We start from the raw sequence: 121,896 nt of genomic DNA on the forward strand, positions 1-121,896 counted from the left end.
CAGTGGCATGATAATTTCCTCTGCCAATTCTTAGCCAAAGCTTTAGATTGTTTCATAAATATCTGATGTACAATCATTCAAGAAAGGTAATTGACTTGTTTGGTGTATCTGTGATGAATTCAAACATCTTTTAGTAGCACACTTGAGTGTTTGATTGATGCTCACATTTCTTGTTATGGAACAAGCTCAGAACAATCTGAATAGTTTAAAAGCACGAGGTATGATTTTATGTCAGACACATCCTGAAATAATTGACCTTCTTTAGGCATTTTCTTATTTAAAATGCCAAACTACAAGTTTCACATCCCATTTAGTATTATTCTTTTAGAATGTCCCCTCAAAAACAAGCCATTTTACTCTGGTTATAAATAGTACATGCTCTGGAGTGAAACTGCAATATTGTCATCTGCTTTTGAAAAGCATGGGCAAGTGATATTGAACTTTAACAGACAGAAGTATATTGACTTGAAACTAGTACGGAATCATCGTATGAAATAGAACAAAAAGAAAACTTTAAATAAAAGCAGTTTTGTACAGTATACAAGTATAGTTTGGAGAGGTGTTTTCAATGTTCACTTTCTTATCTGGATAATGCATATTATAGGGTCAACCTCTACAGGGGGAAGTAGATTAGAACTCCTTTACTGCTTTACTGCTACAGCTAATTTGGATATCATTAAGGCCTGTTAGGTGTGGCTCTTTCTGGTAGTCATGTTGTCTGGCAGCCAATGACATTGTACTGTAGTATGCCAGGATAGGACTGGATTAGGTATTCTGTCGTTAGAGGATTTTTCAAACAAAATATCCTTGTTTCACTGTGCATAAATTGCAAACAGAATGCTTGTCCATATTCACCGTTTACATTTCTTTCTACAAATCTTTCTTATCATTACATTTCTACACATCTTCAACCGAATGACTTGCATTACATTCACACTTTTTGTACATTTTCAACATACCTGTATAGCTCCATTTCCAGAGTGGCAGAGAGAGCTCTAAAGTAATAATCTTCAGATTTAGTCAGCAATTCATTATCAATGGTTGATTTAAAATACATTAGAGAATTAATGTCCTAATCATACAGCTAAAATATATTCCTCTAGGGACTAGGTTTTAGTACTGGTTTCTAGCAACTATTGATTAATGTCTTTCAAAATGACTTTTTTCTATGCATAATTAATAAAGTAGCAACATTCATACTTTCTATGAGAACTCTAACTCCTGTATCATATCTCACTAATGGATTAACAAAAAATCTAAATATGAGATAAACCATTTGTGTAAGGATTTTGTACTGCAACACTTCATGTATCATATTATAGTCTCAATAACTGTACATCGAGCCATTGTCCTTGGTTAATGATAAATGATCTCTCTTGAGAACTAAGGCATTAAGAAACCTGCGCACCAAACAACTTAAAACCTTTCTAATGCAGAACAAGTCATATGCAATTCAGAAACCAAACAAATATTTTGAATAAAATTTGAACATGAAAAGTCCATTTTTAAAACGTACATATATTCCTTTCTATTTTTTTTAATTTGAACTACCACATTTCATGTCACAAATCAGTTTATGAGATTTGGCAATTGAGATAGAAACATGCCACAGTGCAACAAAATAAAAAAAAATCTGGATCCAAATCTTTTACAAGGCTTTGCTGTGTAATTCAAAATTTTAACTGCTAATTAATAACTTTCAGCACCTTGGATTGGATACTGTAATGCCTGCTATCCATCTGAAATGAATCCTGAAAAAAATATCTTGCCAAATTATTAAAGTGACTGTCTATAAAATGAGAGAAAGAGGGGATGGTATTTCATTTATTCCTATCATGAATGCCAGGTCAAATATATTGCAAAAAGAAATATATTTTAATTGGAAATTATATGAATAAAATATTAGATTGGAGACCACTCTGCTAACAATCTTGTCAAAATTGCCTACCCTTTTCTGTATTATTCTTTTTATGCTGCACATATAAAAGGAAATGTTGTGCCAAGCATGGCTTGAGATATTATAACTGTAGATATTAATATTGCATGCTCCATGGGCATGTAGGAGATTAACTTGTAATCAAACTTCACGTGAAATCAACTTTATATATTAAAGAAGCATCTTGCTAGAAACCACAAAAGGTTGAAATACAAACCTACAGTACCTACAATAGGCAGTACTCTGGGGGAAATAACTCAATAGGAATGCGAGATACTATAGCGTAGGATTTTGTGCCTTTTAATAGTATTGCATTTTAAGCGATATTGATTGCTTAAGTATTGCACAAGGAATTACTTGCAGATATTGTTTTTGCATACTGTATATTACTCTTCTCCTTCAGTAAATGTATCCAAATATTACCAATGAATTTCTGATTTCTGTATGTGGTTTCATGAGTAGCCTGAGCATTTACTCTTTAATGTACTTGGCATTAAATGTTCTTGCTGTGCTACATACGGTATGAATAACAATCCAGTCTCCTAAATTACTCAAATAATTAAGCTTTTCATATTGTAGGGAAATTGATTATTTACAGTTGCCTTTGAGAGATGAACATTTGGAATTGAATTTGTGCAACAGTGCAACCTTCAACAACTGAAGGTATAGTGGCCATAAAACCAGTTAACTGGTCTAATTTCTTGAGTAACATTGAGGTATTTCAACAATGGAGGTTTTAAGAACCTATTGAGACCTCTGATATTGTGTCGATAAACAAATACAGAGAAATAAAGTTAAAAGTTACAGTATTTGATTTACCATTAGCATTATAGAAAATGCTTATTCAAACTCAAAAGAGCAGCAATGAGCAAACTGGCATTTGATTCCAGGGAAAATACATTTCCAAAAAAGCTGAATTAAGAGACGTTGAGGCAGACACATCACGAAATTCTGAACAGATAATAGACACTACTGGTGTTTCAACATTTCCACTGTAGCTACAATTGGCTGTGGCCAGTATGACATAAGTATCGTGACAGAAAAGGCGCAATATTTTTCTTACCAAAACCCTTACACATACCTTGCAGAAAAGCTGTCCTGAGATGTTGAAAATAGGTTGCATTTTTTACACATTGCTACACTATTAGGACATTATAGCAAGAAAGCACAGAGAAATATGTACATTTAATTTAAAATGGTATGCTCACCTGTGACTTATAATGACTGAGTGCTACCATGTATCTCAAAACACAGGTTACTTGATCATTTTTGCTCATAGTGTAAATTTAAAGTACTTAAAGCACTCATTTTTATCTTGTTAATTCTACATGCATATATAATTTCTGATATGCATGGCATAGATTTATTCTGGATATCTAATGAATAAGCCTAACTTTTTCTTGTAGAAATGTACCATTACTTGTTTGATATTTTTTGTTAAGATACACAAAAATGGGTTCTGAAGTGGTTAATAAAAGGCAGGGTCAGGAGAAGAGCTGTTTTTTATTCTGCACACGGCTACTGCCAAACTGAAATCTTAAAAAAATTGTTCCTATCCTTCATTTTTTAAAGTGGCTGTATTTGTGAGGGCTGCTTTTCTCTTTCTTTTCAAAAGAACAGTATATAGTATGGCAGAACCTGGAGGCTAAGGAAAAGATCAAGACAGTCACCTACATCTTTTCAAGTTCTAGGGGTATTAAGAACTATGGCTGTGCTTCAGTATGGTTTCATCTGCCCAGCTGAAATTTGTTGTTTTGCCCTCAGCAAAAGCATTAGGAGCTAAAAGAAAGAAGTTTCTCAAAAGTGAATGAGGATGGCATAAAAGCTTTTCACATTTGCTAATGGTCTTTTACAGGCAGACGTAAAGTGAATGAAATGAACCATTCGCTGAAAGTTGTTTTTGTTGTCATTGTTTTGTATGGTGCAGTTCTTGTACACGAATGTAAAAGCAAAAGGCAAAAACAGAAAGATAATGAAAGAAGCCCTCCTGGATTCTTTTTCCTTATTTTGCCCTAAACTTGTTATTTTAACCAGCTGAATGCTTCGGGATGCATCGTGATTTTAAAGAAAGTCATTTATTGCTTATTGCATGTTTTTATCGTCTCAGCTAAAGCATGGGCTTAGAATCCATACTTTTTGAACAGTAGGAAAAAAAATGTAACTCTGAAAGCCCATTCTTTTTGGTACACCATAAACCACCAAAGCCCAATGAAATGGTTAAAAGGCAGCGGTTCTGTAACCTTGCTTGCTTTTGCTTCTCAGAAAGCCTATTTTCAAATACTGTATGAGCTACGCATAACACTGCTTTATACGTGACTCAACTTTTTGAACCTGTGTAGGATAATGCTTTTTTGTTGTGTTTTGTTGTAATTAGTGCACCTTGAATTTTTTTTTAAAATCTGACTGCAGTTCTGTACAGCTTAACTTTCAAATGAATTTCATCAACTTTCATCAATTCAGACAATCACAGAAAAGCCCAAACTAGAGAGAGCATGCAGTGTCATGTACTGTATAGAAGGAATCATTAAGGTTTCATTGGGCAGCAGTATTTATGTAACTAATCCCGACTGCCTTAAAAGAAGAATGAGGGTGATTGCTGCTGCCTCAGCTGTTGATAACCTGCTGCAGAGAGGCTATAGGGTGTTATTTCATTACCTTTCCAGATGATTTATTTTTTTTAATTAGAATCCCAGAAAATAAACAAGACTGTTCCATTACTTTCTGAAAAAGTCATGTTTTTATATGCTCCGTCAGTTTTTATCTCAAACTGGAGAGGCAAGTTTTGAGTGCAGAGCATACTCCAGGTAAAAAGGTGTACTGTACTGTATGTGCTGATGTGGTATGGTTTGGAATTCAGCATTCCAGAGAGCTCTTTCTTTTCTTTCTCATCATACATGTGTCTTTTATTTGTTAACATGCTTGTGTTGTGTTAAATGTATCGTGTACTGCGTTGTCTTTTCCTGTACCTGCCTGCAAAGCATATTTCCCATCTTAGTGTAATGAAGATGAATAAATCCTAAAGATGTATTCACATCTAATTTAAATCCAAAAGAAGAGAGGGCCTTGTGCCTAACATCGTTAGGATGTAGATATAGAAGAGTATGGGTTACCCCCATGAATATGTAGAAGAGACATATTCATGGGGGTAACCAACTTTTTTAAGAAGGAATTCTTTAAAACTCTCTGGTTTTTAAAAAAATATGGAGATCTCAGGCGCTGTCATAAAATGGAATCCAAATCATCCGGACTTTTATTCTGGAGACAAAAAAAGGGCATGCTGTTAAATAATTAAATTTAATCATCTATTTACATATTGTTTTACACAAGCTGATGATGGTATCTAAATTTGTAACCATTCGTTTTAATATCATAATATCAATATATAGCTTTTCTACTCAACTGCATCAATTAAAGATAATTTGTCCACAATTTCATGTCTAATTATTATTTGTATACTCAGTGGTGTTTTAATCACTTGCTGATAGAGATTCTTAAAAGCTCCCTTTTAAATAAAGGCTGCATAAGAGTAATAATAATTTGATTGCATTTTATTGTCAGCATTGACTTTGCAACCCATTTTATACGTTTGTTATATACAGTATATTAGATAGATATATATAACTTTATATTATGGCCTTTTTTAAATTAGAAGTGATATTGGATGAACTAACACCGTGTTTCTGTTCTCTGAAATTTCTTTGTACAATTTAAAGCTACCAAATTATTCTGCAAAACCAGTAATAAGATGACTTCACTTTTCATATTACACAATATTTATACCAAAAATAAATTTGTCATCACAGTGATTTCTTTAATTTTTGCAGAAACGCTTCATCAGACAGAAATGAAAGTTTCAAAATGTTAAGTTTTATTTTGGAAGCAAATGTGATTTGCGCCGTTGGTGAGAAAAATGGGCAGGGGTGGAAATGTAAAAAAAAACAGGGGGTGGAAAAATTATTTTAATAGTCCAATGCAATCCAAACGGCAACCAGGTAATAAATCCTTAAAGTAAGGCATAAGCATGTTAATGAAGGGTGGCAGGAGGTTATATCTATGTTGTATAATCTGCCTTTGAACTGTGAAGTCATAACTGCCTCTGACAATGTAATATATGCCCTTTGCTTCACAGCCTCATTAGTACCATGCTGATCTTGGACAAGAACAGAACTTGAGGTTTGAAAGTCATGCTCTTCTGAGGGCTGAACATTAATCAAGTTACCGATGCAGGTACACACAATTCTCTGATGTAACTTTCCAACCATGGTCACGTACAAATTCCTTTTAGCTGTCTCTACACCTGCCTAGACGCCCATTTATTCTTTGAAAATATTTTGAGGTATGCTTTCTTCATTTCACCCCTGACAGAAAACTGCCTTGCTGATGATCATCAGACCAAAAAAAAATAAATGCTCATATACAGTATCTACAAATTTGTTCTACAACAACGAGCAAAGGCAAACAAAAGTGGCACGTTTCCACCACCTCCCGACTGAACTTTCATCAGTGTGCTATGCTTCTTCTCTATTTAACACATGACACTTATTCCTAATAAAATGCTGTGCAGGTGAATGATCTTTCAGATCTTTGACAAAATAAATAATCCCGGGGCTAGAGGCTACAAGACAGGCTGGCAAATCTAACGGCATTTTTCACATCGCTAAAGGTTAAAGCTCTTTCTGGATATAGTACATGAACACTGCCAAGATCGGATTCAATAGATTTCTTTTTCTATGGACAGAGAATCAGTAAGTGGAGGTGAGATTAAGAAAGGGAGAATATGAGGATAGGGAACTATGTGCTATATTTCTTTCACCTCCACAAAATGCTTTCATAAACAGTGACTCATAGTCTCTCTTCACCAGTCAACCTCTCCATCATACTTAAGATGGAAGATGCCAAGGAATCATTTTTCTGGATTTGTATCCATTTTGGAAGTACCATCAAGACCAAATCATGTAAGCAGTTTATCATTATGTTATGTAGTCAGTTATGTGTGCTGACTGCTTTAAAATCATCAGTACTATTCCCTTCATAACCAGTGTGATTATGCCTTATTTTCATTTGATGTGCCTAAGAATAATCGCAATTATTTTGACAAAAGTGGCTAATCCATGTTTTAGTAAACACTGAGGGGAAAAAACTACAGATATTGTTGATATGCCCAAAGCAAGCCACAAGTAGCCACAGCCTTAATGATTAATACCATAGCAAAATGCTACAGTAAAACTGTTACAAACAATGCTGGATTTCAGTCTTATTGCTAATGCATTTTGTTAGCCTGTGTTATGTAGCTAAAACCCTCACAGGCACATCAACCTGTTTTGGTTCATTTCACTGTGAGCATAAAGTGCTTTTGAATTCTTTCTTTTTTTTCTCTCCTTGTATTAAGTATCCAAAAACATATCCATTTTTATTGTGTTTCAATGTATCTCACTTTCCCATGTGCTCTCCTTTAATCTCCTTTAAACTTTAGATATTCCAAACTAAAGAACAGTTTTCTTTAAGAGGAAAAACCTGAAAAACAATTTGCCCGAATGGTGGTGATGCAAACTGTTCTAAAGCCGTACAGTACAAACAGCTGTCTGCACTGTCCGTAAAATATAATATTGTGTTTCCTATATTTTGTTAAGAGACAAAATACAAGTCTTTTTTATAAGTAATCTGCAATGATTAAGAAGGTCTCTTGTTTCTTTCCATAGCACATTAAATTATGTAACCAGGGTGTTTGTCATTTAGCTCCTTTTAGCAGATCTGATTAAAAATACTCAGCTGAAGGAAACAAGATAAGCTGCTAAAGAAGGGTCTTCAGTAGCATTTTTAAAGTTTCAGGTGCGCTTTTTAACATCTCAGACACAAGGCTGTGATGCAAGGCACATTGAGGTCTGGTTTGATGAAGACACTTGGTACTAATTAACCCTCATTGTGCTGCACTTATAAACTGACTGAGATTTTTAGTACTATGATTCAAAACACCACCACATGGAATACAAAATGGAGAAAACTTGAAGATTTACACTATCCAAAATTTTTTGTCTGATAGGTAAACAAATACCAGGCTCGTCAAAAAATAACTGCTGTTAATCTAATTGCTGGTGTTATAATGCTGTATATTTTCCTATTAGTGGAAACATTAAGAAAAACGAATGTATTTTTCTCTAGTACGTTAACCTACATTTCATTGAATAGTTCCAAAGCAGAGAAAAGAAAAACAGAAATCCGTGCTCCATGAGACTTTAAGACTTTTAGCTTCCCTTGCAATTTTTTCTATTATCTGAAAGATTATCTCCTGAAAAAAGAATTCCTGTCAACTTCACTTTGAAATTAACTTGTGAAAATTATTTTAAAAACCACTAAAAAGCAGTAAGGAATATTTTCTCTCAGATGCTATTGTTAACGCCACCCCTGTGTATAATGTTTGTTATACAAATAATGAGATTCAACTAGCAAGGGACAGACCACAAATAGTGTGGATGTCTGCCTCTGGACACCTCAGGAGACAGTGTTCTTTAAGATGAGATTTGGAGATATTTCACATTTTCCTTTAATAAATAAATCATGCCAATATTGCGGCATATATCCGCGAGTCCATAAGGACTTGAATAATATATGACACACTGCTGAGATAGTTTATCCAAGCTGACTAAAAGTTATATACATATATATGTATGTATTTTATCAGACAAAGGAAATCCACAGAAGTTAGCTTCCTTTTCCCCAAAGTCATAATGAAACATTAGTATTTTATTTCAGCATTTGTGTTGCAATATATCAATGTTCTGTGCAACTCCAGCAGATAGAAGATAAGATAAGAGAGAATCACAAAGGAAACAGTTTTGCAAAACAAAAGAAAGAAGTTAGCAGCAAAGTGTCTCTGTCCTTGGTACTGAAAGTACTTGCTAAATTGAATTTCAGTGTTTTTAACCACTTCCTACTTTTAACTAAATATATCTGCAATCACTTTGGAATGTATAGGGATTAGACCCTCAGTCCCTTTCTAGCTTTGAAGCTCCCAAGAACTGAAAATGTGGACACTAGCTAGATGTTTGACCATTGTCCCTAGATTCTTGGACACCTCAAAAGCCACTTTCAATAACCATAATATTACGTTTAGTATTTAGGAGGAAAATAACAGTCAAGGTCCAGTAGTGGTCTACAGATTAATCATTGTTAGGAGACAAATGTGTTCATCATGGAAATGCAAGGCAAGAAAGTGGAGTTATAATGTGTTTTTACAATGCGTTTTTACAATGAACATGAAACGGCGCAATAAATTTGGCCCTGTGATTATGTTCCCCTGGAGTCTACATCCAGCCATTATTCCTCTTAATGCAGATGCTGCACAGCTACAAAAATCTAGGCATGACAGAAGGGTCCTTAAACACATTCAAATGTCAAGCAAAAGCTTTTAGTCTAAAGTTTGTTGGGTTGAAATATTTTCTACAATACTCTGCATAATTATAGTTTTAAACATTAGCTTTAATGCACTTCCACAGTAAAAACAGATAATGTTACTGTTTACATGGAAACCCTAATTATCTGGTCTCGATTGTTAAAGAAAACCAGCTAAATTGCTGTTTTCTAATCTGTCACTTTCAGAAGAGAGAAAATGAATCTACAATAAAACAGTGAAATAACAACTTTAATAACCTGTGACCTGTTTGTTAAATTATAGGAACAGCCGGCCATTACTGAGGCTTATTTTCAATCTCACTTTAAGTTGGTAAATGTTAATAGAAAATGTGGCCTGTGGGATAAAGCTGAGAAGTGCATTCTGTTCCCTGGGGCAAACCAACAAACATGTCAGATGACCTGCTTCAGTCCATTTCGCAATAAAAAACACACTATCTCACCAGAGCGTATTTAGATGTTTCTTTTCCCATTCTTGGATTTCAACTGTATATATCTCAAAATATGGGGAAAAATAGCTCCTTAAATATATAATCCCTCTCACTTTGGGAAGAAATAGTATGTTTGATAACTCTTTCTGCACTATATCTTTCTCCTATATCAAACTCCTTACATTTTGAGCTTTTCTCCCTTAAATTATACTGGAAGGCACAACAGCACTTCTGCATTACCAATAGCAATAGCTATTATTCAAATAGTGTAACGCCTCTTTTATTCTTGTAATGAATGCAAAAAATAATTTTTAAAATTACAGATATGTTCAGTAGAATACATTGTGAAAAATCCATAATTTAAGAAATGTTTCAGGTAAGGGTTTGTTATCAGCACTGTATTTTTGAAACACTCAGTTTACATTAACAATAAGGATTGTTACAGAATCTTGAATTATATCAACTGGATGCTTTTGTGCCACTTTACGTTACAAAGTACAGATGGTGGGTTGTGAAGTAGTAAAGAAAAAGAGATTAGGATGAGGACAAAACTGAACTCAGGGGGAGTAAGGCAACACTTTCTGTGACAAGAGAACGTACAGTATATCTCTCAAATTCAATACATCTTTTAAAATGTATTGCTTCAATGTCTGACATTTAAGTTTTTTTTTTTAAGATAAGCTTTCAACAGGCTTTTATTTTATTTTTCTATCCTATTATAATAGGTGTTATATGAGATTTTCTTTTTTTGGTTTCCTCTAAGATTGTCATTAACCCTGCCATTAACTCCTACAAAAAAAGAAAACAAGTTCAGAAAAACATTTCTGAGAGTGTGGTAAGGAAACAAATGAGCAATTAAGCATTTCCCTTCAAATAAAGACTTGAGAAATCACTTGAATAGCAATCAGTCATGCAATAATTATCTACAGTAAATTGCCATCAAGGCAGAAACAACAATGGAGATTCTCATCCACAATAACATATTACAAGAACAAACAAATATAACAGTGTCAAGAAGCATACAGCAGAAAGTACTGCTATTGCTTAGAGGCTGCAATCACGATACAGTGAATATGTTGCAACAAATGCATGACGATTGGAACTGTGCTCCACGGGAACTATGCCTGTTAGGAGGCACTTTGCTTTGTACATTGCTCTAACAATCAAGGAGCCCTTTAAAAAGCAGTAACTAGCTCAAGGGGTATTTATAAGAAAAAAAAAGGAAAAAGCAAGCTTTTGAAGCTTTATCTAAACATTTGTGAAGGTTACAGTTATCCAGAACATGTTTTCCAGTTTTACAGCCTTAGGCTTCTACTTGAATGGTTGTATGACACGTGAAAGGTCTCTTGTAGAAAAGACAGTAATTTCAAGGTAGGGTATATGATCTTTCCATAAATGGGATTTTTTAACAAAATTTTGTATGTTCGGAACATTCAGAGGTATCTGAGACAGCCACATCTACAGCTTCTGAAAATGAGCCAGTAAAAAACTTACATGGAAAGAATTAAATAAATTGGATTTCCTCCAAGATGCCTATGAAAGCATGGTTTGACTTTTGGATGAACTTCTGCAGCCTGCAAAATACCATCAAGGCTGTTATTTGAGGAACCTACTGTGCACCCAGAACTGAAGTCATTAAAGTGTGTCTGCTGCTTGAGTTTTTAGAAATTCACATTTTTATTTTTTAATCTCAGGATTTGGTCACAGTACTGAGACTTTTCTTTTCCTTTACAACACAGGGGGTAGGAAACAACACATCCCTCTGTGTTCAGTTTAACACTTAAAGCTCTTAAAGCTGAAGAGATCTGTTTAAATTAGAATGAGCTAAAATCCAGAAAATAGAAGGACCTCTCTTAATTCCATTGTCCAGGGTCATGATATAGAAGCTTGTGGTGCACAGTAAACTTTAACAGATCTCTCAATATCAGTTGTATTACCAGTGTTTCAATACAAAACACTGGATACATTCTCTCTTAATAACTTCAAAAGAAATTCCAAAAGATCAATTGCACTCACAATCACTAAGAAAGTGCCTGTTTGCAAGATATCACAACAGAAGAATCAGAATAGAATCAGAAAGTTGTCCTTTAATAGAGCAACTTACCATTTTAAAATTCTAATCAAAAGTGTTAAAATATGATCATAAAATTCTGAACAACTGGGAATATTCCGATGATAAACTGAAAAGGAGATGAATGAAAAGATTAAAAACCTGTAAACGGAAACAGTACCTTTAAACTTTAAACAAGAAAAATGCACAAACTTTGAAACATTGTTTCAACTTTTCTCTGAACACACAACTGCTCATATGATTTTTAAAATATTCATTTAACATTAAACATGCTTGGAAATTTGTAAAGGTAAAACAACTAAAAAGATATACTGTAGATAATAATCACCTTCATAATGGACCAATCTACATGAATTCTTCTTAATGACATACAAATTGGGCAAGGAAAGAAGGCAAAGTAAAAATTACCAGTTATAGGAAACGTCTGTAACAGCAATAGGTGAAGAAAATTAAAACATATCTCCAAGGAAACACTAATTTACAGTAATTTTGTTCCTCTGATTTTTAATTTAAGCAATAAAGGCAGAAGTCAGGTATCCATGGCAGCAAGGAGAGTCTATCACACAGTAATCTGGAGTCTTGATCTAATGAAAAAGGGGGTCGGTTAAATTAGTCTTTAATCCTGTGCAAGCAGTGCTGCACACATTCCCTGGTCAGTGTGTGTTTGCAGCTGTGAAATCACAAACAGCAGCCTCTCACTTTTCTGCTGTTTGGGGGGACCTGCCAGGGAGTGTGGGGTTATGTCAAGAGAGGGGATGTGTTTGAATGACATTATCTGTCCTTCCATTTTGTAACCACTTCTTCCAATTCAGGATCGCAGGGGATCTACCCCTGGCAAGCAACAGGCACACCCAGGGTACACCCAGACGGGACAGTAATCCGTCGCAGAGCTGACAGACACAGACATGCACACACTCACATCTAGGCAAGTTTTCCTTGAAGCCAAATAACTTACCAGTATGTTTCCTACCAAGAAACCCATACAAACATCATGGGAAGAACATACAAGCTCCACACAGACAGCACCCCAGGTCCATAATTGAACCCAGGGCCCCAGCACTGAGAGGTAGCATAGCAACGCTAACCACTGCGCTACCGTGCTACCCTTGAACGACAGTAATGGAAATTAAATCTTCTGCAAACAGCAGTGAAGATGGGGGAACGAAAAGCTGATCTGTTTTGTTTTACTGAAGATAAATCCAAAATTAGTGACACTAATGTACAATACTGAAATAGGCTACATCATTCAAATAAGAAATATAATATGGTACAGTACATTAGCCTCCTTTATCTTTTTAATATTCAATATACTACCTAATCAAACACCTTTATGGCAGCTAATACTAACAAAACTAAGGATTGACGAAGATAGAATTTTTTTGCATGCTAATAGCATTAGTGTGGCAATGTATATTAACAATTACTCTGGTCTATTAAAGTGCATGATTGAGGTCTAAAATTTTCCATTTATTTTCTTGAAAGACCTTCTGTTTCTATACAATTTTCTACATTTTTAAAAATATACAGTATATATTTTTCTCTTTGAATTTTGTGTGACAGCTTCTGAAGAGCTGCACCTCTTTGATGTACACACCTGTGACTGATCTAAATAGGATTTTTCAATCACTGTGCCAGAGAAATGAATAAAATAACTGCCACGTTTTGCTTTCACTCTCCTGCCTCTTCAACTGACAATTGCTTTTTAATACTGTGAATCATTATAAGGGCTAAGACTCCCTTTTTCACAACTCCCCACAAAACACAGTGCAGTTTGTGCCCTATCTGGATGATTGATGGGGACCAGAGCCAGACCTGATTTAAAAAGGTGTCAGGGAAGAATTAGATATGGTGTAGCTCACTCAATAAACCCTACCTTTAAGGGATATTTGTTAAATGTCAATATATGGTTTCATTTCCCCAATCTATGTGATCCATGTTTCTTTAAATGCATTTTCATGGCCTTCACCTTGAAGACGCTGAACACTGATTAGAGGTATGTATTCTAGAGGTCAAATACAACAAATCCATAAAAGAACATTAAACATAATAAACCAAAGGGTTCTATTTATTGATATAGCAATGCTATTCACAGTATTGATTTTGTGCAGTGATGACATTTCTCATAGTGACATTGTAAGAGCCAGTGACAAGATTTCTAATCACAGCTCTTGTATTGCTGAAAACCAGTATGCCCCAAGTTGTAGCGAAACAATTCTGAATAACAACACAACAAAACACAGGAGCACAAGCTAAGAATCTGGGCCCAACCATATGATCTTGTTCGATTTCACTCATTTGAGATTATGTTCCAATGACATAAAACAGAAGGACCAACAAAAGCTGGACACTCCAGTCGATCACAGCAGAGTCTGACCTGACAAGCCAATTAAGAATTAACACAACTGTAGTTACGAGGGGTGTGTGACGAGGTAGAGATTTAGAAATACTGTATATATAGGTGTTTGGATTTGGATATATAACTTCAATCCACACATATACAGTACACAAAGCAATGTGTGATCAAATTCATATGTACAATTTATCCTAAAAATAATAAAAACTCTTAAATCTGGGCATAAGTGCGTCAATCCACTTTAATTCATTATTTATTAAATGTTATATAAAATTTTAAAATATTTATATTTTTGAGCATATGATCTGTTGTCTCATGTATCTCTCACTAGTTGTGTTTTGTCACAAACATCCCGCTGCCTAATAACAAACTGTCTTAAGTTTCAACTGAAGTGCATCTTCACCTCCTAGTACCTCTGGAGACTCACCACTTCAACTAGACAAGACTGTCAGTCTTCTGATGCCATTACCACTTCTGTGAAACATGTCTGTATCAGAGGAGAAACAAAAAAGATCTTGTAATCTGAGTGAAACTGCTTCAGGATCTTCATGTCCAGCATCAGACAAAAAGGCTCTATAGGCTCCTAAATAAAATATGAATCCAGAAAAGAAAGACAGGGTGCCTTTGTGCAATATATCAAACAGCATCCAAACCCTCACTTTGTTGTTTGGAGTTCAGTGGTGTTCAGTAAATCCTAGAGGCAAGTATTTTCATAAAGCGGCATTAAAACAGCAAGCTTGTATGTACTGTGTGCTTGCAAATGCCGACTTTGCACATACAAACTCACAAGTGCACATGTCCAAAAAGTGTGAAAAAAGGGTAAACACTAGTGTCCTCTAAGCATACCACAACCTCTCTCTCTCAAAATAACACACCTAAGCAGGTTAATTAGTTAGCACTGCATAATTTAAAAATATGGGTGAAACTTTGTGTTGCCGTTCTAAAGCATTTCTGGATATGTTGCTAACTTACATTAAGGTGTTTTTAGCACTTAACCTTCCAGTTTGCATGGGTCCTAATCCCCCATTATAGTGATAGGAACTCTCTATACTGTGAAAAGGTGCTGTCCTTCAGATGTGAAGCTAAACTGAGGTCCTGACTGTCTACAGTCATTAAAAATCCCAGGGCACTTCTCACACAGAGCAGGGGTGTAACCCTGGTGTCCTGGCCAAATTTTCCCCTGGCCTTTACGAATCACGGCCTCCTAATAATCCACATCTTTGAATTGGCTTCATTTTTTGAAGGCGATGAGGGCAGTGGGCGGTGAGGTGGCACTAAGGCTAAGGATCTACGTCTGTGGCTAGATAGTTGTCGGTTCGTATCCCACGGCCAGGAGAGAAATCCTACTCCGTTGGGCCCCTGAGCAAGGCCCTTAACCCCAACTGCTCCAGGGGCACAGTATAAATAGCTGACCCTGCGCTCTGACCCCAGGCTTCTCTCCCTGTCTGTGTCTCACATGGAGAGCAAGTTGGAATATGTGAAAAGACAAATTCCTAATACACGAAATTGTATATGGCCAAATCTTATCTTATTTAGGCTCTTTTCCTTCCCACTGATGTGGGGTGTGGTGAGCCTGTTGTTATTGTTGTTGTTAAAAGACATGAGAAGTAGAGTAGTCACATGTCAGTCCAAGTTTCAATGGTAGTGAGAAAGGAGAAATTGTCGTTTCTGACATGGCATCCTTCGAGATAAGCTGAAATGTTCAAAGGACAATTATGACATGTCAGCTGATTTGGCTGGGCAATACAGTATTTGTTGTTTTTGTTACTGTGGTTTTCCTATTTAACATTTCAAAACAGGTAAGAAGGGGAATTATAAATGTCTTCTGTCCATTCTGTCGAGCCACCTCGTTTAATTCAGTTCTTATTGCTATAGGTGATAGTGCATAACATTACAGTAGCAATAAAAAACAAACAAGCATCCCATATAGTAGTTTTTATCTCCACAGGGTACTTAATAAAACAATTTCTCACTTTCCTAGTCACAGAGGTTATGATATTCGCTGCAAACAAACACGCTCATACCTTGCATAAATTTTGTTTACATGGAACCTCATTGGATTATCTGCCAGAATACAATTTATATACAGTATACATTTGTGAATCTGAATTTAAATTACCTGTACTTGCTTGGCCTTGAACCCCAGAAGCTAACAATCATGCTTCATTTATGAAAATGTGGATCTTTTTATTTTTTTAAATTTCCTTTAACAATAGGGAAAAAATCATTTTGAAATGAAGTTTGGAGTTAGAAAGGCTAGCCTAAAGCTTATTCTCATGTACTGGCATTTTTTGTCTCAAACGCAGTGACCTTTCAAAAAGGAGAAAATAATTTTTCAGTAAGGGATAGTTTTAAAGCCAATTTGAGAGATTTTTTTGTATGTCTCAAACATGTCTTGTTATAACTGTAGGAAAAAGTGATGCAAAGTGGAATGCCATGAGATTTAAAAAAACATTATGAGTTTTGTAAGTGATTTATCGAAAAAGTTAAAAAGCCGGGACAATTCTAAAATATGGGTATCTCCATACAGATCATTGATTTTTATGTCAAGGAGATAAAGAATATAGTCAAAAGTCAGCAAAATCCAAGATATGACCACCAAACACTATTTTTGCCTAGGGCAGGCTTAGACCTTCTCTACAGAGAAAATGTTTCAGCAGTAGCAAAAACCAGCCAACAATTAAGTGACAGCAGAGTATCACAAGATTAAATAATGAATAGGAATCTCCAAAATATAGGGAAGAGGAGGAGAATATTTCAAAATGAATCTGAATCATCTTAATGGTGACCTTCCTGTTCATTAAAAATATCAGTTCAGATTCAATTATCTCACAAAGAAAGATTTAAGGCTATTTTAGATGTTGAAGAAGTAAAGTACCTGTTTCTAATCATAGATTCAATTGCCTATATTCAATAACAGATTTAATTATAAATAGTCATCAATTACACCAAGTCAAATTAATAACAATAATCTGGAACAAATCTTAATCCAAAAGGTGTAAATGAAGGCAAACAGTTTCTTAAACATAAGAATGAGTTACAATACTGAACCTAAACTGCTGGAAAGCTGCAATCTGTTCACAAATTACAATGGTTGATGTGCTTTGAGACTATGGGCAACATAGTGAGAGCAATGCGTCTTCAGAATGTTAATAAGGCAATAATTCATAACATTCATGTGTGTGGATTGACAACTCTTTGAATGTGGAAATTTAAAAGAGTAGAATACCCAGAAAAGACTTTGAAACCATGCCTATGCTATCATTTCATTTCTTATTAAAAAAGCCCTAGAAAAAAATGGTGCAGCACTAATCGAATAGATGGGTTGAATGGCTTTCTTTTCTTCCCAGCCTTTTTAAGGTTATGTAATATATAGCATGAACCCATAAAAAGATGATAACCCTCAATACATTTCTATTGGAGAAGCAGTTGATGGCACATACTGTACATTATCGGTCTTTTCAACAAAAAACAATTCACAAAGCTTGCTACCATGAAACACAGGTTAGTTTTTTCCCTCAAAAATATTAGAACTTTTTTAAATGATGGTGTGCCTGAAGAAAAGGCCCCTCATTCGACTTTGTTTCCCTTTGATTATTCAATATTTATACTTTATGTTAAAATATGTAGCTATCATCAGTCAGCCCTGCTGACAAGCAGTGAAGTGTGAATTCTCCTTTTGGCTAAATTTATTATTTTATTGAACTATTTAACTATTCAGCTCTATTGAACTATTTGGGCCTTAAGCGTTGTCTCATTATGTTTATTTACAGATTCAAGTAGTTGCGCCCAAAACCATTTCTACTTTTCTCCCAACACCACAGCTAAAAGGAGAGTCTTAAGATCATTAGCTCACAGTCGGCTAGCATCAGTTCTCAATGGAATCTGCAGACAATGAATGGCAGACTGACGTTTACACAAACATAGCCACAGGTGATATATTTTCATCTCTGAAATATTTTTTTTATCTGCTACTATTTTCCCATCTGAGAAGAACTGCAGGTTTACGCAACAGCTGTGGACAGAATTCAATATTTCCTTCCTTTCGTTCATCTTTTCTTTCTCCCCTTTGTGCGTGTCGGATATCAAAGCTTATGCTGCCTGAACAGTGTTTTACTGCTGAATCCATACGGCACCCAACATCAAAAAGCTTCAGCCTGCTCTGGCAATCTGAGTGGCAGCAAACCCGCTGATAGCTGATGCCAAAATAGGCATGAAATCATCCTGTTACCGGCAGGCACAGAATACAGCTGCTTATTAAAACAGCATGCACCTGCGAAAGTATGAAACAGACTGCCTCTGGATATACAATCGCTGAGGCCATGTAAATAATTGTCTGCAACTTTCTTTTTTTAATTACGGCAGTTATGCTGCAAAATTGCCAAACTCGAAATGTTGCTATGTCTCATTACCATAAAAGCCCATTAGTTGATCAAACATTCTGCATACATTTGACACATTATTTTAATTTTGATTTCAGCAGAACATCTTTAAACCTTACCTCAAGATGTCAATTTAATGTTAGCTGGCTGGTAAGCACCAAGTAACAGTATGTAATGTGGGAGAAACCCTGCTTTCTAATATGATTTATCACAATAAAAACTAGCAAAATGGAAAAATTGTTCAGCAATGTAATGCATTGGCTAATGTATAACAAATCACATTATGTTTCAATTATGGTAGAACAGCACATGACCATGTATCTATATATATTAGCACACTTTTTAAACATATTTGATTAAAGTACTCCTTGTCTGTTTAATATGCATAAAACTATGACTTTTGAACTTGGATATGTGCACTTTGGAGACCGAAGTAATATTTTTTTTCACTTGTGAATTTGTTAGGAAAAATCAACTTGCCTGGCCAGTTTGTTCGTAATTTCCTATAAGACAAAACCTGATGATCTGTTTTAATCTGAAATGGTTAAAATGGTATAAGAAAAATCAGTTTACTAGTGGAAGCTTTCATTATTACAGTGATATTAATGTGATATTAATATATTTTCCTATGTTAGTTCTTAGTTTGTTGCAGTTTGTTCTCTTGTGCTCTTTTCCCAGACACAATCAGAACTCCTGGTATTACCATTGTTTGTATACGATAAAATAATTTCTGAAAGCAAGCCAACTCAAACAATGATCTTCATAGACAAAAAACAAAAGTCTTACCTTGTTGTTCCACGTCTCATCTTTGACTTTGTGATGCATGTCTGTGGCCATCTGTTAGCATAAACAGACAATACTTGCATAAGCATACTCTTACAGTGTAGCAAATGCTGCATTTTGAGTTAAAATTAAGCAAAAAAAAGGCAGAGTGGGAGCTACAGGGCAGGTGAGAGAAGTTTTAGGGGAAATTAATTTGTTCCCATATGGCAAAGCAAGTGTTATTATTGTTGTTGTAATTGTTATTCTCAGAGTACACCAGCAAAATTATACTCTTTGAACTTTTGTGATGTTTGTGCCTTTTGTGTACAAGTGGGACAGTTTGTCAGTGGTTAGTGATTAAATCTGGAGCTCAAGTGACACATCTCAGCCATTTGATGCTTTTGTGTGCTGAAGATCAAGATGATTGGGTGTTATTTGTAGCCAGGTGGGCAAATTGTTTATAAACAACTGTAGAGAAACACTTTCTCCAAACCAAAAAGAAGACTGACTTTTCCTGGATTAGTGCAATCTCTTTCCTATACTCAACTAAAGGAAATAAGAATGTTGTGGGGTTTTTTTATTTGTCAAGGTGGAATTCACCACTAAATGTTCCTTGTTTAACATCATAGGTACTATAGTCTGTTTACTAGAGACCCATCCGTGATGATTTTGGAGACTGCAACTTCACCAATGATACTAGACTCAGGGACATTTCTAAATTAAAAAAAAGATAATACTAACACCAGGACTCTAATTCTAACCAAAGGAGACTGGGGACCCATAGCGCATGATACACAAAAAGTCCTCCTTTTAAGGCACGTCAGCCTGTCGGAAGATAAACAGAGGTACCATGGCTCTGTACTCTTCAGAGGAATGCCTGAATAAGACCTAGAAGGGATTTTAACAACAAACACTGGTCCTACGTTACTGGGACAGCTTCCCACAGTCATTTCTAGGAGGGAATTGGGTGATTTTAGCTTGTGCCTAAGCAAGATTTAAAAGGGAGTGGAGTATCACTGTTGATCTTGTTGTTTAGCCACGGGCTGAGAGTCACACAATAAATGGAAAAGTGTGACTGTGGAAGTGAATAGGAAATAAGCATGCATGTGGTTTTACTAATCAATAACTAATGTGGCTAATGTATGCCAGAAAACTGAAGAATCACACTCGCCTTAACTTCAGGTGTCAACCTGACAGTTCCCGATGTTAAAAAATGAAATGTCAATGTCAGTGCATTGGACCCATTTACCTTAACACATATTTGAGAAGTAAAGTCACTCACGGTGACAAAGCATGCATGCTGATCACATACTAAATTGGGTCACTGTGCATGTCAGGGAATCTGCACTGGCAAAATTTAAAACATTACTACCTAATACATAAATACTCGTAAATCAATGGCAAAACAAATCATGATCATTTAATTTTTCTGTTTCTTAATGAGTCGTGGATTGGTCACATTCAAAGAGGGCAGTCTACATTGTATTTGCATTATTGCCCTCAGTCACTTTGGTAAAAAAAGTGGTATTGACAGGCGGTCTGCTGTGGATCTAAAATCCTGCTTAAACTGAGGTTCTGCACCTTGTGTCAATGGCTTGATCTTTGAAAGGGGACAGTCATTTTAAAGGGAGATAGTGCTCAAAATCTTGTGTTTGTTACTGGGCATCTCTATTGTACCATGAACTAGACCAGGCTGACCATTCACTCCAGCTGGGCTCTTAATCTCGAACAGCTCATATTGACTTAACAGGACCAGTTTAACAGTTTCTGCTGCTGCTTTAAAGAGACCATGGAAGACACACTGCGTTCCAGGACAAGGACTGAAGAGCCCTGATCTGGACAGTTACAAGCCACAATGAACCTGTCTTTTCATGAGCTGAAGTCTGAAGTTCTAAAGACTTTTTAGAATCATTTTAGTGCAATATACAGTCCCAAAACAGGATTTTTACCACAAAATGCAGAGGTCTTAAATATGTTAAGTTAGCATGTCTGCAAGGGTGCTTTGCTTTAGTTAGACTCACTATAATTTGATTAATTTCAATATTTTTATTATCATTCTTTAAAAAAACTGCAACTGTTAGATTGTATTTAAATCAGTATGTAACAGTAAATGACTTTTCATTAAGTTGTTTAAGCTCATAAATTGGAATTATTAATATTTACTTGCACTGTAGTGGGATGCTTACATCGTAAATAAAAGAACCCTTTGAAGAAGCTCAGACCAATTTTACAGTTATTAACTGTCGATTAACAGATGCCACAGAGAAAAGTCTACAATTTAAGTTTGCTTGCCAGTTTGTAGAGTGTAATACTGTACTTCTTCCACTTCTGCTTCACTGTACTGAAGGTGCTCTAATTTTTCAGTCATTTGTGTAAGTTCAGATGTTATATCCAGTGCCTCCTGAGTTAAATTCTTCCATGTCAAATTCTATTTTATTCAGAACAATGGTAATATATGAGCATAGATTCTAGTACATACATAGCCTGAAACAAAATGCAGATATTTAAAGAACTGTATCACTTTGCCAAAATAAAATCTTTAAGGCTTAAGTCACAAGGCAGAAATGCTATAAGGACTCTTTTTGGTATTCCACATGGACTTTACAGAAAAATAAATTATAAATTTCATCTCTGGCAGACTTAATGCATTTTTACAGATCACCAACCTCTGCTAAATTTATCCAACGCATTATAAAGAGCTCTGATAGAAAATACAATTTGATTTTTTTTAATATCACAGACACGACCTCTCTACACCTCATTTCCTGTAAGAAATGTATTTCTGTTGACCACAAAGAAGACTACCATTAGAGTCATAGGGTCTTTATTCTGATACCTAGCAGGTTTGTTTACCTCATCAACAAATATTATTATCACTTGACACTGGATTCATCTACATTTAGAAATACTTTCATAAAAGTTTATGAATCACTTTTGTATATATCAAGTACTATAATGAACACTGAAAATGCATTTTATTCAGTATAGTATAATATTACTATACTATTCAGAAATATTAGGACACATCTAACACATCTGGAAATTTTGTGTAGTCAGTAAACCGTCACCTAAATAATAAAGATTAAGAGAGTAATAAAAGAATAAAGAATTCAAGAAAATTACTTAAAATAAAAACTACCAGAGAATGGAAATCGTACTGGTACAAATGGCCTTGATTATATAAAGTTTTCTCAGAGCTAATCAGTCTTCAAGACTAAAGCTATGAAACAAATAAAAACTGAATTGCCTTAGATCCCCACAGTTCTTTTATTTTTTCAAAGTTCATTTGAAAAAATGTTGAACATACATACAATATTGACAGACCACATAACTTCTGAATATTGGGACTTCAATGTTTTTGTGAATTTTCACATGAATTTACTGTGAAGTCTGTGAACTACTTTGACAGTACAGCTGTCATCTGCACATCAGTTCCTTGTATACTCGGCATCAGTGCAAAAACATTTACCTGTTAGCTGGGGTTGTGTTCATCGAATTCCAAACACATTTTTAAATGAGCATTTTTATTTCTTTATTATTCACAGCATGCAATCCAAAGAAGGAAATGCTACTTTGTGAAGGTCAGGTGCACAACAGGTTATGGCTGAAAAAGAAAAGTGCCCCATCAAGTCACTGTTTCAGGATGTGACCCGTATGCCTTATCTTTCTGGTACATGACATTCGCATCAGACACTAGCCACTGATTTTTCTTCAGTGCTTCCACTGATGCTGTTGTCATGCACGCCCACACATACTAAGTTTGCTTCTGAGCTGGAACTGAAACCAGTTTGCCTGTCCTTCCAGTGTCTATGTGGCTTTTTCTTCAGCTTCCTCCCACCTCCCAAAAACCTGCTGGTTGGGCTTGATTGCCTGACCTACTGTAGTGTCCCAGAGTTTGCTCCTGCCCTCTTTAGTCAATAAAATATGGTCTTAAGTGTTGTATCCTGGTCTCACATGCTATATTTGGTACTTACTGTATATCAAGTCACTGGCTATCTGCATTGCACACCACAGTCATTGCAGTGCACACCAAGCACAATATTTAGGCATTAGAGAACATCTGATTTTATTCCCAAAAACTGATCAAAAGATTCAATGAAAGTAGGAGAATGCTCTGGGAGCCATCGCTCAGTTGAACATAAAAATGCAGGAAACCTTGAAGATCTAAAATCTCTTCCTACGGCACTCAGTTCCCTGACATTGCCAGAGTTTCTGTTACAAATGAGTCCTTTCGAGATTCTTGCTATCATAATAGGGAAATGTACCTTTGTCTGTCCACATACTGAAACATCCTGTGCAAATGGTCAGCCTTTATAAGCAACCAAACTATCCAGAAAGAAAAACAACAAATGAAATTAAGAATTTCATTTCAAAATAAAATAATCATTTAATTATAACTTAGGAATAACAAATGCAAAATTAGGAGTTAAAGCTGAACTATAGGGAATGCTGTGATGTAGTGGGGTACCAATGATGACATGATAAATGGCACACATCTACAGTGGCAGTGCCCTGAATTCCCTGAGCAGCTTGAGAGCGCTCCTGTTAAAGGATTGTTGCTAAAGTGTCACGAGTAGCTGTCAAAATGGAGAGAAAGAGAGAAATTCAGAAGCTTTTTGCCCTCTCCTTGTTCCTACGCAGCTAAAAGCTTTTACCTGTGTTTTGGAAAAATCATTGCCATTCGCTTAACTCCTGATGAGGGAAAAGCGATGAAATGTTCCACAACAAGAAGTGCTTTACAGTCAAAGGCCATTAAGAAATGCATAAACTGAGACACAGTCATATCAGGTCATTTGCAAGGAGGGGAAGCTGTCACATGAAATGACCATTTTTGTCAAGGAAATGCATTACAGAGTGTTCAAAAGAATTGCAAAGTGCCAAAACAATTTCAGCACAAAAGCTGCCCTGGGATACCTATCTAAACCGTGATTAATCCTTATTATTCTTCAATAGAAAATGTCCTGCATAAAATAAAATACTGCTGATGATAAAAAATAATGTGTCATTTAGACAAAATGTTCCCCAACCTTGGTGACAGTTCTATACGTTTGATTAATAGAACATTTAAATTACTAAAAATAAGTACACCTGATTATGTGCAATTGAAGTCTTTAAAATGATGTTTTGTATTTGATATTATAAATGAAAATAACAGGTAAAACAAATGTCCACATTTTGTAAGGTATATCTGTTCATTCTGGAACCATGTCAAAATGCAAGTACATTAATATTTGGAGCTTCCACAATTTTCCTTAAGTAAAACAGCGATGTGTTCACATATCATGTGGACAATATTCAATAGTTAGTCTAGTCAAATCAATAGTCACTCTAGTCAAAGGGATATTTTAGGGCATCACCACCTGGCCTGTGACCAGACACAACCCCTAAATTACTACCCATCATTACAAATCATCACAATATTGTACCAAGGCTCTGTAGTAGAAATTAAGTCCCAGGCATGGACAGCAATCTTGAAGGCCAGTTTCTTTTGCAGTATTTACTGGTAAGAAAATAACGAGAAAGTGATTGTTGAAATGGCAGAATCAAGAAATACACAACTAATACGAGAAGCTAACATTGTATAAAAAGTATAAATCTGTATGGAATACATGTGTGCAAAGACAAAAACTATGGCTGTTAAACCTGCGGAACAAAGTTCTTATGAATAAACAATTTATAACTATTAAACCTCCAGGTACTCATTAAACATACATTGAACAAATAAGCAAAAATCATGTGCTTGGTCTCCCTGCACCCGATGCTGGGGTAGGTTAGTTGCCTGGAATGCAATAACTATTTTTTACAAATCCCAGAATGCTTGTTTTTAAATGTTATTGAAAGATGAAACAATCAATTTTGCCGCTTAGCATTTTAAAAGTGACAGGGGTTTGCAATTTGGCCAACAAAGTGTTTTGGAAAAAAAAAAAGATTTGATCACTCAGTGCATTTCATTTCAGATGTATAACAAATCTCGCAAGGACAATAAGTAATTTCTGATCAATAAGAATCCGGCACTGCACAGAAATGCATTTCTTATTAAGAATACCAACTAAATATGAACCTTTCTGAAAAATGTGGAGTGTCCAAACGAGCTGTATTGTTTTAGACATAATACAAAAAGCAATTTGTATTACTGTCTCATTCTATTGCCTAATTCTGTGATGTGCGAAACCATTTGTTAGTTGCTTACTTCACGCTCAAAGAAATTGAGCAATCAAGTATCACGAATGCCTACGAGAATGAAGCATTAAATTTTGTTCTGCAAAAACAACTACTAGATGCGACAGCCGTGCCAACAATGTCTGAGGTACTCATCATCAGGGGAAGACAAAATTACATGTATATAGAAAACTGCATGTCCTGCATCTAAAATAATGGGAAACCAAATGTTGGGAAAACAGAGAAAGAGGAAACGAAGATACATGACCTGGATAAGGATAAGGAACAGGGCTACAATAATACTGAGTGCTCTGCCCAAAGTCCATTGGAAACACCACAATGTCACATAACTTTGACTCGGCCTCTGTTGGATTTTAAAATACATGCCCTTCATTGTACATGAAACATGCATGCCTAGTAACAAAGGCATTTAATAACTTAAGTTTGCAAGCCCGTGCAATAATCTTTCAGTGATTTTATTTTCAAATATGAAATGGAAATCATTATTTTTCTTATTTCTTGAAAATGTACAAATGGAACCATCGAGTGGGCTTCGTTTTCACAAGTACACAAAGAAGACTGCTTGAAATAGCCAAATGCAACATTTAAGGAAAGTTTTTATTTATTTTATACAGGGTCAGTGAATACCACCTTGTACTTGAGTCAGATTCACCATGTATCCCTACTGCTTTCAAAAATTCAGTGGGTTAAAAGAGGGAAAAAGAATAAGACTTGTTCTGTCTAACACTGATGACCCTGCCTTAGGCCAGTGTGCAAAATGTAGCACCATAATTTCCTTAAAATGCATTAGTAAAAACAACAATCAATTATTAGTATCACTGTTGTTTGATAGCTTCCCATCAAAAGGTCACTGAGAATTCAGAGATGTAAAATGGGATTCTCCATCATATGTACTACTGAGGATAGCTTTATACTTAAGTTGAAATATACTTGAGACCTGCAACCTTATAAATAACTACATTAAAACAACATGTTTTGAGACTTGATTTTGCCCACAAAAAACTGAAAAAACTTTTAAAATCTATTATTTTGCACTCTAAGGCATTAACATACAGAAATCTGCACTATTTGAATTACTGAATAACAGAAATGATGCATAATCATGTCGAGAAAATTGAAGGGCAAGATAACCCTTAGAGTAAAGTTCTGTGAAGCTGTGAAACACACAATCATTAAGTATGATTACACTTATTATAGACTAGTGGGTTCTCCAGGAATAGCAGAAAAGTGTTATGAACACTCGGGAAGACCTTGAGACAAAAATTGCAATTCAGGGTTTGTTGATGAAAATGAGCAGGTGATCAATGATCTTATTGTCTTTTTACTGTAAGTCTCTTTGAAACCTAAGGAAAGGGGAGATCTGATCAAGGAAAGGGAGGTATTAAGTTTCCATTTGAAGGAGCATTTTATTAGCTCTGTAGACAGGATTCTACTTTAGCACCCAAAGGAAGTGACTAAATTCCTGCTGACATTTTTAAGCATGATCGACACAACACTGCCAGCTCATACAGATATGGAATGAAGAGGAAATTCCAAATGATTTCAAGAATGCCATGACTGTGACAATCAAAAAGTAAAAGGACAAATACAAAATTAGAAATAACAAATTGATCACTGTCCACTGTGAGCAAAACCATTACAGGAATTCTCATTACTCCGGCTGAAAAACCACTCCCAGAATCATAGTGTAGATTCAGATCAAGAGGTACAAGAACTTTATAGTTTGCCAATTAGAAAAAAAAATACTAACCACTGTACTTGACATTCTTTAACTTGCCAAATGCATGTGACTCAGAGTGATTCACAAGGCACTCTGGAATATCCTCCTGAAGTATGGATGTCCTTGAATATTTGTCAGCATCCTTCTCCTGCTTCATTATGATATGCTGTAATCCTCACTAATGGATCCATTACAGAGTGCTTTGAAGTCCGACAGGAGTCACAAAAAGGCTGTATTATCTCCCCAATTCTATTTTAATATTTCTAAGTGCTGTGCTCTTTTGGATAAAAGACAAGTTTCTGCTGCTAGAGTGCGGCCGATTTAATGAATGGACAATAAATTATTGAATCTTCAAAGACTCCAGTCCAAAACTAAAACAGCCCTGCTTGCATTATGCTGAAGATGCTACAGCATGTGCCTTAATAGAAATGGATCTCCAGACATTTGTCAACATAATGAGATGTGCGAGAAGATAGGACTTAACACTTGACCTTCTAAAAAATTAAAATCCACCCAGCTGCAAGCTCCAGCTATACACAGGACAATATCATTGAAGAAATCCCACATCACAAAACAGAAGCCAAATGCTCAACTATGTAGTCATCATTCTTTCTTTGCTGTACTGGGCTGAAACACTCCTATTGACTCCTGCATGTTATGCAAGAGATGCTACAAATGACTGGTGCCAAAGACAAGTTCTCTTCTCCCAGCTCAGCCACAGTAATGTTGCCAGGGGAGGCTAGAGGAAGCTTTTCAAATGTATGTTAAAACTAGAAATGTATAAGGAAATGAAACTGTGCCATTTATGACAAGATATCTCCCAAGACAACACCTGCTTAACCTGTGTACGGGTCATGTATTGGCCTCTTCTTCTAACACAACTTCAGGTAACATTCTCAACAGCACTTTGTTTAATAAGTTAATAAAACTCAGGCATGTTAAACATACAGTAAGTTTTAATCATAAGCCAGCAGCTATTTAACCCTGCAACTCACAACTGGCAACCCACTGAAGCTAAGCAGGTTTGACCCTGGCCAGTAACTGGATGTGAGACTTCCTGGGAAAAGGTTGCTGCAGGAAGTGATGTCAGTGGGGCCAGTAGGGGGCACTCATTCTAAGGTCTGTATGAGTCCTAATGCCCCAGTGTAGTAACAGGGACACTATACTGTAAAAAGGCATCTTCCTTTGGATGAGATGTAAAAACCGAGGTCTTGACTCTCTGTGGTCATTAAAAATTCCAGGGTGTTTCTCAAAAACAGTAGGGGTGTTACCCCAGTGTCCAAGCCAAATTTCACCCTGGCCTTCACCAATCATGGCCTCCTAATAATCCCCATCTATGAATTGGCTTCATCACTCTCTTCTCCTCCCCGATGAGAGCTGGTGTGTGGGGAGTGCACTATGCGCACTATGGCTGCTGTCGCATCATCCAGGTGGGGCTGCACATGGGTGGTGGTGGAGGGGAGTCCCCATTACCTGTAAAACAGTTTGAGTGGATGACTTCCCCAAGGTAATCTGGTATTATTCTTATTAAATAAGAATTCAGATAAATATAAAATATTAAGAAAATTTTATAATAATATTATAATATTAAGAATATTAAAAAAATCAATGAGTTAGAATTTAGACTTGTTGGAACAAGCAGTCTTGGAAGACAACTTATCATACACAGCATATTAGAATGGAGCCTCCTGAGCGGCTTAACTGACAACAGCACTCACCCAAACCGATCGTTTGATCCAAATGTTGTGGGGTTGAGCATGCGTTACGTCACTAGCCAACTGTTACTGGAATTCCCCAAGCAGTGGCCAAGCAATCGGACGATTGCTGCCGAGGATAGAGCTGGAATGGTCGGAAGGGCATCCAAGGCACGGGCAGGTTCACAGGCCCGTCCGTTAAGGACATGCTTCTCCCCCACACAGCGCTGAACCTCTGGCATGGAGCTGTGTTGCCTGTCCCTTTTTAATTAAACGACCTGCTTGAACGTGGTGGGATTCACTTCCTCGTTCTCTCCTGTGTGCGGTCAAGGGGTTTGTAGTCATGAGCCGAGACGTGAAAGTTCTCAACAGTTGCAATTACAGAAATTTCTGCTGCACAACTTGTACAAATTCGCTTGTACTTCGCCTTACATTAGTCATTACAGTAACTTCCGAGCAGAAAGGGCAATTTGTGCAAACTCTCCCTCTCGCCCACGGTAAGACCCACAGCTTGTGACAACATGGTGACTATCTAGTCATTTCAGAAAGGTCACAATTTTGTGCTTAACTTGTAATTTGTGAAATTTTGTGATACTCTCAATTGATTTATTTTGTTACTCAGATTTAATAACCGGTCTTAGAAATTGGGACTGCAGTTTTCCTTTAAGAACAAACTTTTTTATTTATTTCAGCTAAAGACATTACGGAAACATTATGACTGGTTACGATGTTTAGATTTGAGACTTTCATTTTAATATATATTAACCAAAAAGTACAGATATGCAATCGATATACAATAAAAATTACTGCAGCAATATTAAGTGGGATGGAAATTAGTGACATGGCAGACAAATTCGACTAACATTTAAAATGTTTAACAACTGCAGTGATATCAGAGGTTTAATTTCAATTTAGGGCAAATAATCAAGAGTTTGATGTTAAAAGGATTGACACTAAATGGATTTGTCTCCAAGGAAAACGGGCAACGTCCCAGTAAAAAGTATTTTAGGTACATACAGTAAAGCAATTGCATTTTTCACTATGCTACAAGGAAACCAAAGAACTTTAAATTCCTTGAAGGAAAGCATGACAATGTAACTATGAAAAGGATGAAAAATATTTATAGAGATGAGACAAAGCATTAAATGTACAAATCACAGCCATTAAGGAGTTATCTAGATTCATGTGCACCGTTTAAGAGCTGTTCTGTTTCTCAATCACTTTTTGCTCTTGAATTCCACAGTAATTTATAACATTATGTTGAATATTTAAACTTTAAGAAGTCCAAGACCAGGTTTTTATGCTTTTCACATCTGAAGAGAAGTAGAATTAGTGATCACAATAGTAAACCAATACAAATAAAGGTAAAAATACAAAAAAAAGCATAGAGCTGAGAGAAGCTAACTTTTCTCCCCTTCAGTAAAGGCTCTGTTCACGTACTGTCCATTCAAAGAACATAGCAGGAAGATTCCTGACAAACATAACATCAGCTGAGAGCTGCAGGAGTCATATAACACTCATAACTAAAATGTAGTATTCAGTTACACCCTGCTCTCAGAATATGGCCCATGGAGGACACCTGACGTTAATGAAGCAATTTGTTTTGTTTTGTGCATTCCAGCAGGTCACACAGGTCTTCCTAAATGGCAGCAGCCTTAAGACCACAGGAAACAGACAAAATAAGTTTAGATAAGGCTAAATAATTATCCCTTATTTATGGGTTTTTACCCGTGACTTAAAATGACCCAAACTCTCAGCTGAACTGTGGCTCCTGAAGACCTACACACCAGACACTTTGCCAAGAAACTCAAAACATAGCAATCAAAGCAGAAAGAAAGGTCTCTACATCCATCACCTGCACCTGCAAAACTTGACAAGGAAGAAAAAACAGCAGCTGTGTTGCGTACATTTTTGCTCCTTTTCTTCTTGACACGTTCTGACGGCAGTTTCTCAGTCCAAGGAGAACTCCTGAGGCAGTGAGGCAATGATTTGGATAATGCAAGATTAAAAGAGCTGTCCTGTGGGGGCACGGAAGGCCGAGAATATCGGGGACCGAAGATGAGGGTCTACGCAGCCGAGCGTCGACGGATCACAAACACCCCTCTCTGTAGCTGTCCTAAATAAATCCTCATCTTGGTGCTGTCGCTGGTCTTTCTCACCCAGATCTGCCATTAAAATAAACACAATGTCCTGGGATTATTATGGATGCTTATATTTTAATAAAAAATGACATCTAGAACCTGCTGGCATTATAATGGCTTTATGCCTCATTTACTCGACTCCTCAAAAAGATTCGCATTTTGCTGATCCTTCGCCCATCGCTTTATTGATAAACCGATAACCTCTCACAACAATTTCAAAAAGAGACAAAGAATTCACACACAGGAGCACAATTTCATTATTTACAAAGCTTAGCATTTAAAACAGTTTATTAAGGATGCAGCTGTCTACACACCATGAGACCTGTTTCCTACTGTGAAAAATCCAGATAAGCATTACTGAAAACAAAAATCTGAGGGCATGGAGACCATAACTGAAAATTAATAATGAAAACATAATGGAGTCAAAGAAATACTCAGGGACCTTATGCTCCCTTTGACTTCCTAGGAGTGCAGAAGAATCCTTTAACGTTACATTTTCACTAATTAACTTGAGGCAGTTGGGACAAACAAAAAAACTAACCTCATTTGTTCCCACTGAGCTAATCACACAGCTGATCCTCGTATTCTCCTTAGACTCCAGATAGATAGCTTGACTTTTATGGTACCTGTGTGAAAAACAAACATGTCTCGGTTTTTAGTCTTCTTTGCATTGAAATACAAGCTTCATAATCCACAAGACAAATGCAATATTTCCACTTTCTATGTTGCACAAGGTACAAAAACCATCAGGCCCTGAAAGAACCAGTCCCAGAGTTAAAAAGGAAAATTGAGTGAGCACGCCTGATATACTCACCTCTAAATAGGACTACAAAAGTAAATTGTTATGAAACCGACATCCACAAAAATGCATTTATTCATCACTATATACAAATGTATATGTGTAGTATGTTTTTTTTTCCAGTAGTGCCAAGGTGTTATTGTGTTTTTACTCAATATTAAACTTTCAAAGTTTGCTGGTGAACAATATTGATCATATTCTATCAAATGTAAACAAATCCCTAGGCAGTGACTAATCTTGTATTGGCTGTGCGCAACTGTCATTAATAACCAGAGATAATTATTTTAAATAGCTCTGAAGCACAACGCATCTCAGTTCTAATCACATCTTCTCACTGCTTCTTCCAATTCAGACTTGTGGGGAAGCTGGAGCCTATCCCGGCAAGCAATGAGCACAAGGCAGGGTACACCCTGGATGGGACGCCAGTCTATCGCTGGACACACACACAAAAAAACAAAGACAGGACCAGGGTCAATTTTTCCAGAAGTCAGCTAACCCACCAGTTTGTTTTTGGACTGTGGGAGGAAACCGGAGCACCTGGAGGAACCCCACATATACACAGGAATTGAACCCCAGGTCCCAGTGCTGCCCCCTGCTTCAACAGCACTCCTAAATAAGTAAGGTTAACCTAACCAAAAGGTCAAACATACTGTCCATGTCTCTATCCATGAACATCTATCCAACTTGAGCTGCACAGCCCCCCCTCATTTACAGTATAAACATGTGGAACAACACCCACACAAGCACAAAAACATGGATAAGAGCCACACGGTCAGTCAGTCAAGGCCAAAGAGCAACACGGGACCCTGGAACTGTGAGTCAACAGCGCTAACCACCCCACAGCCCGCAGAGGGGCGTCAGCAACTCAGCAAAGGAAAAAGATCAATGAGATCAACAAGAGTAACTAGCATTAATTATAATGCCGTTTCTGTCTTTCTGAGCAATCATGCTCATAAATAATGTAAATTATCATTGCTCAGACAGTAAATTATCTCCGTCGGGTTGATACTTATTATTAATCTTCATCTTTTGAGGGTTGCAAGTTAGTCCCAGCAAAGTTAAGGGAACCTGGGCTGAATATTTTTAATATCCAGCAGAGAAGGCGTTGACCGTGTATGGCAACGCTGGGAGTAATTCTTCCTCTGGGGCAGCACACACTTCACCATGCCTGGGGCAGCTCTAGCAGTGTCCCACCCACAGCCTCTCATAGACTGACGTTCTATGAAACAAGAGTGTGCTACTCAAAAACAGTTGGCTTAACAATTGACATTATTTCATTTCCAATGCCAATGAGCTTTAAAAGGCACCCAAACATGCAGGAGCAGGTGTCACATTGATGTTAAGAGTTTATCTCAGGGGTTTTATTTTACTTTATTTCAGCTTACTTACTTCTATAAGCCCTATACTTCACCATCACAACACATTTTCATGAATGCAAGATACATTAAATGCATTAAATAAGATCTTTTGGCATACTAGAAGAGAATATTCTTTTAGTTCTTAGTTTCAGCTGTAACTGAGCTTTTTTCTATCCAAAATGGAAAGTGATGCAACCACTATCACCAAGCCTGATTACGTGCTCTGAAAAGCTGGAGCAGTAAGACTTTAACAATTGTTATACAACTGGAAGATGCTCTGAATTCTGTATCTTCCAGTCTTCATTCAAAAAGGAGTGGCTTTTGAGTCTTCTGCAGACATACTACAAAAAGATGTGTTACAGCACCACCTCCTGTTAGAATGCCATAAAGCACCAATATTAATGTCACATGTATCCCTTCCTGTCATTATCTGAAGGCCCTTTATATTAAAATGAAGCAAAAAACAAAAAAAAACGAATACAAGAACACACATTTTACAATACACAACAAATTGAACAAAAATAAAAGCTGGACTTTTAAAAGGTTTTAAAGCCTTTGAGAGCTCCAACTGACTTGTAAGATTTTAATGTTTGAGCAAGATTAATGTTTGAGCAACATGCTTAACATTCGTCAAATTACTGCTTATTTTGGAATTTGATAATAAATAAGCGTTTTATTCTTTCAATACAAACACGATGTAGCACAAGCTTACTGATCTCGTCCCTTTTTAAAAATTAAGCAAAACATATCGCAAGTTAACTATGCAATATCGCCCCCTAGCAGTTCCAGCAGTAACAGCAGTTTTTGGATTTCACCATACGTATTTTTTAAGGAAAACTTGCCATCTTTTATCGTAGTATAGCTTTCCTTCTTCTATCCGGGCATCATAGCGCTGGACAGGGGACTCTGTAGGCGTGGTTGGTAAGTGTTCAGGGGAGGACGGTGAAGCTAAACAAGAAGCAAAAAAGAATTAAAGAATTAATCCTTAACCTTACACTATATAAATTGCTCCAGAAAAGCAAATCTGCTAAGCAGATATGTAAAATTGTCCCTAACTAAGAAATTTTCACATCACTTGTTTCATTAACGTTTAATAAACAAGGAAGCTAATACTGGATTCCAGAAAGAAATTTTCAATTTCACATTACAATGCCAGTACAAAACAGTAAAACCTATTTTATATATTTTTATTTATATATATTTAATACCACTCTGAAGCTCCACTTTCCTGAAGCCATTCCTTCTAAACCTTTGATTGACATCAGTAAATCAAGTAAAATAAAACATGTCTTTGTATTTTTGCTTTGCTTATTTAAAAGCAGGCATGGTCTATAACCAGCGGAAAATGGGACAATAAAATACTGTAATCGGGAGGCCTTCTGGACCTTAGAACCAAAGCAACTTGAGTATGGCATAAGTTTTTTGACAAGTTTTTTAAAATAATTCTGCAATTCTTCAAAACAAGAGCATTTGTTGATATTAACAATCCAGTGAACTGGGATCGACACTGAAAAACATTCTTGACTATCCTGTGTGAATAAACCACCCCCTAGAAATAGGTATTCAAGGTCTGTGCAAAACCCCTGAATTTCAGCACATGATTTATTAGATTTCAAAAGACCCATTCAAGAGCAAAAACCTTTCCTACCTGGACGTTTGGGTGACTTTAGCTGCGGAAAAAAAGAAAAAGAAACATTGCATAGAATGCTTTTTTATTCATATTCACCTCATAATGAACAAATAACCCACTTACTAGTTATTTTAGATAGAACTACAGAAACTATAAAGTTTTTGAAAAAATCAATAAGTAGGAATGATTCTTTTAATGGATATCACTAAAATACAAAGTAATGTCAGCATATGGCCATCATCATGAGCAGGAAAGTGATGCCAGACTTATACATAGAAGGAAATGTTTTCCATGTTTTCTCACTGGCTTCTATTTGGATTTGGAGTGTTAAACTTTAAATCATGAGAAATAAATCGTATGCTTTTGCTGTATTTAATTTACATAATATATTTATGCAAATGCAAAACCAATGTATATTATCTATACAGACCAAAATGTCCTTATCAGGAAATGAATAAGACAACTATACAGACCTTGTTCAGTGTCCGTAAGTCTTCCATTATCTGATCATCTGTAAGTAAATAGTTTAGCTGGGGTAACAGGAGTTAAAGAAAACGTCTGTAGTATTGTAGTATCCTCCACTGGAAAAACAGTCCCACAAAAGTGCTGGCCAAAACGCCACAGCTGAATAATTGTGCTGGTTTCGTTTGCTATGACTGAACAGACAGAGGGTTATTTAACATCACATAGACAAGGATTATGGTGGTGCGGTGGTTAGCATTCCTGCCTCAGAACTCTGGAGCCCTGGCTTTAATTCTGGACCTGGGGTTCTATCTGCATGGAGTTTGCATGGTCTCCCATACATGTGAGCAGGGGTTTTCTACCGCAGTCCAAAAGCATACTGGTAGGTTAACTGGCTTCTGGAAAAACTAGCCCTGGCGTAGGTGTGTGCATGTCTGTATGTGTGTTTGCCCTGTGATGGGCTGGCATCCAGTCCAGGGTATACCCTCCCTTGTGCCTGCTGCTGGTGAAGAGAAGCTCCAGATCCCCATGACCCTGACCCGGAAGAAGCGCTTGGAAAATGGATGGGTGGATTGACAAGGATATCAGGAGCAGGTTTTCGCCTTTTATCTGGTATGGGGACAGGATCGTTGGGCCGCCTTCTCAGTTTCCGTGTCATAATAGGTTTGACTTCCATGGAATCTACATGAAGAAAAACAAGCGGCTCAGTTCACAAACCAATGACTATAATAATGCACAACCTTTCAAGATTTAGTCATTCATCAAAATACTATCAAAAATAGCCATCAAAAATTCCTTTCAAGGAAGAATGACAAGAATTAAAGCCCTCTATGTTTTAGAAATGTTTATGCTAAGCCTCAATGTAGGCAAAAACCCCTTTTGCAAGACTTCTTCAATATGTATTTTAGAAAATGAGATGCAGTGTGTGCTTAATTTAAAAGGGGTCGTGTTAAACTAAAGTTTGAAATCAGGATTTTTTTTTATTGGTTTCGAAGGAAATGTTCCAGAAGAAAAATAAATTACACCTTAGTTGTCAGCCAAAAAGTTCTTGTACAGCTATTTGAGACGTCTTTTCATCCTTTTATAAGTGCGATTTGCTATCTGATTAATTTTTTCCACACACCGCCTGTCAGTTCCATTGTTAATTTCTCATTCTCTATCATCTTTTTCTTCTCCTCCAGCTCTGCTATTAGGTTTTCCTTCAGCTCGACCTTCTTATCATCAAATTCCTTCACGGCGGCTTTCTTTTCTTTGATGTAGTTCCTTTCTACCTGCTCCGTCTGTAACAAAAAGAAAACCCAAAACACGGAATCTTTAAATTATCTGACAGCCACCCCCCCAAAAAAAAACATGACAAGGGCACACAGACATCCATGCGGTCCAAAGCGTATTTCGTCACCTGTCTGCAGAGGTGCGGAATTTTAAAATAAAACCGAACTATAAAGCTCCAAGTATTACACAGGACAGCTCTGGTGACAGGAAAAAGGACTGTGCTTGAAAGATTGCAAATAGCCAAAGACAATAACATAAAAATATGAAGAAAAATAGAAGGAAAACACAGTAAGCAAAAAGGGTAAGGATGATCTATTACAAAAAAACCTTAATTGTCACCATTAATGCTTTTTCCCCCACAATGTGCGAGTAATGTTCTCATCAAGATTACATCACTGTAATCTTGTCCTCACTCTGACAGCAATGAACACAAACACTGATCATTTTGGGAAACAAATGGATATAACATTAAAATTACCTCAAGCTGCAGGAAAAGATCTGAAAAGAAAACAGAGCGCTGTAAGAAATCTTTTTCACATAACCACCGCCAAAATAATGAAATCATACAGAATACAAGCACAGTACTTCAAAAGTTATCCTCAATGTTATGCTATAAGATAACTTAACACTGTATTAAAACAGGTTATGATCATCAAAAATTATTGATGAAGGATGGATTACATGTATAGATGTGACATCTTTTAGAAGATCTAGTTTTATAGTGATAATCAGGATTACAACCATCTAATTATAGGCATTCAATATAGTTTACAAATCATGGAGAATACCTCACCTGCATTTCGGAGTCTCTCTTTATATTGCTGGTCAAGTTTTTTCATTCTTTTCTGATATTCTTGCAGAGTACCTGTGTGTATAACATATGCTTTTCTTAAGAATTCCAAGGTGATTAAACAGCAAATTACCCAAAGGGTTCAAGTAGTAAAGAAGAAATTATCAGTCACTTAAAAAGCATCAGTTCAGGCACTGTATGACATAGTCCTCTCCAGTCTGTTACTTAGCTGGGTTGCTCAAACATTTTCACTGGAGACCCAGATGAGAACAGGAAAAAAATATGTTTTTCCACCATCAAACCACTTTCAGGTAAAGCAAAATACAAACAATATGTCAATTATTCAACGACATGAAAAACACTATTTACCCACCTTTTAATATAAAAAAGAATGTTAGTTTCTTCTACAAAAGTGATTTTTTGTCTTTGCAAGATGTACTGTTGTAGCCGACAACTGAAAAACTGTTTTGCAGTCCAAAGATGGTTACAATCAACTCCTACTTGTGTTTCTTACTGATGGCTTTCTCTCAGGCCGTTAGATATGCTATGCCGACTGTTGCCTACAGGCAGCCTGTTTCCATATTTTTTGGGAAGAGCAAAATAAATATAATCCACATGTAATAACACATATGCTCTCCTCTCTCTCAGTCTCATCTCTTTCCTAATGGCCACTCTCTCCCAGCCCAACTCCAGAAGACCCCAGTAATTCTCACACAGCAGGATTAAGGCGTGGGGTCAACAAGGCATTCATGGGGTTTGCTGCTGTACCCCCTTCCTCGGCCAAACCCTTCCTTGGCCCAGTGAACCCAAGGAAAGGACAGCTCCACACATAAGACATCAAGAAAAGACCCCTGACACCAGAAACGAAATGCAGAGGCAGCCATCTTGTTAGCAGCAGTAAAACTAACCAGCAGAATCTACCTCTGCCACACAGGTAAATTTAGTTCAGGTGGGTAGCTGCATCAGCATGCGCAGGCTGCAAAGGAACAGGTAATAGGTTTATTCCATGCTGAAAAGAGAAGAATGGAAACACAAAGTTTTGTTGACAAGAAGAAGGCTCCATAGCTGAAACATTTTGTTTCCATTCTTTTCTTTTCAGCATGGAATAAACCTATTACTTGTTCCCACACAGGTAAATGCAGTGAGCAGCTGTATTTAAGCAAAAAAAACACAGCAGAACAAGGGGACATTTTTCCCTCAAAATAGCTGAGTTGAAGATACCCTTCCCAAAACACAGCCACATCTGAGCAATCTTGTGTCCTGTTTTTGGATTTTGTTTTATAGAGACACAAAAGGAAATGCTGCTTCACTCAAATACTTTGTTTTGAATAATGCAATAAATCTGAAAGCATCGAACAGAAATAAAAAACAGATGCAATACTGCCACCTCAGATTATTCTCATCCATTTTCATCTGCGACGGAGACATTTCCTTATAGTGAGGAAAAATGAATAGGGGAAGACTGCACAATTCTGTGAAAGGGAAAGATCTCCTACCTTCTTGTAGTTGTTGCAGCTGTCGTTTTAAGGAGGCCAATTTGTCCTGGTACATTCTATAAAACAGAAATGCAAGTAAGGCGAGAGGGAAAAAGTCTCCTGAAAGTAATAAAAGATGCGGGTTCTTGAAAAGAAACACTGTTCTTTTCATTCTATCATTACAGCAAACTGTGCTGTGAATGCAAAGTAATACATTCCCACAACACCTGTTAATTTATTTCATTGAAATATAAACGAGACTGATCTTGAAGAACCTAAGTTTAAGAAAGATTATACTATTTTCCATAATACCAAAAACAAAGAAAAAGCAGTTACATGGTATAACTAATGACTGACACTGGAGGGCAGTAATCATTTCTGTTTGCCTATGTAAAGCCTGACCTCTAAGCATCTACAGTATCTGTTATTGTCTTGTCTAAAGACATTCGTCATCTTAAAATAAATGTGTTGTCTTCTGATCCATAACATAAAGCCCAGGAGCTCCAGGTGTGAAAAACGTTCTGCTGTAACACTCACTGTTCTTTAATTTCTACATAGTCATCATCATCCTGCTTCGCCAGATCTGTTTCACTGGCATCTTCTGTGTCTGAAAAAAATGAAAAAAAAAAACAAACATTCAGAACAATCTGTCTCAGGTTTATTTTTTTTTTCTTGAACTGACACAACATAGGTAAATTCATGATGCTGATTAATATTTGTCATCCTCAGGCCTGGTCAGCAGTGAAGGTCAGAGGCTACTACCCTATGTTACCACCATGGGAAAGCATTGGTAGTTGTACATCTGTGACTCTGCACCATGTTGCAGGTACAGTCTTGTACGATTCTGTGCAATTCTACCAATAAAACCTAGTGAAGCATGTCTCTTGTTCACTGGTCTCTGATCCCTATATGCCACATGTTGGTCCAGCTTTGCACACAAAAGTTCAGTGGGTTTCATGTTGGCCAGGCAGGCCATCAGTAGCACAACCGTCACATTCTCATCATACAAGAAAGCCCTCTTTACACGGGGTGCATGAAGACGTGGGTTGTGAATAAGCCTGGAATGCTGCCAGGTCAGGATGAGCTTGCAAGAAGGGCAGTGAATAACATCCCAGGACTTCAGCAATATACTGTCAACTCACCATCAATAAAGTGGAGGACCGTAGCAACTAGACACCCCTTGCCAGGCTGTCACACCTGGGCCTCCACACCTACGGGTCTGTTATTATGCGACAATTAGCATCTCGTTCTACTCCTCTGCACCACACTTGCGGACTCCGTCAGGAATAGTCTATATAACACTTTGATTCATCACTACAAAAGCCTGGCTGCCGTGCTGGTGAGTCCATGCAAGGCGATTTGGCACGAAAGATATTGTGCTCTCGGTAAACAGGGCAATACTGATTTCCATGAGTTTCACTAGGTTCTCACATTTGACGTGTTAAATGACATGAACACCTCTGCCCAGTCCACTCTCTCACTAATTACCTTATTGAGTGCTTATGCAAGAAAGCCAACTGAGTGCATCATGGCTAGTCAGGAAGGATAAAAAAGATGCTAAAAACATTTAATCAATGCCCAACATACTTTAATTTCTAAAAAATTACATGCATAAACAGAATGCTGAGCTTCTTTTGATGGTTGACATTTGTAAAGGAGATTAATTTTGTACAGAGGAGTTCTGAAGGCAAAACATGAGAAGCACTACAAATTGTCAGCTGTCCTAAGAAACAGATGACAGTATTCCTTGTGTAGAGGATTTGAATTCCCTTCAGTATAACCAGTTTGATCCATATCACCTCTTATTTGTGTTAATCAGCATTTAGCTTACTTTAGATTTTCCATTTCTAAATGCCAGATTTTTTAAAGAAACTGCATTTAAAAAAATAAATTATTAGTCTTTTACTGAAATCAATAAATGCACTTCAATAAAAGGGAATATGGAAAATCTTGTTTTGCAATTAGCATGTTATTGATGAGTTAAATACTACCTACTATTAAGTGTCATCTGTCTGTTTAAAAAGACTTTCAAAGGTTGACATGTCAGACCCCTAAAACACCCTGTACTGGTGGACACTGCCCACCATTAACATTTAGTATTATTCATGTACTTTTATTTATAAATGTTGTATGAAAAATAACATTTATATTTTAAAATTAAAGTTATCAACAGGAGTATATCTCTGGGCGAAATGGTTTGATACAATGTGCTTCATTCAGAATTTTAATTTTTACCAACTTCAGTAAAGTAGTTAAGTTTAATACAGTCATGGCCTTGTCAGAATTGCATAAACCGTTCAAAACTGTCTGCAAAAACCCTTTTCTTTAGATTTCCCATGCTTTGGGCACAATTTCTGAAATGCCTAGAAAAACTGATTTAGCAAAATTGGCCTTCAGAAGACTGGAGCCTGCCTTAAAACAGGCATCCTATGAATGTCCTATTTTTTTGTTCAACATGAACAGATTTAAAGTAATTGGTGTGATAGTAATACAACTTAAACGTTTGTTTCACTGTTACTAAAAAGGTTCACATTGCCTTTCTTTGTCTTTTCCAAGTTTCATTTGGCATTTGTCTTTTTAATTTTTACTGATTTTTAACACAAAGAACTGAATAACTGGTGAAAATATGGAGTGCTTTCTATGGCATCCCACAAAATAGATACTGTGTGTAGGCACGTTGCTTTTACATCCAGCCAGTCGTTAAATTTGTAGTATTGTAGCCCAGCAGCGTAATTCATTCTCTGACAGTATATGCAAGTCATACTTCAAGATGCTGCACATATCTGCAGCAACACAAAAAAGCACACATCTCACAAAGCAAGCATTCTGTCCAGCTTTACACCACATTAAGAATGCCATTTACCTTCGTTCGCAATAAGCATGTGTACGTTACCAGCCATTCAGCTGCTGTCCTCTTACAGCACAGTGGACATTCTGTACAGCAAGGTGACGTCACTTAAGAGACTGCAGAAATATGGGTTGCTTGTAACAGTTTTTTTTTTGCACACAAAGTAGTTTTTAACATAACATTTCGTGGAGAGCGGCAAGGAGGACGCCGTTTGCAGCACTTTAACATTTACCGTTTAACAGTTTACAAATACGAAATTCCCCTCACACACCATTTAACGTAAACCTCAGAATCACAAGACACCTTAGTGTCTCTGTTACTCGATTCGGAAACATCGTATCGACTCGCGGCCACTATGCAACACTACTTCAGCATATTTCCACAATCTAATCTAATCGAAATTTCTAGATCTACAGCTATAGTTGTTGGTGCAATCAGAAACGATTTAAGACAATTAACGATCTTCGACTTTCCCCAAAGGTAACCGAGTTAAAATGTCCCCTCATTTCGGGCCCCGACGTTACAATAGCCTCGTTAGTAACTCAGTCTCTAGTTTTGCTCCAGATAAAACTCAAACCAGACTTGCTTTCTGTGCGTAGTTATGTAGCAAATGATTCGTTATACTATCACACCCATATCGCCCTATTTTTACCATATCGCATGCAATTCAGAAACTGAATCCAGCCGTAGTAAACTGAATGCTTACAGGACAGGTTTATGCAGTCTGGTAGAATAAAAACTAAAAGTACAGCAGGTATCTTTTGCAGTTTCTTACATTACATCCAATATATCTGTACGATAATCTATACTTAGATTTAAATGAAATACAGGCCCACTGATCGCAGTCCTTTAATACGTTGCCATGGCTTCAAAGGCGAGAGAAACGTTAAGGTCGTAAGCGAAACGAGTACAGCTTTCTCTTTTCGTGTCCTGCTTCAACACAACTGTTCATGCACTTTAAATGACACTGCCTCCGTCCAATCCGCTAAAAGCTTCCGCTACCGCAAAACCAATTACATCCTCATTCTCAATCTCTGTCATCTGTCAATCAACTGATGGTGGGCAGTGAAGTTCTGAGTTTCCTTTCCATTCACTAAACAACAAATTACATTGGATACTTCACCTAAGTAAAATATTCCATACATAACATGATTTATATTTTATTTGCCTTAATCTTCCCTTGATTACCCTATGAAATTGTGTTGATATTGTTTGCTCAATATAGGTACATGTTTCGCACGTCCAGTGCTTTGTCCAGAACGTCAAGAAAATGTATTTCCGGACAAAACATGCACATAAACTGAACGTGCTTTACATTTGTTTATTTCGTACGTCCCTCTCCATCTGCATGAGATACACATGCAATAAGGCGAACGTTCTTCCCGGTTTGATCTTCCGGAGACAACAAATTAAAAGTACGGTATATCACTAGGTGTCGACTACTTTAGCAGACACTCCTAATACAATTCCATTCAAATGTCCTGCAAGCTGTACCTGCTACAAACCTCGTATGATGCTGCACCGAAAACAAGGAAAACAACCCGACTGAACAGTAAAACTCCACATTTTGCAGTCGTTCGTGTCAGTACCTTCCTCGGAATCTCTCCCTCTGAAACTCCGATCGTCGTCCTCATCTACGCTGTCCAATTCTTCGTCGTCGTTGTAATAATCCACAACTGGCGATAACAACGCCGAAGTCATTTTATGTATTCAGAAGAAAATATAATCTAATTTAAAAAATCTTTACTAACGTTTGTATATCGATACACATATGCAGCTCTAAAACACAACAGCACCCGAGATGGCTAAGACCCCTCGATTTTCGAGAAGACCCATGTTATGCCTGCTATGAAATTATCTATTAGTGTATCGGTGACTATTTTTTCTGAAAATATCTTAGGTTTTAGAATGAAATATTACAACTGCTTATTTTAAAATTGAAATAAATCTTATGAAGTTACATTTATTAAGAGGCATACTTTCCATTTCCGGCAGGCAATGTAAAAGGCAGTTTCATTAATGAGCGCTCTGTTGAAAATGATCATTATTCAGCTCTCTCTAACTGGTATTTACTTTATTTCTTACTAACGAAGCGTGAAATGGTTATTTGCCTTTGAAAATATTCGACTTTGTATATTTTGCATGCCATTTAATAACAATTATCGTACGCGTCTGTCCTTCTTATATATACGGCGCGAACACGGTGGTTTATGGGAAATGTAGTTTTAAATTATTCATTACAGAGCAGTGCAGCGAATAACAACTTCATTTTCAAATTCTGCAAAACGTAGAAATAAGAATATGTTTTCAGGATGACTAGAATGAGTCGCTCCTTTTTATTAGCAATGTATCGAATTAAGATTTGCTATCTATACAATCCTATTTTTTAAATTCATGTTATGGCGTGGCTGTTTTTAATTATTAGGTCGTTTATGAAATATATTTGTGGCTAATAAAGCATAGTGTGCATTTTTCCCCATAAACGCATAATTGCTTATTAATGTTGCAACAATGTTAAAAGAAAGGCCAAAACTGTTTCCAAGTACCATTTCTTTCTCGTTGTCAACAGTAGATGGAGCCGTAATCCGTGATTTGTACCTCGTCTGAAAACCATTAGTAAAAAAGTTTAGTAAAATCAGAGTAGGAAATGCATACAGTATCGATTTTCATAATTTAAATTCAGCTGTTCACCCTGGAGGTAAATATCTACACGTGTCGATCTGTAATGAACATTTACTGATTCTGTTATTTTCCTATAAGGCTGCTGCCTTTGACCTGAAACGTGTCTTTTTTTGGTCTCATCTGGTTAGATATTGCCCAGCAATCACTTAATATTTTCATTGCCTTACCAATACCCTTAACATACTGTACCCAATGCGGAACCCCTGTCAAAATGCTAAATTCAGATCCCTTCCATGCATTGGGATAGACAGCTCTCGAGTGACCGAGCCTTAAAGCAACTGTTTGACATCTCACATCAGAACTTTTATGAGCCATATTATATATATATATATTATTTCATCATATCTCCTTATTATTTCCTCAAACAAGTATTTTTTGACACGCTGTTCATTTGCTATTTTAGGGTTGTGCTAGGCAGGCCAAATTATATAGATAAGTAACTTGAGCACAAAAAATGTCGTGTTGACTTGAGTATGAAAATGGCTTTGAACGCGTGTTTCTTCAGATGAACAAAAAGGAAAGCATTATGATATGGGAATGCAATTTGCCGTAACACGTTCCACGGGAATACCGAGACCTGAGAACTGTCCAATGTTCAAATTATTTAAATATTAGCTGTAAAGGCCCCTTTAGTGGTGTTTCTAATTAACAAAATATGTCCAACCGCATCACCTGCCCGTCAGTACATTTTTTTTTAAATCAATTATGCGATTCCTTATTTTTATTTTTTTGCATCATTTCCATTTTGGGCTAAGTATTGAAGGGCCGATAAGAAACCTTAGTACGAAGAGTTGTTTTTTTTTTAACTTTACTCAAAGGTGAAAGAGACTCTAAACGTTTGGGTCCGAAGCAAGTCGAGCAACTCCTATTCTGGTCAAACCTCCTGCCCTCCAGCACCGGTGGTAAAGAATTGCGCAAGAGAAATCATCGATAACCGATATTCCTCCTTCGTGTGCGAAGGTCTTGTCCGCCCGCTGATGCGCTCTGCGCTCGATTGGTGCATCCTGAACACAGAACCGCACCTCAGAGTCCAGGGCGAGAGAAAATAGAGAAGAAATATCCCAATCTGTATTTATCATGTTGCAAGACGAAACAGACTGACAACACCAAAAGTGAGTACCGCCGCTCTCTTTACCGCACTTTAACGGCACAGCTGCGAAAGACTTGCGTGACTTGGGTTTCGAGGCGACGGAGAAAAGAGGGTTTTCTTCTTTTTAAAAAAAAAATCTTGTTTTAACTCTTATTTCCGCTTGTGGATAGTGACTATATTGCTGCTGTCACGACGTTGCCGGGCCTGGCGAAGACGAGTCCTCATTCAGGAAGTCAAGGGGCATTTTTAAAAAAAAGAGATCGAAACTCCAGTTGACAAAAAAAAAACCCGAAGGCGGACTTCATGATTTTGATCAAAGTTGGATTTTTTTTCTGGAGGAGACCTAACGCTCGACGGTCAGTAGATGAAATTATTTGGCAGCGCGTTTTTTTTTTGGTTTGTTTGTTTGCTTCTGCAGAAAGGAGTTAATACAAGTTTTTAAAGAGCAAGTGATGAACGCAATGACGTGGTGTAACTTCTACACGCCGAGCTGAACTTGAACTCAGGGGGTGATAAGAAGTACAGGAACTGCTACACCTGCCCGAAGCTTAGATCGGAATATCCTTTTTATTATAAGGTTCTGTTAATCTTCTGAACCTCCCGGCAATAGGCTAAGAGGCCAAGTGGGGAAGTCTAGGAAAAGCATCCTAAATGTATACCACGTAAGTAATTTAGTTACGGTTTCGGTGTAATCATTCAGATACGTGCGTACTGCCGGAACAGTCTCGCATATTTCCTTATTATCGTGCACGCTGAGAAGAAACTAAGAGTGAACGGGTTTTATTTCTTAAGGCTGCTAATCTTTTGACTAGGTACAGCACTTGATGTGAAGTAACGTCGAGCCGTGGTAATTATGTAACTTATTTTGAAATTCGTGTTTTTGTACGTGCTTAGTACTATTCAGAACGATAAACTTGACGGTGAAGCACGGGCTGTGTTACTTTTCTGTAATTTACTACCCAGCCTGCATTATTATGATTATTTTTTTAATTTGACGAACGTGGTGTACTCGTTGTAAGAAACGGAGTTGCTAAAGATGATATCGAGGAATAAATAGAGGTACAGTACTTGTTTTTTCCGTCCTAGGTGCGACAATATAACTAGGCCTAATTAGCATTTTTTATTTAAAAATCGCGTCTGTTCAACCCAGGTCATAATACTAACCCAGCAAAAACAGCTATGTACCTTTTCGACAAAGACGCTATTATTAACAAGATGTGATATTAGTATCCAAAATAATACGCAGATGAACTTCTTCAGACGACGGTCTCTTGAAACATTCAGAATGTAATAAGATTTATTAAACGCAAAACCACAACTTTGAATTTGAACGATTTCGGTAGCATACGCCTATTTACGAGTGAGTGCTATTCTAGATAACGTATGGCGACTGACTTCATCACCTTACCTCGCACTTTTATTTCTTCACGAAGATCTATCCTCTTGCCATATCAAAAACGAGATGGCATCGCGCATTACACATTCGCTTCATTTTAATTGATTCGCAGTAATTCGAGCCCTAAACGCGATTTTGCGTTGTTTGAGACGATGTTGCTGTATATTTTCGGTTTTGTTACACTCGTTTTGAGTACCGGTATAGAGTGGTTCATATAGCATCAGTATCCCTGTAGGATTCATAACAGCACTATCTCTAGACAATTAAATGTGAATGACGCGTTTATAAAAAATAGGACTTGTAGTGATACATCGATCCTGCTACAGCTCGAAATAAATTATCTTTCAAACCAGCAATTACTATATGTTTGCTGTAATGAAAAGAAGGTTTAGCACGAAAAAAATGTTTTAATGTTGTGTTTTATGGTGTTATGTGTTGACATTTTCAGCAGTGAGTACACCTCTCCTCAAAGCTCTGTTTTTAAAGAATTGTAGAGGCATAAGGAAGTGATATCGCGTAAGAAAATAGGGAAGAGACTGGTTTTTCAGCTCTCTGGCTTTGGCTTCTTGGTTCTTAGAATGACTATTCTTAAGGGGGAAAAATGGTCTTTAAACTGTATACAATAAATTGTTTTCATGTTCTAGCAACGTGCTGGGTAATTTGTCTGTCCATGGAGCAACAATGTTACCAGACAACATGTTGAATATTGGCAATGTTTGTATGACCTAGTACAGTATTTTCAAAACATGTCTGCTTTGCACAGGAACGAGCTATTCTCTTTTCAGTGAAGCACGGTCTCTTTAGGAGTACAGTATTCATGACAGCATAGCAGCAATATTTAAGCACTCAGTCTTCATAAGGACTTACTTGAAATGGCTTAGAATTGTTAAATTGCTACTATTTCGTTTGCCCGTGGAAACGGAAATTATTCCTTTTGTATCTTAGTTCAGAATTTAAACAAAAAATACAGTACAAAGTAAATTGTAAGCATAACATGACGATTTAACCTGCTTATTTCTGTGGAGGCCCATATCAGAAATGCATTGTCTAAAGGGGTTGTCTTTTTCCATCAGTGATGTTCCTAATGCAGAGTAATTTCTTTTATCAATCAGTGAATCACTGGCTAATATGTGGTTATTAAGGGACATTGCTCCTTGAACAGTCATAAACTGGAAGTTAAATGGTAACCTATTGTAGTTTTAATCTCATTCTGTGTAATTTATAATGCTGTTATTTAAATATCCTAGATATGTACCTTATTAAATTATTCCAAGTAAAAATAGTACTCTTACTATAATGTGCTAATGTTACAGCCTTGAGATCTTACGCTGACAGTTTTTTTTCTCCTTGGAAGTTTTTTTTAACATAGATTCCTACATAGGAGATTGAGTGCATATTGGTTAAACCCAGATTGAATAAACGGAGAGGCTTCAGTTTTAAAGCCCGGAATGACAATTAAAAGTTATTTTTTTATGATTTTGACTTCATTTTTAATTGGTCTTAGATCCTGTTGTGCTTTTGAAGGGCGATTAGGTGAACAGGCAGTTCAGCTCTTTTCGCAGTTGGCCTCTCTGCTAAACAACGCCAGTAGCGATTATGTGAAAATGTTGTGCTGTCAGATGTGCAGTGGAATGAGACTAGGCTGTCCAGTATCCACGAATGTGCCATAGACGCAGTAGATCTTGTCCACATCCGAGCCACAGCGGATCATTGGGCTGCAGCTTATCCTGGTTTCCTTGGCGTTAAGCAGACGAGAGAGCACGTGACTCCCTGCCCCCCTTTTACAGCACTCCAGTCCACTGCAGGGATTAGCCCTGGAAATACAGCTGGGTGGACTGGAGCACCTGCGTACAGTAGCAGTGTCTGCAGAGACAACCCACCAACTATGAGACCTGAAACTTCCCCACAACTCTGTCCTCCTCCCATACATACAGTATGAGATTTCATTAATGTAAAAAAAACCTAGATAAAACAAATGAATACCATAAATGTCCAATGTCTGTCATTCTGTTCCACGTGGTTTCCTTTAAGGTAGAGCTAATTTTTCCTCTGATGCCCACGAATACATATAGATTACTTTTACCAGGCTTAGAAGCAACAAATACATGTAGATTAGTTTTACCAGGTTCTGTGTTGCAGAACCTGGTAAAACTAATCTACCAGGTTCTGTGTTGCAGGACAGGAAATGTAGGAGCAGTCAGAGGAAAATGGATGAATTGCCAATACACAAAAACAGAGATGTTCGTTTTTCTTAAAGGTAGCTCTTTTTAAGTATTGTGTGTAGACTAAACTAAGTGTGCACCCCTATGTTGAAAAACCTTGAATAAGTAAACAATTTATAAATCCTATAGCATGGGACATTGCACCTCTAATGGAATCTCAGAAAGAGGCCACTGGTTAATTCACAAAGTTGATTTGGCACACTAGATCGAGTAGGTGAGTTGAATAATGACTAACGGCGACAACTCTTTTGTAAGGAAGCAGTGCCTGGCTAGTTGCTGGTTTAGTTCTAGCCCAGTCTCCAGCCCCTGCAAAACAGCTTCTGCCAAGTAAAGACAGGCCATAGAACAGAGCAGGGCTATAAAGCTTGGCAACAGACTTAATCACTGCACAGAAACTGCTCTGTAAAGGGCTTTGTATAATCTTGGTGTGAATGAAGTTTCAAATCTCGAGGAGAAGGATTCTGAGTGCTGGGAACAGACTTTTTTCCAGAGTGCTAAGAGAAGAATCGTAGATGATTTACAAAGGATTTCTCTTCAAACAGAGTGACGTTCCACTTTTCTCCCCAACGTGTCTGAAAAAAAAAACATTTCACAGCCCTTCAGGGTAGACGAAACGTGTCGTTTTCTTTTAGCAATGTATTGTATTCTGCTGTTCGTAAATAACGACCTTTTGAAAAAGAGAATGGAAAAGTGTTTTTTGGAGAAATGGCATCTGAAATGGCATCTGAAGTACAGTTGTGAATGGGGGGTGGGGGATTATTTTCTCAAATTGTAGGTGACCTATAGTGGTGCATGCAGAATACCACTTATATTTGTGGCTACTCTGTATACATGTTCTTTAACCTGTTAACCTTATGCTGTGCAGGATTTGGTTTAATATTGGTTTTTTTTTTTAAATCTGTATAGCTGAGAATAGTCTAATTGAGCCTCCACAACTGAGTAAAACCATCTCCTAAAAGGAAGGGTCCCACCCAAAGTTCAGGATCAGGGGCTTTAAAAACAAACGTTTCTTTTATGTTGTACCCCAGTTTTGCAGATGCTAAATTGGGCATCTGCTGATTTGGCAGCTACATTTGTAGACTGTTAGTTTTCATTTTGTTGTAGTGACCGATTTGTACTACATGAGGGTTTGCTAAAATTAAAAGGCATATGCACATATGAGCAGGAAACCCCTTCATCTCAGCGTGGTGTTTCTTTATTTAGAGTCGCGGAGTATTAGAAATATTTCTCTGACAAGCCTATAGTTGATCTTTGATCAATGTAGTTTATAGCATTGTGTTATCTATGAATGCTGTATAAGAGTTTCGAAGTGGGGATTTTTTGACCATCCCCATACATACATTTGTGTCGGCTTTCTCTTTAACATTGCAGTTAATTGCAAAAGCAATGAAGTGATAGGGTGTTCAGTACATTAGGAATGATGCAGTAATGACATAATTGCAATAAGAATACCCTCTTAAATGTCTACAAGAATATTATTTTGCCTTTTCTTTCTTACTGTTAAAATGCATATTGCTTACTTGAAAGATGTTTTGATGATTTTGTAAAGAACTTAACATCTACAGTCAGTAAACTGTATATTGATGATCTTTATTACAGAGAAATTTATATGTGTGTCACCAGTTCAGGCAGTGTTCATAAAGCCTTACAAAATGGTAAATTAAAAGAAAAGTTACAGTAATGTGAAATCTAAGACCAATATTAAATTAATTCTCCATGCTTGTCATTTCCACCAAGTAATGAGAGAACCTTTTAAATTGAAAGGGTGTTTAAAATATCCATGCTTTGCTTTTTATCAGTTGATTCAGAAGCTCGGTTTGCAATTTAACTACTTTATGATGGGTTTTGGGCATGGAAACTGAGCATCATGTGGGTTACCATAGAAAGGTTGCTGAGCAAAGTAGTCTGACATTCTGCCTGTGATCGAGCTGTTTTGAGAATTACTCATCAGCCAAACAGCAGAGGTGTGTCAGGAGAAGAAACGTAAAAAATGAGTATGGAGAAGATGTGATCCTGCTGTTAACTTCATGTGAGCAGTAGGAAGAGAAAACAGTTTAAATTAGCCTGCCTATTAAGGTACTTTATTGCATTTCCTATAGTAGAGTTACTAACTTACACAGATATTCTGTAACACCATGGGTCTTTAGACAAAGTTGAAAGCCTGCTGGCACAGTCTTCACTAGGATGTTTTTTTAACAGATTGTGAACTTTTCTTTCACAGCTGATTTTTTTTAACAATATCGTGTTCATTTAAAAGAAGTTATCCAGACCTCAAACTCTTTCTTTCTGCAAAGCTGTGTTTACTGACTTTAATATTTCCATGTTTCAATGCAGGAATCTCAAAACAGGGGATGCACAATTTAAATTTCTTAAATGAATGTGCACAATAGCCTATACAGTATTTAAAAATGCCGCATTTATTTGCCAAATGACATTAATGACATTTTACAGTGAACTGAAATTAACTTACAACCCTGGATGGTATACACACCCAGTATGACCTTGCTAAGGTTGCATTTTCTTTGGGTCAAAATTCTGAAAATGAATATTGACACCTACATACAGGAATGCAGATCAGGATTTTTAATATCTTTTGAAAACCTCTCCACATGTAATTGAATGTATTATTAATTCAGTATAGTTTTGAAACGTCCTCTTAAGTATGCTGTTTTGGTCAGTTTAATACTTTCTTGTTATGCCATTTTTTCCTCTCTGGGTACTTTAACAAGCTGAAGTGTACACATGGCTTTGCGGAGGATTGACAGGAATATAGGCCCGTGAGTCTTGAAATCTTAAGAACTTTTGGTTTTCATCTGATTAGTATCGCAATTTTGTAAAAATCTTTATGAAAATATGTACGTCTTAAAAAACATAACTTATATATTTACAAAACATCCCTTGTTCAAACGCTTATGGTGTAGCACTCGGGTAAAAGGCAGGGTCTAAAATATTGTAGAAATGGCTGCCTAGAAAAAGAAATATTTTTAGTGGTTGCATATTGATGTGCAAACATAAGTTTCTGTTAGCTTTTTGCAGATGGTATTGTAACAGAATCGCTCCAAGAACACGGATCAGCAGAAAGTTGTAGTCTTCAGCTGCATTCTTCGAGTGTTGACCTCAATGGGTGTGGGATGCAATGTAAAGAACTTAATTACGGCATATGATCTGCTTTGGATTTTCTGGTTAAAATGCAGCTGTGAATACAAGATTCTTTTCATGCTACAGCAGCCTTCAGTTGCTTTCCTCCTTGCATTTGTCTGCCTGTTTGGAGGAAAGCTGCGTATCGGTTTAATGGAATTGGCAACCTGTCTTAAGCAGCTGATTCTCGCTACTGACAGAAGGTACCCATGAAGGAAGCTTGTCCTAAGTCACGGTTGTGTTTAAAACAATACAACAACACCAGTATGTATATTCAGAGGCGATTACCGTGTCATGGGGAAAAAAATAATAGCATGGCATCATGGCTAAAATGCATCTGTATCAGTTTGCTTACTAATAAGATTGACACACTTTGCTGAAATACAAAAATAAGGTCATAAAATAAGTCCAATTTATTTTTCTTGTGAGGTCTGCAACAATTCTTTTTAGTAATCTACACAGCATTAGTGGTGCCTTGAGTAGTGTGATTATAATTGGCACACATGCATTTTTAATGACCCTGTGTGTTTTTCCTGCTGAGAACAAAGTGCAATGATATAATATTAAATGCCTGTGATAAGTCTGTCGTAAAGTATATAGTACAGTATTGGGAAATAACTGGAGATTTCCTACCCTCCTAACAAATTGGTTGGAAGTATCTTAGTTTTTTTTAGTTGGGAAAGGACAGTCTCCTCACTGGGATATTCGCTTAATCATACATTAAGAAACTGGAAACTCATGCTGATGAAAATTGTATTTTAAGTTCTGCTCTCTCAACTGTATTGATTCTGATGGTGGACGTGTTTACTTTTTAACATGGAAATGACTCTGTTTTGTTTGCAGATTGCCCTGATTTTGAAAGAAGTGGGTGTTCTCCTATATGTAAATGTCTTTGGATTGAAAAGCACTATATACATGCAAAGATTTTATTCCTGTGCTGCTTCTTAAGAAAATCCACCACATATCCTGGAATAGTATAAATTGTTACATCAAAAAATGGATGATACTTCTTGTATAGAAAATTTGACTACTTTTTTGTTTATTTCTAGAATTCTGTTGAGGTTTACTTGATCATCTTGTGGGGTTTTTCCAACTGCTAGGTCATAAAAAGTATTTTTTGTCTTGTCAGTAAACTTGAGTATGCAGAAACTCCCTTCTGTGCATGGTATCTTCCCTGGTTTTCAGATTTCTTGAACATCAACATTAATGAATAAATAGATAATTAAATCCCTTTTTCACAGCTGGATTGTAGTTTTTCAGTCACTGTGATATATTTGTCCTACTTCCCTCTTAAAATGTTATTCCAAGGAAGTTTAGCGCTAATTCACACTGTGAAGTCCTTTTTATTCCTTCTTTATATTTGTGTTCTGTAGTCCCTACAACCAAAAATAATGAAAAGTGCATCATGCTTTTTGTTGGTTCATCCTGTCAGACCAGTTTGCCTGATCTGATTTTGGCCCTTCTTTTGTAGTTAGGCTTAATCTGTCCTTTTATTATGTTTAGTCTGTTACAGTTTATTTCTGAAAGGGGATGCAGTGCTTACAAAATGACGAACAAGTGCAAAAAGTGACAGGAAATTCCCAAGTAACATTTCTGTCATCCTCTACTGAAAAGGCCTTAAATTGCTGATCTTTTGTATGTGTGCTTTAAGAATTTTAAGTGCCGGAGATGAGATGACACAATGAGACAATTAAAATTGGCCTGTTGAAAACTGTATGCCGCTGTCTCTCAGTGACAGACCCTCATTCAGTGTACTGAGACAGATGTGCTCTCCCACTGCACAAACCCATTTATCCCATTTACCATGGCTTTTTAACCTGACTCGGCAATAATAGTTTCCTGGTGAAACAGTCCCTTTGAGAAGGGTCTTCCCTTCTGACATGGTCTATGTACCTTTTTATGGGTTTAATCCCAATAATGTTGTCTGTTTGCCAAATTGCCATTTAAGTAAGATACCAAATATTCTTGCAGCGATCATTATTGATTGAGGTCTGCTGTGCCATTGTTTGATTTTAAAAGTCATCCTTACCAGACTTTTGCTTTGCTTACATTATTAGACAACCAAAATTCGAATGTTTATAGCCAACACATCATGAATGCCCATGAAAAAAATAAGTTAATCCTTTGAGCTGTGTTATGTACCTAACAAAGAAGTCGTCCTGATTTCTTGCCATGAATTGATCACCAGAGGATCTTGGGAGATTACAGAAACGGTCCCAAAGAATGCAATATGAAATTAGCCACACAAAAATGTTACAAGTCTGAAGGAGATATTGTGAGTAATGTATCTATGCTGACAGTTACATCCAGCCAGTTTCTTAATTGCTGCTGTGGGCTGACTTGAGTTGCCAGAGGTAACTGTAGTACAGCAGAGTATGGCTGATGGAAATGACAATTTCTGCTCTAAGATAAACACGCAGAGCAAAAGTGACAAGGTGTCAAAGCATGGACTGACAGTACAGTACGGAATATTGTTCCAGAGTTTGCTGCAAATGTCAGCTTTTGTCTGTCTTGTCTTGAGTTTTACCTGGCAGAAACAGTCTGTTTTACATGGAAATGAGAAACATGTTTTATGTTGAAAAGAATATATGCTAGTATAAATACCCATAATTGTAACAATTCCAAGACTTCAGCTTATGCAGTAGTTATGTAAAATAAGAAATATTCAAACACTTATGAAGGTGAGTTGTTTTTTTTAATAGCCTTTTTTTAATGGTGATTTGTGAAAAACAGTGTTGGAATTGGAAGCAGACATTCAAGCATTTGTTAACATTGCAATGGAACTAAAGATGTCAACAGTTATTTTATTCACTTTCTCAGTTAATGACATCTTTTGTTGGAGTCTGCACTTGAATCTGGAACCTGAATTCCAAACAGTTTTTGTTGGTTAAATAGCTTGCTGTTCTTTTACTTGGGTAAATGCTGAAATCCTGGACTTAAACCTAAGAGCTCTTTCTTTTTTTTTAAACCACAGAAATTAAATTAATTATTTCTAAGATACTATTCAATCATGCAGTTCAGGGTTGCAGTGGAGCCTATCTCGGCACAAGGCAGGATACACTCTGGATAGGACGCCAGTCCATCACAGGGCAGACAAAAACACAGACCCGCATTCATACCATGCCAGTCTTAAAAAAACAATTACCTTACCGATATGTTTTTGGACTGAGAGAGATAACCAGAGCACTCCATGCAAACACAGGCAGAACATACAATCTCCACACAGACAGCACTCCAGGTTGGGAGCTGAACCCAGTGTGAAGCAGCTATCCTAAACACTGAGCCACCGAGTTAAGAAAAATACTGTTTTTTGTAAAAGTCAATGAAAAAAAGCAACATATTACATGCTTCAGTAAGTGTAATATACAAATAAGGTACTTTAACAGAAAAAGAAGGGTTAGTTTTGCAAGGCAGATTTTGTATTGTGTTTTCAAACTAATGAAAAAATACTGTAGGTGCAAAGTTGTTGAGCTTTTCTGCATAAAGCACGTTTTGCCTGCAAAATAGAAGAGATACCGTTGTAAATTGACTGTTAAAATTGTAATTCTAATATTTTCTGGTATATAGAGTAACTGACAAAGTATCGCTGCTGAAAGATGACCGTGTTTGATGGATTCATCAAGCTTTTGATCGAGTTGATATCCAGATATTGTGGAGGTGTAAATAATACATGGTAAGAAAAGAATAAACAAAACTTAATCAAGTACATACTTTTATTAAAAAGTGCATTTGATATGTATTTGCAATATATTAGATATAATCAAGCATGATGTATCATTTTTTCTCTTTTCACTAAAAACGTGGGATTCGTATTAATGATAGCAGTACAACATTGATATCCTTGCTTTTGTTCCACTTTATTTGTATAAATAAGGCAAAATTACAACCTATTATTTTGCAGAAACTACTGCGTGTTCACTGACAGTTGACGCAGAATTAATAAGACTTTGATATCTTTTAATTCGCACTATTTAACATTTAATGTTGCAGAGCCTTGCTGGCATTTGTCGTGCGTTGGGGTCTGTTTTTTTGTAGCTGTTTAAAGCAGGCAAGCTTTCATTAATCTCTCTTCTGCCTTAATTGTAAATCCAGTTCAATCTACTGTGGCCTTGACTTTCAGTTTGAGTCTGTATCTAGAGTGCAGTGATGTGTGTACTGGTGAAGGGGCAATGTAGAAAGTATTTCCATACATTTACATTTTAAAGTGGAAACCTGCACAAACCACAGCATCTGTGTGAGTCATTACTTGTGTGGAAGTGCTGTACCCTCTCATCATTGTTGCTGTTGACCTCATCATTTTTTATTACATCCCCGAACGGGAAGATTTATTGCAGTATACTTCTTTTATTTATGCATCAAAAGCTACGGATGGCAAAAACGACACACCGCAAACGCACTTAATGGTCCAGCACACTCACAATATTAAACTAAAACAGAGCACTACAGCACAGCACCTTGTTTTTATCTAATGCTATATTTCTCCTTTTGAAACCTGATGTTAAGTGGCAGAGATGTGTGGAATTATCAAATTGATTATGGATCAACAGTTTAATAACCATGCCTGGGTTACTGATTAGTCGAGGGAGACAGGCTGGTGTTCCTGATCTTATACTGTAAAGAGTCAGTGAATGTTCAGTGCACAGTGATGGGGAAATGAAAACAACTGCATTGTGTTGAGGGATGCACTGTGTGCTGTGCCATGAGTTTTATTTCCTTTCCGTTAGCACACCGGCAGTGTTTTTTTTTTCTAAGAAGGAAAATAAAGGCTGTAGCTTATCATTGTAAATGTTTACCACCAAGGCTGTGCCTGCTGTTAGGCAAGATCCAGGATAATCTCTGCTATCACGTTTAGGAGTAGGCATGTGATTAAGAATGCAGATTTAAACTGGAATAATTTAGGGATCATTCTTATGGAGTCTATCTGATTATGTCCATAGCAGACCTATTTTTTTTTAAAACTACATTTCTGCAAACATTAGAAACTGTTTCAACTAGAACAGCTTCACACCACAAATGCATTATTGGAACTGTAACCTTAGAAATTTGTGATTTATGATTTATATACAGTACTGAATGTTTTATCTTGATATTATTTGTCGCTGTATGGTTGTATTACAAAGTAATTTAATATCACTAATGACTCACTTCTACTGTAATGCACATATTGTCAAAATTTAATCGCATTTGAGCAGAACAGCTGAACAATTGAATGGAATGGTACACATGCCAGGAATGAAATAACTTTTTTCTTCCCCTGGATGTACATGTATCTAGTGATTTAAATGGTATGAATCTGTTTTATGAGTCTGGCGTGCCTCTATGTGGACGACTGCAACCCTGGGAACATTTCAACTGCAGACTGAACCACTGTGAAGATGACTTTTTTGTGGGACTTCATGATGCAGTACTAATAAGTACATAAAAATGCCACATTCATTCTGTCTGCAATCCTAGTTTGAAGTGTACAGAAAGAGACACAAAGATTCAGTTGAGGATGTAGTCATGCCATAGGTAATTCACCTTTCATTAAAGCAAAACTGGTTTGAAGACTGAGGTTGAAGAACCCCCTTTCAGGAACTTGAGAGCGTAAAAGTTCTGTGAATCATTTGAATAGATTTACAACATTTGCTGGCTGTTTACAATATTCTGGCTGTTTGTGAATGTGAGGATTCTGGTAGTCTTTTATTGTCATTCCAGCTCAGTCAATAACATTAGTACCGGTTGTAATACCATTTTACAAAGTGTATACTATTGTGTTAAGCTATAATGAACTGCATAGCAAATCTTGTATGTATTGTTTTTGTAATTATGTAAGGCTTATGTTAATCAGATTGTATACTAAGTAAGAAAAATGAAATCTAGGTTAGTTCTGGCCCTGAGGTGGAGAGCACTAATTTTATTCTCTTCGGGGAAAATGACTAAAATGTTGTGTGGAGTGCTGAAAAACACTGGTTGATTGAATGTTCTGAAAAAGACTAGTAGCCTTTTTTATTAGCATTCGGAGAGAAATAGTTGATAACTGGACAAATAAAAATACAGTAACTGCAAATGAAATAGGCTTCAAAGCTATATTTTTTTATATAGGTCTCTTAAGATGGGCGACAAGAATTTCATAACAGAAATTGTACTCTTTTCAAGGTCGAACACAATTCCTGAGTTTTCTGGGCTTTTATTTGTTTGTTTCATGGCTGTTGTGGGTCATCTATTCAAATTCTTTACCGATACTTGGGAACAAACTGTTTTCCCGATTTAACATTTCAGCAATTGTCTCATTGTGGAGTGGACCCGCTCTTTCATGTTATGTGAACACTGAGGCCAGCATATGTCAGCCTTGAGAGAATATAATAAAATTGTGACTGTATTCCATGGATCTCTGTGGAGATTCATTTTATGAGGCTGTTGTGCTTCTCATGTGAAATGCATTATATTTAAAAACGCATTTGACCTAGAAGCAGCGATGGTTGTCAGGTAGACCACGCAATGAGCCAGGCATAAGTGCTTTCCAGATTTGTAGCATCAGAATCTAAAGCCCATTGTTTCCACATTCCATCATCTGCATTTTCTTTCTGGCACTTAAGTTTTCTCATAGCATTCTCATGTGGTGAGCCCAATGCATCTGATGTCTCCATTGCAAAAGCTCTAAATTTCCTTTTTCTTCTTTGTATAACCACAAATTTCTTATGGCTGTAACATATTAAACAGTGCATTAATCAACCTTTGATTTTGACCCCACACCTGATCGCTCAACTCTGGTGGTGCTTGCTCACCTGTGTGCTGACCCCTGGAATCTCCCAGCCAGTCATATCTTGGCATACTCCAAATTTAAGGGCTGAGGTTTCGTTATTAGGGAGCATCAAGTGAAAAGATGCCATTCCTATATATCTTGTAGAGAAGTGCAGTTGATCTTGGGCTTTCATCCATATTAATTTAGCATTGGCTACTAATCATAGCCTAAAACGTGTTTGTTTTTACAGCCAATTCATTAGTTCTGTCCTTTAGAAAATAAAAAAAAGTTATTCAGAAAAACTCTTTAGCAGTACTGCACTGATTTTAATACTAGGCAAATAAAAACATAGATCATAATTCTTAAAGCATAATCTGAAATTATATATTTTAGTGGGAAGTGCGAATTTTTCAGCCTCCTTCAGTGAATTAGCCTTATCTGAATGTACAGTAGTGTCATTTAAACTGCCCATCTTCTATTCCAATTATTTTGTTCAGAAGCAAAATCTGTTTAATATTATCAAAACCTGAATAATTTATCCAGTGGATAACTGCTACCAAAGGCTTTTTGCTTCCTTGCCACTTGTCTTTGATCACGTTTTGACCTTGCTGTCTTAAATTAATCTTGTTCATTTCTTTGTAAATGAAGGTCTCTTTGGAGCTTGTAGCAGTGAATTGTATTTCAAATGTATAACGAAGAGAGAGAGATTTTTCAGAAATTATGCTACTTTGTTTTGATCTTCGCTCAACATGTCTTCTGAACTTGAGTAGCTTTTCTCTTATCATGCTGGATGCAAATATAAAAATATAAAGATGTCATTAGTACATGGAATGGAATTTTCAAAATCCTTGTCATAACGTTAATAAATATTGCAACACTCAATCTCAATAAATGTTGTCAGACAACTTTTATTATTACAATTATTTTTACTTCTGGATTTTTAGGCCTTGTCGGATGAAGATAAAATAATTATAGATTGTTGTGACAGAGAAGGATCACACAGGAGAAGACTAAATTGCATATTGTCATTTAAAATGTTTAGAATATTTTTCTTTTCTGGCTAGAACATTCACATATGCACACTATACAGCTTAGTATTAATTAAATACTATCATATAACACTGGATCCGAGTGTATAATATACAAGGCCATTATTATCTGAATCTAAGAATCTGGTTCAGATGTTCACAGCTGCACCATGCTGTAGTAAGAGTTGAACGGTCTGTATACTGATACAGTAACTATGAGCATTATTAATTTCCCTAGTGAAGACAAATTTCAATGCATTCATGTATTTCTTGTTGAAGAAAACTGGCTATTATTGTAACATTATTTATCACTTATCACTTTTCACTTTTCAGTGTGGATCAGAGGTTTCTTTTTCTTAATGTACTCCCTTGTTTTAACAGGTATTTTAGCAGCGCTAAACATCAACTATGAAGAGCTTAACAACTGTGAATACCAAGTAGACCTGGAAAGAAATATCTGATGCACATTTTAAAAGGTATACCAGTTGATTTTTTACCCTAATTTTTTATAAGTTTATATCCCAGCAGATTTTACTATTTATTTTTAGTCTGGAATGCTTCTTGCTATTACAAATGTGTGTATATTGCTTTTTATCACCATCTACATCTTTAAATCCTGGCTACGATGAGATGCAATAAAATGCCTTCAAAATAGCCTCATTGGTATTTGAAATTTAGAGTAATTAATTTCAAAATGCCATTAATGTGTTCTTCAGTTTTCTAGTTTAGTGCTTGGATCATGACAAGTTTTAAAAAGATAACAGCAATATACTAAATCCTGGAATATGTTTTTATACTAAATGAAACCTATAAATTCTATTTTAGTTTTCCCTTACTTGTTTGAAAACCTGGCAACACATTGAAAATGTAAAGGCATAGTTTTAATGTTCTTTTACTTGTACTTAAACAACACATACTCATTTAATATACAAATTGAAAGTATTTTGTGAAACAGATTTTTATAAATTAAAATAGGGACAGAAAGGTTGTGATTTTTCCTGTTGCAGCATGTTGGAGTTCTTTGGAAAATGTTGCTATGAGCAATGTAGGGTGCTGAGTCACTAGATGCCTGTTAAGTTTCTAAGCAAAGTTTATACATTTCACTAGGGATTAAGAGGGCACCATTATTTAAATAATTTATATTTAAAGCTATACTATACTTTGTACTAAAAATGCTATACAATATGCTATCCAGTTTCTGTTTGATATTGTTTTCTGTTTATTTTGCTCCAAATGAATTGTATTGTGTTAAAGGCTTGGTTGAAATTTAAAATTCAAAGAATGTCAAAAAGTTTATAATCCATAACCTTTTTTAGACTAACAGATATTAATTAGTTTGACAGCTGTTAAATCTTATTCTTGCAAATAATTTGAGTTGTATGTTCTGATTCATGGTCTCCATCTGAGGCTTTAACACATTCTTTTTTTAAAATCGGAGTGGGCTTTAAGGAAGTGAACTGATATTGTGAAGAGGAACTACAATATAGTTTCTTCTACCTTATGTTTGATTTCTCGAGCTGTACTTGAATTGTCACACTTTAACTACAAGACAACTTTAATTGAAATGTGTATGAGATGCTCCCGTGTAAATGAGCCCTGTAAAGACTTCCATAACCATAGACCTCAGTGTGTATATAATGCTTAATTTAGATCTGTGGTAGGCTTTTTCATATAAACATATTGGAAAATAAATTAGCTATGGGAGGATAATTTGTTTTGGGTACTTTACAGCTTAGTAGTTCAGCAATGTGCAAAGATTGGTCTGGCAGCATTAATTAGCTAGTTTGTTCACTCCTTGTATTTAAATTAACCTAATTTTCTTATCTAATACTTTTAAATCAAGAAAAATGTATGCCTTTTCTTTAAAATTGCACATTTAAGGATTGGTATGCATGTAATTTTGATCTGAAAATAACATGGCTGAAATTAAATTTTTAGCAGCCTTGTTGTTACACCAAAAATTGACTTTATTGCATCATTTAATTGATTCTGAAGAACAGAAAGAGATGAAGATTCCCCTGTGTCCACATGTGACTTATTGAGCATTTTCTTAAGCACTACATTTCAGCTTGACCCCCTTTTTTAATCCTTAGTTATTTTTACTGTGAAATCTCTCCTTCACTGTTAAAATGTAGCACTTCCATCCTTTCATCCAGGGGGAAACATATGAGTTTGAGCAAGCTCATTTGTCATGTTGTACTGTATTTAAAATGGTTGCAAAAATGAGAATGATGCAATATCAAGCCATAGTGATTCTTCGGCTCTGAAGTAACAAAATTGCTAGTAAAGACATGCATAAGAAGGTTATGTTGCAGCCTGTTTGCGGTGATTTATTGAAGTTATAAGGTAATGATGGTGTCACAACCCGCCAGGTATGGTATAGAATTATTTAAGTTCAAGTAGGGAGCTGCGTCAGCATGCATAGGCTACAAAGGAACAGGTAAAGGCTTATTCCATGCTGAAACGAAAAGAGACATAGCATTTCGGCTGTGGAGCCCTATGGAGCTTTCACACACCTGAATATGGCTTCCATAGAATTATTTATATATGTATAAGCTTACAACTTCAGTGAAAATATTTGGAGATCCTGGACATTAACATGCAACTTTTTGCTGTTCAGTGAAATCAGTTACTTAACAGCAGTATTTGTTGCAATTAAAGTTACATGTAGATTTTTTTAAGAAGAAAACATTTGGTATTACACACTATTTTTTAAAAGAATCAGCTGGAATAGAGTCAAAGATTTTAAACATTCTAATTTAAGAATGAGATACATAAGTCTTTATAGACTGTTTCTTTTACTGTACTATGTAGATTCTTACAGGTTTCTTTAAGGTTCTGAGACAAATCTAATCTGCTCTTGTTTTGTGCTAAGATTCTGATTAATATTTTTCTACATTTTTAGTTTAAAATAGTGTATATGGAAGGATATCTCTTAAATAGTTGGAAGCTTTCTCTTTGAGTCAGTCAATGGTAAAGAATTTTAATTTTTGAGGAAACTTGCAGTGAATATAATTGGACTGCCAAATTAAGAAGTTGAATATTCCAACAAATGTAAACTACTGCTGTTACTGTTAGTATGAGGCCTTGAGAGAAGATCATATATTTGTTGATATTCAAATGCAGTCAATTTTAATTACACTCGTAACTGGATTTTGGATGGAATTCAGTTTGCTTCCAAGTTCTTACAATGTGAGATTAGTCTAGTCTTTGTACAGATAGGAACCACCAAGATAGAGAGTACTTAAGTCTCTATTTGGGCAACTGCACTGGGTGCAGTGACAGCTGGAGGATATCTCATCAGTCAGGTACCAGTTGCTGTGTTACACACCATGTCAGCTCTTGTGAGTTATATTGATGAGCAAACACTGCTAGACAATGAGCTTGTGTCTTATGACCTCCTTTGTCATTGTGGTCATGCAAAAAAAACTAATGATATATTTTTCTGATTACAGTAGCAAAAAAGTTTCACTTTAAACAACCTTCACTTCAGTGACCCTTAAATGGGGAGTTTTATAATATCATTTCAGTGCATTTCTAGAAATGTGCATGGAAACATAGGAGAACAGTTGGGAAATAAGGAAGGTTATTGTTAACTGTTTTTGTGCCTTAATGCTAATCTAAGTGCATTTAGGAAGAAACATAATGGAAGTATAGGTTTCCTCCAAGAACAATGAAGTGATTTAGGACTTTTGAGTAAGTTTGCATGGTGCTTTATGTGGTTATTAGATGTCTGCACCCATCAGGAACAGTCAGCTTATGAATAGTTGGTAGTTGTTAATTAGCTTTTGTAACGTTGTCTTGCCTTGTGAATTTTTTGTCCCGCTTTATCATGCTTTTAATATTTTTTTTCAGGTACTGATTGTCAATGCCAGTTTTTGTCGATGAAGGAAAAAAGTGATTGGAAATCAGAGGTAGCGTTTTGGTCATAATGCCATCGTCGACACGAAAAGGCGTAATAAAGGACCCAGAGTTTGCTGAACTTTTTTTTAAAGAAGACCCTGAGGAGCTTTTCTGTGATTTGCATGAAATTGGCCATGGAAGTTTTGGGGCAGTTTACTTTGTGAGTATAGAAAACATTCACTTTAAATGAATAATTCTAGAATGCTGGCAAGATTGTGGATTGTGTTTTGGAAATGCGTTTTGAAAATTGAAGGAAATGCTGTTTGTGTAGAAGTAAAAATTTTTTTTACTAGTTTATTATTGTACAGCCTGAACACAACATCCATGTACCCTTAACTGTGAGACCTTTTTTGTAAATGGAAATCTTAAAGCCATCAAGTAAAATTTTAAACAAAACACGAAGGCAAGTTTCCTAGTTAGAGACTGATGATAGTATGTAAGTGCAAACTACTTCTCTTTAATTTGGAAAATAATCTGTATACTAAAAAACTAAATATATTTAAAACATAATTGGACCTCATGTCTCAATACTTTAAGATGCTCGTAACTGCTTGGTACTTTCTAGAAAAACTCCCATTTGTAAGTAAATCGATGCATCCACAAGACATTTTTAGGATGAATGTGCCAAGGATTATGTCAAGAAAATCTCACCAGCTAGATTATGGAACAAGAGACAAAGCTATAGCCACATTAAAATTAGATTGACAAGACAGAAACTGTTCTGTGTTTAGGTCAATTAGAAGTATATTACAATTAGTATGTAATTAAAGATTTACCTCGATGCCTTTAGATGTCATACCACGTTTTTAATAACCGATTGCACACATGGTTACTCCCAGGGCGTTTACTTTGGTGAGAATGTTATGTTGGATGTTTTTTTTTCCTCCCTTCCCATTGCAGTTTTTGACAGCAGTGTTCACATTGTATGATGACCTGTACAAAGACTTTCAGTATTTCTCTTTCACCAGCTTTCTCTGCCGTCACCTAGTTTGTCTTACTAGTCAGCTGTCTTTCCATTTTACTAACATCTTGCTGGAGAACAGGGTGTCTGTTTCTTATCCTATTTCTTTGCTCCTGTGTTTAGCACCTGTCATTATTTGCTATCACGTAATGATGTAATTAGTGTGTAGTGCCACTTTATACCCACTGTCTTCATTTACATTTTATTGCATACTGTAACATTAACTGTTGGTAAGCTAATTTATAGCTGCCGTTCTTCTTTTAATACATGAGGCTTTCTCTACAAAGCTCTGGAAATAGTGTTTGAATATTATTATTAATGTACATCTACATGAACCATAAGACAAGTGAAAACCATGGGAAATTCCATTTAAAACTGCGATCAGGCACAATTTACACACAAGGTTATGGGAGTCTGGAATTAGCTACCCAGTCATGCTGTCAAAGCTGATAACCTGGCCTCTCTCAAGAAACGGCTGGATAAGATTAGCTGGTGAAAAAACAAAAACAAATGAGTGGCATGGGCTGAATGTCCTCATCTTGTTAGTAACAATTATGTTCTTCTGTGAGTGCACCTCCTTAACAGGGAATACGTTCTACAATTTGGATCAATTTAGCAAAATGTGACTTAAGGTTCTTGTCAAGCTTTTTCTCCAACACTTCTTCACTTCATTTTTTCTTAATTTTAAACTTGTGCTATTTCTTAATCTTTAAGTGAACATACAAAGCTTGTGAATCCTTTGCTAACCAATTACATAAATCAATAGTAAAGCTAGAATCACTTGGCACAGGTTGTTTTGACCCTCCAGATGTGTGGGTCAGAAAAAATGCTTTGATAAAACAGCTGTATGTAGTCTTTACTGAGGCAGCTGGCGAGAGCAAGACTGAATTTGTGGGGTGTGTTTGAAAAGCATCCAAGTAATGGACATTGTTACAGACATGTCTGCATGAGATCTCTTGATCTTACCGTGATGCTAAACACTGCCAATGTTGTTACAGGCCAGAAATTCTCACTCAAATGAGGTTGTCGCAATCAAAAAGATGTCCTATAATGGGAAGCAAACAACAGAGGTAAGCTGACATGTTAAACTTTCATTGAGTGACCTCGTATCTGTGAGACGCTTTTGTTATATGAAATGTGATTATAACAGCAGGTACCCAAAACATGAAAGTGGATAACCCTTAAAAGTTTAAACACGCTTGGAATAATTTTGGTTTGACAAGTTAAACTAGGATTAAGTTGTTTACATATCATTTCAAAATGCCAGCACCTTGGTGCTCTGAAGGACCACTAACCACGTGGCTGTTCCTAACTTCATTAAACCAATTAAATCATGTGTGTTTTAAGTCTTTACATATTGATAACGTAAGTGACTGCTTTCTGCTGTGGATTTTTGAATCGTGGTATAATTTAAGTATTTTACTTTCTCTATCCAGATTTTGTCAAATATCTAGTACTGTATTTCACATATGCACATCATCCCCCTTTTCTGTTGGCATTTCTATTCTGCTTTTTTTTTTTACAGATAAGTCTTCTTTCTCAATACTGCTCTCGTACTAAAATGTCTTCTGACTTGTATAATGAGAAGGCCATCTCACAAATGTCTTTTCACTTTTAGAAATGGCAGGACATCATCAAGGAAGTCAAGTTTTTACAACAACTGCGACATCCCAACACCATTGAATACAAAGGCTGCTACCTGAAAGACAACACTGCCTGGGTTTGTAGACTGTGATTTTCACCTCTAGCAATGGAGTGCAGGTGTAATACCTTTATCAGGGTGTTAACATTCAGAAATCCCGAGAGGGATATATAAAAAGGGTTTTTACTGTGTATTTTGCATGCTGCTTTGTAAAGCAAAAATGTGGGCTGTTAATATAAACAAATCTCTACACATCATAAGAACTTCCTTTTCATTTCATTTGCTCATTCTGCCTTGGCAAATTTTATCCAGTGAAACAGTGTTTCTTTACTAAATAAGGTACAAACTGCATTTTGTCAGAAAGATGAAACAGGATGCTCTCGTCATTGTAACCCTTAATTCTTCAGAATGGTTTTAAGATACTTTGAAGATGTTGTTCGCATTTCATAAAATGTACTTTTTTTGTTTTAAATTGGAAGGATCTTTTCATCGTTGTTTTGATTAAATGCCCTCTGATCCAAACCCTTAAAAAAGAAACCATGATTTGATTATTCAGCTGTTTTTTATCTTGTCATCTTTGTTTCTTTTAGTTGGTCATGGAGTACTGCCTAGGTTCAGCTTCAGACTTGTTAGAAGGTAAGTATTTTTAGAAATTAAGTACTATTAAAAGTAAGCAGTGGCCTTAGATTATTTATGCAGTATTTGCAGGACTGGACTGTCATAACATGAAATTCATGCCTAAAGGAACTCCTCTGATTTTTTTTCTTAAACATAAATGACCTTGTGTTTGGAGAAAACGCAGCACCTATTTTTTTTTGGTTTTTCATAAAAAAGCAGACTTGTAATTCGTGTTACAATAATTATTGTATGCAAATAACTAACACTTTAGTGTACATACGATCCCACAGCCTTATCTTGATACTACAGACAACAGTTCCACCTTTTGTATTTCATTACAATATACAGTTAATGCTGTATATACTGATGCATCTGAAGGCTTTCATTTGAATGAATTAATTGATCTCTGATCAAAAAAATAAGTTATTTTTTTTCTTTTGTGAAATAGTTCACAAGAAGCCACTTCAAGAAGTTGAAATTGCTGCCATTACCCACGGTGCCTTGCAAGGACTGGCTTACCTACATTCCCATAACATGATTCACAGGTGAGCTGGAGCCTTGCAGATGTCTCATTAGTTCCCTTAACGCTTTGCACAGATTGGAAACGCACTGAATTACTCATAATTTTTAAGGAAGTGATTGCCTTAAGGGAATTTTCTTCCCTTTTTTACCAAATGGAGCACAAAGTAGCCTTTCAATGCAATCCTTGAATTCGGTGCCATCCTGGTAATCACTGTGTAATGAATGCAGTATGCAAAATAACAGCATGTACTTTTTCATTTTACATACTCGTGTTGTTTTATTTCCTGCTTTAGAAAATTGTCATTTCAAAAAGGTGCCGATGACTTGGTTAAAAAAACATATTATTTAGTTTCTTAGTAAGTTGCATTACTTCCCTAAATCATCCAGTCAGGACTTTTTCATAAACAAAACATGAGTAGTTAACAATTGATAAAGCAGAATATATATCTGGATTTATTTTTGTTTCCTTAGGGATGTTAAAGCTGGAAATATTCTACTGACAGAGCCTGGTCAGGTCAAACTGGCAGACTTCGGGTCTGCTTCAATAGCTTCCCCTGCCAATTCCTTTGTGGGAACACCCTACTGGTGAGTACACACAGCCTTTCCCAGTGAAAATGCCTTAGGAAGAGATCCGAAAAAGGAGATGCACGTTGGTTGAAACTCATGTTCTTTCAATGAGACTTTAAAACGTTTCCGAGATGTTAGATGACAGCTGCCTCCACATTAAATAATGTTCACCATTCTTTGTTCCTTAAAAAATAAAATGGTGACTCATGTTTGAATGATAAAGATTTCAAGGAGAACCTTTTGAAATGTTTTATTGTATTGTAGATGTTTTGATTTTAAAGAAACAAGAAGCCACCTAAAAAAACGCAGTGTTTTTCACCTACAGTATAAAATTGAATTTCTTTGATGGACCGGTTACATTCTCGGAAGCCTGACCCAAGCTGTTCAAATGTGTTTTTTGTTTAAAATTGCGAAGTCGGAATAGGATTTTCCTTAAACGTTTGCCTTTGCAGACAGTGTTTAAAGTGGTGTTTGTATGACAGGATGGCCCCAGAAGTAATCCTTGCTATGGATGAGGGGCAGTATGAGGGAAAAGTGGATGTGTGGTCCCTTGGAATCACCTGTATAGAGCTGGGTAAGTATTACTTATTGTACCATTGATTTAAGATGTAGTTACAAAGCAGATTGCACATAGCCTTAGAATTTGTGGGAGGGGTCCCATTGTAATTCTATGGTTATGTTTTAAGCTTCTGTCTACACCGTCCCATTCTCAGAACCCTAAAAAAACAAAAGTGTGAAGAGGATCCCCTTTTTTAGAAAAATGGGCACCTGCCTATTTAACTTTTTTTGGGAGGAAAAGATGCAGACACTCCTTTCATTACAGTGTTTTCTGATGCCCCAGATTAGACAGTTTGAGTTTCCAACACTCAAGTCTGTTGGCATCAACAATAGCAGGAGAAATGGAAGGGTACAAGGCTAAAACTCACATTTGGCTAAAAGTGATGCACATGAATTCATTAATCCCTGAATTACAGGTCAATTGTAGGTGTTATAAAAATAGAATCTCCTTCTTTTTTTGGATTGTTAGTTTTCCCCAATTTAACAGAGCAGTTAAAAGTAGATAATTTTTAATAGTGTTGACGTCAAAAAGCAAGTCAACACATAACTGGGTAGTAAATGACACACATGGATTATAGAGGAGATTTTGATAATTGGATATCGCATTATGATGACATTATTATCTGGCTAATTTAGCAATGACACAAGAGATTAGTTAACCTTATAGACTGAGGTGAAAATCTCCTTTATTTCTTCTCTAGCTGAGCGCAAGCCTCCACTCTTCAACATGAATGCCATGAGTGCCTTATATCACATAGCCCAGAATGATTCCCCAACACTGCAGTCCACTGAATGGTAAGTTCTCTGCATTTGAATCTGAAGTGCCTAGTAAGATTTAGGTTAAAGGATTTAAATTTCTTTTATAATTCCTGGAATAGCTGTTACATATGTGAAAGTTTTGAATTATTTTGGTATATTTTGTTTCCATCAGATGTGAAAACAAATTCACAATTTTGACCAATTTTAACATGGTTTTTGTCTGAAAAAAGCTTTAAAGATTTTGCATATAATATCTCTAAAATATGGATGTTTTAACCACATTGTAACAGTGGTTTTCGGGCTTTTCCTTAGCCATCTGATTTCATGTCCCTTACATTAAATGTTTTTAATTTCAAAATTTCAAGGTCGGATCCCTTTAGAAGTTTTGTGGATTACTGCCTGCTGAAAATTCCTCAGGACAGACCGTCATCTGCTGAGTTACTACAGGTAAGGCTTTTTCATCTTGAAAGCAGTACGTTCTGTGAAGAGTGACTGTTTATGCCAAAGTGATGCAGGATACAGTACATAGTAAACTTGTTCCATACAGTTTTTAGAATTTGTGTTACAGTACGGTAAACAAGAAAATCCTGAAATTAGTTTCTGAGATTGCATAAATCACTGGATTAACCAAAAGCTTGCCAAAGCGTTTTTCTATGAAAAACTTTTTAGTCATGTACTACAAAAAGCCTTGAATATGCTATTCTCTGTAGGGCAAAATAAACGGGTATGGCCTGACTTTTCATTTGCTTGTCCACCCTGTCTCTGATTTATATGTTCCTGTTTAGGGGCTAAGACAAGTTTTGTTTGATGAATGTAAAAAGGGCGTATTTTGCAGGTTCGATTCCTGAAGTCAGTTTCCTGCAGCTGTACAGATTGTGTTAATGCAGTCTTCCTTATGGCATACCTGTGCCTTGTATCCCAACTTGTCACTGTCATCTTCAAATGACGGAAAACTAGCACCAAATTTGACCACTTACACTCTCAGCATTGCTAATCTCTCTGTCTGTTGTGCACGTGCAGTGGTTATTTGAGCTTTTTGTTTTGAAGCTGGCAGGTAATCCTAATCACCTTTAATAGTTTTATGTTCTTGGTAGTCAAACTGTATTGGTCAACACGAGCTTTCTAGTGTCATGCTACAGTCAGGCCATGGAATTCATCTACTAATGTGCAATAATGTAACGGGGAGGGAAGGGTTTGATCCTGGAGGATGTTGGATTTACCACCGATTCCCCTCTGATGGGCAAGCAAACACAATGTCAGGTCAAGAGGCGTTTCTCAAACTGGGTTGCTAAACCGGTTTTTGTATTGAAGGCTTTGTTTTTGTTCTCTTCTCGGCTGTTGTGGGATCTGCTGGCAATTCATTCTGCCTTCCTCAAAATTAAACTGTAGAGCTCAAGGCCACTTCAAGGCTTTTATTTTAATTCCCTCTGTATTGTTGCTGTATATAATCCAAATTATTTAATGTAATTATTACATTTTCTCAAGTTGCATTCAGAACTAGGCCATAAGCGCCACCTTGTGGAAATTCAAATGAATCTATTCGTTTATGGCATGTGTAAAGGGCCCTTAACATTTAAGGAACATTACCAGACTGCTTTTTTCTTTTAAATCTGTTATCTGTCGTCTCTGTTACACCTTTATTGTAGTGCTTTGTTTGCTGACCTTCATGTGTCAAAATTATATTGGATCTAACTGGTTCAAAATACAACCACAAGAAAGCATGGCAGAAAACTGCAATTGCAGAAAAAACACTCCTACTTTTTTGTATTTTTGCTTACTGACGTATGTTCAGGACCCTTATACTTCAAAGTACAGCCCCTGGGCTGTGCCCAAATGCTCAGAGGGAGTAGGGGCTTCTTATCATTCCTTATCATGCGCTGACCCATCTGTTTTACCATTCCAACCTAAACATTTCAGGGTCAGAATGTTAGCAAAAGAAATCTTTTTAAATTCTGCACTTTAAACGTCATTTTCTTTAGCATATTCTTCAGCTTGATCTTATCTTTAGGTTAGATCCCTTTTTCAGGCCATAAAGGCCCTTGGGGGAATGGGAGGTAAGGGCCACCATTTTTCTCAACCATCCGACACTGGAGGTGGAGGTGATGTGGTCAGCATCATGCTCCGGATGGCTTATTACCCCCGGAAGGTACTCATTTGGAAAGCAGGCTGAGTGGACCTGGGAGCTGTCTGGGAGGAATTAGAGCAAGCTCCATCGCTTGCCCCTACCTGGGATTGAACCCGGGACGCCCTTGCCATCTGATCTACCACGGCTCCGATCTTATCTTTATCTTATTTTAATGGTTTTTACGAGTTAATATTGTACAGTGCCCTGGGATGCCAAGCAGGAAGAGCACGGTGTCAGAGTGAAAGCATGAGTTGTGTTGTAGTGCATAATTTGCAGAAAGTGCAACAGGCTTTTGCAACCAAATTTCATAACTATGTCCCAATTTATATATTTTTTTAGAAACTCTTTTCATTTTTGCATAGCTGGTCAATGGTTTTTGTTGTTGTTGTCCTCACTCTTTTGTAAAAGTTTATATTCATTTTATACTTAATAGAAAAAAAAGCATTTAAAATAGTCTGGCTATTTAATATATGAGAATTTTGAGTCTTGAGTTTAGAAGACAAGGGCATAATTTTAAGAGAAAATCTAAAAGTAGGTGTATTTGACTGAGCCTGTAGTTAGTAGTTTTTTTTTGTAGTGGTAGCACACGGTGCAGTTTATAAGACACTGAACTCATGCATTTAGACATTAAACTCTTGCAGTGCTAAAGTAAAATGTTGGACCTAGTAGATTAGCATGCCCCTACAAATAGGTTTTTGCAAACGATGGAAGAATTTATTGACTTTAAGTTAAAATGGCACTTTCTTCCATGGGTATTTTTGGGTATTTAGAAGCTTACTCATGTAACTAGGAGACCAGTCTTCTCTCTTTCCAACTAAAGCTACAGTATGATGAATGCTAAAAATAAGACCCACTTAGCTGGCTATTGAAAGGAGAATTCAAGCTATGAATGAAATGAGTTTATAATGATAATCTATGGTTGTGGGCAACACAGAGGGATACATAGTAGGACCAGTAATATCCCAGTAGAAATAAGAATACTTAAAGCCAGATACAAAAGATTTACTCTCCAGATTAATTAAATTGATTTCTAAAGAGAATCTGCTTCAGAAGACCACTGTCCTAAACCAAGGGTGCACAGTAGTAGTAAGTATAGAAGCTAATTAAATTCTGGGGTCTGATTGCTGATGTCTTTCTTCTGTATGCATTTGAAATAGTGCTTGTTTTCTAGCACGTAAGGAGATTTGTAAAGGGAGAAAAGGGCAGGGAGAGTCTACCGCCTTAGAATCTGTAATTATGTCATGCATAATTTCCTTGTTTGAGAGCTGTATTTTTTTGGGTGCTTAAGATATTTAGTCACTTATAGATTTACTTTGATCTCTTCAAGCATGACTTTGTTCGGCGAGATCGGCCTCCCAGTGTGCTGATCGACCTCATCCAGAGAACGAAAGATGCCGTCCGGGAGCTTGACAACCTGCAATATAGGAAAATGAAAAAAATCCTGTATCAAGAAAAGCACAATGGGCCCTTAACAGAGTCCCAAGAAGAAGAGGAGGTGAGATTTAACAATGTCAGCGGAGCACAAAACTGCATGACACCAGTAGGCACTACAGTTGACAAAACCCCAACAGGCCAGGCAACTAACCAGAATGCCTCCCGTGAAACAAGTTCAGCCTTAGATGATGTCAGTCTCTGTGCTGTAGTATTCCTACTCACCCACATGACAACTCTGGAATTCCAGGGTTGCTGCCATCTTTGCCTAAAATGAGAGATTCTGATAAAGAATTGACGGATTTTGGAATACCCACTTGTAATATTAGCCCTGATGTCCACAACCCTTTCCCAATAGTTTCAGGTGTTGCAATTTGTAATGACATAAGTGCCACTTTATTCTCTGTTCCACCACTCAACGGTTGTCTCCTCACAATCTTATTAGTCTAGATGCCATCACGCAGACTCTGTAAAGCTAAGAAAAGCACACCTCACTCTGACTAACACATTGCATCATGAATTAACTTAAGATGCCACTAATGAACATATGGATTACTCTTGACGTGACTGTGATGAGACAAATTCATACCCATATATGATTCATTAATGTATAGGGCAATGTACACAAAAAATTGTTAAACTGCACATTTTATAAATGTTTATGTTCTTAATTCATGAATGCCTTCTTAATAACATTCTTAGTGTATACTTCATCCAAAATAAATTTTAAAAAATAAAAGGAAAATAATGGTAGCGTATTTGACCCTCTTCCCCAGTGTTTTGAATGGTCTCCTTTAAAGTTGTTTATAATATCTAATAGTACATTTACTATGGCATAATCCTGTGATGATGAGTAAGTTTTCATTGCAAAATTAGGTGTTTGGAACTATGGACACGTGAAGTGGTTTTCAACCAGAGATCTGCAGAGAGTTGGTCACCAAAGAGTAACTCACCCCCAAGATCAAGAGTGTGTAAAATGAACATGCAGTGCTTAATCTTGCTTCGAAGCAAACCAGCTTTGCCTATGAGTGTCTTTGTTGATGTGCAACTCTAATTGATGAGCAGTTTTTCAAAATGATTTCCTGTTGTTTGTTTCTTGGCTTACATTGTGAAAGCCGGTCGCCCAGTCATTCGGAAAACCCAGGTATAGAGTGTTTGCTTGTGGTTGTTCTTGCAGGACAGTGAACAGGCCAGTGGCAAGACGAACAGCCTTGGCAGTAACCACTCCATCCCCAGTACCTCCATCAGTACAGGAAGTCAGAGCAGCAGTATCAACAGCATGCAGGAAGTGATGGACGAGAGCAGCTCTGACATAGCCATGATGAATGATTACGATAGCACGTTAGAGTCTGAGAGCTCATCTGCCCCGAAAAAGGTTGGTTCCAGTTTCTCTACTGCACACGCTCAAATCAGGAAAATTTGCGTTAGTCAACTTTTGTTTTGTTTTTTTACAATGTTGAGCTGTTTAGGTGTAATATTTTTTGCTACCATATTAAAACTACGAATACAGTGTTTGAAGTTGCAGGGAAAGAAAAAACATTGCCTGTACCGATTTATTATTATGGGTTTATTTTAAATTAAAACTTCACTAAACTGATCACAACTGCAAACTAGATTCTATGCTGGGCAGCCAGACAATTATATGTTACTCCATAAAATCCTTTAAGTCATATATTCATTAAATCTAAAGAAAATAGTCAAGCATCTCCAAATTAAATAGTGGAAAACTGATATCTTCAGAATTGAAAATGAGCAGTATGTAAAGTATGGGTTTTTAGCCTTGTAATTAAGTTGTACTAGTTGCTCTGTCCTCAAGGAAATCTGATATAAACTGGTTAGAACAGTACTGAACACTGTTGATGCAGGAAGTCAAAGACGTGTTCTATATTGTATAACTAATAGTGGTCAGAATATTTTCAATTCTTTGTCCTCACATTTTGTGCTCTGGAAATTAAAAGGTTGTTTTCAGTCCATTAATTTATTGTGATGATCAAAAACATGTTAATGGAACAAATCAAATGATCTTTATCAAAGAGGATGAAGAATTGTTGCTGAAGATGGTATTAGTTTTGGGAGTAAAAAAGTTCATATTGGGATCATTTTGTTAGTATGTGACACAGATAAATGTCAAAATGATGCAGGTGTCCTTTCGTATTAATTGTGATTTACTGGAATAACAGGTACAGTTCTTTCAATATGTAAAGGTATATACAATTTTCATGAATATATATTTAATAGGGGAGATTAAGTTGGTCTTAAGACATTGTCACAGGTTAATGTTTTCCCTTCTTTTAATTATAACTGCCAAACATAGAATAATTTTAATTTAAATAATTTTTACTTATTTGTTTCAGGTCCTCTTAATTGCATTATGTTGTAGATGCTACACATTTTTTGTGTTAATTGTGACAATATGTTAATTACAAAGTTCATATTTTTGGGTTGAAAATGAATAAATTCCACAAAATATTTTTTGTGGAATTTAAATGTCTTTTCTCCCAGAGCTAGCCTGAAATATATTCAGTTTACATTTCGAAAAAGAATGAACAGTCTGAATTTTGAATGCATCAGTAATATGAGATCTACATGGTTTTATAAGTTTTTGTCTTTCTGTCAAAACTCTGTCATAATATATCCAGCCTACCTTTTGCTTAATGGGATATTGTATAGAAACATTTAATTAAGATTATGATATATGTGGTATAAAACAGTCTTCTTTTACAAAAAAAAATCAGTTTTTGGCCAACAGCAGCCATTACTTCACATCACTTTTCTGTTTTTATTTATAAGCCTTATTCTCAATGAGAAATCATGGAAAAAAAAAATTATCTGTTGGTCTTAAATGAAACCTACGATGAATTAATTCAAATTCAAAACAATTGTATTGAATGTGGAAGGCACACAAATGTCCTGTGGTGTTATTAGAACATGTTGAGAATGCCAACCCTATATAATATGATGTGTTAGAGGAAGGTGACATTCATTTTAAATTGTGTACTGTGTCTTTAAAAAAAAAACCCGCGTGAGGGAGAGAGAGAGACGGGCAGAAAAAGAAAGCACTAGAAACTAAGCCTTTATGACCAGAAAGCATGGCTTTAGTGTGACTGATAAATCATTAGAGAGATTTAAAAGGATGATCTCATTACCTCTGTGCCATGTTCACAGAAATAAGAACCCTCCAGAATATTAAATTCAAAAATCAAACAAGACAGCCCCATTGATGTTGAGTTAATGGAGAAGAATCAGCCTGTTCATAATTTTATTCTAGGACAGGAACATTGGTGTTCAAGGACTTAGTTTTTTTAAAACATTTTTAATCATTTGCAGAGTGAGTGCCGCGATATCCTCCCTATATGTTTTATTTCCTTTCCACTGTGGAAAGCCTGCCAGAGACTCGGGCAGCTTCCCACTAGTGATCAGCTGACTGTTAGCAAAGCTGCAATGTGTTGCTTATTCATTTTACCGTGGAGCTGCAGGGAATAGCAGGGAGCTAAACTATGCATTTCAAACAGTGCCTGTGCAGAAAGAGGGGTGAACGAGAGGCAGCGAGAGAGGAAAGAGCACATCTGGACTTTCTCCTTGTTTTTATCCATTTCTGCAGGATCATGTATTCATAAGGGATGAAGCTGTCCACAGGGATCCAAGGCCTGAGCTGCGGCCTACTTCGTCTGACAAGAGCCAGGCTCACAACTACAGGAACCGAGAGCGCTTTGCCACAATCAAATCAGCATCTTTGGTAAGCCTCCTTGAGCCCTTCAAGAAGGGGCTTGCTTTTAACGTGTGTTGTCATAGCAACAGGATCCTGTTAATAAGCACTTTTTCTTTTTAGATTTTGTAACAGTTGTCTTTAAGAGATGAAGTCCTTTTTTCTTTAAATTACATATTTTATTTATTCTTTATCCTGCAGTGTATTGTTTGCTGTTCCTTTACGTCTAGCTGTGGTCGCAGCCCTGATTTTATTTTGCGGCCCTGCTTGTTTAAACATAATAGTGTTTCTGCAATGCTTCAGAGAGGGTAGTGTGTGAACACATGCAGAAATAATACCGGTCGCTGCTTTTGTTCTGTTTTCAAGGACAAGATTTGTGTCAATTCCCAGGGCATTCTGTCTATCTAGTCATCTAAAATAAATGTTTAAGTGCTTGTCTTTTGAGCTGATGAAAATCTGAAGGATGAGTGATTAATTCTATTTAGCTAGAATGGGTGGTGTCCATTCACAGCCTTTTCTGATTATTCTTTAAACGTCAAGATTGTGCATGCCTTAAAGCATTTAAATGCATGTGCAGTAATTTAATAACATCATTTAAGAAAATAGACCTGAGAGAAGATCTCAGTCTGCAAAAGCCCTGCATCCCTTATGGTAGGGTAATCATTAAAATAGTGATGCCACCTGAACAATATGCATGCAAATGATTTTGGGGGGGATCTGAGTGCATTCCCTAGTGATCTAAGCTGCGCTTGTGTACATTAATATAAACAGGCATGCGATCTTCATTGTGGAAGGGAGGATCAGAGAGGTGGGGGTAGGGGGGAGGTTAGTGTCAGGGGGAATTGTTTCACTTTTGCCATCAGGAAGTTCTGTGCATGTAGAGATGGATATTGATATTGAGATGGGGAATGTCAGCTGTGCTTCTGTTCTGGTCAGGTAAAGAGGGCTTGGCATTGTAGCTGCATAGCTGATATCATAGTCAGGATTGTTAGCCCTTTTGCAATAATTCAAAGGTGAACAAAATTATTGCTTCTTGTAAAGGAATGTGTATAGTTTGCTGTTTGCGTAGTAGGTGCTATAAGTTATTAAGTGTGTGATTTATTTTGTTTATACGAGTAGGTTTTGTGCTATCATCCTATTGTATTTCTTATGCAATAAGTAATTGATTCTTGGCAGTACCTTTACATAATAGGAACTAGGGTGCCCAGTTAAAAACTAAGGTCTCTTTAGTGGTTTGTCGAGATTAATCCGATCTCTGCATTAGAATACAATTTTTAAAATGATAAGGATTGTACTTCAGGCAGATACGACAAAGTGTTAAGGTGCTGACTGACAAGCTCTGGCACTGTGCCTATTGGGCTTAAGTTCAAAATAGCCATGGCTAAACTGGCATTGCTTTCTGACGGCTGAGAAGGTATTACATATTAAATGAGTAAGCTACTTCCCTGTGTAAACATATACGTGAAGGAGTCAATAAATGATGCAAAGCCTGACATGCACAGTAAGTTATTGTAGTATGCTTTCACAGCAGAGATGGATCCAGTGCATGCAGCCTGGGTGGGGTTCTGATGCAAAGAAGGACAGTAAAGCAAAAGCTTATTTCTCACGAGCACGTCTGTAATGAAGATAGTCCTTGCAGAGGAACTGGAGTGACAGAATAGGGTGCTGAGGTCGCCTGTTTAATGGCAGTGGAGTAGATGCATGGTGGGTGTTTCTGGTGGCTAGCTCGTCAGTACCCCAGATGACCATCCTGCTTAATCCAAACTTTGTTCAGGCCTCCCTTTCAGCTACATCCTTAGAACTTATGTACAATGTCTGTGAAGACTTTACTCAATTTCCTTTGAAGCTCTTAATAAGGCACTTTTGCTGAATTTATACAATTTTATATTCTAATTATACAATTATTATTAGGCCTGTATTGCTGTTTGGTTATATTATTGAGGAGTTTCTACTAGGTGGTAGATACGAATCTTTCCTAAGAACGCTTTTGAGTTGCTTTTTCATCTTGCCTAGACACAAACTATTTTCACACCCATGATGTAACCTAACTACTTGGAGAATAGACTGCCTTAGAAAGATCTAGGGGAAATAGTCTAGTAGAAGGAAGTAGCTCGAAGAAAATCCATCTACTCTCAAGTATGGTCTTTGTCTTGCTGTTGGCTGTACTGTATGTATAAGTTCTTATTAATTACTACTGTAAATATTTCAGGTTAAGACCTAGACTCAACCAGTATATATTTAGTATTAAACAATGTCTATTTTGAGAATGCAAATAGAAATATGTGTTGGTTACAGTGCATTTGACCAGGACATTCTCCATTCTCCTTTACATACTTTTTTTTGTTGAGTCACATGCTCTTTCTTCGGTTTAAGAATCTGGCTCAAAACAAGTGACTTGGATTCAGTGTTACAGTGGAAGTATTGATAAAAGCAGCTTATAAAGTGCCCAACTCATGTGACCTACCTGCTAATAATGCTTAGTCCAAAGACGTTTACTGCTCACTGATGGCTGCAGACGTTGCCCAGAAGACCTCTGCATGTTGCTAGCCCGATTTGTCAGGAGAGGATGTGCTCTAATGGAATGCTGTTTCAGTCAACTTTGTCAACATGCTGGGCTTCCGAGTTGCTCCGGGAAGTTATGAAAAACTCCACAACTGCGTTGGTGCAGATAACTCTTTTTCTCCAAACCAGGTTTGTTTCTAAATCTCTGCAAGCAAGACAGGAAATGGTATAGGGTGAGTGAAGCTTGGGTAGGGGGACAAATGTTATGATGCTGACCAGTGTGATGGTTAGCTAGGTCAGAAATGGCAGTAAGGTTGGCTGTTTTGTAATTACTGTGGGTTTCTGTCTCTCCGAGTCAGTGGCATCCTTGATGTTTGGTTTTGTGCGTTTCATGACATTATAAAAGAAGAGCACTGACTCGTGAAAGAAGGACCCAGAACCACATTTCCAGAGTTGGGACTGGTTCTTTTTTACCCCCTGGTCTCTTTGGGGAACCCCCACTCCCCCCATTTCCTGATTCCCTGGTGCTCTTCTGCTACAAGGTTACAAGGCAGATCCATGAGCATGAGCAGGAGAACGAGCTGCGGGAACAGATGTCAGGATACAAGCGGATGCGGCGGCAGCACCAGAAGCAGCTGATCGCTCTGGAAAACAAGCTGAAGGCTGAGATGGACGAGCACCGCCTCAAGCTGCAGAAAGAGGTGGAGACTCAAGCCAACAATGCATCCATCGAACTCGAGAAACTGGCCAAGAAGCATGCAATTCACACGGAGAAAGAGGTGAGTGTTGCAGTATCACTGCCTTTAAGCCAAATACTACTGCTGCTCTTACTTTGCAAATGAACGTAGTTTTGGAAAAAGAGATTGTCCAACACAAATCGCTTTTTGTGATTTAAACTTTTTTGTACTAATTGAGTTTCTGAAGATAAAGTTGAACAGTAATGACTGTGGTGGTGCCCAGGCTGATTATTGGGGAATTTTCTTCAAAGTATATATGCAACAAATGTGTATTTAAAATTTAACAGTACCTAGAAAGTAAAATCTAATGTTAAACCCAATACTACTGTAAGGAAAATGATCATTCAGCCATTTTTATTTTAAATTGGATTAGGACACATAAGGCTGAGTGGTCCCTTTGAATAGTGAGTTTTAATGCTTGTTTTATCTTCTTCTAAAAGAGACAGTGTAGATGAATTGGCTCATCCCAGAGAAATGGAGAGTTGGTAAGAGAGCAGGTAAATCTAGGTGATGGGAACATACTTTCTTTGAGATTCTGGTGCATGAATAAGGAAGCCACCAAAACCTACAAGTCCTGCATTTCTAATTTGACATGTGGATGTTCTGAGCTTTACCAGTATGCAAGCACACCAGTCAATGACGTTGTTGAACTGAATCCGTTTAATGGATTTATATTGTTCGATCTTACTTTTATCGAGTTTAGGTCTAGATATAAATTGAGAAAGGAAAGAGTGCCACATTTCTTTTAGTATATTCCTGTAATACTGAGTTTGCTGTAGATGATGTGAGTTTTTTCTTCTTTTCTAATAGAAGCATATTATTTGTGTGTTGTGTAATACAGATGTTTTCCGATTTTAAAAACAAATTCCATTAAAATGTCAAAATATCTGGCTAGAAAGGGTAACAACTGAGTGTAAATTACTGAAGAATAAAAATCAAACACTTCTCATAGCTTGTTGTCTCTGTGAAAGAAAAAAAAGGAAAAAAAAGTTCCCGGGCAACATGTTTTACAATAGTACAGCAATGTTAATAAAACAGCTTCATCGGTATTGCTTTAGAATGAAATTAGTTAGTGAGTCCTACATTCATTTTGATGCACTACAACTTCCTCTTTCAACCTGTAGTGTTGAGTTTTACATATTATTATTATTAATTTATTGCAGATACACTTATCCAAGGTGCCTTACATTATTACATACAATGGATAGGTGTTGAAGTTGATATCTTGATTTTTCAAGATTTTTTTATTTTTCTGTTCTGTTTGACAAGTGACTCGGGTTCATCCAGTTGTTTTCACTGGGTGATCCCACCACACCACATTTAGCTGCAGTCTTCTCTCTGTGCAGACGAAGACAGCAGCGGCAGATGAGAAGAAGTTCCAGCAGCAGATCTCGGCACAGCAGAAGAAGGAGCTGACCAACTTTTTAGATAACCAGAAGAAACAGTACAAGCTCTGCAAGGAGAAGATTAAAGAGGCAAGAGCCGTTTTCAAAATGAAAGATGTGTACTACAGTGATAGAACAGTGGCATGCAGCAGTCATGTATTACACTCTGCATTTTGGGCTTGTGAATTGTAAATTAATTGTTTTACTAAAAAGGACCAGAGGCCTTTGAAGACTTTAAAGATCCTTTTGTGTCAAAGTACACAGGACAGTTTAAATGCATACTGCCAAGTGATCATTGATACCATTTTATTCCATGTATATTAGAAAAAAATATGTATTTTAATTCTTGCTCTGCCTTGTGTCAGTTGTGCTACTAATGTGGCAGAGATTTCTCACTTTAATCAAAACAGGGTAAAGAAGGTATTGTCCAGTACCGTCAGGGACACTAGATTAGAGTCACTAAAAAAGACCAGTCTCCATTGAGTTCAGGTGGGTAGCTGCGTCAACATGCATAGGCTGCAAAGGAACAAGTATTAGGTTTATTCCATGCTGAAAAAAGAAGAAAGAAAACACAACGTTTCAGCTGTGGAGCCTTCTTTGGGTGCAAGGGTTAGGGTTACACCCGAAGAAGGCTCCACAGCTGAAACATGTCTTCTTTTTTCTGTTTTCAGCATGGAATAAACCTATTACTTGTTCCTTTGCAGTCTACAATGAGTCTCTTCAGGGAAAGTTACACTATTTGAGCACCCACACCAGCCTTGGTCTCTTCTTGACACAGTGACAAATTGTAGGGCGTCCTTTGTTACTTCAGAAGGTCCTGGTGAAGCCATCCAAAGAATGAAGCCAGAATCCACAGGCAGGTTTTCAGAGGTGTGATGTGAATCATTGGGTCTGTCATCCCAGGAGAAAAAGCCCTGCTTTTAATGTCGGCTGTAAAGGTTCAAGTCCTGGCAGCCCCTGATCTTTGTCTTTCCTTTACTGTGTTAACAGGAGATGAATGAAGACCACAGCACCCCCAAGAAAGAGAAGCAGGAGCGCCTGTCCAAACACAAGGAGAACATGCAGCACACACAAGCTGAGGAGGAGGCACAGCTCCTCAGTCAGCAGAGGGTTTTCTACGAGCGAAACTGTCGTGCCTTCAAACGCAAGATAATGACCAAGAGGCACGAATTTGAACAGGAGCAAATACGAGAGGTGAGACTTTTTTTTACTTGCGCCATGAAGTTTCCAGGTGCTGGAAAAATATGTACTGTCCCGTGATAAAAAAAGTATGACAGCAGAGCAAATGGCAAACAAAATGTTAAGTCTTTTTTTTTACAACATTGGTGATTTACTACTGCTCCTGTAGGAATGAAACAGCTAACATTCTGTGCAATTTTTTTTTAATGCCTTCATATCTTTTTATAGTAATAAATATTAGGTTGTTTGTGTATCGGATATTAAATTTACAGAGATGTGCTATTCGTGTTTTTGTTTTAAAAGATTTTTGTTTTTCAGCATGGATTTGGGTAGCATCACCAACAATTTAAAAAAAAAGGTCTGGTGGGAAGTGCCTGCAGTTTAGTGGGCTTGAGCAGCGAAGGGTTAATTTTTCTCTTCTGTAGTTTTTTTTGCCTGGGAAGCAGATTACAAAGTATAAGCAATGAAACTATGTTCTAATCTAAAAACTGTGAGCTAAATCATTTATGCAGCAGAAGTAGGAAGTGTTAATTTGTAACTTCACACAGGAATCGAGCGTGGCTGTTTAACTAAACTTGCACTGGTGTGAAAGCACACCAGAAGGTATATTAACTGATCTGACCTGTTTTTACATCTATAAGCATAACATAGGAGATGGCGTTTACTTTTTGCAAAAAAAAATTTGAAGAGATAAATTACATACAAAATCCAAAACTGCCAGCACGCTGTTTTACACTGTTTCTTTGTGAACAAATTAGTAATTAGTTCTAATTTACTCAGCATAACTTGAAAGCAAAACAATTTCCCTGGCCCCATCTTGTTTTATTTTAAACTATAATAAACTATTATAAATTGACACCGGGAGAGAGCTGTAACTTGCTTATGCTCCATCGCAGGAGCTGAACAAAAAGAAGACACAGAAGGAGATGGAGCACGCGATGCTGATCAGGCACGACGAGTCGACGCAGGAGCTGGAGTACCGGCAGCTGAAGATGCTGCAGAAGCTGCGCATGGACTTGATCCGGCTGCAGCACCAGACGGAGCTGGAGAACCAAATCGAGTACAACAGCCGGCGGGAGAGAGAGCTGCACAGGAAACACGTCATGGAGCTCCGACAGCAGCCCAAGAATCTAAAGGTATTCCTACTCCAGCTTCTGCCTTGCTCTCAAGCCTGTTGAAAGGCCATTGCGCGGGTTACAATGAACACTGGGAAAGGTTATGGCCAATATTGTGTCTCACCATGTAGTATTTGTATATCTGTAAAACCCACTCAACATGTTAAAGATATTATATGTAATTAAGCATGCAGATGCTTTTTTATTTCTCCATATCAGAAAAGATCTTTGTCATTGTCAGTGTTAGTCTGATCTGCTCAGGTTTTTTGTTTTTCCACCAAATAGATATTGCTTTTATTGATTTGGCTTTACTAAGGGTCACTTGCTGGAACTATAATCTTTAAGTGTGTGAAATCACTAATATCGGGATTTCATTGATTTTAAATTTGACGTGGCGAACAAAAGTTTTTTTTGCAAGTTAAGGTTTCCTAGCTATTGTAGAGGGAATATTTTAAGACTGTTACTACAGTGCTTCATCAGTAACAAAATGTAGTGTACTATATGTGCTATTAACTGAAGGGAATAGTTACTCACCAGAGCACGTTAGGGATTAACATAATGGACTGATAGCATTGATTTGCAGTGACCTAACCTTGCAAAATGTTACAAATATTCAAGTTTTCTTTTTATACCTCAGTGATCTATTTAATGGTGCCATGAAGCTAGCTTTATGCAGGCAATGTAACCATTAAACCATGATGAAACTGGGCAACACAAGAGAATTATAACCCCCAGATGTCACTGTATGATCAGAATGCATTCTCAGCACAGCACTAGTAATGACCCTTAGCATTATTCTTTCGCCTTCATTTAGCCTTTGAATTGTGTCTTCAGCCTTCTATTATCATTTTTTCTTATTTATTCCCTTTGCTGTTAAAAATAAAAAAGGGATGTACTGTGATCCACATTAAGGAATAATTTATTATTCAGAAGTTTTGTTTGTGTGTTTCATAGCTATACGAAGGCTGTGCTTAGTACTGTATAATTAGCACTTGACCAAACAAACACGCACAACGTACATACTGAAAGGTTCCAATACTCATGTTGCATTTTAATGATTCTTAACTATTTATCTACCCGGTTGCATGTCTTTTTTGTTTTAGAAAAGATCAAACATGCAGTGGAGACACTTTTTTTTTATTGCTTTTATTCCTTTTGATCGCACATTGCTGCTTTTTTTCATTGCAGGCCATGGAGATGCAAATTAAAAAGCAGTTCCAGGATACATGTAAGGTGCAGACAAAGCAGTATAAGGCACTGAGGAACCACCAGTTAGAGGTCACTCCGAAGAACGAACACAAGACTATACTGAAAGCACTGAAAGATGAGCAGACACGCAAACTTGCCATTCTGGCAGAGCAGTATGAACAAAGTATAAACGAGATGATGGCCTCGCAGGCGGTAAGTTGTCAGAAGGAAGTAACAGAAGCTTTGTATGGTTTCTATGTAAAAATGGTCTTTTCAGTGAGTTTAAATGTTTCCGAACAGAAAATAATTAAACCACCGCATTCCTGTAGTTAAGCACGTAGGTCTTGGAATAACAGTCATGTACACATGCTTTTTAAGTGCTCTTAAATCAGTTAAATGCATAGTGATGCTGACCCCATTTCCATACCCCATATAAGGCACAGCAGGAACGGTTTGTGCATTGCTAGATCACTTGCAGCATGTTAATTAGATAGTATTGATGTGAACAGGCTCTCGCATTTGTTAACATGGAAATAATACTGAAGTCCTTAAATGCTATTGTTGTATTCCTATATAAACCCGTAGTGAATGCAGATATTTTGCATTATTTAATTATACAAATCATGCTGATCTTCTCTGTTATCAGGCCATTTTCTCTGTCACCATGTTAAGTTTCTGCTGTGAATAAAACTTTGGTTGAACTACTTGTAATTCTGATTGTCTATTCATGCAGAGACAACACAATGGAGATCCAATCCCAAGAAATACAGATGTGGTTGTCAGACTGTCTTCTCCCATCTGTTGCCTTGGACTGTTGAGTGCATTACAGTGCTTTTCTTTCTGTTTGCAGTTGCGACTGGATGAGGCCCAAGAAGCCGAATGCCAAGCCTTGAAACACCAGCTCCAGCAGGAAATGGAGCTACTCAATGCCTACCAGAGCAAAATTAAAATGCAAACAGAAGCACAGCATGAGAGAGAGCTGCAGAAGCTGGAGCAAAAGGTCTCCTTGCGCAGAGCCCATCTTGAACAAAAGGTGCGTTCAGAACAGAAATAGGTTTTAAAGCAGCTGTGTTGGAGGGGGGTACCCTGCCAACCCTGTGTTGCATTGTACGGTCATGTATATGTGCTTGCTGTCATATCAGATGCATTATTGTTTGTGTTCGTTTCTTGGGAGAAGAGGCAATAATATTCTAGCACTCACCTTGCCCCAGGAGCTATGTGGTCATTATCTTTTGATTGTTAACTCGAGCGTTCCCCTGGAGTCATGTCCTAAACCAGGGTCATTTTGATTGGTGCTGGCTGGTAATAGACATCTACAGTATGTGCATAAAGCCTAGACAAACGTGTGGGCTTCTAGCGCCATCTGTTGCTTTCATTGTAGAACTACAGATTAGAATTGTGCAAGTATTATTGCCTGGATTTTACTAACTATCCTTTCATGTATTGCAAGAGAAAATCTTTCAAATTAATTTCTGTTTCCTAGACTGAATGAACATACGATATAAGAAAGGTTTAAAGGATTCTAAAACTATAAATGTGGCAATTCTGGAAACCATTATAGCTGTTACATTGTACTCTTACGAGTACAGGCTGAGTGAAATATTCTCTCCAGATATCACTCCCAGAACTGACAAGCATACACAGTTAATTTTCTTGGCACTAGAGATGCACATTTTGTTCCAGCTTTAAAATAATATTTTAAGTGCTGTGGCCTGGTAAGAGACCTTTTACTAAAATAGCAATTATATAGGAGCAAGGGTGAAAAGTACTACAAGTCACACTGAAAATATAAGTTAGAGAATACAAACTGTTCAAATCTCCAGAGCTGAATTTGCTGGTAATTTGATTAAAATATTTGCACCAGCATGAAGATGCACTCCACCTAGAAACAATATAGGTATTGAACAAAAACTGTTTTTTACTAAAATATAATTTGGGGATTTAAATATGAAATACTCTGTGCTAAGCACTGTGAGAGTGATCCTATGGGTACTGTATATTTAAGATCAGATAAGATCACTTTATTGGCCATATACAATTTGTTGCATTAGGAATTTTTCTTTCAGATTACCCCAGCTTTCTCTCCGTGAGACACACAGACATGGAGAGAGAAGCTTGGGATCAGAGCGCAGGGACAGCCATTTATACGGTGCTCCTCGAGCAGTTGGGGTTAAGGGCCTTGCTTAGGGGCCCAACGGAGTAGGATTCCTCTGCCGGCCGTGGGATATGAACCTTCCAGCCACAGGCGCAGATCCTTAGCCATAGTGCCACCGCTCAGCCCAGCTTTAATGAGAAGTGGACATTTATATGGACGGCACCTCAACAGGGATTCCTTGTTATCTTACAGGGATATCTTAGATAGACGCTAGCTGTCAGGGTTTATTCAGTCCTCCACATTTGGATTTTCCCCTACCAAAGCTCACTTTAGATTTATATTTTTATTCTCGTACAGCAGTTTAGCATTTTTTTCCACAGGCGATGTAAGTGATCTGCTGTTCTTGATTACAGATTGAAGAGGAGCTGGCTTCACTTCAGAAGGAACGCACTGAAAGAATCAAACACCTGCTGGAACGACAGGAAAGGGAGATTGAGAGCTTTGACATGGAGAGCGTCCGACAAGGGTTTGCAAACCTGGGTACATTAGACTATCCTAAGGAGGACTATAGATGAAAAAGATTTGCCATCATACCCTGTCCACTTCTCATTAAAGCTGGGCTCTTTGCTACTGACATCACCTCCGGACTAGTGCCTGTGCCTAGTGTCCTCAATAATCAGGGCCCCTTGTAATGTTACAAGTAAATGCTGGATAACTTTTGGTTGTCTTTTAACAAATGTCACAGTATTGATGTTCATGTGCAATGATAACTTTTGGTGAAACTGAAAAAAGTGGATGTACGTTGCTTAATGATCATGCATTAGAAATGATTTGTCAGTCTGTGCAAAAAAAAAATGAAAAAAGAAAAAAAAGACATTCTCCTGCAGCCTTATCTTATACGCTGCTTCTCACTTTTGGTATTTATTCATCAGGAAATTTTATTAAGATTGAGCAATTTGATATGTTTAAATATGAACTCATATTGTACATATTGGTAGTTACACACGTTACTTCTGGGGAAATTGTGATTAACAAATGCTGGATAACGTAACTCAGCCCAGCATTTAACTGTATCATAATCATTTTCTGCTGTAGCAGATGATGTGAATACCATACATGAATCCCAAAACCCAGGTAGCACATAGGGCATGGGATGTTCATGTATTTTGTGTATAGAAGGATTTATGGAGAGCTTTTACTTATTTTCATATTGTATTTTAACTGGTCCTCAGATCAATTTTTTAAGATGATTTTTTTGTTCAGTATTTGGAGTTTAATCTGTCAATGGGATCTTCTATTGGAATTTTCCATCTAGATCATTATATTGCTTTATCCACACTTTCAAGCTGTGTATTTTCTTACAATAAATCAAATCAGTAAAATGCTTTATTATTGCATGCACTTTAAAATTTTTCAGGTTATTAAGAAAAGCATGAATCTGTCAGAGCTTTTAATTATATTTGTAAATAAAAGTGCTCACCACATGTTTGGTTTGATAATTGTTCTTCACATTAGTTAACTTTTCATCCTCAGTTACTTTATCCATGTATTTTACAGTATACCACGTTTAAAGAGCACTGCACTGAAGCATGTCTGAATGCAGATTTGTGCATTAAGAACATAGGATTTACAAGTGGTTAGGTACATCTCATCACCACCTTCATTTGTTCTTTACTTTCTATAGACATGAGAATGTTGCTCTGAAATTAAACTTCAATTAATGAAGATAAAGGTGGCCTGCAACCATTTTCCTGTTACTTAATATTTCGAGTGCTTTTAACATATCCAGGGGCAACACCCTATTTTAAAGAGCAAGTGTGTGTCGTGGTTTCCTTTTAAAAACCAGGACAAAAAAAACAAAACAAAAAATCTCTTATTCTTGTATCTAGCTTATTTTATTGCAATCTAGTGAAAATTACAATTCTTACTGCAGTGAAATACTGCAGAACTGTGCAATTAAGGTCAACGAAATGAGAACTTTATAATTAACACAAAAAATAGCAGATCTGCAACGCGGAGATGCATAATATAATTAGGCGGTAGTCAGTTGCATTGGTTGCTGAGGCTTTCATTTGCCGGACAGCTGTTGATACAGCTTCGGCACATAATCATCCCATTCAGCTTGGTAGCAGGTGCCAGCTACTGGAGCTCCTAGCTTGTACTTCTTGCGGAAGGCTTCCACTTTGAATTTTCCACGATTGTCTCCAGATCGATTGCTGAGAACAGACTCATTGCATGACAAGGGTCCGGGCTGTTCATACACCAGCCACACATAGCGGTGGAGACCTGGAGGACACATCAAGCAGAAAAGCTGTTATGCCTTTATGCCAAAATGCCGTGGAATCCCCCCCCCCCCCCCCAATTAATCCTTTTGTGTCTGTTTCTGCATCTGCTCTTATATCCCATGACAGATTTGAAAAATAATGGGATCAGAAAAGAAGTGTAAATATCCCGATTCCACCAATTTGCAAATGACCATCAATTGCATCACCGTTTGAGAAACGGGCAGCTCATTCTGCATTCCTTGACTGCAGTGTCCGTATGGCAAGAGTCCATGCAGAACTTTCAGAATTCACCAGACAATGCAGGTCTGAAGGGAAGGCTGTTTTGCACTCTACACCTTTAACAGGCTTTCAGAAGTCTGATAAATTAAAGGACAGCCCCAGGCACTTGTAAAGGGCTGAAATCTTTCTCTTTCCCTGAAAAGCACATTTGAGTTTAATTTGAGCTTAATTGAGTAGGGGAATTTCAGATTGCTCGCTTTCTAAAATCCATTTAAAACAGCCTGCGGCTGTGCCACAGGGGAAGAAGAATCCGCAATGAAACCTGACCTAGTACAGTCAGTGCAGTCCATGAATTTCAAAAGGTTTCTGGCACAGCACATCATAGCAACAACGACCTCTTGGTAGGACTCGACTGAATGTTATTTTTTAATACAACCATTTGAAAGATGTAAATGTAACATGTAGTTGTAATGCTGCTGTACAAAAACCTCATTATATACCTGCCTAAAGGGAGGTCTAACTTGTTTTTAAATCTTACCAGTTCCTTTTGGAGGGCCAGATCCAACATAATCGGACATCACACATCCAGTGCCAACATCGTTTCCTTTCATGTTCACAACCAAAAAGTGATGCCACTCCCTTGCATTAACCAAAAACAAAGGTTTCTTAGCAAAAAGATTAGTGTAGTCACGAAGATAGGCACCAGTTCATATAGGCAACAGATTTGAACAGGTCTTTTATTAAATGCACCTCAGATGATTCAGCAGTTATTTACCATATTAAATACACATTTTACATTAAAAGTTCTAGCACTTCTGTCTTGATGTCTTAAAGCATCCTCCCACTCTAACTTCTTTTAATTCTATTTAAAAATGTATGTTTATAAACGTATGTTAGAACCTCTTTAAATATTGCGCTCATTAAGCGTGTCCCGCATCGTATTCCTATAACGCTCAGTTTTGTGATCTGATTTCATTGTTTATTATAGAGGCCTTATAATAAGGCTCACCTGAATTTAGGGTCCTTTCTGCTCGGCGCGTCTGGGTCGGTCAGGACTAGAGTGTATAGTTTGACAGGGTCGCAGCCTGACCAGTCAATTCTTGTAGGCGCGTTTTGCACCTGGAAACACGCAAACAAACGGCGTCTCGCATACTGAATACACTTAACAATCCTGCGCATAAACAATTCCATGCGTTTTTAGCTCCAGTCCGTCATCGCCCTATTATTCAGACAAGCATGAAACCAGTGCATTCGTTTCCAAAAATGTGAAGTTTCCTTAAAAGGTTTCAATGTTAATATGGACCAGCAAATTATAGCGCGTCACCCTCCGCATTATCTCAACGCACATACAAATTAAAACAGAAGAAACGTCTCCCGTCGTCAATATCACTCCTCGTTTACCTGTCGATATTATGAAATTGATGTACGCTTTAGAGATTTAGGCTTAAACAGCCATGTGGTGCAGCCGAGGCCTGAGCAGAGAAACGTCTTGTACTCGTACTGTACCTGGGTGGGTGTGAGCACTTTGCCCAGTTCATCAATTTCAACAGGCCCATATTTGACGGCCAGAGGGACGGCGGGCTTCTCTTCCACCTCGGTGAGAGCCAGCGGTCCGTTCCACGCACCTAGATCCACGGGCATCGTCTTAGCAAACCAGACCTTATGCAATAAGGCAGACAATACCGCAATATGCGAAACACCCCAGCTTCTGAGCTAACGCTGCCCCACTTAAATTTTGATGAGCGCATACATTTTTCAACTGACGGCCCACTGAGCCAATTGCCGAGCGCTCAGCCCCATGTGATGCCGGTCGCGGTAGGGCAAAGCGCACGTCAATCCAGCAGGGCCCGGCGGCCGGTCTCTTCCCAGCGCTTGCACGTTTGCGTGGCGTGGCCCCTTTTCGGTCTAGAAATGTCTGCAGAAACCGCGGGGTGCCAACAGCGGAAAGCAGTGACGGCGGGTGATTAGAGAGACGCTTTACTCGAGCGCAACACCAAATGAGCGATGTCACAAGCGCAAATCACAGCCTCCTCCCGGATGATGTCATGTTTGCAACGGCACAACGTTTTAAGTCAGGAGGGGGTGTTTCAGAATTACGCGAATTCCTATGAAAGATGCTATAATCGTATCGAACAATAGCAAAAATAAGGCTTCACGCCATCTGAGGGTTTGCTTACTGTTACAGAAGGCAGAATGTGGCTTCAGTGACACACATGTTAAGCGCCAAGTCCCGGTGTATTGAAAACAAAGTGAAATGCACAATAACACATTGTTACAATAAAAACATATTTTGAAAAAACACAAAAGAACAGGTGCGGTGCTTTGATTTCACGCTGGGCTCTTCGTTTCCTGTGACGACGTCCTTCTCCAGGACCAGGTAGCGCAGCCGTGACAGTTCCCCACGCGTGTCTGTGCCTTTAATTTAAAACCGACGGGGTGTGGCTTCACAAAAAAACTACTGTATCCGGAAAAATCGGATGGCAAGCCCCAAAAAGGTAAGGGAGAGACCTGTATCCGGAAAAGTTCACGTGCTGACCACTGAAGTTGCGGGTTTGTAGTAAAACCTGCAACTAAGTTTGAGGTAACTGGGGAGGTGTAATTGGAATTATGATGGTGCCGCTGACAAAGTAATATGTTTTTATTTAGCTGCTCACGCCTAGCAGGTTGTTTACAGGTGTTGAAGTTGCGGATTACTGCTGTCCTATTGTTGATCGCTGACTGCGGGCCAGGGTGGGATCTACAAGGAAATAAAACTTGCTGAAACAGGTGGCAAGCATGAGCGAGCTAGCCTCCGCCGGTATTTTCGGTGTTCTGTTGATTTACACAACAGGTGAGCTCGATTTAGGAATTTTATTTCAAATCTATGATTTATATATTTACCCATTTGTTTTGTTTTCGTTTCTGTATTTTATTCCGTTGTGTTAGAGGGTACATTTTATAGTCGCATTAACGTTAACCTCCGAATTATTCCACACGTAGTTGGTATTAGTATTTTAATCAAATGTTACGGGTTTTTTTGCAATGTAGTGGACGTTGAGAGAGGGAGTTGTGAACAGACACACCTAAGATATGAACCAGGTGTACAAGTACGTGACGGCTAAAAAACCAGGTGGAAGCCGGAGAAAGCCTCCGTCCGCAGGACGCGACAATAAGAGTAAGAGGAGGTTCCTCTGGACCTAGTCATAGTCCCGTGAACTGTGAAAGCAGGGACATGCATCGCGTAGCTGAGTGCAAAAACATCGGTGCGCGAACAGGTGTGAACCAGACACTGACCAACCAGACAGGTTTCGCTTTTCTTCGTATGCAGTGTCAATGAGCCATCGCAAGGGGGTCCTATCTTTTGGAGCGCAAGCCATGTTTTTAAACCAAATTTCCTATTTTCACTCGTCGTGCAAATATTCCTTCCATTACGGTGCGGCTGGTTATACCATAGATGTACAGTATAGTCGTTATGTTTTAACGTTTGGAAATGCATGCCAGGGGTTACCAAAAGCTGGCGTGTCGCACGAAGAGTCCGGGGGGTGCCAGTGGCACGAAACGTTTACAAATAGTGTGACAGGCTGTGCTCCCGCCGCCAACAGGGAGAAATAGAGACAGAGATGCACTTTGTGCCGCGAGAAGTACTCTGGGATCAAACATTCTTCTCTAAAATAACTCATCTAATCCCAGAATCCCTACTCCTGCCAGAATTAGATTAGCTTCCGATTCTACTGGGGGAGGTAAATCAACAGAGCTTGCGGTCCAGTGTGTGTTCCCCTGTCACAGCCTGAGGAACAGTCTCCCAGTAACGTTTTACGTGATGTCTGCAAACGTCTAATAGTATGGTTGTACTCTAAATGTCAGTGAATGTTGTGTTAATTGTATCTGCTTTGGCAACACTAATTCATTGGTCATGCCCATAAAGCTCTTTGAATCTTAACTGAATCTTAAAGAGTCACTTTACTTTCAGGATTTTTGTGTACAGTTAGGGGTACCTTAACTGTCCAGTACTGTGCCTGCTAATGGATTTATCTTCATGTTTGTTTGTTTTTTACAGTTGTGACTGATGCAGTTAATATAGAGGAAAGAAAAGCAACACTAGGAGAAACTGTAGTCCTTCCTTGTACTGATGCTGCACCGAATAGAACATCGTTTATCACACAGTGGGTCAAGGATGGAACAATCATTCCAGACTCAAATTCCTCATTTGTTCAAGGCTCCACTATCCACTTTTCCATATTAAATAACAGTAGCCTGCAGATCACAGGCTTGAATGTGTCAGATGGAGGAAACTACTTCTGTAATATTACACCATCTACTTCCACGGAGGAGAATCAAACGCACATTAAACTGCTGATTTTTGGTAAGATATGTTTAGCCTTCTAATTTTTTCATATAATCTGTAAACACTTTTCTGAACCTCTTAATTGTTATTATGATTTTGGTTTCAAATAGAAATCCTGAAACACCCTTAGAAAGAAAATATGACAGCCATTTTGCCCATATTGCTTGTCCATTTGTTTTGGAAAGTGAATCTAAAATTGTGTCCAGCCATTCATCTAAGAGTTAAGGTATTAAGAGGAGCTGTTCCAGACACCCACAGCTTATTGTGTAAAGTAGTATACCCTGTTCAGCCATGTAAATGAATTCTTTTTATAGTTTCCAAGTGTGACCCCTTGTTTTGCTATGGAGTCTGAAATACTTATATGTGTTGTCCCTATCTGTACCCCTTAGGAATTTGTATACCTGACCCAAGTCTCTTGTCAATCTCCTTTCTTCTAGACTGAAAAGACACTGATTTGTGTTATCCTGTTAATTGTGCTGCAGACTTAAATGATATAGTAAGATGTGGAACAACGTCAGCCATTGTCAATATAGGTGTGGAATAAGTACATTTTATTTAGAAAGTAGTCTGTTTAACGAGACCACAGTTTTTTTTTATGAACAAAGAATATTATTTTCTTTGGGTGCAGTGGAAAAAGCATTCTTTTAACATGATAATTTCACATGAAATCAATCTATTTGGTTAGCCAGAACAGTTACCTTTGGTCTGTGTAAACAGAAGTACAGTAGCTGCACTGTGGTCATCTGAGTGTCAAAGTCAAAGAGTGTCATCTCAGCCATCTACTACTTCTCAAACATTCACATTTTTTCCAACAGCCTGTATTAAAAAAAAAAACTAGATGAGATCACAGAAGGCAAGGATTTGTGTGGTGTCAGGCTAGTCCCCAGTGAATGAGAGAACAAGCCCAGGCTTGTCTTGTGTTGTTGCTGGTGGTCCAGATTATGAACTAGAAGAGCAAATGTGTCACCAACATTCCCAATGCAACAGTCCTTATCAAGAGCAACTCTACCATCCCTTTATCAGTTCAGGCCAGTCCTTTCCAATCTGAGATCTGACCTGGATTTTAGATGATTCGGTATCAAGAGATAATGGCCTCGCCTCAGGGAGTGGTACCTCAATGTTGTTAGAAATGTTCCATATTTCTGGATTATAACAGATCGACAACATCAAATTAACCAGGAAATCCAGTTTCTGGGATGTCAGTGACCCTATACCACTGCTGGTTTTCTTTAGGCACTTTATTTAATATAATTGGGGTGTTGATGTTCAGAGGATGGGTCATAAACCTGTTCACTGTCATCAAACACAGGAGTTTTTCTTTCAGGATCATTTGATATTTTTTGTTTTATGTATCAAAAATCAAAAGCTTTACATGAGAACAGATAAAGATGTATTTTTATAGCACACTGGGTTGAAGACTCTTTAAAAACTGCTTCAGTAGTTTTTTGCATCACAAGGTAACATGCTTTGTACTTTCGTATTTAGGTGCTCCCGCTAAGCACCCTGAGTGTCTTTCTCAGATGGGAAATGTTTCCATGCAGCTCCTTCTGCGCTGTATTTGGAATGGAGTGTACCCTCTTCCCACACTGCACTGGACAGAGAGGTCAAGGAGTCTGGGAGACCGCGAGCCTGTTCTCAATGTCTCCCAAACAGGAGAAAGCCTGGAGGTGAAGCTTAACAGATCACAGCTACGTGACGGTCAAGAGCTCAGATGCACTGGGCATCACCCAGCGCTGGAACCCAAAGACTATAGATCCTGCTCTGTGACACTGAGTAAGCCTTTTTCCCTTACCCATTAATGTCCAGCAATGCATAAAAGTCTATGTGAGAGGCACAAAATCACTACCAGTTTGTGAAACACGATAGAACGGTGTTTGTGTGTGTTCTCCATCTGCAGTTTGATGGTACACTATGGGTAGATTATGCAGCCAGTAAGACACACTTTTTAATGTGTATATAAGGTCTCAGCAGATCTGCTGATATTTTATGTTTTAAATTCAGTGTAGAAACTGAAAAAAAAGTGCCATATTGCTTTCAAGGAATATCCTCTTATGTGAAAAGGAAGTTTTTTCAACAAAGCTGTTCCATGTGTGCTTTTCAGAAGCTCCATATCCACAAGGGGACCCACTTGTCACTGCTTTTGCTGGGAAGAATGTGGTGTTAAAATGCACAGAAACCGAATCTATACCACCTGCTAACACCACATGGCTCAAGACAATCAGACAAGAAAAAATAATCCCGAGCTCCAAGTACATCATTTCTCAAGATGGGCCTGTTTTTACCCTCACTATCGTTAACTGTTCCAAAGAGGAGGACGAAGGTGTTTACTTTTGCAGAAGTGAGAACCCCATAAGCGTTCAGGAATTAGAAGTGTACCTAACCATAAAGTGTGAGTTGAATTTGTGTTGCTTGTCTTCTTTTTTTTTTAAATTAATGGTTTTATTCCTGACCTCATGTACAGAAAATAGCCTTTTCTGATTATTATTCATCATTGGTAAAAAAGAAAGGTGTTTAATTTCACAATTAGTCGCCGAACATTTCTAGTAAACCCTCAATTCAAAAGGGTAAGACATTGATCCACCCCAATTCATAACAAGCACCTTTGAAAGATGTTTTAAGAATGTTGCAGTGATACTGACAAAGACTGATACTTAAAAACAGTGGAGATACATGTAGATAAACCTTTACTAAAATGCTGTGGAACCAGTTTTCTCTCTTCCAAGTCATGAAAATCTCTGTAGAGTGCTATATTTTGTAGATTATCACCTAAATCCTTGCCACCTAACTCAACAGTTCCTCTCGGGTCCTGGAGAGTAACAGTCCATTTTGTTTTACAGATCTTAAATCTCCTGAATTAAAGATTAGGAATATTTGCAAGTTATTGATAATATACTCATTTATCTGAGAAAACTCTGGTCTTTTAGGACTAAAGGACATTGTGTTTTTTATTCAAAAGGATTTCTAAATTATTGAACAAATTGCCTGTTTAATGGATCTCAGGTTGGTTGTCTTTAGATACTTGTGATTTAATTTTCTGCCCATAAAGTCTATGGAATTGGAGTTCTTCAAGACCAGGACTAGAGACTCCTACTTTAACTCTTTTAGAAATTGCAGCAGTCTCCCTCACAGTTAATTTTGCTTAGCAAGCCAAGCAACTTCTCAGAAAAGTTGGGAAATATGTGTGTATGCAGTTTAAAAACAATTGTGCTTAATTTAATAACAGTCTTATAAACTTGCATAGGACTTGCTGTATGGCATGGACCCAAACTGTAATAACTATACAAACTAGTATACAAACTACTAGTAGTTTACTAGCATACAAACCTGGGGTGGTGCGGTGGCTCTGTGGTTAAGGATCTGCGCCTGTGGCTGGAATCCTGCTCTGTTGGGCCCCTGAGCAAGGCCCTTAACCCCAACTACTCCAGGGACACCTTATAACTGGCTGACCCTGAGCTCTAAGCCCAAGCTTCTCTCCCTGTTGTGTGTCTCATGGAAAGCGAGTCGGGGTATGCGAAAAGACAATTTCCTAACACAAGAAATTTTGGCCAATAAAGTGATCTTACCTTCATCTGCAAGTTAGAGCACATGTTCAGGGGACTTGTGGGTTTAAAGCTCCCCCTTTCTTCTCTAGGTTAGCTGAAGAATTAATTTAGGAAGCTTGCCACATTGCATCTGATGCAGTGGGTTTTTGTTTTCCAGCTTCTGCATCAAATGCTGGGGGGGTGATTGGTACATTTATTGCCGTCCTGATTGTTGCAGCAGGGATTGTTGTTGGTGTCATAGCATATTCTAATCGGGACAGAATATGCCTTGGTAAGACAATTTGTATTTGCATTTTGCTGTATTTGTAATTGTTAGCCTTAATTTAGGGTTTACTGTAGGTTGCTTTTATCATGTCCTCATTTTGTTCTTCCACTCTACACTATAAAGTTTCACTTAGATTAATCATTAGAGGTTATTAATCTTTTTGAAAGTTCAGTATGTGGCCTCTGATGAAAGGTCTCAGATAAACTAGTGTTGAGTATGCAGCTGTTTCAAGTGAAAATATTACTCATTAAAAATATTTAAGTACATTGAAAATAAGTCCAGTGCTAAGATTTGTAGTATAAAAAACATACATTATTATAAAAAACATACCTCAAACTGAGTAACTTCTTCAAAATGTTTTTTTGTTTTCAGAGAATTATTAAATGTATTTACTGTATACAGTATAGTATATAATAGTTAATAGAAAATAAGAAATATAGAGAAAATAAATTTACAAGAGGGCATGGTTAATATTTTAGTTATTTTAGAAGACATACTTTTAACTTTATGTTTTCCTTCTCAGATTAAAAAGGTAAATTGGTGAAGATATAAGTAACATTCATATTGATCTCCTTTCTTTATTTTGTAGGACACAGCTTTGGGTAAGTATTGAATTACCAGATTGAATAGCTAAACCTTCTATGTCATGTGGAACTGTTGATCCAACAGTGTGAGTGTTTAATTGGGAATTTCCCATCATTCTTAATATCGGGATTTCCCTTGGCAAAGATTACTGTTGGGTAATAGTATAAGCAACAGGGAAAGTTTTAACTACTTATAAATTAATCGTATTTTTAATATTTGTGGCTACATTCAAAAAACACCTACAGAGACCTGATGTATCTTGTTGTTTGCATGTAAATTACAAAAATGTTTTTTTAATAAATGTTTTGGTAATTGTTATCACAATGTTCCTATTGATGTTGATTTTTACCCTTTTGTATTTCCTCAAAAGTGTTACCTTAATTAGCTTAGACGCAGATACAAAGCTTTTCTTTTTAAAAATAAAAAGCCGAACTTTGACAACACAATGAAAGAGGCCTTCCATGTCTGGTAATCCATCACTGATAGTGCCTGGCTACACTTATCACGAACGGGTGATTACAAAGTAGAGAAAGGCGTTTGGTCCATCTAGCTTGTTTGGTAGTTACTAGCAAATTGATTCAAGTATCTCATCCAGCCATTTTCTGAAAGAAACCATGGTACCAGCTTCAATTGCATGGCTGGGTAACTTGTCCCGGGCTTGTGTAACCCATGCAGCTTGATGTTCACGATTGCAGGAATGAGGAGAGGAGTGATGTGTTAAATCTTGTGGACTCGGATGAGGAGGAGCTCTTCAACGACTCTGCCACAAGGATCACAGCAGTGGCTAATGGACATGCCACGTCACTAGTGCAAATCCATCATAACTCTCCTGGTAAGTCTTGTTGATTGCTGCATTGACACTGTCTGTGGAAGGTTTTATTAGGTTGAAGGTGAAATCCTAAGAAGCGGTCTCACATATACAGTATGCTGTTTCAGACATTTTATTCTTCATTGGTTCTGCTGCAGTACATCATGAAAACTCCTGAAACTTGCATTTTCAGGTGACATAGAAGACCTCAAGAGCACTGACTCAGAGAGAGGAGAAGAGAACACACCCACATCTGAGGAAGGACAGGCGACATTATAGCTTTCGAGGCACGGAGAGAAAGAGATGTTTTTATTGTTGTTTCCTTATAGAATCAGCCAGTTGTATACCTGGTTTTCACTACCTTCTTGAAATGTCAGAAAAATCTCAGAGATGACTCCATTCAAACTCAACATGACGTACAAATAATATAATATTTTCTGAAAAAAAATGTGTGTATAAATAACCACATACTGTAGTAATGTCTGGGTCATTCAGCTGAAAATTATCATTGATCATGAAAATTTGTATTATTGTTCATGTCATCTAAGCCCACTATGTTAAATACGTTTTACTTGTCATGAACAGGCTGCTACTGTATATTCGACTAGTAAGTGGAACACGGTGCTTTTGTTCAGCACTTCATACTGTAAGTCTACCTTTTAGTTTTGTGTCTCCTCAAATTCTGTTGGCTTTGCAAGAAATTGAAATAGTCTTAAAAGCTTTTGTTTCATATGAAAATGTATGTAATTATTACAATTAAGATGTTTTATACCACATACAGTATCAGAAGGCTGTTGGGTTGATTGGACACTTTTTCTGATCTACAAAGCCCTATGTGTCCTCAGTTGAATTCAAGTGAAGCCTTTGGTTCAAGCAGTTAGAACAAGGTCTCTGTGGCAGTGCTATCTCAGCGGTCTAAAGTGAATTTATAAAGGAATAAAACAAACTTTTAAACAACATTATGTATATATAAATATGTATGTATTATTTCAATAGAAATACTTATGGTTTAGACTTCTAAATACAAATGCACTTTTTAATAATGGTTTCCATGTTTTTTTACTGTAAAAATATTTTTGTTTTAAAAGTCAGCATTGATTTTCAGAATGTGGAAAAATACAAACACCTTTTTATCTTTTAACCTGTAAATGCACCAAATGCCTTAGAAATTAAGGGAACCTTTTTTAAAAAACGTTATGCCTCTAGATGAAAAAACTTTATACAGTATATGAGGTAAAACAGTTAGCATTTGTATTAAGATTATTTTTGTGGGAAATGGTTTGTCTAGGTTTTTAATCCATTGTGTAACCTGTCACGTTTTTGTGGGTTTACAGTTATTGTGAAGGTGAAATAAAAAGTCGTGTTTTCATTTTTTTAAAACATTGCAATCAGTTTTGACTCTTTGATATTTTATCCGGGCACAAATTACAATAAACAATATATACATATAAAATCAGAATAATATTTTTATTAGTTCCATTATTTAAAGGTGCACACAAGGAGGTTTACGTGGTTGATAATGTGGATCTTTGAAATCTAAGGAAAAATGATAAAAGCATGAGAAAGAGTTTACTTTAGAGATAGTTAACATTTACAATATCTTCATTTGTCGTAAAATGCATGAGTTTTTTTTTTCCACGCCACATCGAAACAGTATATTCTATAAGAGCAACTCATATGCAATATCATGTAGTGCATTTGACCTAATGAATTGCCAACCTATTTGATTAAAAGGGTGGAATACTGTCTGTTAGTCCGAGCACATATGAATTTGCTCAAAAAACGAACCTAGTTTAAATGTAACTAATGTACGGATCTCATTATTTTATTTAAAAAAAAGAGTACAACCATAAAATTACCAGTCACAAAATCCAGTGTTAACGTATACACAAATAATTCAGTATCCTATATGGTCGGCGTGGTCTCTATGACTACAGTTAATGAAAGGCGAGAACACGTGTGCAGGTCAGGTGATTAAACAGGAAATAGTTTGGTTTTCATTTCGAAATCCTTATGAATAATACTTTGGGGGTAGGAGAAGACATAGGGGACAGTATATGAATGGGGGCTGAGTTGAACGATCTAACGAAATCCTGTTTGTGTTTTTGAAGATGTTTTTCGTCACGTAAATCGCAGGAATTTTAAAAAAACAGGGTCGCCTGCTCCAAACCTCCATGGAGCATAAAAAAATAACTAGGAAGTGAAAGCTATCATAGCCTATGACTGATTGTGAAAGTCGAGGACGCAGGTGATTTGTAAATGAAGAGAATTTGATTCTTGCTGATTTATTAGCAGAGGTTAAAGACGCGCTGATCAGTCATAAAAGAAACAGAGCAAATGGAACTCAACCCATCTGATTTAAAACCGAAGGGAGGTAAGACGTCTAACCTGTAAGTCATGTACATATTAAAATTAAATCGACGAAAAGCAAATTCCTTCGATTGTCGGTGACTTTTGTACGACGTTTCCGTGCAAATAGATTTATTCTTTTGTGGATACGTGATAAAATACAATTCAAGCAATAATTTGTGTCTTAAACGAAGTACTTTACTAGGTAACGTCTTCTTGAGATTCTCTAGAAATAAGATGGCCTATTTCGTGTGCTGAATTTTAAACCATGTGATGATTTTTGTCGGTGACAGTATTATAATTAATAACGTGAATGAGCGTTTCCGAATTTTAATATGTATCAGTATATTCGTCATGCTGGGATTTGGCTTATTCGGTTTAAAGTAGACATTTTATCATAACCTAAAAATAATCTAAAATCGTATGACGGACTAATTGGGGAGAAGAATGAAGAATCTCACTATTGGTCACACTTTTCCTGTTAGATGGGTTAATATCGACCTTCGAAAAGAATCCCAGTTATTGGTATACATGATGTTTTAAAAAGAGACGAAGCTATTTATTGTCTACTATTACATTTACTTTTCAAACGCACGGAAGGACTACACCAAATACCGACTCTATCTTTAAAGTTATCTTTTAAGTAAATACCATCTGTCGGGTTTTTGATCCACGGAAAAGCTTACTTTTGCTGGATTAAGAACCTTTTCATTCTCAAAATGACAATTGTTGCTGCCACTATTGCACAGAATACCGGCTATATTGCACAATATGCCGACTTCTTGCTTGTTAAAAAAGTTAGATCTTAACTTCTTTGTGTTTGAACATTTTAGACACTGAGGTGAAGTATTTCGAATACCTGACAGTTATACAAATCTGCTGCTTTTACAGAGTATAATTTTAAGATAGTAATTCTCAAACTGGCCGGTTACTGCGCAAACTGAACTATTCTACCGACGCAATAACTATGTTATATAAATGCACGTTTTCTTAAACATGAATCGGTGTTATCAAACTAAAATAAATCTGTAAATCTGAAACAAAGCTTTCAGTAATAAAGTAGAGCAACTGTATCAGTTGCTAAGTACCTAACACATTGTTCCACCCTTATTCCTGTGTAGGTGTTATAACAGAAAAAAATCAATATAATAGAAAAAAAATAGAAGAAATTGCACAAATATTGCATTGGAAGTCTGAATATGCATAGTATGGAGTTTTCATTTCTTTGTTGGCTACATGGAACCAGCTTAACAGGTCCAGACGAGCTTACACACGCTCGACATCAAAGGCAGCGTCCTGTATGTATTTATAATACATATGCAGCCAGATGTGAAGCTGTTGTATTATAGATATGTAGCACACTTTCTTGACAGTGGTGGTGGAACAAACCTACCAAAGGTGAGAAAACCATTGTCTTTTGTAATTAACTCATTTCTGTACTGGTGCAATCCTGTTCCTCTCAATAGAGACTGCCACGTTGATTGGTGAACTGAAACCAGTTCACCCTCAACTCCTGGATGGAAGAGCAGGTTGTGAGACCTGGAGTGTGGAATTCTCCCCAGATGGCTCTTACTTTGCTTGGTCACTGGGCCATGGAATCGTGAAGCTTCTTCTCTGGCCAATAGAACAGATCTCTGATGTGGGGTATGTGTTTGTAAAGTGCTGTCACAACAACCAGCCATTTTCTAGCTGCTCATTCCAAAACAAGGTCCCAGGGAAGCCAAAAGCCTATCCCAACAGGCAACAGCTGTAAGGTTTCAACACCTTGGATGAGATTCATGTCCTGTTCATTACAGGGCACACACGGACACAGACACACTCACAGCAAGGCCAGGTAAACTATAGTATGTCTTTGGATTGTGGGAGGAAACCAGAGCAGAGAGAACATACATACTCCATGCAGAAGGACACCAGGTCCAAAATTGAACCAAGTGTCCCAGCACTGCAAGATAGCAATGATAACCACTGCACCTCTGTGCCTGCTGTTGCCACAACATCTGGAATGAATTTTAAAAAGTATTAGGTTTCCAAGTTTTTAAATGGAGACGCTTTCTTGTCTAGAAGTAGTTTTAAAGTTTGAAAACTCTTCAGAAATTTCCAAGAGCTAATAATTGGATTGTTGTATTCCCCCCCCCCCCCCTTTTAACAACACAGGCTTCAGAGGAGTACAGCTTGCAAAAACCACATCTGTAATGCAGCCAGGAAGAGCCATGTTAAGAAAGAGAAGACTTTAGACTGTGGACAGACTGTGTGGAGTTTGGCATTTGGACCACGCTTATCGAAACAAGCAGAAAATCAGAGAGATGATTCGAAGGCTGGACCATCTAGTGGTCTGTCATCAAGCTTGCTCCTTGCCACAGGTCTTAATAATGGAATTATTAAGGTCTGGGAGGTTAAAACAGGTAACACAACAAGAACCATATTAGATCTTAAAGACAATTAATGTGAAAACATCTTAGGTCTTGCATCTAAGCCCCTGAAAAGTGCATGAGTAAATCTGACAATTAAGTGAAGTGATTCTTAGTCCAAAATCTCAGTTAAGGCCCATCCCATGAAACCGATGTAAAGATTAACAAAGCTTATCAATGAATCAGGGCAGTTATAGTATGTTAAGGAACAAGTAATAGGTTTATTCCATGCTGGAAAAAAGAAGAAAGAAAACACAATATTACAGCCGTGGAGCCTTCTTCAGGTGTCACCAGCTACCCACCTGAACTGTTATAGTATGTTGTCTGATAATGTAAAACAGTTCAGTGCAACAGCATGAAAACATTTTTTAGATTGATGTCATTCTTATCTAGTCCTGGAGAAGCTTATAAAATTTGCTGTATTCAGCTAATTTTGAAAACTGCATTGTAAAAAAGTATTGTGAAAACTGTGCACCATGGAGCAATGAATCATCCTACACCGTTTTCCTTGAAAGAAATCTCCATGTCCACTAAAGACTGCAAGGCCAGCCTCATTGGAACAAGGATAGAAACCTGTTGTATGTCCACAGGAATGTATTCTAGTGGTCCATTTGTGTGCTAAATTTCATAGCTCCATTCTCTTGGTTTGGTGATAGTTTGGTGATAGCTGGTGAAGACTTCTAACTATATACACAACCAGCTGTTACAAATGCAGTGTGATTTATGCTGTTCGTAATTATACTCTGTTTTTTATCAAGGTCACCTTCTTTTTAACCTAACTGAACACCGGGATGTGGTGAGAGATTTGACCTTTGCTCCCAACGGAGGCTTGATTCTTGTTTCTGGTTCTCGAGATAAGACACTGCGCATCTGGGACTTAACCAAAGACCGTATGTCAATATGTTTTCATTCACTAATGGAATATTTGTCTTGGACTGTTCCTGTCATGGGATTTTCAGAGTCGTAACGCCGACGCCCAACAATGTTAATTTTGTAGTGTTGCTTTGTTCTAAGCCTTCTTTAAGCTTTGAAAACCTTAAACAACGAGAGGGGATTTGGTTTCTGTCAGTAGCACAGCTCGTTTCAGTTAAATCATGTGGCTTGAGGAAAATTTCTCGTTCACAGCCAGAGAGAAAGAGGCATTTCTTCCATGCACTTCATCTAAGCTACTTAGCACCCAAAATATTGTAAATCAGGTGCTAGAGTGGAATTTTTACATCTACTCCAAAACAAGTGCTAATTGCTCCACTTGAAAAGTTAGAGCAACATGATATCCAATTGGGCACTAGAGGAAACGCATTGATTTTACCTGGGGAGTGATTAGTTAGGGCTACCCTTGCGAGAGTACTGCACTCAGATTTAATACATATTATAATCTACTGTATGCGATTAATTGATTTGGAGTTTAGAGCATCTGGGAAATGTCAGTTTTCACAGTTGCCTCCCTTCCTACAGGTAAAAAGGCACATGTGCTGACTGGCCATGGGAATTGGGTGTATAGCTGTTGCATCTCACCTGACTGCAGTATAGTTGCTTCTGTTTGTGGACACAACCAAGTGAGTGATTACCATCCTTTTTGAACGTTTTTATTCAAAGATATAATTTTTTTAAAATTCCCAAAGATTCTTGGAAATAGCATTTTTGACAAACGTTTTTTACAACAATCAGCAAAAAAAATATTTATTTTCAGGGCAAGGTATATGGTTAGTTTTCTTTAATGGTGTCTTATTTCATCTACGTTAACCTTTTAGACTTTAAAGTTTTGCTTCCTGAATTAATAAAAGCCTGTTCTGGCTTTTCCCACAAGGTATACTTATGGAGCCTGCGATCATACACCTTCATCCGATACCTGGAGGGCAAGCACTGTCTCATTTCATGTGACTTCTCACCAGACGGAGCTCTGCTGATTACAGCCGCCTTCTCCAAGGAGTTAATACTGTGGGATCCCTACACTGGGGAGGCACTGAGGAAGCTGAGGTAAAAACTCCTCTTTCAACTAAGGACTTTTGTCTTTAAATGTCTCTTAAATATGAAACATTCTGTTTTAAATAGGAAAATCATTGTTAATTGTTTAAAACATGAGAGGTGGGCAGTACTTCCACTAATGTATTTTATTCCCTTTATTTACTGTGTCAAAAGTGGATGTAATACTGTAAATGTATATATGCTGCAGTGCAAAAGACTGCAAATAGGGGATATTGTATGTATTAAATGAATATAAAAAATTTAATCAAGCCTCATTTAACCTTTTTTATAAATTTATTACATCTTCTCTGGGTGAGAAGAAACAAACTTTTCATTTAGCAATCTTTAAGTCACATTGATCAGAATCTTCAAAATTAGATCACAGTAATTTAAAGTAAATCATACATGAGCAGCCAATATGAAGTATTGTGGGAAGGCAATCCAATCAAATTGAATTGACTCACTGTCAGGTATTCTTTAAACAACCAGGTGACTTTTACATACTATAATATGCAGGTCTTTCAGGACCAACTGTTAGCTTAAAATAAAATATTTTTTTCACTAATAGATGGCCATGGACTTGCTATTGCTACTTGCAGAGACATCAGAGACCTTTGAATTGTGTGTATATTATTTTACGTAATACTTATCTTCATTTGCTTGCTCAATAAGCTCAGCCTCTTCTTTATCATCTGACTTGAAAGTGTTGGTAATACCATAGCGCTTTGCTGTTTGATGATTTTCAAACAAAATGTATGTGAATGTCTGTACATGAGTCCTTTAATTCAGCTTCAAGAAAAACTAAAGGCAACACTGAGCAAGTTGAAAGTGGAAGAGGTTTTCAAGCTACCCAAAATACTTCCATCTTCCCTATATGTGTCTCAGTCTTAATTTAACACTTGACATTGTTAGATAACCAAAGGGTAATAGAAGAAAAAAAAGCTTAATCCAGTTTGTGAACATGGGAGGAAAAGTAAAGAAATGGAAGCAGCATTGTTGTCATTTTTTTTCCAGTCATTGCTTCTCTCCAGAGTATTTTCCTCCTCCTCCTGACGTAACGATGAGAGCTGTGCGCTTCTCACCTGAAGGCTTGTACTTTGCCTCAGTTGCTGAGGACAGGTGAGGAATTAAGTGTCTGAGGTAAATTCAGTCCAGAAACAAAACAAGCGAAAAGTAATTGAAAGTAAATAAAGTCTTACCACATTTGCCAAAGTGCACCTGAAAATATTGGTAGTGCTGTAATGGCATTTGGCAGAAAAGCATTACATGATGGAAATCAAACCCTGAACTAAAAAAGCAGCTTCTGGTGGACCTCCCTATATTTCCAAAACATGACTCATGACCATTCCATGTTGTTTTTTTCCCAGTTAAATTCATTTATGGTATATCCATTGGAATTTTCTCCCAAATGCCTAAAACTGTGAAGTGTCAGATGCTGGTAACAGTGTAAATAGGAAGTAAGATCCTTAAATCTTATTTACTTAAAGTAAACAATTATTTAATTTTTTTTTTTATTTGAAAACTGCAGTTGCTTTTCAACACTGGCGTCATGGTTAATACAAGAATTCCCTCATTTGTGACCTACACACTAGCAATTTGGGTGTTTTAATTGTCTTCCAGGGCTGTGCGGATCTGGGCTCTGGGAATTGACAGTCCAGTAATGGAAAACTGTTACACTGGCGTCCATGTTTCCAATGGGCTGTGCTGCGCATTCCACCCACAAGGTGGCGTTGTCGCAACAGGGTAAATCATACAACTCATGAGTTAACCCCAGTGAAATGCCGAGTGTCACTAGCGAGTCTGATGGGTATGGGGACATGTAATAACCTGTCATCTAAATACAGCTGACAGGCTGAGCAGGGGAGCTTGACCAATGTGTTCTGTTTGCAGGACAAGAGATGGTTATGTTCAGTTCTGGAGCACACCAAGGATTGTGCCAAGCCTTCGCCACCTGAGTCGCGTATCCCTTCGGCATTCTGTGTCAACGTACCAGGTGATGGCTCTTCCCATTCCCAACAAAATGAAGGACTTCCTCACCTACAGAACCCTGGCAAGGTGCCATGAAAGAAGTGAACTGCATCACTTGCAGGATGTTGTATCCTTGAATTAATGGGACTGGGTTTCTTTTGAATTAAAAAATTGAGATATTTCTGACGTCCAGTCGATTATGTAATTTTAGATTATATTTTGAGAGATTTATTAATTTAACTTTACATTATTTTTTTATGAACTAATATATGCCAAATCTCATTTTCATTTTTCTTGGTCAATCAGGAGATTTTCTTTCATAAGAAAGTTCTGATAGGTTGGGCAATACTCCAGATAGGCATCTCAAAAATGGTTTTTAAAGCCTAGACCATCTAAATCCACTGAAAAGGCATAAGTGATAAGCATTAAAAGCGAACAAACATTGGTTTTAATTGAGTAATTTAACACAAATCTTTATATGCTAAAAGTGCTTAATTGTTTTATGCAAGTTCAGATATTAACCATTTTTGCCTTTGATATGAGTAACTTAAGCTGAAAACAGAAAACACTATTTAAATTTTGGTTTTGCTCAATGTTATTCAGTCAGACATTAAAGTCAGTTCTATTATAATAAAACAGGGTTGTTTTCAAGCCTTTATTTTCAAAGGTTGTGCTACTTTATTTTTTTGTAATTTATGGTATTCATATGTATATGATTTTATAAATGTATATATCTCAATTGCTCTACTTTCATTCTGTAGTGCTTAGATTTTAACTAATAATTCTTAATGTGTGAGTTTACATTTCTAAAGTCAAGCATACTTGTTATTGCACATCTGTGACTAGGAAGACTCTTATTGTGCAAATATAATGCTGTCTCTTGTAGTAAATGTAACTTTTCTTGAGTCTAATCACGTTGTAATTATTGTTTTTTTTACAGTATCAAGATTTATTGTAGATGTTTAAAATTATACTTTTAATGGTGACTAAAATTAAAGGTTTCCCCCGTTTAAGAATAACTTTGTATTTTATGCGGTTTGGAGTACTACACTCTAATAGTATCCTGTACAAGGGCTTTTGGTCTAAAAGAGTAATAAAATAAAAGAGAAATAAGAGTCAATTTATTCAGAATTAAGCCTTAAAAGGCTTGTATGCTTGCATTTGTTATTGTGCTTCGACTTTAAGATATATTCAGGAAAACTAAAATAACCTGAAACACGACAGACAATTGACATCATATTATGTTTTGTAAAATCCCAAATTAAACTTAAATTTTAGAAGCCCAAGAATACAGAACACAGCATCAGTCACGTATTCTGTATTTCTGAGTCTAGTGAAAACATTAAGTAAACATAGAATGAAGTCATTTTATTACAAAAACATTTTTACTTACACGGTGAAAACATTTCGTGTTCCTGAAGTATTTTTCTACATTTAGCACTGAACAAAACAGAATTCTATTTGGGTTAAAGATGTAGGATTATTTAACAACTTTCTCTGTAAAGAAAAAATCTGACTTTCAGGATTTATCATTTAGACAACCCCATATTAAGCTGCTTTAAAGTAATATCTTATTCAATAGTTACATCTTCAAATTTCCTCCATGTAACACCTGGGTAAAATAAGGTCATTGCTTCAAACACTTTTTCCTGCATAAAATTGGCATGGAAGACTTTATTCCTTGACATCTCTTGTTCCCCCGTTACTCCTTATCTTTTACTTGCACTTCATTAAAAAGTGAAAAGGCACGGGTAGGGGTGTCAGGCATCACTAACCACCAGATCTCGGGCTGCTTGGAAAGCCGCAATCATGGAGCTTAGCTGAATCTTCTCATTTGTCCCGGAAGCCATCCTGTACCTGAATAAACAGACACGAACACACAACTAACATAAACCATGATGGACATTGTTTCAATCCCTTCTTTTCTAGACCCAAGCAGTTCTGTGCTAAGAATTAAGACAGTTGCCGAAGAAACAGATCGTTCACAGCAGAACCCACCAGAGTGTATGTGAAGAATTTATTGTTAAGAGCACCGCTCAATTGGACTCGACAAAAACAAAGCGACGCATGCTGAAGCCCACCCTCTCCCCCTAACAGAAGCCAAGCCTTGAACTCTGTAACCTCTCCAAGGCTCATCGAACACTCAGCTCGAAAGGGACGCCCGTCGAGAGTTTTACATGCCGGTGGTTAGCAGCCAGCCGAAAGCCGACACTTGAAGAGTCAAAACAAAACCTTGAACCGCGAGAAAAAAAACACGGAGGTGGCCAAGTTCTGTGATGGGGTTGTACAAAACCGAAGACGTCTGACCACAAAATCATAATTAAGAGTGAAACTAGGTAAAAGCTTGCAATCAAACATACTATGTGCTAAACCGTGTTACGGGATACAAAGAATGACCCATTTAGAAGAAATCTGAAAAAGTAGCTGCACTGTACCATACCATTTCAAGCTGCAACTAAAAGGCACATCTCCACAACCCTGTTTGCATTTCCCTCAACACCAATACTGACTTTTCTTCTAGCTGAATTACTACCCTGCTGTGACAACTTATACAGTATTTAAACACGCCTCTGACAAGAAGAGAGAAATATTAACATTTAATAGAGGAATTTCGTAAAAGAAAAGGTTACTAGGTTTGTTGGAAGGGGACAGAGAAAACCTCTGGGACATATCAGCATAACTCAAAGCCCTGTACTTTAAATGCTGTTATGTGCCTCATAGTCACTGACTGTATTAATTTCCTGTAGTTGTCCAACATTATTCTATTCTATCCTACCCAAGTCGATATTACATTTAAGGACATTAGATTTTGTAGAGAAAAATGTAGAGAATCTCTTCATAGAATGACTGGTGATTGCCAACTGGATGAGATCAAAATAAAAGTGAATGAGACTAAGGTCTATAATGAATGTGACAGAAATGCAAGGCCGTCCAAAGCAGCCTAAATTCTTAAGTGAGGAAACTTAAATGCTTGAAGGGGCTACAAACGAAAGGTGGCAACAACAGAGTAATAAATAGGCTCACAAAAAATATTTTTAATTACTGCATTACAAATAGCCATGATGTAGCCAAGTTGAATTTAGCTTTCACAACACATTAAACATTGAGTATAACCATTTCTTCCTTTAAGAGCATTTTGACAATGTGGAGTGCCTTGCTTAAAATTTACTATGCACTCTGTTACAAAACAGTTGTTTCCGTGGATTAATGTGACTAAGAAAAACCTCAAGTACTGAATTACTATAACAGGAAATTGCTGTCTGTCCCCAGAAGATCACCAGTACTATTTTATCTTAAGATTTTGTGCTGTGAAAAATACAGCCTGCTTAAATAAGAAACATCACCCTTAACAGTCACTACTAAATGGGTTACATTCAGTTACATTTCTATTCCATGTAACATGAAAAATTGAGGCAGGTTGCCTTCTTTACATAAGCACAAGGTCCAAAAAACCTCCTTCTACTGTCACGGGTTTAATTCTCCATGTGATAAAGGAGCCTTCCCTCCTGCACAAACCCAAATCCCATTTCCAATGTATCAGAGGTCTCCTGGAGGGTCCCAGGGGGCCAGTGTATGTGCAGCATTCAAACTCTTAAACCAGTAGTGAGTGTAGAATCTTGAGAAGCTGGTCCAGTCGGTCCAGTTAAGCCAGTAACCAGCAGGTTTATCATGTAAGGAGTGGACTTGGAATGATAAAACACACAGATACACCTTCACTCCAGGACCAGCCAGCCCAGCAATGCATCAGATACAGCAACTGAAAAACTTACTAGCACGTAATGCTGGATCTAATGCAACTAGGGACTCTTTCCGTTTAAGAAAAAAAAACATCTCAAAAGTACGTCAACTGTTTAATGTCGGCCCAGGGAAATTTACTCTCCAACAAGAGATTATCACTAGTCTTGCACTGCACCTACGTCTGACTACTTCCTTTATCCTGTCCTGAAAGGTTACTTAAAAAGCGTCCAGTTTCACAACAAAGTGGGAGATGAGTGCTTACAGAAGGATTATCTCCAATAGCCATCTGGTGATCTTTTATTGTAACACAGACCTTGTTCTTTCCAAAATCATTTTTTTCCGTTTCTGTTTAAATGTGAAATGACAATCTGACAGGGTTAACGAAAGCACACTTCTGGTAGACCTTTCTCCTAATTTCGTACTTCAAATGAAAAGAATATATAACAGTGTAACCCGACTTGCATTACCAGAGAGGTTTAAATTGAGCTTTAATTAATGGTTTTATTCATTTAAATTAATACAATTTTAGAAAACAAATCCTGCATACATGTGTATTCATCTTTAATATGCATACTACGCAGACATATGGAATTTCAGCCTTCATATGTCTATACTTTACAGTTGTAGAAATGGAACCAGTAAATAAGTCTTTTACAAAAATAGCACATGTAGGTTTCCCCACTTAACATTTACTTTAAACATGTAGATAAAAAACTGCACTTACTCGATATCTGCTAATTTGATGAGCAAGCCCATTCTAATGTTGGGAGGAAAGTCAACTAGGGGGAAAACAAAGATATGAATACTGTTAGTTCATTAGAAGTAAAAACAAGAAAGCTAATATTTCTTTCACCAATTTACAACACCATGAAACAAATATCTGTAATAAACAAAACAAAATTCCAGTACGTGCTTATTACTGTAAAAGAATGTTTTGGGGTTAGTCCATTGAAAATAACCTCCAGTGCACCTGTTGTTTACCAAGAGCCTGCTACATTTGGAAGAGAAAGAGAAAAAAATAAAAATAAGTTTACCAAAGGGGTGCCATGGAGCCTGTGACAACAAGACCTATTAGGAGCATTATTTAAAACAGACGTTCGGTAAAGTCTGGTAGGTACTTTCAACAGGAGGTGCATTAAAAGTCATTCCAAACCTTAAGCACCTTCCAAAAAGCGGTCAAGACAGCTCTCTTAATTGTCTGCTTCAAACGCTCTAAACAGGAAACCTCAGGATATTATCTGCAAGCTGTTTTTCCTGTGCAGCTGTAAGTGCACCCAGCTGCTAAAATGAGGAGTTAAACTGAATTAGGTTGATAAGAGCTCAGGGACAGACCACTACAGGTGTTATCTTTTGTCTAATGGGAATCTTTGTAGGTTACAAAATGCTTCCATGTCTTCCCAGATTATATTTTACTAGTCCTATCTCAAATCTCTTCTTGCTTTGTGTATGGATAAATCTAAATATAGGGTCCCTGTGTGATTCTACCAGTCAAGATGCTCACACTAAGCGCATTTGGAGCTGTACGGTTCGGATGTTCACTGCTCCGATCCTGGGTCATGTCACTGGCCAGCTGAGCCCAGAATTCTGCAGGTAGCAGAATTCATCAGCTGCACCAAGTTCTCCAGTGGGGTGTGCTTTGGCACTCTGCGTATCTTCTCTTGTGTTGGAGCTCTATCAGTGCCCCCAGTCAGAGGACACTGCCAATCACAGAGAGAACGCAGAGATTCATCAAGCACCTTTTACACTGAGGTAGACCACAGGTGTTCTCCGACAAGACACAGCACAAAATAGCTTGCACACCTATGGTAGCATGTGAAATCTTTTTTTCTTTGGCTTCAAACTGGAAAGTTTAATTTAGGCAACATTTTAAGAAGTTGCAAGTCAGTCCCACAATGCATTTTAAATAGGAACAGCTCTCTGGAGACTCAAAAGTCACAGGAGTACCTTTTTGTGTTTTTTTTCCTTGCTGTTTATACCCCTTTGTTGGGTGTTCTTGTTAATAATGGAAAGAGATCGTTTTTGCTTTGTACTCCTCACCGTGCCCGGCCAGGTCTAGTAACTGAACTTGAGAAGAATTAACTACTTTCATGCCAATTACATTTCTTCTACATTTTTAAACACCACAGCAATGGCACTTTGAATTAAGAGCGCAACAGGATTAGTTTAATATGCAATAAATACATTTCTTCAAAACCTTGTGTGATTGTACCAAGTAAAGAACACTGTGGTCCTAATTAGACCAAACAGTAAAGTGGTGCTTGTGTCTTTCTGCCAGTGAAAGGTGACAACAGGCTTCCCAGAGGTTCAAGCCATCAGGGTGGTCCATAATCTTTTTTCCTGTCCATGTTAAACTAAGGAGGAGTCCCCAGGAAACATAGCCAAAATAAAACTAGTTATATCCTAGCTTAATTCCCCTGTTCACGTTTCGTAATTGTAATGCAAACTAATATAATGCAAGAATATTAATAATATATCCTTACAGTACACATGGTTAAGAAAGTGCAGAAAATTACAAACAATCCCAAACACACCATATTTTCCACATCTGGTAGTTACAAAGCATACAGCTGCTTCTCTGTGCAAAGTGTTTCACCGCTAGACTCCGTGCTAATTAGGTTTCCAAGCTATATTGAAACTTGGCAGATCAACAACCAGAGCTGTTACAGATTTGCGCCTCACTTATTTTTACACCCACACTGGGTAATCAACTGCCTGGTGCAGCACGGCCCAGCAATGCAATTTAAATTAGAGAAAGGTGATTCCGAATGAACCAGAGCGGCCAGCAGATACCACCCCTTTATTTACTAACCTGGTGTCTGTTCTCTGCAGATGACAAATGGCTGCTGTTCGTAAACTGGTTAACAAAGTTACTGTACGTTCAGACGTGGTGGGCGGACCATATCCGTGTTCGCACAAGGACAAAAAATGAACCCCGGGGCTCCAGCGTGAACCAAGATGGCGGACTGACCACCGGTTTCTTTTCCGAATTCGAACTGCCTCTATCTGGTCAGAACCAGTTTTTCCACAGGTCAACAATGACCGGCTCCACTTCAAATATGCACCTCTCAAGCTGCTACAATATTTTTTTTTATGTTTACCTGACGAATCATGAGCCACTGGTTAGAACTGATCAAGGCACAGGATGGATTTCAAACACTGCTTAAATGGACTGAAAATATCATGCAATGGTGCTATATTAACAAATATGGCTGCCGGATTGCCATTACACTTTTTTTTGTGATACTATAAACTTAATCTTTAGACTGCTCATGGTCAAATACAGTGTAAATGTGTGATAATCAAAATTAGCAAGTATCATCCTAGGCACAAGACAGGTGACTAATATAGACACCAAACTGCCAAATTGATTTACTACAGTATTTCATAGGAAGGACATTTGTTGGTGTATCATGACTTCCATGTTGATTGTCACAATTCTTTTTTCACTACTAACCTCATTACTGCAACCTAATTACATCCACTGGTTTACTGCACAGTACTTCATTACAAAAGACCCTGCTTGGAAATGGTCAAAACATTTATGCCATTAATAGTTAATTTTATTTTGCCTATTGCTAAGACTTTTAATTTTTTCCACTATTTTATCCTTGTGGTTTACTTTTAAATGGTGGTGGATTTTAAAAAAATGTAATCTAGCTGCAGGTACAAAGATCTTTTGCCTTATTAAATTTTCTAACAACGGCCACCTGAAACAACAAGTGCCTAACCAGTTGGAAATTAAAAAATTCAGGGAGACATAAAAGTAAAATAATAAAAGAAACATTTCATAATTATTGCAGTCAAGGCTTTAAGCATTATGTGTGTTTAAAGTCCTAGAAAAACCCAAAGAACAACACTTCTTAAACTATCTACAAGACAAAATCTTACAAGGTAGTAGCCAAGATATAAAAAAAGATCACATAAAAATACGACACTGTAACTATCTACAACACGATAAAGATTCCCAAACAAATCCTTTTTCCCCAACTTAGCTGTTCAGTGGAAATGCTATGCTCTCTAAAGCTTCTAAATGGCTCCTCCTACAATAGGAACATCCTGTTGTCATGGAAACCGCAAAGAGTCTCCAGGGAAACCAGTGCAAGAAAACATCCAGCATCACCATGCAGATGGTGTCAAATTCAGGCCTAGGTCTCTACTGGGTATTACACTGCGGTCTGCTTTAACACAACTATCAGCTGCATTGTGCTGAACGTACCCCTGGAGGCTTGATTTTTTTTTACTTAAATATCTTGCTGCCCTATAGGCTTTGGTTAAGGAAGAGCAAGAACAACATTTAAATATTTCTTAAATATATACAGTTTGAAACAAATACAGCTGTTTTAGTGGGAGCAAAAGAATAAAGCAAATCTGTGATGCTATAATCATCTTTAATGCTTCTCTTTATCCTATGTAATTGCAGGGTTGTTTCTTAAACCCACCGAATAAAACCACTAGCAACATTATTTTGTTAACCTCAGTCCATGTCAAAAATAAGGTAAAAATATAGCCAGGAACCTAAAGGCCTGCAAAATGTGGAAATACTGCATCAAGCACCATAGCATTACAGCTGAAAATAACCCCATCTCACCAAAATCATACCAAAAACACATTTTTCTATAATTCACTTTTCAGGAGCTTTCATAATTCACCTCATTGAGTGAGGAAAGTGTAATGTATAGTAGGAAGACTGACAGCCATGAAGTCTGAATTGTGAACATCTACCAAGATCTGACTTACCTCTATGTATCAAAAGGTGGATCTCTGTCAGGATATCATGCAGGGCCAACCCCTTGAGTGTTTTAAGGCCCATGATCTCTTTGATCCGCAGATAAGGAACATAACTGTCATTTAGGAATATACACAAACTAATACAAGGCGAAAAAAGAAAATATTCTTAATGTTAGATGTTAATTTAAGTATACTGTCATTATATACAGTGCAAACTGCTAGGATATGCTAATACTGGCACCTTCACTTAAACAATTACTGTAAATGTACACTCAATATCAGGAAGGCATTAAACCTCTACGCATGAACTCAACTCTAAAAAGCAAGACATCAGCACTTCCTTATGGCATACATGATGTGCCATTTAAATTCAAAGGTATAGCCATTGTGAACTACCAGGGGCTTGCTACTGCTTGATTCTGAAGCCCAGTGAGGGACTAACACTGCACTTTACCGAGACAGACACCCCCTCTGTGGGTCATGAAGTTAGAAAAATAGATGTTATTATCCTCCAAGAAAACATTCAGGACTGGATTAAGTCAAAACTCTGATCCACATGCCAACTACAAATTCCAAACCTAATACTTAAATCAAGGAGCCTCTGGCCAAGACAAAACCACCACAAATACCAAGTTTGGAATTTGCGACCTGATTTAATCTGGCTCTCTGACAATAAAGTACTGTATTTAGAAACAAAGTTCTATGCAATATGTTGCTATAACACAAGAGTAAAGTTATGCATCTATCACCTAGCACACGTCTCTCATAGTGCAGAAAGTGCTCTAGAACAAGAAGTGAAAAGATACGTTTGTACGCTGTGGTAAAGTCCTTATTGAGGGACCAGTCTAGGATGTTGGCAATGTCTGACTTCAGTGGGTGACCAGTACAGGTGTAGACTGTTTCTTCAGTTACCTTCGCATAGGCCATACTGGTGCTCTGTTTGAAAACACATTCAGAAAAGGTCTTTAGCAAAAAGAGTAATAAACACAAATGTGTGCCTTTTGACAACAGACTAGACTACTCACCTGTAAGATGTTTAAAGATCGCCTCATGTCTCCTGTAGATAACGTCACAATAGCTTTCAGTCCATCGGGTGTTATGTCAACTCTGAAATGAACATGACAAAAAACATCACTGCTTTAGGCTGCTAAGGAGGATTAATAAGGGCACGATATGGAATTATGGACTCATTTACACCATTAACTCCACAGAAGATGGCTGGCCTGAAGTCTCACAAAAACATTTCCCACAAGATGAGCTCAGTGTTGTAAAAGGGCACGTGGTGAACACAAGAGTGCTCCGCTATTGTACTCACTTCTCCTGCTGGATGACATACTCCAGTCTGGGGACCATCTGCTCCTGAGAAAGTGGGCCGAAACGGAACCGGGTGCATCGAGACTGCAGAGCAGGGATGATCTTGGACAAGTAATTACAAATCAAACAAAACCGCGTGTTTTCTGTGAACTTCTCAATCACTGCCAGGGGACAGACAGACAGAAAGAAAGAAAGAAAGAAAGAAAGGAATTGACCTGCAGCTTAATAAAACAAAACTCACAACACACTTAGAATATGCCAGCATTGTTTTCTCATGACAAGGTAAGGCTATCTTTGGAAGTGAGATCATTATTTGTTATGCTGTTGGCTGGTACCATAGACTGCAGAAATTACTCCAAGTCCTTGGACATTTGGCGCACAGTGTGAAGGATAGCAAAACAGATGGCTACCTCTTCTCAAAGCGTTCTGGGCGTCCTGGGTCATAGCGTCTGCTTCATCCAATATAACCAACTTAAACCCTTTCCTAAAAAGTGATAACACAGAACAGACATTTAGAGATGTTTTTTTTTTTCATACAAGAGGTTTACTACAGTTCTGAACGTGACAAAAAACTGTAACTGAACAGTATGTTTAGTTGCACTGTTTATACTGCTACAATAGGTACCCATATATAGTGCACAGGCTGATGCCAAATACTATCACATTCTTACTTTCCCATATTATAAAACAATTTTAAGGCAGAGCAACTGTATCTATTCAGAACATATGCCTTGTCACTTCAAGCATCTTCGAAATTTGAAGCACCATCCCAAATCCTGCCTATGAGTTATATGTCAGCTGGAATAAGAACATTCCTGTGGTTCTCATAGGTCTATACAAAACAATGATAGGCATTTTACAGTGTTAGACAATGGTAAAACTTCAAAACAAATCTGACCTGTACAAATGCTCTTCTTTTCAGAAATGGGATTGTGCTCTCACTTTTGTCGTACACTATTAATAATTAATGAAACACACTACATGTAACTGACAAAATAAATAACAGGCTTCTCACTTAAAGATGGTCCTAGTGCTGGAAAAACTCAGAATGGGTCCTCGGACAACATCAATGCCTCTGTCATCAGAAGCATTCAGCTAAACAAAAATAAGGACACTTGTAAGTTCATGGCTTCCAACACTAGGTTTGTAACACCATATAATCATACAAAGCATTCCTTTATATACTATATGTTATAACACATTGATACTACCAATCTGATATTGTACTGCTCATTCATCTGTGGTGCGGTGGTTCGTAGGTCCTGCAGGTCTTAGAGGCAGCCATAAATTATCAATGAGCAGACCACATGGTTGCTTCACTTAAGTCATTCAGAGCTCCGCTAACACAAACACAAAAATCAGAAGACTCTATGGGACAATCAGCATGATGGACACCACAGCTCTAGAGCATATAGGGCTGGTTAAATAGACAAGGTATGTTTAAGCAATAATTGCAACAATGAGACAGCTACAGCTGACTGACTGACATTCAGATACCATGTTCTGCATGGAGACTGCTAGGTTTGACTGTCCAATGTTTTGTGCAGTGAGTGGCTCAAGTACCTCTAAGACCATGGAGCTGAATTCTTTATCCTTATAGAGCTGTTTGGCACAGGCCAGGATGGTGGAGGTCTTTCCTGTCCCTGGAGGGCCGTAGAAGAGGAGATGTGGCAGCCGATCTTCACTAATAAATTTCTGGACTAAAAAAAAAAGATAACCCGGAGCGAAAGGCTTAGAAAAACAGAAACCGTAAAACACTGAAATTTCTACAACCATCTCTCTAATGGTTTACTTAATACCTAACTGTAGTTTCTGTCAATGTAATGAATTTAATAGGTGAAATGAAGAGGCCACTGAACTCACAGGTTGTCAACATTTACATCCAGTACAGCAGTAGGGAATAAATAGTACGCTATACCTAAAGGTGAGGCTTTTCATAAACCTGAGCTCAACATGGGAAAAAATATGAAAAGTTAGGAAGCAGATGACCTGTCGCAGTGCCTATTTGTCAACACAGACCACAACAGAAATAACTCAACACCAGCTGAAGGATGCAGATATCTGGAAGTGTAGAATAAAACGGTTATAAAACGGTAATTCAAATCACAGAGGTGATGATAAGGGGGGCAAAAACATACATACTTGTACTGAGGATGTCCTGATGGGATATCAGATCGTCTAGGGTCTGTGGCCTGTATTTCTCAACCCTGAAAGACAACAATCGTCAGCCCTGCAATAACAACCTGCACATCAACAGAAACCTTTTTACTTTCCGTTGAATTTTTACCTCCTAGTAGCGAACACAGACTTGCGGATCGGCATCAACGGTGTGTGGCCGGAATGGCTGTACTGTGTGTCAGGAACTCGAACACTAGACTTCACATTAAAACTGACCTGACAGCTGACCGGCAATATGCAGTGTCGACTTTAGCATGTGATGTAACGCACAATTGGAAGTTATGTCTACACTAATTTTACACTGCATCGTCGCTATTTTAATTAGGTCTTTATTCTCCATCGAAACCAGGCATGGAAAGCAAGAAGAAAGAATAATCAATCTGTAAAATGATCTGATTTCACAGTGGGGCATGAGTAATTGGTGCGATACAATGCCGTGATTAAGTACCAAAAGTGCAGTTCTCGACTTTGTACACTCCAAAGAAGCGATTCACCGAATTATCTGATGTGACTGACAATCGTACATTTTTGGATTGTGATCGCTAGATGTGTTCAGCTTTTTTTAAAACACAGAACCAGTAACGAACACAATGATCAGGCAAGGTACATTAGCTCAACTAGGTGGACTTACCATGGTAAGTTTCTTGACTGTAACGGCGTCTTACTGGTTGAAGCCATGTTTTAAAATAAATGTTATATAACTAATACTGAACACATTAACCCTGTATTTCATACATTCCCTGCAGTTGGCGCGCTTTACTACGTAAATTTGTGTATACACGCCTTTCTGGCTGCTGGACAAAGTGCTTTACGGCAATACATTGTCCAGTCAGATCTGAACTTTGAGACGAAGAGGCGGCGCTGACTCTAATGAGAAGTGTTGGTAACCTAGCAATTTTATCGTAAAATGGTTGTCGGCGGCGGGTTAGACGATAGCGTCGTACTAAGCTTTTTTTCTGTCTGTTGCTCTTCCAGAGTACTATAAGGATATTTCTTTAAATTGTTTAAAGAACACTCTTAATTTATTTTTGCAACATTACATTGTCTAGTTAAAAAATGACAAATCATCTTAGAAATGTTGTGCATCCAAAAATGGGTGATTATAAATTAAAAATAAATAGCACAGCTTGTTATGGAAGCGTTAACGTGCATGCGTTAAGCAGAAAGGATTTAATCATAAAACCAACAATATCCTCAGAAGAAGTCAAAATCCGTCATACCAGATTAATTACAGAAAACTCGTGTGAGGCAAATCCCCCACCGATAATAATAAAATCGTATGTTTGATCCCTTTTCCACATCTCTTTGTTTCTAAAGAGTAAGTCAGTAAAGGCTTTTGACAACCCCCCTCCCCTAAACCCAACACGCCAATGTAGTTAATTCCTCCACTTATTCCTCAGTGCAACATAACTGAATATAGTTAGAATTTTACAGTGGCTTTGCTTAATGACCTTTACATAGTGCTTTGTATAATTTAATACACGGTTTCAGATTAATTAGATGTTAATACAATATTTTATCTATTTTTTATTTTAGATTTGTATTTTATATTTACCACTGAATAATAATAAAAAAAAGAGATTAAATACCTTGCTGCTTTGTAAGACAATGCCTCACAAAAAGGTTCTTTGTGTTGTACATTCATAATAAGTGTGGTTTCGCCTCACTCTGCAGGTGACAGTGATAAAATGTCAAAAGAATTTATAGCAGGAATAAAGCTCCCTCATTTGGAGTGACATGTTTATTTTGTCTCCCAAAATGTTTATTCCTCCTATCCTTCAAATACGAACTGTCGCACTGTGTCCACTGAAAAGGGAATAATGCTGCACCTGTCCTAAACTATGTTCTGTAACCTCAATCACACAAGGTTGGCATCTGTTCTACAAAAAACACAAATGATCTATAAACATAAAACACTGATAGTAAGGAGGAGGGGAGAACAATCTTAACTCAGCTGGGAAAGACAAAAACAGGCTCATTTTGGGTGAAAAAAAACCAATGTATCATTATTATTTATTTATCCAGAACAACTTGCATTTGTACAGGTAGACATTTTACTGAAGCCTCTCTCCATCCATTTTCTAACCACTCCTTCTAATTCAGGATCGTGAGGGATGACAAGCACTGGACGGGACACCAATTTTTCAAAAAGCCAATTAACCTACAGGTACTAGTATGTTTTTGGACAGTAGGAGGAAACCCACACGAACCCAGGACCCTAGCACTGCACTGTGCC

The 121,896-nt window shown here is 37.3% G+C and overlaps 6 protein-coding genes across 11 annotated transcripts; 3 read left to right on the top strand and 3 right to left on the bottom strand.

Moving 5' to 3' along the window:
- Window positions 1-29,592: 29,592 nt before the first annotated feature.
- suds3 (SDS3 homolog, SIN3A corepressor complex component) lies at window positions 29,593-45,660 on the bottom strand. Of its 3 annotated transcripts, XM_088935887.1 has the most exons (13): window positions 42,418-42,581; window positions 41,727-41,827; window positions 39,401-39,470; window positions 38,885-38,940; window positions 37,392-37,463; window positions 37,077-37,096; window positions 36,450-36,606; window positions 35,912-36,007; window positions 35,338-35,399; window positions 34,883-34,904; window positions 34,077-34,182; window positions 31,619-31,703; window positions 29,593-31,101 (listed from the first exon to the last, which is right to left on the bottom strand). In XM_088935887.1, exons 2-13 carry the CDS (start codon window positions 41,761-41,763, stop codon window positions 31,003-31,005), a joined length of 882 nt encoding a protein of 293 aa, XP_088792013.1. In that variant the 5' UTR covers window positions 41,764-41,827; window positions 42,418-42,581; the 3' UTR covers window positions 29,593-31,002. The 3 variants fall into 3 exon arrangements, with proteins under 3 accessions (XP_088792013.1, XP_088792011.1, XP_088792012.1); XM_088935885.1 differs by lacking the exons at window positions 41,727-41,827; window positions 42,418-42,581 and adding an exon at window positions 43,301-45,660; XM_088935886.1 differs by having other exon boundaries at window positions 41,727-42,653.
- LOC148818975 (serine/threonine-protein kinase TAO3) lies at window positions 45,414-88,465 on the top strand. Of its 4 annotated transcripts, XM_088935882.1 has the most exons (22): window positions 45,441-45,505; window positions 45,654-45,839; window positions 60,373-60,467; window positions 63,847-64,054; window positions 65,854-65,925; window positions 66,474-66,575; window positions 67,088-67,133; window positions 67,564-67,660; window positions 68,109-68,222; window positions 68,687-68,778; window positions 69,464-69,557; window positions 69,887-69,968; window positions 72,974-73,141; window positions 74,255-74,452; window positions 76,679-76,813; window positions 79,828-80,064; window positions 81,369-81,497; window positions 82,398-82,601; window positions 83,483-83,722; window positions 84,890-85,102; window positions 85,740-85,922; window positions 87,398-88,465. In XM_088935882.1, the coding sequence occupies exons 4-22, from the start codon at window positions 63,923-63,925 to the stop codon at window positions 87,557-87,559; spliced, it is 2,700 nt and encodes an 899-aa protein (XP_088792008.1). In that variant the 5' UTR covers window positions 45,441-45,505; window positions 45,654-45,839; window positions 60,373-60,467; window positions 63,847-63,922; the 3' UTR covers window positions 87,560-88,465. The 4 variants fall into 4 exon arrangements, with proteins under 4 accessions (XP_088792009.1, XP_088792008.1, XP_088792007.1 ...); XM_088935883.1 differs by lacking the exon at window positions 45,654-45,839 and having other exon boundaries at window positions 45,414-45,505; XM_088935881.1 differs by lacking the exon at window positions 45,441-45,505 and having other exon boundaries at window positions 45,654-46,145.
- Window positions 88,466-88,860: 395 nt separating this feature from the next.
- pebp1 (phosphatidylethanolamine binding protein 1) lies at window positions 88,861-91,262 on the bottom strand. Its single transcript, XM_088935889.1, has 4 exons — window positions 90,995-91,262; window positions 90,498-90,607; window positions 90,027-90,127; window positions 88,861-89,270 (listed from the first exon to the last, which is right to left on the bottom strand). The coding sequence occupies exons 1-4, from the start codon at window positions 91,127-91,129 to the stop codon at window positions 89,053-89,055; spliced, it is 564 nt and encodes a 187-aa protein (XP_088792015.1). The 5' UTR covers window positions 91,130-91,262; the 3' UTR covers window positions 88,861-89,052.
- Window positions 91,263-91,977: 715 nt separating this feature from the next.
- Window positions 91,978-100,392, top strand: vsig10 (V-set and immunoglobulin domain containing 10). The gene is made up of 8 exons (XM_088936139.1): window positions 91,978-92,318; window positions 93,525-93,830; window positions 95,298-95,585; window positions 95,914-96,201; window positions 97,512-97,625; window positions 98,209-98,221; window positions 98,900-99,036; window positions 99,206-100,392. Exons 1-8 carry the CDS (start codon window positions 92,264-92,266, stop codon window positions 99,289-99,291), a joined length of 1,287 nt encoding a protein of 428 aa, XP_088792265.1. The 5' UTR covers window positions 91,978-92,263; the 3' UTR covers window positions 99,292-100,392.
- Window positions 100,393-100,958: 566 nt separating this feature from the next.
- On the top strand, window positions 100,959-108,715 carry wsb2 (WD repeat and SOCS box containing 2). The gene is made up of 9 exons (XM_088935890.1): window positions 100,959-101,386; window positions 102,828-103,005; window positions 103,516-103,763; window positions 104,528-104,659; window positions 105,225-105,325; window positions 105,577-105,746; window positions 106,749-106,853; window positions 107,355-107,477; window positions 107,625-108,715. Exons 1-9 carry the CDS (start codon window positions 101,350-101,352, stop codon window positions 107,842-107,844), a joined length of 1,314 nt encoding a protein of 437 aa, XP_088792016.1. The 5' UTR covers window positions 100,959-101,349; the 3' UTR covers window positions 107,845-108,715.
- A 342-nt stretch (window positions 108,716-109,057) lies between these two features.
- On the bottom strand, window positions 109,058-120,467 carry rfc5 (replication factor C (activator 1) 5). The gene is made up of 11 exons (XM_088935891.1): window positions 120,292-120,467; window positions 119,625-119,689; window positions 119,046-119,182; window positions 118,498-118,577; window positions 117,893-117,966; window positions 117,484-117,643; window positions 117,194-117,275; window positions 116,975-117,104; window positions 116,178-116,255; window positions 112,165-112,219; window positions 109,058-109,559 (listed from the first exon to the last, which is right to left on the bottom strand). Exons 1-11 carry the CDS (start codon window positions 120,336-120,338, stop codon window positions 109,463-109,465), a joined length of 1,005 nt encoding a protein of 334 aa, XP_088792017.1. The 5' UTR covers window positions 120,339-120,467; the 3' UTR covers window positions 109,058-109,462.
- Between the last annotated feature and the right edge of the window lie 1,429 nt (window positions 120,468-121,896).

This window comes from Atractosteus spatula, chromosome 17 (genome assembly GCF_055471065.1).
Source record: "Atractosteus spatula isolate fAtrSpa1 chromosome 17, fAtrSpa1.hap1, whole genome shotgun sequence".
NCBI classification, from domain to species: Eukaryota; Metazoa; Chordata; class Actinopteri; order Semionotiformes; family Lepisosteidae; genus Atractosteus; species Atractosteus spatula.

Coding starts and splice junctions, on each gene's coding strand:
- wsb2 (XM_088935890.1), top strand. CDS start 101,350: ATGGAACTCAACCCATCTGATTTAAAACCGAAGGGAG. Junction 105,326..105,576: donor CTGTTTGTGGACACAACCAA/GTGAGTGATTAC, acceptor TTTTCCCACAAG/GTATACTTATGGAGCCTGCG. Junction 107,478..107,624: donor GGTGGCGTTGTCGCAACAGG/GTAAATCATACA, acceptor TTCTGTTTGCAG/GACAAGAGATGGTTATGTTC.
- pebp1 (XM_088935889.1), bottom strand. CDS start 91,129: ATGCCCGTGGATCTAGGTGCGTGGAACGGACCGCTGGCTCTCACCGAG. Junction 90,608..90,994: donor AAGTGCTCACACCCACCCAG/GTACAGTACGAG, acceptor GCGTGTTTCCAG/GTGCAAAACGCGCCTACAAG. Junction 90,128..90,497: donor AGAAAGGACCCTAAATTCAG/GTGAGCCTTATT, acceptor GGTTAATGCAAG/GGAGTGGCATCACTTTTTGG.
- suds3 (XM_088935885.1), bottom strand. CDS start 43,412: ATGACTTCGGCGTTGTTATCGCCAGTTGTGGATTATTACAACGACGAC. Junction 39,471..43,300: donor AGGGAGAGATTCCGAGGAAG/GTACTGACACGA, acceptor CATTTTTTTCAG/ACACAGAAGATGCCAGTGAA. Junction 37,097..37,391: donor AGAGAGACTCCGAAATGCAG/GTGAGGTATTCT, acceptor TTTTCTTTTCAG/ATCTTTTCCTGCAGCTTGAG.
- vsig10 (XM_088936139.1), top strand. CDS start 92,264: ATGAGCGAGCTAGCCTCCGCCGGTATTTTCGGTGTTCTGTTGATTTAC. Junction 93,831..95,297: donor CATTAAACTGCTGATTTTTG/GTAAGATATGTT, acceptor TTTCGTATTTAG/GTGCTCCCGCTAAGCACCCT. Junction 95,586..95,913: donor ATCCTGCTCTGTGACACTGA/GTAAGCCTTTTT, acceptor TGTGCTTTTCAG/AAGCTCCATATCCACAAGGG.
- rfc5 (XM_088935891.1), bottom strand. CDS start 120,338: ATGGCTTCAACCAGTAAGACGCCGTTACAGTCAAGAAACTTACCATG. Junction 118,578..119,045: donor TCAGCTCCATGGTCTTAGAG/GTACTTGAGCCA, acceptor ATTTTTGTTTAG/CTGAATGCTTCTGATGACAG. Junction 117,276..117,483: donor TATGTCATCCAGCAGGAGAA/GTGAGTACAATA, acceptor TGTTCATTTCAG/AGTTGACATAACACCCGATG.
- LOC148818975 (XM_088935883.1), top strand. CDS start 63,923: ATGCCATCGTCGACACGAAAAGGCGTAATAAAGGACCCAGAGTTTGCT. Junction 67,661..68,108: donor TCCCATAACATGATTCACAG/GTGAGCTGGAGC, acceptor TTGTTTCCTTAG/GGATGTTAAAGCTGGAAATA. Junction 82,602..83,482: donor AACAGGAGCAAATACGAGAG/GTGAGACTTTTT, acceptor GCTCCATCGCAG/GAGCTGAACAAAAAGAAGAC.